Source organism: Lontra canadensis, unplaced genomic scaffold (assembly GCF_010015895.1).
Source record: "Lontra canadensis isolate GAN:19392208 unplaced genomic scaffold, GSC_riverotter_1.0 scaffold3, whole genome shotgun sequence".
NCBI lineage: Eukaryota > Metazoa > Chordata > Mammalia > Carnivora > Mustelidae > Lontra > Lontra canadensis.
In genome coordinates this window covers 5,380,964-5,492,753 of record NW_022630997.1, presented here as the reverse complement: position 1 = coordinate 5,492,753, position 111,790 = coordinate 5,380,964, and the positions used below count along the sequence as shown (strand labels likewise).

At 41.2% G+C, this 111,790-nt stretch overlaps 1 protein-coding gene and 1 long non-coding RNA gene across 5 annotated transcripts in view; one reads left to right on the top strand and one right to left on the bottom strand.

Moving 5' to 3' along the window:
• Window positions 1–5,846, bottom strand: part of LOC116880361 — a 17,932-nt gene extending 12,086 nt beyond the window's left edge. For 2 of the 3 annotated variants that reach the window (XR_004385198.1, XR_004385197.1), the window contains exons 1-3: window positions 5,350–5,846; window positions 4,914–5,018; window positions 2,467–2,622 (exon numbers count right to left, since the gene is read on the bottom strand). This is a non-coding gene — a long non-coding RNA (uncharacterized LOC116880361). Of the gene's footprint in view, window positions 1–1,786; window positions 1,871–2,466; window positions 2,623–4,913; window positions 5,019–5,349 lie in introns of those variants that run through there. The other variant, XR_004385196.1, reaches the window with a different exon arrangement.
• Window positions 5,847–27,558: 21,712 nt separating this feature from the next.
• On the top strand, window positions 27,559–62,234 carry FAM160B1 (family with sequence similarity 160 member B1). Of its 2 annotated transcripts, XM_032879355.1 has the most exons (17): window positions 27,559–27,711; window positions 34,067–34,145; window positions 39,010–39,179; window positions 41,012–41,116; window positions 41,573–41,695; window positions 46,392–46,685; window positions 46,870–47,066; window positions 48,162–48,276; window positions 48,854–48,930; window positions 49,232–49,424; window positions 49,596–49,765; window positions 50,121–50,264; window positions 51,193–51,283; window positions 53,293–53,436; window positions 58,208–58,348; window positions 58,707–58,810; window positions 58,915–62,234. In XM_032879355.1, the coding sequence occupies exons 1-17, from the start codon at window positions 27,667–27,669 to the stop codon at window positions 59,018–59,020; spliced, it is 2,298 nt and encodes a 765-aa protein (XP_032735246.1). In that variant the 5' UTR covers window positions 27,559–27,666; the 3' UTR covers window positions 59,021–62,234. The 2 variants fall into 2 exon arrangements, with proteins under 2 accessions (XP_032735246.1, XP_032735256.1); XM_032879365.1 differs by lacking the exon at window positions 34,067–34,145 and having other exon boundaries at window positions 27,628–27,711.
• The last annotated feature ends 49,556 nt before the right edge of the window (window positions 62,235–111,790 follow it).

Genomic DNA, 111,790 nt, shown 5'->3' with positions numbered 1-111,790 from the left:
TGTGTAAGAACCTTCATGTCTCTGCTCCCATTCAGTTCCTCTCTCTTTAGTACCAGCTTCCCATCAACATTAAAATCTTTCCTTTGTTTAGGTACTTTGCTTGGCCTAGAATATACAGTTCCCTGGTTTGCTGTCTTTTAATATTGCTTATGATAATTTTATTATGTAATCACACCTTGCCTCAGGACTACTAAGTGAATGTCAAATTATCACAGCAAATTATAATTAAATAATACATTACTTCAAAACAAAGACCAATGAGAACATGTAACTTACATAAAAACATTACCTTGGAAAGGCACACTGGAAAATGCTTTATCTCCTGAGAATTTTTGTGTTCTTATTTAAATGCTAATGAAACAAAAGTCCTGTTGAACTTAAATTGTATGTTTGTGTGTATCTGGCTATGTAACTTGCAGGGTCCTGGGTGACATAAAAATGTGGAGCCTCTTGTTCAAAAATTGCTAAGAATTTCAATATGGTAATAGCATAATATTAACCCCAGGCAAGGGACCCTTGTAAGAGCAGGGCTCTGAGTGCTCAGGTCACCTGCTCTGTATACATTTTCGCCCTCAACTGAACATATTTAGAACTGAAATTTCTCTAAAGGAAATTCTTTTTGCTTAAACTAGAAGGATATGAATAATTTAAGATTCATGATGTTTTGAAGATCTTGTTAAATGGACCTACGAAACAATCAAGAAGAAAATTAAGCTGATAAGAATGTGGACTTTGCAGGTGCACCTGGCTGGTTCAGGCAATGAAGTGTGCGACTCTTGATCTCAAGGTCATGAGTTCGAGCCCCTTGCTGGGTGTAGAAACTACTTAAAAAAATAAAATCTTTTAAAAAGGAAGAATGAACACTTTGCAGTCAATTCAAGGCTTATTTTCACGGCCGCCTGGTGGGTTTATTGGTTGGTTTTCGGGATCCACAAACTCCCTCTAATTATAATCAAAATTGTGCGTGTGTCTGTGTATGTGTGTGTGTGTGTGTGTGTTTACATGTGCATTTTTTAGGGGAGAGCGTTCATCCAATTCTCAAAGGGATCAATAACCCCAAAAGACTTAAGAACCACTGTTCTATGAAATTATTTCTCTTTATTTCGATGTTATCTCTATAGCTAGCCATGTTTTACTTAAAGAAACGTCTGGTTAAAAAAAAACTTTAAACAAAAGGGTTGGGGCAAATTTTTAAAACAATGTTTATTTTAAAACATAGAAAAGAAATATAAAAAGAAAAATATAAGGAATAAACAAATACATCAGGATCCCAGTCAGAGAAATCTGCAAGGATCTACATTAAACCCTTACATCTTAGCTGCTACCATCAGAAAACTTTAAAGATAGTAAAATTGATCTTTAATTGCAATATTCATTATGTAATAGTATGTAATACTTATTGAACACTTATCATGTCTTGGGCACTGTTCCAATTACTAACTCACTCCATTCTCTTACCAACTTTATACTCCTCCTTGTAGAAATGAGGAATCAAGCAAACAGAGGTTAAGGACCAACACTCAATGGATGGTGGTGACAGGTCTTGAACTGGTCACAAAGTCAATATTCTTACACCTTGTTTTTATTTTCTTTTTAAGATTTTGTTTATTTATTTGACAGAGATCACAAGTAGGCAGAGAGGCAGGCAGAGAGAGAGGAGGAAGCAGGCTCCCTGCTGAGCAGAGAGCCTGATGCGGGGCATAATGCGGGGCTCGATCCCAGGACACTGGGATCATGACCTGAGCCAAAGACAGAGGCTTTAACCCACTGAGCCACCCAGGTGCCCCACAAAGTCAATATTCTTTATAAGCTTCATTTTTTCTTCATTATTTAGTAGGTCCACTTAGCAAGATATCAATACTTCATAGAACTTTCAGTTAGGAGGTATCAAGATTAAAGAATTAGAACACTGAAAACGTATCCTTCCAGAAAACTTTTTTCACTCGGCCTCTAGGACACAACTTCTCTGTGGGTCTCCTTATGTCTCTACCTGGCCAGTCTTTCAGTCCTTGTGTGGGATTTCCCCCTTTTCCCTGTTGGGACTTGAACCTCTTCTCTCCATCTATACACCCTCCTTAGGCAAAACTAATCCAGTCCATATGTTGATGATTTTCAAATTTGTATATCCAGGTTGGGACACTACTTTGAACTCTAGATTCATGTATTCAGCTACCTTCTCAACCTCTTCATTTAGGGTCTAATCAACATCTCAAGTTAAGCCTGGCCAAAACGAACTGCTGATGCCCTTCCTTTAAGACTCTCAGTCTCCCTCATTCAGTAAATGGAGACCCCATTCTTCAGTTAGAACAAAAAACTTTGGAGCCATCTGTGTCTCTTCTCCCTCCCTCACACCCCGTATCAAATCTATTGGCAAATGAGGTCATCTTAACCTTCAAAATATGACCAGATGAATAGAAAGCAAAATTCATCGACTTTCCTAACCCAAACCACCATTATCTCTCTTACCTGGATTATGGCAAAGTCTCGGTGATGGCCAGAGTTCCCAGTATGGAAGGATAATTGACTGGTGGGCCCATCCATCATGAGTTCACATGGAGGCCACATGTCCTACAGAGAGCTTCCAGCTTCTGGCTGGTCAGGTAGACTGGAGCGGGTCCGTTCCTGGGAGACAAGTGTTTTGCTGGTGGATGACTTTGGCTCAAGGACTCTCTGTTGGCCTTACCACATTTTCATAGAATGACACTGTAGTTTCAGACTGCCCCATCTGACCTGCCTGTCCCTGTTCTGTCCCTTACCTGGGTAAGACCTACACTGCAATCTGAAGGCTCTTAACATCTCTTCTGGCCCCTTTCCATGGGTCCTCCCAGCTGTTCCTCTTAATGATTCCCTCACACATCTCGTGCCAACATGGCTTCTCAGAGGGCTCAGACTAACACGGTTTGTTCATCGCTCTTTCTGCTTCCACAATTACACTCCTACAGTCTATTTACACAGCAGCCAGAAGGGATCAGGTGAAGACCAACCTCTTCACCTCTGGCTCTGGGCTCTACAAGATATGGCCCTTGCTCTACCCATAGATCTCATCTCCTTTCTGCTGACTCTGCTTTGGCCCCACGAATCTCCTGGCTATTCTTAGACCTTTAGGTATGGTTTGCTTTCCTTTGCACTCATCTTTCTCTGTGGAATGCTTGTGCCCCAGACATGTACATATTTTTATCCTTTTCCTTGTTCAGGTCTGTCACTCTCTATCCTCTTATCCTGGTTTATTTTTTCTTCAGAGCATTTACTCATCATTTGGCATATTATATATCTACTCTGATTATTTGCTTATTGACACCCTCTCCCCACTACAACACGAGCGCCATGAAAACAGAGACTCTGTATTCACTCCCATATCCCCAACACAAATAAAAGTGTCTGCCACATAAGTACTTAATAAATTTTGTTGAATGAAATATATATATATATATATTAGAGGGCAGGCAGGGGCAGAGGGAGAGAGAGAGAATCTTTTTTTTTTAAGTTTTTTAAATTTATTTATTCAACAGAGAGAGAACACAAGTAGGCAGAAAAGCAGGCAGAGAGAGAGGAGGATGCAGGCTCCCCACTGAGCAGAGAGCCCGATGCGCGGCTCGATCCCAGGACCCTGGGATCATGACTTGAGCCGAAGGCAGAGGCTTTAACCCTCTGAGCCACCCAGGTGCCCCAAGAGAGAATCTCAAGCACACTCGACACCCAGTGACATGTGGCTCGATCACAACCCTAAGATCGTGACCTAAGCTGAAATCAAGAGTCAGAGGCTTAATTGACTCAGCCATCCAGGCACTCTTGAATAATAAATTCTTACTAAAAATCACGTATAGGGTCATAAAAATAAAAGGAATCTACAAAGCATGGGTTTGATCAGGAACATCAGAGTTTTCTGAAAAATGAGGACACAACTAGAAAAATTAGTACCATAAGACATTAAGGACACACATTTTTGTTTTCTTTTTTTTTGCTGATTATAAAAAATGCTAATTTAAAAAAAAACAAAATTCACATTTATCACTGTTCTATTTAATATAAAATATGAAGTATTTTTTGCAAGCAAGGTCAAGTCACACTTGATTAGCTGGATTATAACCAGGAAATTGCTAAAATATCAAGGGGGTAAAAGCTGTCTTTCTATGACTTTGAGAGAGTAAGTGATACCAGGAAATAGTTAGAAATCTATTTTTTTCAAGCATAGAGAGAAAAATATATAGGAAAACATTCAAGAATCTCCCTAATGCTGGGAATATATGACAGCAAAGTAACTTACTGACTGTAATGGGAAATAATTGGAAATATATCTGAATTTCTGTGAGATTTAATGAAACTAGAGTCTTGAACACACTTGAGATTAATTTTTCCAAAAAATCCATGTTGTCATGAAACTCAAACCTACTTTTCTACTTTTTCCCTTTTCTCTACTCTTCTAGCTATATTCTTAAAGAAGGAAAAATAAAATCAAAACATTATTTAATCACACTTAGAAAATCTGAGTCCCAAACTGTAAGTCAGTGGGTCCCACAAAATTTCTCTGACATGATAGTTATGTGCATCCAAATGGCAGACTCTCTGGCATGGAAATAGAAGCCACAAAGTGCCTTTTTGGCCACCTGCCCTTTTCTGAATATTACACTTAGAGACAACAGACGAAAATGCAGAGACTACATCCTGTCATTGATTCACTGTCCAGGAAGTCAGAATTACTGAAGTGTTTAAATGACACAACTATTACCGGGAGTCTATGCGATCTTTGTCAAGTGATTAAAAGAAGCCAAGTAGAAATTACATTTCTGGTTTACGGTCCAGCTATTGTACGCACTTGAATTAGTCCTCTCAATACTTCTGGAAATTATGGCAAAAATATGTAAGCATGTTTTAGAAATGCTTATATATTATTACGGGGCAAAGAAAATATTTACCTTATTAAATTTTACTCTGCATCCCGTGAGGAAGCATGGTCCAGTTTTCTTTTCTTTTCTCTTTTCTTCTCTTCCCTTTTCTTTCTTTCTTTCTTCCTTCTTTTGCTGGTGAAAAAGCAAAACTGTGATCCATTGAACTATTTTAGGTAGTGCATGTGTGTTCAGTACAAAAGAATCCAAGATAAATCAGAATATAGCAAGATTTAACAGAATATTGGGTTGAGAGTCTACAGCCCTCTGTTCTCATTTTAAGTTGGACATGAGCTTTCTGACTATGAGTAAGTTACAAAAAGTCTCATAATTATTGACCTGTTGTTAACAAATCACAAAAATTATCTTCCAGGTTCTGGGAGTGGGTTCAGGGCTGGCTTAACTGCTTCTGGCTCAGGGATTCACATGAGCTTGCGACAGCTAGAGCTGCAGTCATTGGACTCACCTGGGGCTCGAGGCTCTGCTTCTAGGTTTACTTGCACGTCCAATGGCACAAGGCTCTAGGTCCTCACTAGGTGGGCTCCTCCACGGGCTTGCTCATGAGATGGCAGCTGACTTCCTCCAAAGGGAGTGATCCAAAAGTGAGAGAGTAATGAGGCAAGTGCTGTGATATCTATTATCACTTCTTCAGAAACAATTACCATCAATTCTGCTGTATCCTACAACTCACATAAGCTGAACTTGATGCCCTGTGGGAGAGGGGTGACACAAGGGTATGAATAGCAGAAGATGGGAATCACTGGGGAACATCTTGAAGGCTGCCTATCACATTCTCTGACCTCATTTTCCTGATCTATAGTGAGCTTTTTTATACTACATGACCTTGAAGGTTAGTGACCTCCTCTCTCCCAGGTGCTGCTTCCAGACCTTGGTTTTCACTCTCACGTAGAAAATCCTATTGCTATTACTCAGCCATCAGAAAGAACGAAATCTTGCCATTTGCAATGACATGAATGGAACTAGAGGGCATTATGCTAAGCTAAGTCAGTCAGAGAAAAACAAATACCATATGATGTCACTCATCTGTGGAATTTAAGAAACAAAACAGATGAACATAGGGGAAGAGGAGGAAAAATAAAATGGTATAAAACAGAGAGGGAGGCAAATCATAAGAGACTCAACTACAGGAAACAAACTGAGGGTTGCTGGAGGGGAGATAGGTGGGGGATGGGGTAATTGGGTTATGGGCATTAAGGACGGCACTGGATGTAATGAGCACTTGGTATTACGTGCAACTGATGAATCGCTACGTTCACTAAATTCTATCCCTGAAACTAATAATAAAATAAAATAAAATAAAAAAAGAAGAAAATCTCATTCCTCTTAGCTTTAAGCCATATGGTTATACCATTCTCCACCCATCCATGTTGCTGTCATTTCTAGACTTCCTGGTCACCGTCCTTCATCTCTGTAACTTAGCACCTGACCTACAGTTGTCCTTTTCACTCCAAGTCCTGTCATTATTCTAAGACTTCCATGTCCTCATGGGTGGCCCATCCGTTATCATGGCCTTCAAGTTCCTTAACCTCCCCATCTCCAATGCCCTTCTCAGTCACCTCACTTCAGAGCCCATTCCATACGAACACCCTGAATTTGTCATCACCAAAACTTCAACTTTGTAAACAATAAATGTAATCACTTTACTTTCTTGCTATAACTTCCCGTTTTTCTGATCCTCTAATCAACCGTCCCAAGATGGGTCCCCCAGACCTGAATGGAACTTCCAGGAAACAGTCAAATCTACTTTCTCTGCATCAGATCTCTCTTGTCTTCACTTCATATAGGATTTTAAAGTCCATCACTTGAAGAACCACTCTCTGAAAGGATTCCTCACCTCCTTTGTCTCATGGTCTTTCTTTCACATGTGCCTGGAAAAGCCTTAGTCCTGATTGCTTTCGACTATCTTACACCTTCTCTATCACCTGCAACCAGGCCACTGAAGACTGCTGGAGAAAATCACATGACTGTGGGCTACGTAGATGGTCCTCACGTTCACACAGGCTTCCACAGCTGTCCACCAGTTTCCTTGTCAGCGCTCTCCTCCAGTTGCACAGAGACTATTTCAAATACTCCCCACTTTCCGTATCTGCCCCTGCCACCTCTCCCATCACCCTCATTTGCTCTTTCACTCTCCAAGGAAAATAAAATCCATTATCTGGACTCTCTATGTCTAGACTCATTCTTCCTTTTTTCCTCTTTTAATGAAAGAAGAGCTTTACCTCTGACTTGAAGTCTGCCTCTGACTAAAATTCCATTCCTTCTCACCTCCTCAGAAACCCTGACATTTCTTTTAACCCAGTGCAATCTCATGGCCACCTTCCCTTCTTCCCTGAAGTAGTCCCTTGTCTTATTCTGGTGCCTACTTTTGTCTAAAACTACTGTCCACTATGGTACCACTAGCCACATGACTTGAAATATAGCTAGTCCCAAATGATAAATCCTCACCAGCCTTCAGAAACTTAGTATTTAAAGAAAATAATATATATTATCTCTTTAATCACTTTCCATATTAATTGCATATTGCATGTATAGATTTCGGGGGGGCAGAACAGGATAGCTAGATTGGCCTCTAATTCCTAAATACTCTATTCTGTGACCTGGCATTATGAAGTTATCTGGTCCCCTTTATCTGAATGACATAACACATTTTCCTCTGTATATATAATCAAGATTAAATTCCTTACATAGTTGCGCCCAATATAAAAAATGCTATCTTTATTCATGAAGTAAAAGAAATGAGTTATCTTTTACTTTAATATTAACTTCATAAAGTAGAGAACTATGTAATGACTTTTTCTGGGAAAGTTAAATGTGACTATTTTCTCCTTTATCTCCTTTACATAATAATATACTGTGTTATACTACATTATATAAAGTGTATAGTCTCATACACTATACCACATGTGGTATTTATATGTGAGATGAATAATGCTACAAATGCTATTAATACTTGAATATAGGGTTGTTTTTTTTTAATTTTAGCCTAGTGGAACCTATTCCAGACCTCTGACCTCAGAACAGTAAGATAATCATTTTTTATTGTTTTAAGCTACAAAGTTTGTAATAAATTGTTAAAGCAGGAATGAGAAACTTATACACTAATTTTAGACCCTAAAGTCCTTTTTTTTTTTTTTTTAAACAAAATGATTTTATCATTACATAGTTTCTGTGGGCCAGAAGTTGGGATAATTTAGATCGGTCCTCTACTCAGGGTTTTACAGACTGCAGTCCAGGCATGGGCCTAGCGTTGCTTTCTTGTTGGTTATCAGTCAGGGGCTGCTCTTAGCTCCTAGAGGCCCCCAAAGTTCTTTGCCATATGACCGTCTTGCAAATGGCTATTTGCTTCTTCAAGGCTAGCATGAGAATCACTTTGACCTCCAAAAGCTGCTTTTATTTATTTTTTTCATCATGATACGTCCACTCTTTAATCTCCATCACTATTTCACCCACCCCCAACACACACCTCTCCTCTGGTAATCATCAGTTTGCTCTCTGTTGTAAGACACAGGCCAGGATGATTGATGTTACTGTCCTTTGCCGGAACCTCTGCCTCATCCCAGGCTCTGTATCTTGATGAGCTCTGGGCTTATTTCTTCAACCTCTTCTCTACCTTATCTACATCCATCCCCTGGGTGGTTGTACCCAGATTTATGCACTTAAATCTTCATGTAAGCCTTGACCTCCCCATTGCACTCTACGCTGGTATCTAATTGCCTGTTCAGCATCTCCACTTGGATGTCTCCTCGACATCTTATAGACTGAAAGCAGAACCCTTGATTGCCCTCCCCCCGAAAGTTCACTTCTCCCTGAGTATTTTCTGAATTTAAAAATGACACCGTCATTGCAGTCATTCAGGTCAAAAGCTTGGTGTCCTCCTTGATCTCGCTCTTCCCCCATTCATATCCAGTTTTTCAGCAAATCTTGTCTGCTTTACCTGTGAAATGTATCCAGAGTCCAACTATTCTCAACATTTCTTCCACCAACAAGTCACCATTGCCTCCTACTGGAATAACATGAGCCACGCATCTGGACTCCCTGCTTCTATTCTTGCTTTCCCCATAGTTGATTTTCCACATAGCCGCAGTCAGAGTGATATCTAAAAGTGTAAATGGAACATTTCTGTTCAAAACCGTCAAATAGTTTCCAGTTTCACTCAAAATAAAATCCCAAATCCCTATGCCTTTGCCCTGTGGTAAGATCCTCTGGCACTTGGTCTAACTAAGACAACCGTCACCTAGAATTTTTATGGAGGACTGTGGCAGGGAACAGTACTAGACATCCTGCAATATATGGGATGTTCCCATAAAAGGAAGATTTTTCTCTTATTCTATAGGATTCTTGAATTTCTGGCTGGATATGCAGGTGAAAAGCCTATTTACTATTAGTTGAGAATTTAATATGTAACACAATGTCCAGGAAAGCACTGCTCTGTAAATCGAGTGGAAGTGGCACATTATTTTGCTTGGAACATTACCAACAACTGCTCACCACTTTGGAGAATCACATTGTTCTTGGTAATACCATTGGCTATTTAGATCACTCATATAACACACCTGAACAAATTTATAGTTATCATCTTTATGCTGGTTCCACGTGTAGATATAAACATCTTTTACCCTCCTCTATTGTAATTGAGTCTCTGCATTTATATGTTAAGGCACACATAATTCTATTAATTTTGGTCCAAATCCATCCTCCTCAACTCCACTTTCTAGTGTAGGTCTACAACAGGGAAACTGTATTCCCTTTACCAGGTAACGCTGTGCCCACTTCTGCCAGCAGAGGGTGCTAGAGGGAAGGTGTTAGGCAGGAGAAAACCGCCCCCACCCCCTTCGGTCCTTTGTGATTCCTGCCTTTGTGATTTCAACAACACTCCTTTCCTCTGCTAATGGCAGATGGCTCCAGTCTTCAGCTTCTTTGGTACTTCCAAAACGAGCTTCCAGGTAATCCCCTGAAGTACTAGTATGAGCAAGACAGCACTTCTTTCTCAGGAGTCTAAGCCTTAGTTCTATGTGGCCCCTCTTCCAAGCCTCTAATTTCTGAAAACACCAACCTCTTCTCTTTGTTCCTCTGGCAGGTTAATACATGGGTCTCAACGTTTGCCTTTTTAGTCCTTCAAGCTCCATCGCAACACATTTTTTATATTAAATTCTCTCCTGGGGGTTCCAGGATGGCTCAGTTGGTTAAGCATCTGATTTTTTTAAATTAAGATTTTATTTATGTATTTGAGAGTGCGTAAGAGAAAGTGAGAGAAAGAGCTAGCGAGCACAAATGGAAGAGAGGGGCAAAAGGAAAGGGAGGAGCAGACTTCCTGCTGAGTGCAGAGCCTGAGGCTGGGCTCCATCCCAGGACCACCAGACAATGACCAGAGCAGAAGGCAGCCAGTTAAGTGACTGAGCCATCCAGGCACTTCCCAAGCCTCCCACCCTTAATTTCATCTCGGGACATGATCTTGGAGTAGTGAGATCGAGCTCTGTGTCAGGCTCCACACTCAGTGAGGAATCTGCTTGAGATTTTCCCTCTTCTTCCATGCCCCCACCCCTCTTGCACACATTCTCTTTCTCTCTCTCTCCAGAATAAATAAATCTTTAAAAAATTTCTCTCTGCTGAAATGACAGGTGTGGTTTCTGTTTTCCTGACTTCATTCTAATGGGTACCTGCGGCCAGAGTGGTTCCAGGAAACAGATCCTCGAAGATGGGATTTGGGATTGTTTGGTTCTATCCCTAACTCTGCAATCACCTGAGCTCTTTGCCTACAGAAAATTGTTATCTGGTTATCTGTGGTCATATAATGCATCATGATTACGTGACGTGTCACCTGTAGTTGATTGTGCCTACTGAAACAAACAAACGGTCTGGAGGACCAAGTGGTGGTTGCACTTGGTAATGAGCTATGGTAATACTGATGACTACAAGAACTGTGAGGTCAGTGGCTGCTTCTGAACATGCTGGAGAGCTTATGGAAAGGAAATAACAAGATCAGGGTTTTAAACTTTCATCTCAGGTCACAGCCAAGGGACTAGAGAGTATCTATGGCAGCTCTAAGATAATCTACTCTTTCCCAGAGTGACAGCGTCAAACTTACTGAAAATCACATCCAAAATTAGTTGTCTGGGTTGCAAAACAATAATTTAATTTGAATTCACAGACTATGCATGTATCTTTTGTTAAACTTCTGGCATTAAGAAGGAATAGACGTGAGGCTCGAAAGGGCGACTTCTGATGGAATTGAATAAATATGAGAATTTGAACTTCCAGGTCTCTCTAAGCCCCTCTTGTCAAGCCTGCTTTCCTATGTCTGGGAAGACTAGATTCACTTAAAGATCTTTTGTAACCTCACTCTGGGGAAGCTGCCTTGCAAAGACATGCCAATCATTCTCAAGATGTACCCTGCCCAGCCCTGAATCACTCTTGACTCAAAAGTAGAGTCCACTTGGCATACTCCAAGGAGATGAATACAAAGTTTGGCCTAGGATGACATAGCTTATACTCTCTAAGAATTTCCAGATTTTTCCAATATACAGAAAGGTAAAAACAAAATATATATAAAGACTAAGCTGTTGGAAATGGATTTGAAGAGTATTACTCCAAGGAGGAAAGAATACAAAACAGGATCAGGGAAAATGTACAGATATAAATGCCCTTGCAAGAGATTCCGGAGGTAACGTATAAACTAGCAGAACTGTCAGCTTCCCACCCTACTGCTGGAACTGCTTGACTGCCTGATGGTTATAAGGCAGAAAATTCAAAGCCCTTTATTATTATTTAAGCCAAATGCAGGACTAAGACTATTACCTGACAGATACTGTTTAATACCTCCAAACTTCAGGCTGAGGTCCTTACTTTAAGAGGGACTTTTCTTGGGAAGACTCATTTCACAGTTAAAGGTGAGCGTTGTTAGTAGCAGACGTACCGCTCTATCATCCCTACCACGGCTCCTTCCACAGTGTCAGTGCCAAGCCAAAGGTTCATAGTGTGGATCCCACCTTCTCAGTTCACACTTCTCAAGTCAGTTCCTACAACTGCAGTCTCATGAATCCACAAGTGGATTAATCCACAATGTATGGGGACCTAAAACATTCTCATCACCATCAACATGGTTTCATGACAGAATGAAATGAATGAGCCGGACTCATTTGAAGAGAAAACAAGATGATGACCACTATAACACCGTGTAAAAAAATAGAATCTAGCCTTGATGCATTTCTGGGTAATGAAATGAGGTAATTCTAGATCTTCTCAAGCTGCATCTTAGAAACTTTAATGAAATTGCAGAAACCTATGAAATTGGTTTTATAGAGCATGAGTGGCGGGAAATAGGATGATAAGGGAAGGAAAAATAACATTCCTTTAAACACCATTTTATATAGGTCTGTACCAGTCAGGATTCAGTCAGAGATCCAGAACCATTAGAATATCTCTCTCTCTCTCTCTCTCACACACACACACACACACACAGATTTATTACAAGGATTAAACTTTATGCTGTGGTGGGAGCTGATAAAAGCAGTTCCTGTAAGGCTGTCTTCATATCTGATGCTAGACCTTGAAATCTGCAGGCGGGCAGTTGAGAAGAGAGATGTCAAGTGGTGACTGGAATCCGTGTCAGCCTCACTGTCTCCAGCTTTAATGATGTGGGTATCATGCCCGAGAAGCTGGCGCCCTGTGTCCCACAGATAAGTGCAGATCTGGAGGAGGAAGTCAGAGAGCCCAGGGAAGATCCAGGGGAAGGTGAAGCAGCTGTAGGCTGGCTGCCCGCCTACACCGAGGAGGTGAGTCAGCAGACAAACAACAATGTGCATGAGCTGCGGAAGCACCCGGAGACCCTCCCCCAAACTTCTGAGCCTAAAAAGATTACATATTTGCCACCACATGTTTGCATCTCACATCTCACACAAAAGTGTCTCTTGCGGCACACCCTAGCTGGACATATATAGGGGAGGGAATCATGGGAGTTGTAGTTCAGCCCAAGCTGCTGGACACACTACAAAGGTTCTGCAGTCCATGGATTCCCTGTCAACTTGGCGCGCATACATCTCTTGAAATTACACTTAATTTCCAAATGACAGCAATAAAAAGTTAAATAGTCACCTAACACGTACAATTATCCCATATATAACTAAAACCACATTAACCATATTCCCAAAAGAGGCTATGAAATCTCTTCGTCATCTTCGGGTGATGTTCATTCCTTTTTGAGTTAATTTATACTCTCCCTTTTGTACCCTATAATTTAACTACTGAGATGACAGGGGAATAAGAAGGGGACGAAAACGGGTTTATATATGCATATATATATACATACATACATACATACATACACATAAATAGAAACATATTCATATACAATAAGGAAAAATTACCCGTAATGGCTTTTGCCCTTATTTCTGCAACTGGTCACATGGTCCTAACTTGTATATACCACCTTCTACTACTAATTTCATATTCCCCTTACCCTTAGCAAGCGCCTCAACTGGCTGTGGTTTCTTTGGTGACTCAAATGTCTGTTCCAGGGGAGTCTGGGACATTAGCGATGCAGCCTAAATTGGGTTGTTGTAGTTTTCCATTGACTGTAATCGTAGGACATGGAAGCAAGACTAAAAAGCAGCCCAGAAGATAGCTGCATTCTAGACATACTCCTCCTTGCTCCCACTGAGTAGTAGCAACCCAACTCTCCTTCTAGAGTCAGGATAAACGACGCCAGCCAGGGCAGAACCCTTCTTGTTTGCTTGTTGATTCACCGGCAAAAAGCCCCAAGTGGGCACATCGCAATTTCAACTTCCAGGTCAGTGGAATCACTATTGTGCCCCCTTTTGGAAACATTCTTCTCGTTCCAACTAAGACCTTTAAGCCAGCAGAATCTAATGTTATCCTGATCAAGAGCCAGTATTGCACACCCATTTCCACCCTTAATTTCCAGACTCATGAATCATGGCTCCAGAGAAACAGCAGCACACATTGCTGCTAGAGAGTATACCACATCCCGGGACACCGTGACACGTGGTGCTGCCACTTCACTGCCACTGTAACTGAGTTCTATTTATATATGCTTCAGATTTTATTTATTTACTTGACAGAGAGAGTCTGCACAAGCAGGGGAAGTGGCAGGCAGAGGGAGAAGGAGAAACACACTCCCCACGGAGCAGGGAGCCCAATGCATGACCCAGTCCCAGGACCCTGGGATCATGACCCGAGCCAAGGGCAGATGCTCAACCGACTGAGCCACCCGGCCGCCCTGTAACCATTGTTCTAGCAAACCAGATGCTTCAGGTTTATAAGAAGTAGGGGATGCTCCAGGAATTACATGAGCAGCATGGATCAATCACCACATTCCATTTGCTATAAAATAAGTTATTTGATCAGAAGCAATGCTGTATGGAACACAATGACAGTAGATTGATTTTTAAGTCCATAAGTTATCGTTCCTGAGGAATGAAAAAAAAAAAAAAAAAGCACTGAGGGATGAAAAAAGTCCATGTCCAGAGCAAGTGTCTATCCTAATGAGAACAGTAATGCTTCCCCCCTACATGATGAAAACAGGGCAGTAGAATCAAACTGCCACAGGAAGCCGACTTATGCTCCTTGGGATGGTTCCACATTGGGTGCTTAGTGTTGGTCTCTGCAATTGGCAGTTTGGACACTCAACAGTGGCTTTGTTGCATTGGTCTCAGTGAGGGGATGTCCATGTTTCTTGTCCCATGCTTAACCTCCCATCCTTGCTGGAGTGGCCACCTTGTGAGCCGACTGGGCAATGATAGGAGTGGTTGGGGACAGAGGCTGATGGACCCCTATAAAATGGGTCATCTTATCCAGTGGATTAAAATTCTGTACAGAGGCTGCCTCTGAAGAGTGTTTACACAGGATGAAAATAATATTTATTCTCTGTTCCCACTCAGAGAGCTCTAGCTACATACTTTGTCCTCAGACCTCCTTGTCACCAATCTTCCAACCATGTTCTTTCCAAATTCCTGACCACACAGCCAAACCATCAGCCATATCTCAGGAATCAGTGGGCACCCCTATCTCCAGCTACCTCCACTTTCAGGAAAAGCAAACAACCTGGTGCACTGTTGCACGTTCTGCTCTCTGGAAGCTTTCCTGTGTTGAAGGGTCATCTTGGAGTGGGACCGTGGTGCTAGAGCTGCCCACTTCCAGGCAGTATCAGTTAGGTAATGCAAAACCATCTGGAAACCAAACCAGAATTTGTTTTGTTTTGTTTTTTTCCTTAGCAAACTGGTCAGAGAATTCCTCATGAGGCCACAAGTGATAACTGGGGGAGAAACTGTTGTAGAAGTAGGGCCCTGGTCCTCCGGGCCACTTCCTCATGCAACTTACTTGTATCTTCAAAATCTTCTCGAGCTCAGTCTCGTATCTATGAAGTGCTGCTGCATGGGCCCGACTTACTGGATGACTTAATGGGTCGCACACCAGGTCATTACGGGTCACACAATACCAGGTCATTAAGCACAGCTTAGGTCTCATGGGACTGTGGTGGTCCCCTGCCAAGCATTCAGTGTCTACTAAGGACTCAGAGCCTTATATAAAAGCATAGTGTTATATGGATAATTTTATATGGCTTGGCTCCAAAATCCTGAGTCTGTACTGCAGCTCTTGTGTACGAGCCTGCCCAGTGCTCCAGGCAGGAACGCTATCCTCCACCGATGCTTCTTATACCGTTGGGTCTGCTGGGTCACAGGACCCAAGCGCCAGACACGTGTATACCACTGCCTGAACCTGCTACAGAACCTTCTATTGTTTGGAGACCCACTCAAAATTGGCATCTTTTTGGGCCATTTAGTAAATGGGTCAGAGTAGTGGGCAAAAATGAGGTATACCTGATTTTTTTTTTGCTTCCAAATTCCAAAGAGGTCAACTAGGTCTTCTGCTCTTTATTGGTGGTAGCATGGGGCCAGATGTGAACTTGTCCATCACATGGGAAAGATACTTGATGTGCCCCAGACCTCTGAATCCCTAGAAGTGTCCCCAAGGTGGCAAGCCTCTACGGTTTTGTGGGCTTTCTTTCCTACCTCCTGGCCCACATGTCTCTTAACAACATGCACAAAGATATTAATACTTCATCCTCAGCAATCAGCAGAATATCATCAAGGTATAAGACCAGCATGATGTTCAATGGAATGGAAGGGTAATCAAGGTTTCTGCAACCAGATTATGACAGAGAGGTAGAGAGAGAGATCGTCCAGCTAAAACAGTGACGGTGTATTATATTTTCTGCCTGCTGAAAACAGACTGCACTTGATGATCTTTACAAAAGTTCAGCAAACCGTGGCGCAAAGAAAAAAGTCTGGCCCATTACCTGTTTTTATAAATAAAATTTTATTGGAATGCAACAATTTCCATTCATTTACATATTGTTTATAGATGCTTTTGCACTACAGTGCAGATCTGAGTAGTTGTGACAGAGATCTATGGCCCACGAGTCCTAAAATATTTACCATCTGGCCATTTATAGAAAAATTGCTGATCTCTGATAATAAGAAAAATACATTTGCCTTATTTATAGCTATCAGCCAGGTGCAAGAGGATATGTTGATTTGCCTCAGCTATGAAAGCACATCTGGAACAACAGCTGCAATCAGAGTTACCACCTAATTAGGTTTACAAAAATCTACTGTGGTTATATGAGTTTCTTCTGTTTTCTGTAGGGTAAACAGGCAAGTTGCATGGAGAAGTGGGAGGAATCACCATCACTGCATCCTTTCCATTCTTAAGAGTGGCACCAATCTCTGGAATCCTTCCATTAATATAACAGTGCCTTACTATTTTCATAAATAGAAGCAGTGCTAGTAGCTTCCACTTGGTCTTTTCTGCTATTTTCTCATTCACTCTATGAGCCAGGGAATCAATGTGGATTCTGCCAGTTGCCGAGTGTGTCTACTTCAGTTATGCCTTATAAAACTGCACAAATACCCACAGGCTAGATTCAGGTACTCACCGGGACCACTATGAAAAGAACATGAGCCAAAACTCCACTGATCACCTAACTGATTTTTTTTAAATTTTTTTATTTATTTGACAGACAGAGATCATAAGTAGGCAGTGAGGCAGGCAGAGAGAGAGGAGGAAGCAGGCTCCCCGCTAAGCAGAAAGCCCAATATGGGGCTCGATCCCAGGACCCTGAGATCATGACCTGAGCTGAAGGCAGAGGCTTGAACCCACTGAGCCACCCAGGCGCCCCTAACAGTGATTTTTTTTAAGGCTCTACTCTGTTGGGTTACAGTGACATTCTGAGTCTCTAAGAATTAGTTCAGTTCAGAGCTAGTATATAGTAATCCCTTAAAAAGTCTGAGTCTTCCTCTTTCCCCAGCACAGAGTCATCCTGGTAAATGACAACACATCCTTTGGAGGAAGGCTAGAAAGACCAACAGAATAAATGTTTGGCAGTACGGCATGGTCCTTTCTGAAGAGTACCTGGCTTTCCCTTTATTCAAGTGACTCCAGATCTGTGAAATGACTCAGGTCTGGGAAATGACTGAGTAACTGAGGCTGTCTACTTTGGTGATTCAAGTTGGACTTCTGTTCATTAGATCAAGTGAGACCTTAGTGGTGACGCCACCTGCTTTAACTATAGGGACACCATGATTAACTACCTAATGCTAAAGATCTCTGTAGTTCAGGCTACTTTAATTACTGCTTTGCCTCTGTTGCCCATTATGGTAACTAAATTTACCTTGACTTTGGTAATTAAATGCTGCCACTTGGCCCCTGCCATCCTAGGATCCCATCATCCCCATTTAATTTAAGGATCCCAATTCAATGGTAGCAGTTCCCAACTATAATCACTCACCTAGAGAAGAGCCACCACAGAACTCTTCAAGAATCTGGGGCTCTCCTCATGACTCTTTCTCACTGCTGTGGAAAAGAGTGTATCCCGTGAGTCCTCTTGAATATAGTCAGAGGCTGGGTGAGCAGGTCTTACATGATTAATCCACTAACACCCCAATTTCCTTAAACATTACAATTTCCTGAATAGCTTCCTCTATAATATATAAAAGAAGTGTGGCATTTCTACTTCATGTAATGGGAGGTGCCTTTGGGTCCAGATTTTGGGTCAACCAATCAAATAAACAATTAGATCTATCCCATGCTCATTCAACACACTGAACCTGGAGTCTCTGATTATCAGTGAGCCAACATTTGGCCCAATCCAACTTTATATTCCTTCCATCCTGATCTTGCATCCTTAAGATCTATTCCCAAACATATTCTCTAAGTTTTCTTATAAATGGTCAAAATCGTGCTGGCGGACACATTACCTTTAAGAAAGCAATACCAAAACTGATAGCTGACTTCTCAAAAAAATGGAAGCCCGCAAAATGGAATGACATCTTTAGGGTATGGAGAGAAAAATATGCACCAACCAAAAATTCCAGTGAAATATTATTCAACATTGAAAGTGAAATAAGTGAATAAGCAGAGAAAGATAAAATAATACATAAAGGTAATGATATCTTTCAAAATGAAGGTGAAATAAGGATGTTTTCAGACAAAAAGGGGAAGAAAACTCCAAAACAACAACAACAACAAAAAACTTAAGGGGTGCCTCCGTGGCTCAGTCAGTTGAGTGTCTGCCTTCGGCTCAGGTCATGATCCCAGGAACCTGGGATTGAACCCCGCGTTGAGTGACCTGCTCAGCGGGGAGTCTGTTTCTCCATCTCCCTCTGCCTGCTGCTCCCCCTGCTTGTGTTCTCTCTCTAATAAATAAAATCTCTTAAAAAAAAAAAAAGTCTAAGTACAATAGATTCTTTCTCTCTGTAGTTTCGTCAACTCTTGCTTTCTGTATCTTGTCTATACCATATATTACATACAGGAACATAAAAATTACATCATCTTAATCCACTGTTATTTTACCAATATATTATATCTGTGTTTACCTCTTGTGATGTTTTTCATCTTCAATTCTTTTTTTTTTTTTTAAGATTTTATTTATTCGTTTGACAGAGATCACAAGTAGGCAGAGAGGCAGGCAGAGAGAGAGGAGGAAGCAGGCTCCCCGCTGAGCAGAGAGCCCGATGCAGGGCTCAATCCCAGGGTCCTGGGATCATGACCCAAGCCGAAGGCAGAGGTTTTAACCCACTGAGCCACTCAGGTGCCCCCATCTTCAATTCTATTTTGTCTATACTTGTTACCCTGGTTTTTCTTTTTTTTTTTTTTAAAGATTTTATTTATTTGTTTGAGAGAGAGATAGTGAGAGAGAGCATGAGCGAGGAGAAGGTCAGAAAGCGAAGCAGACTCCCCATGGAGCTGGGAGCCTGATGCGGGACTCGATCCCGGGACTCTGGGATCATGACCTGAGCCGAAGGCAATCGTCCAACCAACTGAGCCACCCAGGCTCCCTACCCTGGTTTTTCTTTGATTCATATTTCTAAGGTATATCTTTTTCTATTCCTTTATTAGAGCCTCTCTTTACCCTCTTGTTTTAAATATGACTCTTCTAGAAAATATGGTACTAGGCATTTTTAAAAAACCAATCTATGTATCTCTGGCTTTTAATTGGTGAGTTTGGTCCATCTCTGTGTATTATAATTAATACAAAAACTTATTTTGTTTTCTATTTTTCAAGCTTTGATGTATTTTTTCCCATATTACATTGGACTGGGCAAAATTTTTTGTACTGAATTTGAAAGTTATACTTTGTATTTTTATTTTTCTAGTGGTTACTCAGAATTCAATACTACATTTCCCAACCACCAGGTGTGGTGATGTAAGTTCTGGCTGATGAAATGCAAGCAGAAATGTGGAACTTTCAGAAAGAGTTTGTTAAAAGGGAAGAGGTAGACCCTTTCCCCCTTGCTTCCTCCTGCTACTTTTCCCAAAATTGGAAACTGGAGCTTCAGCACCTATATGGGCCCGTGAAGTGATTTTGAGTGTGGCTGTGCTAGATGGTACACAGAAAGTTAAGAGAGTGTCTCCATGATAATGTCCTGATATAGTCCTGGCTACCGACCAGGCTAAAGGCAAAGAAACTTCTTTAAGTTACTGTTTTTTGGGATTTTTTTTGGTCACGTGCAGCTGCTGGACCTAATACGGCATGGTTCAATTACAGGAATTGTTTCTTTAATTGTAATTAATCTCTTAGCCTATGGGATGAAGGTCTATCTCCCTTGGTCTACAGCCAGTTTGTAGCACCTGGTCTTTCCATCCGGACTTCTTCCACTCTAATTCCCACACACTGTGGGTTTCCTCAAAAGTAGAGCCTGGGATGAAGACTTGACTGTAAGTAGTTTACTTCAGATCCTGGGAAGTGAGGGTAGAGGGAGAATAAAAACAAAGGAAGAAAGGCATAAGAGGGCTACTGCGGTCACTACTGTGGTCAGTAGGTACTTGATCCTACTGGGATCTCCTGAAAAGTGCTCAGAACACTTCCTAGAATTGCTTCCCACCACAGAGATAGGACACTGGAGTATTTATCCACTAGATTCCAAACCTTCTTGGCTAAGAGTTGTCCTCATGGGTTCTAACTCCACCATGCTTTCGGAAAGAGCAGGCTCCCCATACAGAATTTCCAGTGGCAGAAATTCTAACGAGAGTAGCATGAGACTGAGATGAGATGCTGTCATCGTGAGGTGAGTCTGAGCTTGCATAGAACTGCCCACCACAGCTGCAAACACAATCAGAAATAGGCAAAGGGAATGTAGCAGCAGACACTGGCGGTATCTGCTCTACTGGCCAAGGAGTTTTTGTAGTCGCTATGTAAGTTTCTGAAATCTATGAGCTTCCTTCTCGTTTCTGTGGCAGCTGTAGAGTTGAGTTCTGGAAACGAAGTGTGTAGCTTATGCAAATTCACCATTTTATCTTGACCCAAACTCCCAAACTCTTTTCTCCCTGAGCTTTTTCACGGTATGTTTTCCTTATCTCTTTGACTGCTCTTTCCCAGTGAATTCCTCCTCCCTATTCTGATCCTTAAATGCAAGGAGTCCTATGTTTGTGTCTATTCTTTTTTCTTTCACTTTACCATCTCATTGAACTATCTCCTTTTTCTTTGTATCTCATTAACTGCCTATAAAGGATAACTTTTCCAATCTTTATTTCTAGCCCAGATCTCTCTCCTGACTTCCTAATTCAAATTTATCACCCCCTACTAGACATGATCATACAGATTCATCACACAGGTAAGAGAATCTAACATATTAAAAAAAAAAATCTTTTTGTCTTTCTACATCTCAATTAAAAGCATCTTCACCTACCCTCATCCAAGCTAGAAACTCCAGCAACATCTTTGTTTTCTTCTTCTTCGCTTCTCATATTTAATCACTTGCAAAAATTGGGTTGCTCTTACCACATCTTTTAGGACTACTTTCTCCTTTCTATTCCCATAGTAAGTAACCTTTATAATCTTCTTGGAGCTTTTTAAAAAATGGTTTCTTGCCTCTAGTTTCTCCCCTTGCCAAATAAAAGGCATATTGTTTATTCCGGTGTATAGTTTAATCAAGAAACTTATAGTTTTAAAACTTATAGTTTTACATGGTTTGTTATGAAAGCCCCTATCCTTCCTCCAAAACTCCCAATTTCCTGTTCCACAGAAGAATCTCTTTCAACACCTTGAGTAGACTTATTATTTACTTGCTTTCTTTAAATAATATTGGGGCACCTGGGTGGCTCAGTGGGTTGGGCCTCTGCCTTCAGTTCAGGTCATGATCTCGGGGTCCTGGGATCGAGCCCCGCATCGGGCTCTCTACTTGGCAGAGAGCCTGCTTCCCCTTCTCTCTCTGCCTCCCTCTATGCCTACTTCTGACTTCTCTATCAAATAAATAAAAAATTTAAAAAAATAAATAATATGCCCATAATTTCATGTCATGATATTTCTGTTCTAAGCAGTAATAATGTTTCCTCATGACAGATGATGATTTAGCCTCTCTCCCTCTCTCTCTCTCTCTCTCTCTCTCACACACACACACACACACACACGCACACGCCCTGCCCCCAGTTCCAGCACATATCCATGATCTCATCTTCCCAATATAGCAGCAATAACATAATTTTAATTAGATCTATATTTACATTACTATGGTTATATAGACATATTTTTAGTTGAGTTATGTATGTATTACGATTACTTGTTCCTACAGAATATTTTATTTTCCTTGGTGTTCCTAATGATCTCATTTGTTTTTCTGTTTTTTGTTTTTTTGGCTTGGTTTTCTTTGTATTTATCACTAGTTCAACCTCAGACTCTCCTATCTTGTAAATCTCCTCAAACACATAGATAATCCATCTAGAAGTTTTATCTTCTTGAGGACATCTCTTCTGACCTGCTCCAGTCTGGACAGGTGGGTTGGCTGTCCAAACTTGATGCATAGTTATCCTGGAATTCTGCTTAACCAACATCCTAGGAATTTCCTTCACCTCCCTCTGATGACAGGTTTTCTGATCTGATTCCTTCATCCTTTTTCCCTTTGGTTTACTCCCGGAGGTTTGATGAAGCACATCTTCTGAGAGCTTCCTGAGAGAGTGCAAGGTAGGAGAAATATTCAATACCCCATACATCTGAAATGACTTATTTTATCCTCATACTTGACAGTTTCTTTGTATAGAATTCAATTGAAATTATTTTACTTCAGAATTTTAAAGGCATTGCCCCAGTGCCTTCTTACTTCCCATGCTGTTGTAATTCTTAATTCTCTATATGGACTTCTTTTCTTTTTCTCTCATTGGAAACTGTGTAGGATCTTCTCTGAACTCAGTGTTCTGAATTTCACAGTAACATCCACTGGAGTGAATCTATTGTCATTCATTATTCTGGCACTTAACTAAAAATTCACGTCTTTCAGATCTGTAAAATTATATTGAATTTTAAGTTCAATGATTTCCTCCCTCTGTTCACTCCAATTATTCAAATGTTGGATACACTCGACCAGCACTCTAACTTTTGAAAAACTTTCCCATTTCTCATCCCTACATCATTTTTTACCTAGTCTTAGAGAAAATATTTCAAGTTTATTTTCTATCCTTTTTATGTTGTTTTTCATTTCTGTTACCATATTCTTGATGCCTAAGATTTCATTTTATGTACCCTGTGTTTTAAAAATAGAATGCCATTCTTGTTTCATAGATGCTATATCTTTTATCTGAGAATATTAATGATTATTTTTTTTAAGTTTTCTTCTCCCTCCATTCCTATCAAATGCAATTAATTGTTTCTTCCAAGTTTCTTTTTTGTTCTGCCTTTTCTTTTGATCTCTATCATTAACTTTTCTCAAATCGTTGATGACCCAGCCTCTCTGATCCCATTTACGAGCTGTGCATGAAGACACTCAGTGGATGCTCCAAGCACGTGTACAGAGCTTGTCAACTAGAGGCTGCACAGTAGGGCTGTCCAGGTTCCCTCTTCAGTATCTTTAGGTCTTTTCTCTTAGACTAATCAGATTCTCCAGAGAGGACTCTACCTATCTTCTTGGAGGCGGAAGGGGAGGGTAATCAGTTTGATGCTTTCATTCTGGGGGCCAAGAAGAGGATGAGGGTTGGGGATGTGTTTGATATACACAATATCTACCTTCACTTTGCTGTGATTTGAAGCTTGGGATCCGGAGCCAATAGCCAAGAAAGAATTCTTGAGATGTCCTCAGTGCTAAATGTGGTTTTATTAAAGCACAGGGATGGGACCTGTGGGCAGAAAGAGCTGTGGTGGGGTTGTGAGGAATGGCTGATTTTGGTGGGGGTGGGGGAAGTAAAGATAAAGGGAGGTTTCCAAAAGGACTTTCACATATAAAAGGAGACTCACAGAATACTGGAGGCCTAGCTATTATTAGGAAAAGGTCATTTATTACTGTTTTTGCAAACCCTCAGTCATGAGACCCTTCAGATGTATATCAATGGGCCACATGCTTGGAGGATGATTGCTAGCATGGGGGTAGTGATAAAGAAAGTCTCCAAAGGAACTTTTATATATTAAAGAAGACTTACAGGATCCTCGATGTCCGGCTAACATTGCCTTTTGCCCTTAGCCAAGTGTTAATATCAGAGCAGCTGAGCTCCCAGGGGAAGGTTGCTCTACTGGTTTCATGAATTTGTCAATGGGCTGTAGGCAGTAAGGAAATTTATTTTTTCTTTTGCCTTTGATTTCCACATCAACTTTATCTTCTTCTTCCCTTCCACCCCCTATCAATATGGAGCCTCTGATCTTCCCCAGAATTAGACTCTAATCTGAAACCAGAGTGGAAAAAGGAGAGTCAGCCAATCTTGTGCCTTGGGGATGATCTATCTACTTCTAAACAAGTTTTCAATCCATCCTGCTATTTTTAGTCCCACTTTTACCTCTATTTCCAGAGGTACTTACTGCTAACTTCAGAGTCATTGAGGCTCTATAAATGTATGAATATATCACTTTGGATCTTAGTTTTCTTAATTGCTGCTTTAGGATTCAGCTTTCCTAAGGAACTGTATCAGTTATTCCCTTTACCACTACTTTCCGATTCTCAAAATTTTGTTGCCATTTCCTCTCTTAATTTGTTTGTCCTTTTGGGCTTACATTCTGAGAAATCTCTTTACTGTAATTCTAGTAGCATTTAGGAAGGAAATGTTGCTAAATTCAATCTATCTATTTAACCAGAAGTCTGCCAAACTTTGGAAGTAGGTGTCATCTAATTCTCTCTCCTCTTTGTTCAACTTCATCCAGACTGAGTTTCAGTTTTGTGGATTTTTCTATGTCCTCGTTGATTAAACTTCATTCAGTAAAGAATTTAACAAACTCATTCACTCTGAAGTGTAATGAGCGATAGAAATTGGTGTGTTCTCTCTCCTAAGGGGTATTTTAATTTTTAGTGGGGACTAAATTTCTCATTTGACTTAAGTCAAAGGGATAAGGAAATAAAGTCCTAATTGAGGATTTTCAGGTTCCCATATCTAAGTGGCTTAGAGGCTAGAGAAGCCTGTATTATGCTTTTTCAAAAACACACTTTGTTTCAGGAGGCCCAACCCTGCCCATGCATAAGGTTGATGATAATGTTATGTCACTACAGACTTTCTAGGATGAGAGGTAAGGGTATCTGCTTAATTATCATTCCAGTCCAACTTGTATGTCTTGGAACCTAGATATCAGAGAGATGAATCATCTTCCTAAATATTGATATTAATCTTGAGCAAAACATTTTTATTATGTTCATAATAAGTATACAAAGACAAGCATCATCAAATGCAAACGACTCTAAATAGCCTGTGTTAAGCAGACCCTCTTATACAATTAGTGGTTGTAAGGCATTATGAAAATACAAAATACCACATAAATGTATTTATTAGGTCAGGAAGATCATTATGGTTAATAATATGACTAACCACCTCAAGCTGTGTGAATAAGAAAAAATATGCCCTCTTGGTTGAAGCAGACACCATTTGCCAGAATTCGGTAGGAAGCACATTTCAACTTTTAGCAAACAACAGAGGATGGTCCCAGCATTCTGGAGATAGGACACACAAAATTAAAGTCACATTTACCTGCTTTGCCAGGATATAAGCAACAAAAACAGAGTAAAAAAGACGAGAAAACTACAGTTCCCACTTTACAATGGTTTTACTTATGATTTTTTGACTTTATGATGGTGTGAGGGTGATAGGCATTGAGTAGAAACCATACTTGGAACTGGATCTGTTCCCAGGCCAGTGGTATGCCGTGGGTTACTCTCGTGATGCTGGGCAGCGGCAGCAACCACGGCTCCCAGCGGGGGCCACTCGATCACAGGGGTAATCAACTGATGCACTTAAAATCATTCTGTGTTCCACTTTCAGTACAGTTTTCAATGAGGTACATGAGGTATTCAGCACTACTATAAAACAGGCTTTGTGCTAGATGATTCTGACCATATGTAGGTTAATGTAAGTGTTTGTTCTGAGAACATTTAGGTAGACAGGTAGACTAAGCTGTGATGTTCTGTAGGTGAAGTATATTAAATGCATTTCGACTTAAGATATTTTCAACTTATGATGGAGTTATGGGGACATAACCCCACTGAAGGTCAGGGAAGATGCATCAAGAGTCCTCCTTGGAGAGCCTGGGTGGCTCAGTGGGTTGAGCACCTGCCTTCAGCTCAGGTCCTGACCCCAGGGTCCTGGGATGGAGCTTTGCTCAGCAGGGAGTCTGCTTCTCCCTCTCCCTCTGTCCCTGCTGTCTCTCAGTCTTAAAAAAAAAAAAAAAAAAAAAAAAAAAAAAGTGCTCTCCTTAAGCCTTGATTTCTGGCCCTATTGGTTTGTTAAATACTATTTTACTGCTAATAATAATGGTAATAACAAATGCCAGTGTATTGCTTACTATGGACTGGACATGGTTAAAGTGTTTTCCGTATGTTAATATACGTCCACACAACCTCACGGTATCTGCTTATTCTCCCCCAATTTCGCAGATGAAGAAACTAAAGCACAAAAGAGATTTAAAAACTTGCCATGGTGAGAGGTAACTCAGGGATTTCCATTCAGACCACCCACCTCCAGAGACCAGCTCTTAACAGCACTCCACGCTGCAGCTACTTCTCTGCTTTTTTTTCTGTTCAACAAACTCAATGACAAATCCTTATCATCACGGGTTATGCAAAAACTGACTCCACCCTCGCCTGATCAAGAAGTTAATGGTCCTTTTGATACAAGACCAATACTAGCCAAAACAAACACAAAGTTCTCCAGAATATGAACGTTTTCATAACTTGTATCCACCCAACCTAAACTTTGCCACCGCCATTGTGCTGCTCCAAAGCTCGGCTAATACACTGTTGCACAGTACTTTTCAGAAGCCGCCGCCCAAGGACTTACATTGTAGCCCCACTTACCGGTCCTGTGCATTGAGCAGAATCCCTTCAGATTCTGTCCCTCACTGCTGTCCAGTATCGTCTGATAAACAGAACAGAAAACACGAACGTGAACCAGGCTCTGCACCTATCAGACAAGTCACACATTATTGACTGAGCCATCTTCCCATTTGTCCATCTGGGGCTTCCTGTTTTAACGGTGAATAATTAACAATTAATAATGTTAACGATGATAATGATCTATTTTCCAGGTAGCAAAGCTATTTCACCAACATTCGTTGATGCGTTCTAATTCTTAGCATTTAAAGGCACGGATCGTTTTTGATTAGGAATACTGTACTGTTTCTTACCATCCTCCCCAGTCTGCTCTTAAAAGACGAACCTCTGCACGTTACACACGAGTATGGCTACGTTTCCCTACAAAATCCGCCTGTTACTTCCCCCGCAGAAACAAAACCGGGAGGTTGCCTGAATTTTTCAACCGTGAGGACGACGGTGTCGGAGGCGCCCGGGAGCCGGGAGAGAGCGGCGGCGGCGCCCGTCCGGTTCCCGCCCCCCGCGGGCGCGACCTCCCCGCGCCCCTCCCGCCCCCGCGGCGTGCAGCCGGCGCGCAGAGGGGCAGGCCGGGTCGGGGCCTCCCCGGGCCGCGGCGGCGCCCCCTGCAGGCCGCGGCGGGCAGAGCGGGCGGAAGGAACCCGAGCCCGGCTGCCACCGTGTCCGAACCGGAGCCGCAGCCGCCGCCGCCGGAGCATCGCGGGGCCCCGAGTCGGAGCCGAGCGCCCTGCTCGCCGCCCGCCGCGCCCCAGCGCCGGCCGGAGCCGCCGCCGCGCCGCGCCGCCCGCGCACCCCCGAAGCGGCCGGGCCCGAGCCCGCCTCGGCCCTCTGCTCGTCCTGCCCGCCCCGCACCGGCCTTCACTCTGGAGCGGCCCCGGCAGCCGCAGCAGGGGCGGCGGCGGCGGATCGAGGAGCTCTCCAGGTCGTCCCGGGAGAGGCTGCTGCAGTCCCGGGACAAGATGTTCTCCAAGTTCACCTCCATCCTGCAGCACGCCGTGGAGGCGGTAAGGCCGCGGGCAGCGGGCTCACGACAGGCCGGGGATGGCGGCGGCCTACGCTCCCTGCGGCCTCGGCCCGGGCCTCGGCGGCCGGGATCCCGCGGCGGGGCGGGGGGGGCGGTGGCAGACCGGGGCGGGCGCTCCGGGGCGCCGGCGGGGCCGTCGGGGCGCCTGGGCCTCGGGCCTGACTCGGGGCAGGCCCCCTCGGCGCCGTCCTAACCCGGGCGGGCGCGGGCCCCTGTGCGGCTGCGGGAGGGTGGGCGGGGGTGCCCGGGCGGGACGCGCGCTCCGGGCCGGCGCGGGGGTCGCCTGCCTGCCCGAGGGGGACAGGGGGCTTGGAGCACCTGGCGGGGCCGCAGGGCGCACCCCCGGACTCCGGACCGTTAACCTGCTCCGGAAAAAGGTGGTCAGCGTGGAGCAGGACGAAAGCGACGGCCAGACGTGACCCGGGCTGGGTTTGGCTCGCGGTCGTGTTGACTGTGGAAGGTGGGGTGGGCAGGAAGGTGGCCCCTGCTGCGCTTGGAGGGGGCGGCTCTGGAGGACGCTGCCCGCCGGACCCCGTTTCGTAATCCTGCTGGCTTTGCCTTCGCAGGCCTCGAGGCCGAGCTCGGCTGCACCGTATTGATTGTTGGGAGACAGATGGGAGCCCGGAGGGTCTGGTCGAGCGTGGTCGGGACCCTTCCGAGCCCTCGGCCGGGCGGCGAGACCATCTGTTTCCTTTCTTGCCTTCCCTTCCTGGACTCTGCCCTTTGAGGATTTTAGACACCCGCGTAGAGAGGCATTCAGATACCCAGACTAGCAGAAGACAAGTAACTACAAAGAAAATGCTGTGCTGCTGTTTTCATAATAAGAAGTCTAGTTTGCTTTACTCAGGGAGAGCTGCCCACGTTGCAAAATGCATCCTGTGAAAGAAACCTGTACTTTGCTAATTTAAAAAATGTCATTCTCTTTCTATGTTTAGATTGTGTGATAGAGCACCTTGAAATCCACACAACTAAAACAAACAAACAAACAAACAAACAAAAAAACAACCCCAGTGGCAATAGAACCATTTTTATGGTCAGATAAAAATAAAATGGATTTTTAGAATGAAGAATGAAAACAAAACTTTAGTACAATTGTTATTTTAAGTGATATGTGGGAAATGTTTAAAAATCATTTAAGCTCTACCACAAGTTCTTGGGAAAACGGGTATCAAATCAAAGAATGTTTTCATGAATGAGGAGCAGTGTTACACATGAAGGAGATGACAGCTTTAGACTTTAGGACAACTTTTAATTTCCCCTTCTTATACAACTTTATGTTAAGTTAACCAAGATTTATAAAAACACTGGCATTTACATTTTATATTATTCCTTAACTTAAATTACCAAGAATCATTTAATTTTAACATTGAGTACAGGTTAATACTGAGATAATTGGGAATACAAAATATATTACATTATTTACATCCTTTACCTATCAGGTTGAGATATACAGAAGTAAGTACTTAGAGAAAGGAAGATAGCTTTCATACTCTCCCAGTAAAGACTCATTTTTATCCTGAGGCTTGTGTTGTCTGTCCTCATTATCTTTTTATAACTGTATATCACCCAAACTACCCATGTAAATTGTCTGACTCTGTAATATCCAGCTTCTCTACTTGGCTAAGGTGAGAAAAAGTGGATTATGTTCATCTGGTCCTAGTACCTGATCCATAGCATTTAGAAAACTAATGTTTTTATTGGATTAGAGTTAGTGTTTTCAGCTGTGATACCTCCCAGTTTACCTTGACAGGAGGTTTAATCCGGGGGAAAAAAAAAACTTGGGCTAACTTTTTCCTTTTTACATTCGCTCTTGGAAACCAACTCGTACATAATGATAAATAAGCCATTCTTGTGGTATTTAAAGAATGTTTTTGCCTAGCCCAAGATTGGTTTCCATTTTTTCAGTTCTACTTATTTTCCTGGTATTTTCTTCTATAAACTACTTTTACCATTCATCAGTTCATTTCATTAACTTTTCTCTCTACTCCTTTTAATTTGTGTGCCCAATTAGCATTTTCCTTTTTTTTCCCAATTAGCATTTTCTGATATAGTATTGCAGTTAGCCTAATTGTCTGGATTTTTCAGAGGGGGACATTATCCTATGTGCAGGTGCTGACATGACCTTTTTTCAGTCTTGCTGTTTTCAACTACTTTGATATTATCACTTTATAGGTTTTCTTTGTTTACGTGGCTCAGCCTTCAAATCTTCAAATTTTTTTTTAGGGTCGACCGGATAAACACACTCATTTAAATGAACTTTACATGTAGACTTGTCCTTATTGTTTAATTAATGGTTTCTCCTCACTTCCTGTTTACTAGTACAAGGAAAAAATATATAAGATTTCCAAGATTAGTATTTGAAAATGTGTTATGGAGCTGATACATTACATTTTGAGCTTAGGAGAGAAATTCATACCTTGATCAAAAACAAAAACTGTAACGTAACTCTTGCTTCCCTTTTCAGAAATGAGTCTTCCCTCAGTATAGTAATGACTGGACAGTAAGTTTTGCAGTGATCCATTTTGTTAGCCTGTTGCCACATGTCATAAGAGTGAAATCTTATAGTTAGTTCCTAGGTTGGACTAGATCGTGTTAGCACAGTTTGTCCAAAGTACAAGTAGAGCACTTTCCATTTGGTACAATTAAATATTTGTTGAGGGCCTAGTCCTAGGTCATCTGCCAGGGGCTGGTTCTTTTTAAATTTCAGCCAGTTTCACCCTTTGAGGGCAGATTTATTCCAGGAGGATAAGGGAAGAAAGATTTGTCTACTTCTAACTAATTAATTCAATGGAAGTCATCCTTCAGAATTTGAGTCTTTTCTTTTCAAATTACGGTTGAGAGTTGATTGTTGGGACTGGCAATTTTTTAAAAGGTCTTCTGCCCTGGGAATCAAAGCCTCAAATCAAACATATATAGTGTTTTGTTAAGTGTATCTTTTCTGATGGGATCTCTGACTTTTCGTCCTTTAGTCATTCAGCTAATGTTTTATTGAGCCCACCACAAAAGAGTGGCACAGTGTGGAGGAAACAGGGTCTTTGCTCACAATGCTTGTGGTCTAATTGGGGAGACAAAACAAATACATTAAAAATTAAACTGCACAAGAGTGAGGCCTAGCCCCTAGAGCCATCAGAACAGGATTTCAGTCCTGCGGCTGTCCCTCCCTTCTACACAGGACAAGTTACTTAATCTTTGTACATTTCAGTTTCCTTATTGTAAAATGGAAATAATTATACCCATCTAGTAGGCTTATTGTGAAAATTAAAATGAGTTAATACATATGAAGTTAATACATATGAAGTGCCTAGTGCAGTGCCTGGTACATTATAAGTGCTTCATAAATGTGAACTATTGTTATTAATTTTTGGATGATTGTTCAGTCAGTGAGTTCTGTGGGGGCAAGCAGTTAGGATTGGGGGGCTTGGAGAAGGCTCTCTGGAGGAAGGGGACTTGAGCTGGACTTGAAAGAGGCTGGGCAGATAGGTGGGGTCTTAGGGAAGTTGGAAGGAAGTATGTTTGAAGATCAGAGCATGAAATGTTCAAGATACAGGTGAGAGAGAGAGCAGGTGGGGCTTACGTGGCAGACGTGGTATGGCTCTCCTCTGAATTACTGCTCTAGGTCCTTCTGTGTGGTTGGCCTTCTGGAGAAAGACAGTCTGGGTTTTTAGTTACAAGCGGTGTTTCCCCTTGGGTGAGGCAATTAACTGGCTTTGGATCTTAATGGGAGTTTGGGGAGAATCAGAGTTTATTGGAAGATCATTTAGGACCCAGTAGGAACTGTCAACTTTGCAGTGCTGTACCTGGCACATAGCTACTCATTAAATGACAGCAACTTCTGTGTTGTTGGATTATTCACTCGGTGAGTGTTACTGAACGCTTACTCTGTGCCATGAGTTGGAAACCAACGGGGAAGTCAGTGATGGAAAAGACAACATGATCCCAGCCCTTTTTGAGTTCACAGACAAGTGGAGGAGATCAGTAATGACAAATATGGGATAAGGGCTAAGGGAGAGTGAGCAGCGGGGAGAGGGTGCCACAGAGTTTGTGGAAAGAACTGAATCTTCGGCAAGAAGTCTAGCAAGGCTTCCCAGAGAGAGCCCTGCCCAAGGTAGGCACTCAGGTCCAGTTTGGGTTGGGAGTGTGATTGCATGAATTTTCAAAAATTTCATCTGTGTTTTGTAAAAACTTAACTCAAACGAGAATCCCCTCATGCTGATTCACACACCACCTCTTCCTTTTTTTAAATTTTTACCCATCGCATGAATGTATATTTTATGCAATGTTAAAAACAGGTAATTTGCATGTTAGAATTAGTATGAAAGACAATTTTAGTAGGAAGTTTTGCATAAATAAGGAAGTTTATTCATGTCTGAACAAGATTGTTCCTAAATTGTTAGCAATTTGGGACGTCTCACTGTCTACTTAAATAGGTTTCTTATTTAAATCAAACTCCTGGGAGAGAGGTATTCACAGGTAAGCAACACCGTCCTGCTTTGAATTGGACTGTAACAGCCAAGGTCCCAACACAAATCCTGTACGATCTCTGACCTAGTGACTTGACTTGGAAATGGAGTTAAGTCCCACAGGTAAAATAATCTGGAGCAAGGATGCTGTAATTCCCTACAGACCAAGGAGATACCCTCGGAAAATTTAGCAGATTGAAATATTTAGACTTAAGAATTTAGGTACTTTTTTTTTTTTTTTTTGAAACACCAGTTTTCATTTGGGTTTATCCCAATTGTTAGTCCATTTAATTATTTAACTATATAAAGATGGGGTATTTAAAAAAGGTTAAAAAAAATCCAAGAGAATTTTGAGATTTATAAGACAGTCCTAAAAACAAATAGCTAATTAGAACACTTTTTCAATCTAAAAGTTTTGGGAAGATTATTCTATCTGCCCAAGGTAACTTCTCATTTTCCTTCTAATTTTTTTCCTCAGTGTCTCACAAGTAAGTTCTCTGCCCATGTTCTTCTTGAAGGATACTAATCCCAAAAGTTCCTGACTCCTTTGTTAAAGATCTTAAAGCCTTTTTAAAAATTTCATAGCACTCCATTTGGAACTGAGGTGGATACTTAGAATCTCTTAACCCAGTAGGATTCAGAGCTGTGCACACAGGAGGGCATGAGAGCTAGCATTGAAGCGTTGATGATTGCCACCCAGTGTTGAGGTCAACTTCTTTCCCAAGGACATTTCATCTGGGTTGAAGCACGCAAGATGTCTATGACCAGTGTTTATAATTTGCCCAGTAGCTTTGAGATTGTTTTATTAGGATTTCAGACTTTGAGGTCTCTCCTTAAGGACACCAAGAAATCAAAATGGAACAGGTAGAAGGATTGGCATAACATGATCTCTCGGGTCATCAGTTCAGATGAAGTATCTGGAAATGAAAGATGACGGTGCCATGCTTTAGGTCTCCAGAATAGAAACCTGCTTGTTTTTAAGTAAGCTGGGCCAGTTGTGAACTTTCTGACCAAAATTTATGGGCAGTAGTAGGACTGGGGGGAGCATTCTCTCTCTCCCTCACTCTGCTGAAGGAGAAGACAGTGTTGTGGAAGGTATATCTGGGTTTTTATCTGTCTTTATTTAACACATCTGAAATACTTGGCTGGTTGGCTATGAGATGGCTGAAGGCATAGAATTTTGGTCTTAAAATTTTGAAGTAAATTTTAAAGCTGAAACATAAAACATTCTGGTTTTGTGGAATTTAAATTGATAGTGTCTTGTTCCCATAGGTATTTTGCTGAAAATATGCACTGCCTAATCCAGGCTTTAAAAAGAAAAGGTTTATATCTGTATGTCACTGAAAGTAGGGGATAGTTTTAATCAGATTACAGGGTTGACTTTGGTGTATGTTGTTGTAATGGTGACGTGTAACTAATTACATAGCAACTTTTTACTGTTTTGCATTTCAAAGTCCTAGGTACAAAGATCCCTGGTTACTGATAATTTCATTTTACTGATAATTTAAATAGGATTTTGCATCTTTTCATTTAACACTGTTACTTTTGAAACCATATGTAGTTACCAGTTTCGGGGAGGAAGAGAAAAGTTCTGGTCCTTGTAATTTAATAATAATATTGATAAATATCTTTTTCTTCTTTCTTATAAATCATTTTTACTTTCTTGATTTTGACTCCTTTTGTTTCTCTTTGATATCTGACATATAGAATCAAATTAATGCTCATCCCTTATTTTTATGCCACTTTTGTATTGTTAGTATTAGTATTTATATTGTATTATTAGTAAGACAAATACAGAGTTATACTTTATGGGAAACATTTAATGCCATTTTCTTAATTGTTGTGGTCTTTTTGTGTGTGTGTGTGTTTGTGTAGCTTGCACCTTCTCTTCCTTTACAAGAAGATTTTGTTTATCACTGGAAGGCAATTACCCATTACTACATAGAGACTTCGGGTAAGAAAGCTAATGTTAATTGAACACAATTTATGAAATACTAAAATATATTTCAGATTAGTTTTCAAAGTTATTTTATATTTAAATTTATAAACAAGTTATTTTACTTTTAATTCCTCTTTTAGATTCATTTTAAAAATGTATCTGTTGAGCACCTGCTATGTGTAGACATTGTTCCAGGCACTGGGCAGTAGAACAGTAAATCAGACCAAATCCCTGTCCTAATAGAGCTTATATCTTGACGACAGAGAAGCAAGCACTAAATGGACACATATACATCGTGTGTCAGATGGCAGGTGCTAAGGGGGAAATGAGGCAGGCTAAGGGGATAGAAGTGCACACATGGGGAGAAGGGGGGCAGTTGGCTATTGTAAGTTAGAGAAAGCCTCATGGCCGGAGCATACTTCTCAGTTGGAATCTGAAGGAAAGAGGAAGCAAGCCTGGGGTGTTGGTTTCAGGAAGAGGACCTGGCACAGAAGCCCTGGGGCTGGAGTGTCCAGCGTGCTTGGCATATTCTAGAAACTGCAAGGAAGCCGGTTTGGCTAGAGGAACGTAAACAAGGACAGAGTGTAAAGTGACATCAGATGGGAGCTGGGTGCAGTCACAGAGGGCCTTGTAAGCTATCATAAGGGCTTTGGCTCTTACTCTGAGGTGGGAAGCCATAGAGGGTTTTGAGCAGCATGTAACATTATCTGTTTTAAAGGGACCACTTTAGCTTCTGTGAAAAAAAAAATTAGATTGGAAGAATGCAGAGGTGAAACGTAGACCGTTAGGGGACTATTGCAGTGGTCCAAGCAATGATGGTGGCTCAAACCAGGGTGGAGCTGGTAAGATGAGATTGTATTCTAGGTGTATTTTGCAGAAAGCTTTGTTGACAGATTGGGTGGTGGGTGAGAGACTGAGTCGAGGAAGCTCCAAAGTTTTGGGCTTAGGCAGTTGGAAAATAGCAAAGCTACTTACCAGGACAGGGAGACTGCAGGAAGAACAGGTTTGTAAGAGTGTTCTGGGCACGTTAAATTTGAGATGCCAACTATAATGTCCAATTGGATGTCGCGAGGAGACAGCTGGAAATAGGAATCTGGAATTTAAGGTGGAGTTCTAAACCAGAGATGTGAAATTGAAGTCATCATATGTAAGTAAGATTTAAAGTCATGAGACTGGATGAAATGTTCTAGGGAGTAAGGATGGATGGAAGAGAGTTGTTCAGAAATGGAGCCCTTGGGCCCAATGTTCAGAAATTGGGATGATGAAAACAATAGCAAAGGAAACCACCTTTGCTAGTAGGGTAAAAGACAGCCAAGAGAGAATGGTGTCCCAGAAGCTAGAGGAAGAAGAGAGAGAGGGGTTCATTGTGTCAAATGATGCTGATGTCAGGTTAATACTGAGAAAGGATCTTTGGACTTAGCCACAAGGAGCTCAGTAGTGGACTTGGTGAGAACCATTTTAATGGCAAGAAGAGAGAAGAGACCTGATCGTAGTACGTTTAAGAGAAAATGGGCAGAGAACATGTATGGACAGTGCATATGGGCTGCTCTCTTATGTTAGTGGAAAGGGGAGCTGAGAAGTGGAGCATTAAATGCCAGGGAGAGATGTGGTTTCAAGAGAGGGTTTTATTTTATGTATGTATATATGTATGTATGTGTGCATGTATTTATTTATTTAATCTCTACACCCAACATGGGGCTTGAACTCACAACCCCTAGATCAAGAGTCATATGGTCTTATTCCTGAGTGAGTCAGGTGCTCCTCAAGAGAGGGTTTTACTTTCTTTTTCTTTTTTTTTAAGATGGAAGATATTTCAGTTTGAACTTTTTTTTTTTTTTAACATTTTATTTATTTACTTGACAGAGAGAGAGATCACAAGTAGGCAGAGAAGCAGGCAGAGAGAGAGGAGGAAGCAGGCTCCCCGCTGAGCAGAGAGCCCGATGCAGGGCTCGATCCCAGGACCCTGGGACCACGACCCGAGCCGAAGGCAGAGGCTCTAACCCACTGAGCCACCCAGGCGCCCCTCAGTTTGAACTTTGATGGAATAATCCAGTAGAGAGGAAAAGGTGGACCAGAGTTAGCTGCGACCATTTCTGAGCAATGTCCTTAAACAGGCGGGGGTGGGGGGTGTGGGGCGAGGTGCCTTAAGTGAGGTCAAGTGAGGCCTTAACCTTAATAGGCAGGTGGACAGTCCATCCGTCAAAATAAGGTGTGGAAAGCAGAGCACAGATGAAGAAGGAGGGTGGATGTGGTCTACAGAGTCTTGAAGTCTTTCTCAGTGAGTAAGAAGGATGGAGAGTAAGGGAAATGTGAAATAAATTGGATCAAAGGTTGACAAACTTTCTGTAAAGGGCCAGATAGTAAATATTTTAGGCTCTGTGGGTCCTTTGGCCTCTGTTGCAACTGCTCAGTTCTGTTGTGCCAAGGCAGCTATCAACAGTATGTGAAGAACTGTGGTCCTTTGTTCCAATACAGCGTATGGATGTGAGGGTGGTCTGGCGGCGACATTTGTCACCCCATTGATCGCCAGGGTTGATTTGGCTGATCCGGCTGGCTAGGCAGGGGTCCCCTTCCTCCCTCACCGCCGCGTGTGCATCCCTCCCGAAGCCATGTGCTTGGTGAAGAGGACGACCTTCCCTGATAGAGGAGAAGACCGTTCTGCAGTCAAGGGTATACAAGTAGCTGCGCTCCTGGCTAGAGCCTCCAAACAAGCTCTCAAGGTCCAACACAGGATAAACAGGTGGCAAGGCTGGATTTGCCCCAAAGGCCAAAGTCTGGCATCTCCCAAAACAGAGTATTCAGGCAGTCGGTCTGGTTGAGGAAGCCGGTGGGTTTGCAGGTGATAATTCCATAAAAGAAAAATTCTTTTATAGTTGTATGATTAAAAATTAGACACAAGATATGTGTATATCTTTCCATGTAAAATATTAGCTTGGATATTTAGACAGCAGATCTGTGGGAAAGTGTTTTGAGAGGAGCTGCCTTTTTGAATGACTGCTCCTTAGCCCTTGTGAATTTTTCACTCGTCCATAGCTTTAAGGAAATGCTTTAAAGGAAGGACTTCTAAGTTCTTCCTTAAATGATTTTTTTGCAGGTTAGTAGAAACAAGTAAGTGCATTATAATAAAGTATGGGGTGAATGTATGTGTGTGTGTCAGGCATAGAGAACGACGAAGGGAGAAAGAGAAGAAGATAGAACCCATAATGTGGGTTTTCCAGGATGAGTAGGAAGTGCAAAACCCAGAAGGAGGACAAAGGCATTTCAGGTAGAAGGACTGGCATATGCGGGGCACAGAGACCTACATGCAGCTTAGGAGTGAAGGGGGTAGACAGCAGAAACTATGGCTTGCCTTCTAGGGAGCTAGGGTTTTAATCCTGTCAAATCACATTTACAATTCATTTGTCTCTCAATTTACAAAGCCTTTCTGGTCATTTTTCTCCACTGATAACTGTAATCAGACCATGCTTGAACATTCATTCTTTCCTGGAATGTTTATGTAAAGTCTGCAATGAAAGGGGGAAAAAAAACCAAAAAAAAACAAATTTCAAATAAATGTACAAATTATCTTCTGTTAGTGGCCAGCTACTTGTTTTAGAATACAAAATGAAACATCGAAAGTTAACATTTCTTGAATTCTTACTATGTGTGAAGACACTGAGCTTTACACACATGGTTTCATTGAAATCACACAACACTTACTGGTGTTGCTTAGCTCCATTTTACAGGTGGGTGGTGTCTGAGGCTAAAATAGTTTGGCCCGGTCATCCAGCGACAAGTGACAGAACCAAGAGTTGAATGCAAGTTATCTAGCTACAGGGCCCTGTGCTTTTAGTACCTGCCACATCGTGTATCAAATTTGGTACATGTGTCATCCTTGGAAACAAGGTTGACTCTTGTGTTTCCATTGTTTTCTTTGTAGGGTTAGTGTTATGGTTGACCCTATGTGTACGTATATACATGTGCACATGTACAGGCAAAGCAACACATCAAATACATAGCTTACTAGAATTGTGTGGCACGTACTGTGGACATACTCAGGAAATGACAACAGAGACATAGATAAGAACTCGGCACTGCCAAGTATATTTTGTATTTAAACATTCTGTAAAACTTCACATTTTATTAAGAGCAATTTAGCCCTAACCAATAAGGATAGGTTGATACAATCATGTGATCTTTAACTCCAACTGTGAACTCAAAGAAGTATTGATGAATTTTTATCTTAAAAAATCCATAGTACTTAGTAAGAATTCTCCTAAGAAGTTGTTTTGGCTTTGGGGATAGCTGTGTGTTCATGAGCTATGCCAGAAATTTTTCTTTGGGCTCCTCTATGTTTTCACAGTTGGAGATGAGTTAGGAGCCACTAGTGTCTGACTTCCCCGTGTTACAGTGTAATTCGGTAGCAATCAAAAACAGAACCTGCCCTTTCTACGTACCCTACCTGATTCAGCTTAATGTTTAAGGCCAATCTGTTTCTATATAAAGAGATTTAAAATTCAAATATAGAACTTCAGATCTTCTGAACTAGCTATTTGAAAAAAATTGTTTTTAATTGTTAAGTGTATACAAAATTTTGATGTTATGTGTATTTTTCTTCATCATATTCCCATTTCTGTATTATTGGCTCTCATTTTGAATTATCATGCGTGGACATATTTCAGAATATTGATTCCATTTTTGAGTAAGAAGATGGCAAAAAGAATCACCTGAATACTGGCAAGGATAATTATATACCATGAATATAAATTTCACATAAGTGTGTACTTCAGATTTTTCTCAGTTTGAATTCTAATAGAGAAATACCGAGGGCATTTTAGGTACAAATAGGCAGTTTTAAATTGTTTGAATGTTTGGTGATCTTTTTTTTATTATTATTTAGATGATAAAGCCCCAGTGACAGATACAAATATTCCCTCTCATCTGGACCAGATGTTAGGTATTTTGCTACAAGAAGAACGAGAGCGAGAGTTCGGAGTGACGGGGCCGTGTATGGAATATTTGCTCCATCACAAGATCTTGGAAACATTATATACCTTAGGAAAAGCTGACGTAAGTTCCTCACCCACATGTGCTTGGGTAGGTAATACGTGCCTTAATGTCTTACAGGTAAAGAAGGTGCCAAGTACTAAATTTAATTATGGACGTATGTGTCAAGCATGGTGGGACTCAAGTCAGGCTTGTGAAGGACAGAAAATGTCCAGCCTGCACGAATGGGACTATCCAGAGAGCTAGCAAAGCCCCCTCATGCTGTAGCGACAACTGGTACTCGGGCTGCTGAGAATTACAGTGTAAACGTTTATGAAAATACGCTCGAATATGTGTACGCAGAGTCGGAGGACACGAGAAGCAGCCCAGTGTAAATGGGGTTAGGAAAATAGGACTTAATTTTCATAATCCTGAAAGAGAGTGTAACGGATGCTCTGACGGCTGCCTCTGCCGATGAGGGCAGTCACGTTAAGTTTTAGGCCTCATGAATCTCCACAAGCTGGTATTTATGATATAAATAATATTCTGTACCAGGAAACCGTAAGGCTACATACAAAGGCAAGTTTCGAAGCCTGCTGGGGGTACGAGGAAAAGGGAAGGACTTGGGCTTGCAGTTGGGAGGCCTGGCTTTGTCACTAAGACACTCCGGCCTTCAAAGTCCCTTTGGTTAACCTTCTTTCTCTTTAAAAATCGAACAGGTGATCACGAAGGTCTCCCCCAAAAATCAAAATCTGTGCTTTTGTCCTGTGAATTTCTCCAATATATGTGAAAATCAAGCTGGAAAAAGAATCAACATGTTTAAACACCAAATAGAGTTATGAATAATGGTATTACAGAAGGTTTCCTTTTAACTAAGTCTGTAATACTCCCAGTTCATTTTATGTTAAATTCTTGCAGTTTTATTTTTGAGGCAGGATGTCCACTCCTCTGCTGTGTGGAGAGAGTGATGTTACAACACTAAGTTGAATATAGATTAGTTGATTTTTGAGTGGATGTCAATAATTGTAGAACTGATAAATTAACTTTGATATCGGTGATTGTAAATATTAGGGGTTTATCTGAATAATGTAAAGTATTTGCTATCTAAAAAAATACTATTGTGCATAAGATTATCGTTTATACCATTTCCAGATAGTTTGTCTATGATGATGCTGTGGAAATGTTCATTTTGTGACTATATTTTAATTGCAAGGCAGTATAAGCACGTTGGTTAGTCATAGAACATGTAACCTTGTTAGTTTGTGCTCTCTTAACACACAGTGTAAGCAGTCATCACGTTTACCTAGTTACCAGCAAAGATTTAAAGCAGCTGGCATAAGTTAAGTTATAAAAACTTCTTTATTAAATATTCATTGTTGATAATCATAATGTAAATAATTTTGCATCTAATGCAAAACAGCATTGTTAGAGTAAATCACAGTATTTTATACCAGAGGATTCCCTTTACTGACATACACATGTTCGAAGGCTTTGTTTACTCCTACATCTCTGGGATGGAAAGTTATTAGTGGCCTGTTATGAGTGTAAATAACAAGAGTCTGCCTTTGCTTTAGCCATAGTTAACCGTAAGAGTTTGAGGTTACCCTAGCATTTAGAAGCAAACAGGTTGGTGTTGCCCAAACCAAACTCTGCAGCAGCGTGTTGTTATCGTGCTGCCTGTCATCATATTGGCCTGCGGTTCCACTGGCTGTACTACACCAAGATGTGATTTTATTTCTAGAATACCAGTCATTAATATTTGATTGAGAATTTTATATTGAAAAACTTATTAGTTGGCTGGTTGCATTGACTTTGGGGGCAAAATATATTCACATTCCTGTTCTTTAAGCTTTTGAGTAAGTGTGTTTGTATCGTCTGTCCTCTCCTTACTTGCTTTTCTGTTCTTCTGTGCCCAGTGTCCTCCAGGAATGAAGCAGCAGGTTTTGGTGTTCTACACTAAACTCCTGGGGAGAATCCAGCAGCCGCTGCTTCCACACATTAACGTCCACAGGCCAGTGCAGGTATTTTGTTTCCCTTGCAAAACAGTATTTGGTTCCAGTTCTTTTTGTGTATAAATAATTCAATGTGATTTTTCTAAAGGGAAAAATAAGAAAGGAAATTGTTCCCCAAATAACGCATAAATTAGCAAATACTTGAGCTTTTTGTATGCATGGCATTGTATTATATGCTCTTTCTATATTTCTCTTAAAATTTTATACATTAGTTTTTCCTTTAGCTTATGGCTATGACTTCTCGAGGAGTTTATTGTGTGCTTATTAGTTTTCTAGGGTAATGTATTTGAAAAACTTACTCCTAGTAAATCTCTTCTGTTAGAGGTGCTGGTAAGTAGTGTTCTGTCTGAAAAATGAAAGATATTTGTATTATTTGAAAATTGTAAATACTCTTAAGGCAAACGATGGCTATTTACATACTTATAAAAAGTAAGTTGGAAAAAAATTTTTTAACTTCTTTAACAGAAATTAATTCGACTCTGTGGGGAGGTCCTTGCAACACCGACAGAAAATGAAGAAATCCAGTTTCTCTGTATCGTGTGTGCAAAGCTGAAACAAAATCCTTACTTGGTTAATTTTTTTCTGGAGGTATGGTACACTTCTTGTCAACCTTCAAAGCATGCTTTTATTAAAATTATTTGGAGAATTGAATTCTGTAAGTAAATTCTGTAATTACAGAATTCTGTAAATTCTGTGAATAGAAGGAATTAAATTTTGTGGGTGTCATATGGCTTGTTTCACTTCCCAGAATTATTTTTCATTGAAGACCACTGTTTTGTTTTAACCTGAAATCTTCTGAGGAAGACGGTTTTCAGAGAAAGTAGGTGAGCTGGATACACAGGGCAGTGCAGGGCCTGAACGAAAACAGAGTCAAGGCTTAGCAGGCTGCAGCGTGAAGGGGAAGGTCAGGGAGAGTGAAGTCACAGGAGTTTATAATCTGTGATGTTTTCAGCCAAGTTTACTCAAACGTGGAGCGTGGGTAATCCGGCCCGAGGTCGGTAGGGATGGGGTGTGTGGATTTAGACGGTATGCACGAAATCGCGAGTTACCTGTCCAGCCTGGCATAGCAATTGTGATTGCTGTGGTATTCCGTCCTGTTTTTTCTTAGCCAGTGACTGGATCACACTTTATATATTCCATCAATCAATATTTTGGGTTTTACTCCCAGTTTTAAATTAGAAAATACTTTTTGTACTTTCTTCTGTCACTCATTTGTTTTTTTCTGCAGTGAAGTCCTTTAGGAATATAGTAGAAAAATTAATTTAGGGGGCACCTGGGTGGCTCGGTTGGTTAAGTGTCTGCCTTCAGCTCAGATCATGATCGCAGGGTCTGGGATCGAGCGCCATGTCAGGCTCTCTGCTCAGCCGGGACTCTGCTTCTCTCTCCCTTTGCTTCTCTGCCCATGTATGCTCTCTCTCTCTCTCAAATAAAGAAAATCTTTTTAAAAAGAAAGAAAGAAAGAAAGAAATTGATAGCTTTTTAAAAAATTTTTTGTGTGTTTCTTTTTTTTTTTTAAAGATTTCTTTATTTATTTGACACAGAGAGATCACAAGTAGGCAGAGATGCAGGCAGAGAGAGAGAAAGGGAAGCAGGCTCCCCGCTGAGCAGAGAGCCCGATGTGGGGCTCGATCCCAGGACCCCGAGATTACGACCCAAGCTGAAGGCAGAGGCACAACCCACTGAGCCACCCAGGCGCCCCTTTTGTGTTTCTTTTTGTCTTTTTTCCCCTAGATTAGGTAGAGGTGAGGTACAGCACAATTTCATTTTTTTGGTCTACTGTTCTCTGAGCTTAACAAACCCCCGGTGCTGTAGCCACCACTACCACCAAGCGACACAGCAGGTCCACCACCCTCCCTCCGGTCCCGTATAGCCCTTCTCACTCCACCCCTGTCCCTAGCAATTACTGATGTGCTTCTGTTCTAGGTTTCTCTTCCATAGAAAGTCAGAGAAATGTAATCAGCCTTAAAACCTTAAAAAAAAAAAAAAAAAGGAGGCTCCTGGGTGGCTCAGTCATGAAGCGTCTGCCTTCGGCTCAGGTTATGGGACCAAACCAGGACCTTGGGATCATGACCTGAGCTGAAGGCAGGCTCTTCCTGACTGAGCCACCCAGGAGCCTCCATTTTTTTTTTTTTTAAGGTTTTGATATAAATACATCAAGTATTTCAATCTGGCTAAGTCTGAGATTTTTCCTCTCAAAGTTCGCTTTAGTTAAAGTTTTCTTAGATACCCTAGTTACTTTCGATGCATGGATTTTTGTCCAAGCTTAAGCTTTAAGGACTTTTTCTCAGAATTCCTGAAACTCGTTCAGAAGGACACAGCCATCGATCAGAAGCAGAGCAAATGCAAGGGCACACGTATGCTGATACCCGGTGAGATCGATGCGCTTTGTTCACCTGTCTTGAGAGAAACGTTTCCATTTAGACCTCATGACTCCAGACGCCGGGCTTTAGAGCACATGCTTTTTCACGGCCTGAGGTGTAGGCAGCTCCGTTTTCTCAAGACTATTCATAAGCTTTTAATGTGGTTGTTACAGTCTCCCTGGCATTAGAGTTACTTAAACGTGTTTCATTTTCTCCTGCTGGTCAGTAAGCTCCTCGAGGGCAGGGACTCTGTTTCATTAATCTTTGGGTTCCCACAGCTTCTCTAGTATCCAGTATAATATATAATAACTGCTTAATTAACACTCACTGAATGAATCTTCAGAGAAATGCAGCTGTATTACTTGTAGTACAGAGAGGAATAAAAGTACTTTGCAGTTCCCAGGCAAGTATCCCCTAAAATCGAATCTCTCTTTTCATGGAAAGCAACTCCTATGTGCATCTACTACAGTTTAAGTGCCTGTGGTAGGTGGGTTAGGAACAGTCTTTGCCCTCAAGGAGTTTACAGTCTGGTGATGAGGGTAAGACCAATATTCAGGCTGCAAACTGAGGTAGAGTAAGGTGAGTATCATAAGAAGGGTACAAAGTCATTGTGCCTTACGTCTTCCTAGGATGAAGGGATTGCATTTGCTGTAGGTTGTTGAGAAAGACTTCATGGAAGAGGTTATCTTTGATTTGGTTCCTGACAGATGTTCAGATAAGAACAGGTAAACATACGTAAGAGAATGAAAATATAGAAGGTTGTGGTGTGTTCATGAAACAGTATAATTAGAAAGGCCTGTGATAAGAAAAGGGCCCGGACAGATGGACTAGGAAGGGTCAAAGCCTTTGATGGAAGGATGAACAGTTTGAACATACTTGAAGTCACTGGGGAGCCACCGAAGATTCTTGAGCAGGGATGTTGTTACATGATGGTGTCTGTACTTTAAGTGAAATTGGTGGCAGCATCTTGCACACTGGATTCCTTTGAGAGGAAGAAGGAAAGCAGAGGAAACCAGCTTGGAAGCTGAGGGAGTCGCCCTGAAGAGAAGTGGCAAGGACTGTAAGTTGGAGGCAGTGGGACAGAACGAAGTGAATATATTCCAGAAACACCAGAGGTAGTCTTGTGAGGTCTTCTGTGGTCTTGTGCAGGAAGCAAGAGAAAGGATGATGAGTGATTGAATTTCTGAACCAGCAAGGCTATTGCTAACAGAAAGAAGAGAGCCCCAAGGGAGCTTATGTTGGGGAAGATGGTCATTACGGTTCTGCTGTTTTGAGTCCTCCTGGTATCCTGATGGAGATAATCGACAGGCATTTGGTCTTGCAAATCTGTGATTTGGGAGAGAAGTCTGGGTTTAAGAGAGTTGGGGGTTATGTGTGTAAATGTGCTGTGGCTATCAGGAAGACCCCTAAAGTAGAAAGGGAGCAGTTTCAGAGAGAACCGAAGCGTAAGAGAAGGCAGCAGTTCCTCATCACCTAGGGAGCTTTAAAAATGCAGATCCCATCATGATGTTGTGCACCTGAAATCAGTATAACATTGTCAGCTACACTTCAGCAATGCAGGTAAATAAGTTAAAATGCGGATTCCTTAGCTCTACCTCCAGATGTTCTCATTCAGGTCTGGGTGGGATCCTGGAATCTACATTTTTCTCAAGCCCCACAGAAGACCATGACGCCAACAGTCTTGAGTCACACTTTGGGAAACACTCGTTGAAGGAGTGAATGCTATTCTAAGATTATTCTTCCCTTTGCCATTCTGATCTGAGATACCATCTCCAACGCTATTATTAGTATTTTAGATGGAATCAAGTGTTTACATTCATAAGGGCTGTGATATGCAACTGATTTTGTAGGAAATTGGGAAGTTGTTTGGAGTAGTTGTTTTGTTTTAGCATGTGCTGTGGGCTCAATTTCTCAAGAAGATTGGTCCAAACTATACCTTTAACTGTATTAAAAGTGATTTATAATAACTATAATATAACTTTGGAAATGGAACTTTGAATACGTTCAGTACTGAATGCATCTCTGTGGTGGGTGAAACACGGTGAGGGGCCCCTGAGGAGAAGCTAGTTCATGATGACTTCTGACCTGTGTGTGTGATTTGATTTTCGCTCTTAGGTTCAAATGGAAAGCAAGACACTTTTCCCCAGAGACTAAAGTTACAATTCCTTTTTTTTTTTTTTTTTAAGAGTTTATTTATTGGAGAGAGAGAGCAAGAGAGAGCACACACAGGTTGGGGAAGAGAGAGGGAGAAGCAGACGCCCCACTGAGAAGGAAGCCCCACACAGGGCTTGATCCCAGGATCCCAAGATCATGACCTGAGCCAAAGGCAGATGCCTATCCAACTGAGCCCCTCAGGCGCCCAACTTCGGTTAAAATTCTCTTTGTGTTTGTGTGTGTGTGTATTGGGGAGGTGGGCCAACATTTCAAGTAAATTTCTCTCATCAAGAACATGAATAAAAAGGTCCTGAGACTACTGAGTTCTTTTTATAAAGCAGAGGGACAGGGAAAACAGAAAAATCATCTTAGAAAACTGATCTTAGAAGAATCAGCAGCGAGGCTATGTATTTTCAGTAGCCCAGCGATGAGAAGACAGTTAATTCCAATTGAAACCTCCTGAATCTTTTTTCCCCACTAATATCAGTTGTTTTGAGCAATAGTCATATAGTTATCACTAATATTGTTCCTTGCTTATGGTCATGGTAAACCGTTTTGTACTTAGTGCAGAGAGTGTTATGACTGCCTGGGCAATTTTTAAAATATCTAAAACCCAGCTTGTTGACGTCTGAGTATTTTCTTTAGTCATAACACTTTTATCTGTTACTACGTAGACATTGAACATGAATTATAGAAAAACCGATAAAAATATAATTTCTGTTTTATAAGTCTTTTGACACAGATCATACAGAACATGCGTTCTTTTTCAGAATAAGTTGAAATCCCTGGCTTCCAAAGGCACAGCAGATGTCATTTCAGAAGACTCCTTGAAAGGTCAGGATTCCTTGTCAACAGACACGGGACAGTCCTGTCAGCCAGAGGAACTGTCTGGAGCCGTGGGCCTGGAGCCCCCAGAGTTCGAAGACGAGTCGCCTCAGCCGACGGACGAGCTGTCCGCCAGCTTGGATAACCTCGCCGTCGCCCCACTGCCAGAGGCCACGGTTGTTCGTCCAAACCAGGATTACAACTTAGTGAATTCCTTGTTGAATCTCACTAGAAGTCCTGTAAGTCTTCCTTACCCGTCACCACTCACCTGATCACTGTTGGTGCATTTGAAATAGAAAAAAAAAAAAAAAAAGTCTACTCTTGTTTTAGTGTAAAACATTCAATCTTTTTAAGGTGAATTTTTTCCAAGCCTCTTGACACACCTGTCATTCAAGAATGGACGGGGTCTGTGTTTTCCCTCAGGATGGCCGGATCGCTGTGAAAGCCTGCGAGGGCTTGATGCTGTTAGTCAGCTTGCCGGAGCCCGCGGCGGCCAAGTGCCTGACGCAGAGCACGTGCTTGTGCGAGCTGCTGACCGACAGACTCGCCTCCCTGTACAAGGCCCTACCTCAGTCCGTGGACCCGTTAGATATTGAAACAGTGGAAGCAATTAACTGGGGGTAAGAGCCATTGCTTGTGTTTGCCCACAGAAGTGACTTCTTACGCCTAGACTTGGAAATTCACCGCTGCTTTGCGGTGATATAAATCTTTAGTTTTGGAAAATATGACATGACTTGTGATCCTTAAATGGGATTGTTGTCTGAGGCGCATTTGAAATTTGTTACCGGTCCGAAGTGAGTTGCTGTGGGAACAATCCAGCTGTCATGTAGTTAAGCTATTTTTCCATAATAGTGAATAATTACGACCTTAAATACATTAAAACCAACAACTTTTTTTTTTTTTTTTTAAATTCCTGAAATAAGGAACATCCTTTTGTAAATATGCCTCTCGGGTAGTCTCATGCTTCGTGGTCTGTGTCTATGAACTCTCCTCTCCTACCTTATTCTTTTACTCTCTCTACCCATCTTTCGGGGCTTCCCCTGATTCTCACGGGAAAATGTGATTATTGCAGAACATTATAAGTATATAAGCAGCATGAGGAAAAGTACCCCAAGTCCCACCATCTATAAGCTGCCTAATGTTTTAGTATGATAATAAAATATTTTTTAGTATAATAATAAAAAGAGTTAAAAATTTCTGTGTATTTTTAACTCTTCCTGGGTTTTTACTAGTCTTTTTCCACCCGATATTCTGCCAATATCTGTAGTAGAGCAGACCCCCTGGTTAGCTTTACTGCTGTCCATGTTAAGGTGGGAAGAGAAGCAGGCCACTTATTTCTTTTTGCACACCCTTCGTTACCTTTCCTTCTGTCCCAGCGGCTGAGCACCTCCCACACTTCCTTCCCACTCTTGGTCAAGTTTATGGCAGGTGTGTGAGGAGCTGTCTGTGTGGTTTTTCCTCTGCAGTTATGTTCTGTGTTAGTCTCTCTCTTCCCACTCAATGACTGAAAGTTATTTACAACTTTTATTTGAAAGGTTTCCTCTTATCTTTGGCTTTCTTTTATAAAACCTGCTTCTGGTGGTCATCCGGCTCTCTCTGGATGCATGTGTTTTACTGCACGAGCTTGTTCACGGGCCTTCATTGTTCCTTATGCGCTGAACTGGGTTAATGCGTTGGGATAACTCTGGGCTAAGCATTTCTTCTACATCCTACAGCTTGGACTCCTATAGTCACAAGGAAGATGCTTCAGCGTTTCCAGGAAAACGAGCCTTAATTTCATTTCTTTCCTGGTTTGATTATTGTGATCAACTCATAAAGGAAGCACAGAAGGTTTGATTTTTTGTTGTTGTTGTTAATTATTGATAATTTTAAAATGTGTCTATTAAGTAAAATTTCTTCAGTTTATGTCTCCAAAAATATCTTAAGTGTCTTAGGATAGCACAGTCAGTAAAATAAATGCAATCAAATAAAACTAAAAAACCTGTGTATATACGTGTGTGTGTGTGTGTGTGTGTGTGTGTGTGTGTGTGTGTGTTACAGCTCTGGAATAAATCACAGTTCAAGTTCTGCCCTTATATTTCTTTAAGTGTCACGATAGGAAGCTCCATAAGGTGATGCTGGCCTCCCTCCATTTCTCCTCTTTGAGGAGATGTTAATGCCATAAGGGGGTTGGGATGATATTTTTGTCCTGTTCATCTTGTTCTTGGACATTTAGATAAAGTGTAGAGGATGGAGTAGCTCACATCTAATCTAGGTTTATATGCCATCAACAAGATGGCCAATAGGCAAGTTTGTTTCTCCACATTAATTCAAATGGAGAGTGGAATTGGCTTACCAATGTTACAAATTAATCCTCTTTTCCATTAAAAAGAAAGGAAAAGATAACAATACTCCTTCTGTATTCTAGACCGCTGCTGTTGCTCTGGCCAAAGCTGTTCATGAAAGATTTTTTGTCGGAGTTATGGAACCTCAGTTGATGCAAACGTGAGTAGCCTTTTCCTTAAAAAACAAAAAATTGGGGGGGCACCTGGGTGGCTCAGTGGTTTAAAGCCTTTGCCTTGGGCTCGGGTCATGATCCCGGGGTCCTGGGATCGAGCCCTGCATCGGGCTCTCTGCTCAGTGGGGAGCCTGCTTCCTCCTCTCTCTCTCTGCCTACTTGTGGTCTCCGTCTGTCAGATAAATAAATAAAATCTTTTTAAAAAACCAAAATCCAAAAAAAAAACAGAACAAAAAACTTGCTATTTCATATTCTGTTCCCCACTGATGACCTGTCTGTTGCGCCCAGTTCTGAGATGGGTATCCTGACCGCGACCGCTTTGCTCCATCGCATTGTTCGGCAAGTAACCTCTGATGTTTTGCTTCAAGAAATGGTGTTTTTTATCCTTGGAGAGCAGAGGGAACCGGAAACTCTGGCAGATATTAGCAGACACCCTTTAAGACATAGGTTAATAGAACATTGTGATCACATATCTGATGAGGTAAGTGATGTAAGATTTAGAATGGGGCTTTGAAATACGGTTTTATAGTGTTTTGAGTATAGCTTCTTTTTTGGTGTAGCTTTACGAATCGAAAGCATGACTTATAGGATGGCAAGAAGAATCGTTTGTTCAGAGATGTTTTCCAGTTAGCCTTTATCACTTTGGTTTCAGATAAGCATAATGACATTAAGAATGTTTGAACATCTTTTACAAAAACCCAACGAACACATTCTTTACAACTTGGTCCTAAGAAATCTCGAAGAAAGAAATTATACTGAGTATAAGCCTGTGTGTCCAGAAGATAAAGATGTGGTAGAGAACGGATTGATAGCAGGAGCCGTGTAAGTTCCCACCCGGGCCTGCAAGCTTAGTATTTCCTATAGAACTGTCGTCTTCTCTCTCCTGCTTCTCTCCCTTATTCATGAAAAAATGCCTCTAACAAGATTTTTGAAAATAAAATTTAGATGCCATGGTATCACCATCCCTTTAAATCACAAGTGGTATTCGTTAAATGGAACAAAATCAATATATTCTTGAATTTGATGTTCGTATCAAATGTTTGTTTCCCTATAAAATGTAATTTTTTAATTCTTTTATTAGCAAAATCATGTAATGTTTTGTAAGAACGTGGCAGAGAATCTTCTGGTTAGAAAATGTAATAAAATGTCTTTTTATACATCATTAAATTGAACGTAGAGATCTGGAAGAAGACCCATTATTTACGGACATTTCGCCGGATAACACTCTGTCAAATCAAGAATGGCTTAGTTCTTCACCCCCTGCTACTCCAGACCACCCCAAAAACGATGGGAAAACTGAAGTCCATAAAATTGTAAATAGGTGAGTTGCCATATAAATTTGACTTCCATCTCTTTTGCTTGGTTTTATAACCTATAATGGCTCTGTTCTTAGATTGTTATGGAGACATACTGTAAATTCAATCCTCCCTTCTTTAAAGATTGTATCAGCTTTTTGTCATGTGTATATAGCAAGTGACAGCCTAGGGGCAATAATCCATATCAAAGCAGGAAAGCTCTACTTAACATAGAAACGGGTATAGTGGTTAAATAAACCTTCAGATGGCCTTGCTTTTTTATTTACTTATTTAAAAATTTTTTTTGTTATGTTAGTCACCATACAGTACATCGTTAGTTTTTGATGTGTTCCATATGCATTATTTCCATATAACACCCAGTGCTCCATGCAATATGTGCCCTCCTTAGTACTCTTTTCTTAACATAAATAATCTTAAGTCGTTCCCAGTTGGAACAACATGGAGAATGTCCAGTTTGACAAATTGCACTTCTTAGTCATGTACTCATGTATGCTAAGCGTAGGACCATTCCCTTTTGATACTTTGGTTTTACCTTTTTTTTTTTTTTTTAAGTGCCCCTTCTCTGGCGATGTTTTCTTTCTTCCTTGATGTTCTCTTCCTTCCTTCGCAGCGCTGTCACTGATGTGCCTGGTGCTGGCAGGTGACTTTAGAGAAATTGCATGTGGCTCAAGATGCAAAATTAGGGTGACTAAAAATCTTGCTTTCAGTTACTTAAGAGCCAGTTTCCTGACATGGACGGATATCGTGGCAGTCTGTCACTGTGCTGGAATGTAAAAGATCGTTTTAGGCTTACTTCTGCTTCAAGTGGAATGAGTGATTATTAAATAAAACCTTTGAGATATGAAAGAGTAATCGATCCGTAAAACTGATTCAAGATTAAGTACTGAATTGTGGGAGTATTTCTGTTATTGACCATGGCTTTTCTTATCTAAGTTTTCTCTGTCTGGTACCCGATGAAGCAAAATCGTCCTACCATGTCGAGGGCACTGGATATGACACCTACCTCCGAGATGCTCATAGGCAGGTAAGTGAAGTAGTTAATTTTTGGAAATGAACTCTAATGAGTTCACATACACACTTTGTCCCATTGTCCACAGTCATTTCTCCAAAGGTTTCCCTCAGCAAGACCTGAACTCTCTCTTGTTACTTTAACTTTAGGCAGGTGACCTTACTTTGCCTTTTACTGACTGTCTCTTGTCTCAGAATTTCTTTATGCTTGCTCCCCTCCCCCTTTTCCCTTCCTTTTGTCTCCCTCCCCACCTCTTCCCTTCCCCTGTATCTCCCTTTCCCCTTCTCCCCTTCCCCATTCCCCCCCATTCTTCTTCCCTTTCTTTCCTTTCTTTCTATACTTTAAATTATATCTACCCCCCCATCCTTTTCCGTACTGATCCAAAACATAACTTCTCAATGATTCCGCCCACCGCCCACCCTTGATCCCAGTCCCCAGGCATTGCCCTGTCCCCTTCTCCATGTCTTTTCTCACCTGAACAGTATGGACAAGTACCGTGCTCCCTCACTCCCTGCACTCCCTCCTCCCTGTCCCCCTCAGCTTGCTACCTCCCTGATAGGACTCTGAAAGGTGTCCTCTGAAGTATTAACCTTCATGGCCTTCTCAAGGTCTCCTTTTCCTCTCTCTAGCATTTTACAGAATTCCCAATTTAAAAAATGTCTCAAGTCAGAAAAACGCACATTTAATTTTCATTTAAATCCTTGAGATTGCAGTGTAGTGTTCTGTACAATTAATTTGCATGTGCCTGTAGCAGGAATGCAAGTCCAGATGACTGCATGAGTGACTGGAGCTATTGTGTAGCTAGTGCCTTCAGGGACAAGAGAGTGAAAGCAAGACAAGTGGTACCAATCTCAAGAGAATCAGCTGGATTTTTAAGCTGCATTTATTCTTTCTGTAAAGTTTCATTTCCATTTTCCGCAAGTGCAGTTATTATGGGTTGTTTCAGAAATATTAGATCAACAAGAGGGATAAAAAATGTTTAAACTACTGCTTTCTAGGTGAGAATTTCAGGCATGTTAATGGGAAAATGCTTTATTGAATATTGGGGTGGGTTTAGAATAGAAAACTGTCTGCTGAAAGCCAAAGCATTTAAAACTCACAAAATACTGAAGAAGCTGGCTTTTTGATTGTTTTAAGTATGTTTTTCTTTTAAGAGTTGAAGTAGTTAGTACTTCATGGTGAGAATGTGATTTGTTTTAATTTCACGTAATTTCCAAACTGGAGAGGTCAGAGTAATGTCGCTTTGTTGAATAAGGGGAATCTAAAAAGGGCACAGAAAACTGTGCTCTAAATTTGTTTAAACTTGGGTAAATTAAATATTGGGGAAGACTTTTCAAATTTATTCTTATTATGTGAGGTCCTGTGCTTATCAAAATCCATGTTGTTTACCCCAGTGGTAAACTGTATAGTGAAGGACTAGTTTCTTACTAATTCCAGTCTGTCAATAGACCAACAGTTGGGTAAAATATTATAAAAATGAATTATTAGAAAGATGAAAAAAAAACAACAAAATACCAGCCCTGATTATTTTATTAGGTTCAACAGACATAAAATTTCCTGTTAAATGCAGTAGAGGTTCCACATGCCGACTCTCAGTGTGGTGCTCTGCTCAGGCGAGGGTAGCAAACCGTCTGCAGAGCGCACCCCCACGCAGCACGGCTTTCTGCCCTGTGCTGGAGGAGAGCCAAGCCCGCCTTCCCAACGACGTGCATGTCTTCATCTCTGTGCATGTAACGTTTTCAAATAGATTTGAAAATGCCGCTAGGGCTTACTGTGATACAAATAAGGAGAGTTAAATTCCTCTGAAGGAAAGCACATGCCTATTTTTTCATCAACGTATGTTGGTACTGGTGCTTAGAAGCTTACCGGGGCCCAAGTTAGCCTGTTCCCTGAGTCCCTCCCTCCTCCACGGGTGCCTCCCCAGCTGGCCAGTGCATTCTTATATGCCTGTTAGAGGAAATCATTTCGGTTTGATCTCGATTTGTTCTGGTTTGTTCTTTAACGATGCAAATGCTTTTCCCTAGTTCCGGGACTACTGCGCTATCTGCTTAAGATGGGAGTGGCCTGGGTCTCCAAAGGCATTGGAAAAGTGCAATTTAGAAGCTACTTTCTTTGAAGGTCATTTCTTGAAAGTTTTATTTGACAGAATGGGAAGAATTCTTGATCAGGTAATAAGCCTTAAAATACTGATTTTCACATTATTTTACTACCATTCACCATGAGTTCATCTCAAGTCTTAGTTTAGCTCTTTAATAAAATAGTTTTGCTTTCTTAGTTTTTCCGCTAGATGACTTTTTCATAAAGCTTGATTGCTGGCAAGTGGTGCATTTCTGACACATTGGTTATATCCGAAATTTTTTTCAACCTGATGGCTGTTACAGAATCCTATATTTTACTTCTCATTATAGAACATTGTCATAATAACCTTCACACATTTTGCAGGTGAAGGTGATTAGAAGACTTTCTTGTCATGACATAGAAACCCTTTTCTTTTATTAGGACAGTTAGCACAGATACAAATTGAGTCAACCTTGTAAAGTTCAAGTCAGAGGACCTTAAATGTCATTTCAAATGGAAACCTGAGCGCTCTGGTCTCCTTAAAATGACAGAACAATATTAGATGAATCTGCTTCTTCAGACAAAGAATTTATGAATGATATTCACTCTCATAAGGGGGAGGTGAAATGAAAAAGGTAAATTTACTTATTCCCAAGTAGATAGAAAACACCATCAGCTGGTATGTTGCTATGTATGTCTGGCTGTCAGGAGAAATGAATTTGGGATTACAGAAACCCTCCCTCCCTTTCTCCCTCCCTCCCTCCCTCCCTTTCTTCTTGACAAATGAACAAAGTGAGGATAGAGCTTTGAAATGCTTTACAGCCTGGGAGATACACTTGAAATAAAACCACCTGGCATAATGCTTGCCTCCACGTAGAAATTGACTTAGCCAATGCGGAATTAATTTAAAATTGTATATTAAAGTACTTGTTCTTTTTTAGCATTTTAGTTAAATATTTATGTGAGCATAGGGAGTTCTAAAGGACATTTACTCCCTAAGCAGTCTGTCTTCAATACCCAGAAAGCCAAATAAAGAAATTATAATTTAAGAAGTATTTCATGGGGTTAGACTTCAGTCAGTACTGTTTCTGGTAGTAATCAGTAAAGAGATAAAGTCCTTTTTTCTTTTAACCTCTTAATAGCAAGTGCTGTGTTTCTCATTTTGGTCCATTGGTTGCGAAATCCAGCTCTTGTGGGCATTAGGCTGTAGCCATCGTATCCATCCTATACATCGTGGCTGTGGAAGCCCCCTGGGTGGCGGGGTTCTTCAGTTCATTGTGTTCTTTGTGCTGGTTTGCTAAGCGTCCTTTGGATCTCAGGTATTTTTCCCTTTAGTTTGTGGAGTGCTCAGAATATCCCGAAATGCTTTAAAGCCCTTTTTATGTCAGCAGCTAGCACGTCACAGCACAGAGCTGATTCCCGCACGCTGTCCCAGCCGATCTTCTGTAACCCTGTCCTGCTAGGCAGGACACACTTCTGGTCATGCTTTGTCAGTGAGGAATCCCTAGTCGCAGTTAAGCGACTTACTGCTAGTTCGCTACAGGCCCCCAAACCTTTGGTCTTCAAACCCTTGATTTTCCAAGCCTTTTTTGGTAAGAACGTGATGTAGTCAGATCTCAGAGATAGTCGGGAGTCCTGGTGTGCTAAGCGTGCTTGGTTTAGTTTCATTTTCTTTCTTTTCTAAATGTGTTTTGTTGAGGATGATGTTTGCTTGTATTTTCCTGGTAGAGAAATAGGGCCAAGGCAACCAGCCTGGGATGAAACATTCACTACAGATAATTAGTGAAGTAGCTAGTTTCCTGTATGTATAATTGAGAAATTGTGATTCAAGTATTCATAATACTATTGTGTTGTCACAACGTTAATTTTTCTAAAATACCATATAACAGAAACCTTTAGTATCATTTGTGATGATTTTATAAAGCTAGTAAAATGCTGAGATCCATAAGCAGAATGTAAAGGCCACCAGGGAAAATGGAGGGCGGCAGGTCCCGCTTCTTCTCTCTGCTGGGGCTTGGGCAACTGCGCCACTTGTCACACTTTCTTCTCGTTAAGGTGAAGCTGATATTACTTGCTGTAACCTCCTACTTGATTTGCTTGTAAGAATTAAATGAAAAAAGCAATTTAAAATACTTCTAAAAAAGTACAGGAGTAAGTCAAATTTTATTGTCCTAAAATTCAGGTCTTGTATTTAGTGTGAGTTCAAAGGTGGGCCAAGTCCATTTGATGCACCAGAAAAATCTGGTTAGCTTCCATTCCAGTGAATACTGTATGTAAAGTAGAAAATGAAGCGATCCAAAGTAATAGTTATAAACACTCACTGTTAACCCAGGAAAGGGTTATTCATATTAAAGGAAAAAAGTCAACTCATTTTAAAGTTATTACCATTATGAAGTAGAGACTGTTTCAGATATAGGACGATTTCTGTATAGCTGAGATTTGTTTCCATTTTCACATTAAAATATAATCTGAGTCAGCCTTAAACTTCTTAAACAACCAAGGACATAGATTCTTGTTCAAATAAAATGAAAAACCAAAGTAATAGCCTATAAGGAAAATACAAAGTTTAAGTGGCAACTTATTACAGCCTTGCTGAAAGCCAAATTCTGTTGACTTATTTAAGCTCCTATAAATGACAGAATTTAGTGACCTAAAAATCTGAACCACCAGAAATCAAGTCACATACAAAACTGTACTAAAGTTATATTTTAAGTGATTTTGTTCACATCCTGGACCAAATGCATTCTTCTTAAAGACTTTAAAAAAATGTCTCCTTCGTGCCTAAAATACAACTTCATGTGAATTCGTTGTTTGCTCTGTAGTGAGTCCTGGAGGCCGTTCTGTTACACGTTGTCACCAGGCTGGAGAACACGCCCTTCTGGTTACCTTCCACAGGAATAGTGTCTCCTTTCATTCATCTTGCTTGAGGCTCGACCGTGACTAAGAGTAACTTAGGGATACTTTTTCTTCTTTCAGAAAATCCATGTTCATGAATCTCACAGTAAAAACAAACAAACGAACAAATGAAAAACCCGCTACAGGTGGGCTTGTAACACAGGACTAGTGGTTTCCCCATGCACCTTTTCTGGCTTCTGGCACATGCTGTAGCGTTTGTGGTCTTCTGAATGCCAAATGTTCACTTCTTAACTGCTGTTCATCGTATCAACGGTTGTTGTTGTTGTTGAAGATTGTATGCATTTATTTGAGATAGAGCAAGAGAGAGAGAGCCGAGGGGGAGAGGGAGAGGGAGAAGCAGGCTCCCCACTGAATAAGGAGCCTGACGTAGGGCTCGATCCCAGGACCCCAGGATCATGACCTGAGCCAAAGGCAGACCCTCAACTGACTGAGCCACCCAGGTGCCCTATATATCGAGGGTTTAGCAGCTGCTCAATGAAAGGAGTGAAGCAGGCAGAGTCTGTGGTTAACATTCATCCGTGTCAAATCCCTTTTCTCTTCCCCAGGCTCAGCACAGGTTCCTCACTCGCCCTTAGCCCTCCCATGGAAGTCAGTTTTGTCTCAGCCAGTCAGTTTTCTTTGGCTGCTTAGAAGAAAACTGGAAGGAATGAGATTTCTGTTGAAAGTTCTAGGCGTGGTAATAGCAGCTGTTTTTGTACAGTGCGCCTCTTCCTTTGACTTTGATGTCGTCTCTAAAGCATCTCCAAGCTGCTTTCTCTGTGGAGTAAACAGATTAAAAATAAAAAAACTAGAATTCAAATGAAATTGTGATACGACATACAAAAATTATATGAGGAATTGTACCCAGATGTATAAGTGTTTTGGGATAATTAATGGTCTTGCAGTAAGTGAGATGATCCTTGTCTGTAATCACCATTTTGAAACTTTTCATTTGCTGTGAGGCATGTGGTAGTCATTTCTATCCCCCAAACTCTCCTGCTGCTGAAAAGGTTCCATGATGTATCTGACTTTATTTTATTGTGTACACGCTCTTGATAATTGGCAATAATTGAATAATCTAAGAAATGAAAAATACCATTTCTAAAATTAGACTACCATATATATTTTTTTAAAGATTTTATTTATTTATTTGACCGACAGAGATCGCAAATAGGCAGAGAGGCAGGCAGAGAGAGAGAAGGAGAAGCAGGCTCCCTGCTGAGCAGAGAGTCCAACTCGGGGCTGGCGTTGGACCAGGTCCTGGGATGGACCCTGAGATCATGACCTGAGCCGAAGGCAGAGGCCCAACCCACTGAGCCACCCAGGCGCCCCTAGACTCCCATATATTTTATTAAGATTTTATTTATTTATTTGACAGAGAAAGAGAGATGCAGTGAGAGAGGGAACACAAGCAGGGGAAGTGGGAAAGGGAGAAGCAGGCTTCCCACTGAGCAGGGAGCCCGATGCGGGGCTGGATCCTAGTACCCTGAGATGACAACCCAAGCCGAAGGCAGACCCTTAATTAAGCTACTGAGCCACCCACGTGCCCCAGGCTACCACATTTTAAAAGATCTTTAATACCTCCCCTTCTATCTTTGGTCTTCTATTCGATATGTCCTGTGTTGCTGTTATTGTTACATATGACACTTTCATGGGTTTTGGTGACCTTTTGAACACTTTCATTGATTAGAACAACCTTTGTAAAACAGAAACATTATGACTCTGTTATATATTTTCTTCTGTACATCTGTATGTATGCTGCTTTTTTTTCTCCTAAGTTTTAGCACTGTGAGATATGTACTTTGACTAAGATGGTGAGAGCCGACTTAGTTATCAGTGTTTTCATTGTAGAAGAGCGTGTGGAGGTGGACATAAGATGGAATATTTTCCTTTGTTGGAAAGACAAATTGAAATGGTAAATGAAATGCTCAGGTATATATGTTATAAATAATGTCAGATGTCTTTTTGTTTTTTACCTCTCCGTAGCCATATGATGTAAATTTACAAGTCACCTCCGTGTTATCTAGACTTTCTCTCTTCCCTCATCCGCACATACACGAGTACCTTTTGGATCCTTATGTGAACCTTGCTTCTGGGTGTAGATCCCTCTTCTCTGTCATCGTCAGGGTGAGTTCTTTGTTTTGTTACGTTCTCTATGATTGACAAACCCTGTGATAAACATGTCCATTAACATTACTTACCATTGTATGTGCTTAGTGCTACATAATGGGAAGCAGTATTTATATACTGTCAAGAAGTCATTATTTTACTATAGCATGTGGAGAAAAAAAGAAAAATTGGTAACTTTTATATTTTAAGGAACAGGTGTGAGTCCTTTGCCAAAGATGGTTATGTGAATAGTGAAGGGTGACGCTCTTCATTTAGTAATAGGAAGTTGAGTACTTTTTTTTTTTTTTTCCCCTAAATTCTGAGAGTCTCTGTGAGGTTGATTTCAGGAACGCAGTTCCTTTTGTCCCTGATGCAGGTTGTCGGAGACCTGATGGTCCGAATCCAGCGTATTCCAGACTTTACTCCCAAGCTTCTGTTAGTCAGAAAGCGATTGCTTGGCTTGGAACCTGAAGGCCCCATGTAAGCCAGTGTTTTACCTGTTTTTTTATCTAAAAAAAATTCACCCAAACTTGATGAAATGCTAGTATCTCACATTGACTTATTGCTTGCTTTCCTTTTACCAGTATTGACCACATCACATTGCTGGAGGGTGTGATCGTGTTGGAAGAGTTCTGCAAGGAGCTGGCGGCAATCGCTTTTGTGAAATACCACGCTTCCTCCACACCGTAGACAGCCTCCTGCAAGGAACCACGGGAGCGGAACTGCAGTATACATTTCATCAAAAAGGACTCAGCTGCACCCAGCTGAGAGGATAAAAAGCCTTTTTAAATGAAGTACTGCTGTAAACTGGACAGGACCATTAAGAACCCATTGAGTGGACATTCTCAGTAAAATGTTGTATAATGTTTTCATTGGCTTTACCATAATGGTTCTATATGTAAGATTGCACGTCCTTGAATCCAGGATACAATCAAAGGAACTTCAGGAAATAAGCATTTCTAATGCCTGTGTGAAAAGCTGCAAAATTTCCGATGTCATGACTTTGATGATATTTCTGTTATTTTAATATCCTTTTAGGTAGCAAGGCATTTTGACATTCTCTGGGACTCAAATGCTTATATTCTTTTGGATTAATAAGTAGCAAAGAAAAAAAAACAAACTAATTTTATAACTTTTTAAGGTCAGAATTCTTATCAAACAAAATATGAAAAAAACTGTAAATGAGAAAAAATACAATTCAGAAACCATCAAATGAGTTAGTAGGAGATAAAAATGTGTAGAGCACCATTAACTTTCTTCAGCTTTTCTAAGAATAACGATTTAATATGATAAAGAAGTTCTTGATTAATATAATATATATTTTTTAAAGAAACGTTCTTTTACTCTTTTGTGCACATAGCCATGTTAGTGATTGATTTTCACGTCTGGGTCCCAGTATACTTAAACTGTGTCATTTTTGCAACAATGTTGAATTCGTGCTCTCCATTGGTAATGTTTGCTAAAATAGTATTTTTTTAAGCTAATGAACACATGTTGGGTTGAGAACCTTTTTTTTTCCTTCTACCTGTCCCTCTCTGAAAGTTGCTTTACAAAAATTGCTTTATAATTTGATTTCTTATTGGAATACATGGTAGTGTCCAGGCGGATAACTCTTAGGCAGCAATCAAAATGCCAGTGGGCCTCCTCAGTGTTTACAGTTGGAATGTTTGTTTTCATGTTGTTCAGTCTTTTGTTTTAAATGATTCTAAAGAGATTTAAAAAGAAAACCAGTCTGTCCTGTTTACACGTTAAGGAATTTGGGTGAATTGGGTCTGCATGAAGGACTGCGTGTTAGGTCCGCCAAGCCGGTCCGGGCATGGCGAGCTTCTCCTGGATGTACCGGATGCCTTGTGCGCATCCGCTTTCCCTTCTGCCTTCCGTGATGTTGTCACTCAGATGTTGCTTTTAAGCTTCCTCCTTCCTCTCCGCCTCCTCTTTCTGTTGAAATGTTAAGCAGCAGCACTTTGCGCCTTACCTTTCCATTGACTGATATTTTCCTGAGGGGAGCGGATGATGGAACTTTCCAGCTTGGAAGGAACTGTTGCCGCTCCTTGTAAGAAGTTGTCTTGTGTAGCGTCTTCGCAGACGTACATCATGTGGGACTTGCAGAGAAGCGTGTTTTACACCTTCTGCTGATTTTGTGGTATTTGTTTTTCTGATTTATAGTTAGTTTTATCTATCAGAACAAAAGAGCAAAGGGTGATGAATATTCTTGGCTCTGGGATGCTTCCCAATGTTAAGACTACGTTTAATCCCAGTCTTTGTTGGCTCAGTCTAAGCACACTTACTGAGCAGAGCAAGGGAACAAGGAAAAAAACAAAAGTGGAAGATGGTTACTTTGTGTGTGATTTTCTTCGAATGATTTTTAATGGTGGGAAAGCATTGATTGTTCAGTGCTCGGTATTTATTGGTCAGGCCACGCAAGGACCACTGCAGCATTTCCATTTTAGACCTAGTTGTTGTCTACTTTGATGTAGGTTTATTTAAAATAAGGCATTAGGAGATATTAGATATTTCTTAATGTTTTTGTAGTGCTCAGTGGGTGTACGAGCAATATTACCTCTCAAGCCAGATACTGTTTTATCCTTGAGTTCACAGTGGGACCTTAGAGCTAATACATGACACCAAGCTCTGAAAAGCTTTAACTTTTATATTTTTGTCTGTGTATGCTGCTTCTTAAAACATAATTATTTTCCTAAGTTATTGTAATGATTTTTGATCTGTAGTCAGCTAAAGCTGAAGGTGTAAGTTGTTTCTCTTCTAAGTTTCTCACTTTCTTTCTTCTTCCTGTTTAGTTCAGACAGACCTTGAGCCAGCACAAGTTCTCACAGTGAGTCGGATTTGTCAGTGAAACAACGTGCTATATTACTAGTCTTTTTCATACTGTCTTGTGAAAGCTAAGTATTTGCATTACTCAGTACTTGCAAAACAGTGACTTCAGTGCACTGTGTTGGGTGGAAGGTACCACCTTCACAAATGATTGCCATAGCAAGTTCCAAGCTGAATTTTAGCCCTGCTTCACATCAGTATAAATAGGTATGCACATTTTTTTTAACTTTCTAACAGTATAGTCTTTGACTTTATTTTTAGTAATGAGCCACATTCTTTACTTGATAGAACTCAGATTTGTCCTAAACCAATTATCATTGTAGTACTCACATTATAACTATGTAATGTTCTCATAATGTATCTGTCTGTGCAATATGGAAGCTATGAGAGGATTCATAGCCCTTTGGTTTAATTGTACATTATTATGTGTGTACATGTATATATATATATGTGTGTGTGTGTGTGTATATATATATATAGATAGATATAGATATAAGGACCAAAATCCTTAGCTTGCTTACACTGTTGCTAGTGTAAAAATTGTTACACTTAATTTTACGGGGCACAAATTATGGAATTACTTCATAATTCATGGTGACATATTTCCATAAATTACCACATTAATATACAGTTCCCATTTAATTATGAAGTTCAGAGGTATTGACAGAAGTTGCAGTCATGTGCTGAAACCACAAATTATATGGCAGTTATATTTTGGGTTGTATAATTAATCAAAATATGCATGTCCTTGTGACACTTGATATGTTAAAACATGATAGATAATCATATTTCTGGGCCCTGTAAAATAGTGTTACTATAATACTCTGGCCTCCTGCCTTGTTTACATTAAACAAAGGATATTTGGTAAATTTTTCTATTGAGCATTGTGTAGGTTACTGACAGTATTACCAAGGCTGGAATTCTTGGGCCATCTGTGAAGAAAACTCTTCAGATGGCGATTGTGTACCTACTATCTCTCCAAAAGGAGGTTGTGATTAAGTTCAACTTTTTGTGCTAATGATGCATGCAGGACTAAGAGGGATAATCAAAAAATAAATAATGTAATTTAAGCAAAGTGTCTTATATTTTTATAGAATTCTAATTGAAAACATTTTATTCACTGATAAGTCTAAAACAGTAATTCATCATGTACAACAGGATTTGGCGCACACTGAGGCATCTGGCCGGCTCTGTGGGTGGAGCATGTGATTCTTGATCAGAAGGTCGTGAGTTCAAGCCCCTGCATTGGGTATACAGCTCGCTTAAAAAAAAGAAAAAAGTTTATGACACACAATCATTCATGGGTCACTACAGCATTGATTCCAGGAAGAGAACAAAAAGGAACAGAATCAGAATATTTGTGGAGGGGAATGTATAGCTTGGAAAATCCCCCTGAGCGAGCCTCGTTATATATCCTCCACTCCACTCCTTAATGGTAACATCCTTAAAGGAAGAAATGTTTACACAAGTCTTAGAAAAATAATTCATTGTAGGCATTATTTCTTAATATCTTTGTAACGCATATAAAAATTGTTTTCTTCAACTGACACGTAAGACAATTAGACTCTAGGTTTATTCCATTCATTTGAATATTTGCCAAAGTACCCTAATTGGAAACTGAAAGAAACACATAATATATGGCATAGCCAGGGAGAGAAAAAATGTAACTATTAATCCCACCTATCCACGATCTTTCCGGCCACTGTTAGTCAAAAAAGTTTACGGACTTAAAGAAGAGAATAGGTTGAAAGGACGGAGGGTAGGTAGGTTTAGGCACTGAGGAGTTGAAATTACCCTTCTTGCTTTGAGCTGCTATAAAAGAAAATTGCATTTTAGGGATGTATAATCAGATCCCGAGTCCAAAAACCTGGTTCAAACTGAAACTTGTCATCTCAAGGGAATTTAAAGAATTGACATAAAATTGTGAAAGTCAAAATTTTGTGAGTAACTCTCAAGTAACTGTTCTACCTCTCTCAAAATAAACAAAAAATGAGCCAGCAGAAGCACTGCGTGACAGTTTGATGCCAAAGGATACGTGGTTGGAAGAAATGGAATAGGTTTTAGTTGGTCTTCGCTACGAAAGTCGTTGCTCATGGGCCTAGCTCTTAGGAGACTGGCTTTCAGTTTTACTTGATCTATACCTGACTCTGCATATCAGGGAGACCCATCGAAGCCTGTTTTGTGTACACTCACTGCTCATGGTTTCTTGCTTGCCTCAGAGGTTTTTCTGTGTTATAATAGCATTTCTAAACACGTCAAAAATATGCCATCCAAAACAATAATTTGGTTATTCAACAAATACTGAGAACTTGTGATGAGCCAGTTTTTAAGGTGCTGGGAAAATAAGAAGCAATTTCTGCCCTCAAGAAGTCACGGTCACAGGGGAGAAGTGTTCCGTGTGCTTACACAAATTCCAGCCCACATTGATGAATGCTGTTAGTACCCTAGTGCTGGGAGAGCACAGGGAGAAAGAAGTAGTATTAACCCTTGAACAATACCTGGGGGTTAGGGATGCTGATTCCCCCACCTTGAAGTCAAAAAACCTGCATATAACGTAACAAAAATTGTCAACAGATATTTTCTATGTTATGTGTATTATATATTGTATTCTCACAATAAAGTAAGCTAGAGAAAAGGAAACGTTACTAAGAAAATCCTAAGGAGGGGCGCGTGGGTGGCTCAGTGGGTTAAAGCGTCTGCCTTTGGCTTAGGTCATGATCCCAAGGTCCTGGGATCGAGCCCCACGTCGGGCTCTCTGCTCAGCGGGGAGCCTGCTTTCCCCTCTCTCTCTACCTGCCTCTCTGCCTACTTGTGAACTCTCTCTCTTTCTCTGTGAAATAAATAAAAAATCTTTTTAAAAAATCATAAGAGAAAGTACATTTTCAATACTGCACTACAGTCAAAAAGTCCATGTGTAAAGTGGACATGTACTGTTTAAACCTGTTGTTGAAGGGTCGACTGTAGTGTTGGAAATCACTTAATGGGAAAATCTACAACTCAAGTTTGACTGAATCACATTCTTACTTAGAACTAGAAATACGCTGGGTATTCTGAGAAGTCAGAACCATAAGGTCAAGTCAGTGAGAAATGGAACACGGTTCTCTATCCTGTTAACTTTACCACAATTACCTGTTTTGTTTCACCTTCCTCATTCTGAGATTGCTATAAAGCACCAGCCCAGACAATTGTGCTTTGGGGCCCATATTTTCTCAGTTGGTGAATAGTAATAAACTGTTCTGATTTAAATGACTCTTTCTAGAACTGTTACACAGAGAGAAGGTAAAAAGTCAACCGAGTCTCTCAGTCCTGAAATTGAAGGCTGAGGTCAGGCTACAGAGCAGGACAACCCGGGGGTCATCCCTGCCAGGGAGCAAAATCAAGAGACCTGACATGTTTCCTTTCCTACCCTCATATATCTGGAAGTAGCCTCAAAGAATTACTTGGTCTTCCAAGGGTGAATCAGGAATTGAAGGAAATTCAGCTTACTTTCTAGTTTGATATTTTAATCTTATTCTTCACTCTGATTAGACTAGACAGTATATCAACCAACAGAAATTCTCTTTTTAAAAGGGGAAGGGAGGAGAGGAGATATTGAGGCAATAATTCTCTCTCTCTCTCTCTTTTTTAAGGTTTTATTTATTTGAGAGAGAGAATGAGCAGGGGAGGAGCAGAGGGAGAGGGACAAGCAGACTCCACACTGAGCACAAAGCTCATGACCTGAGCCGAAATCAAGAGTCAGACGCTCAGGCTACTGAGCCACCCAGGTGCCCCAAATTCTCTTGACTCTTGATGACTAACCAAATCCTGACATGAAAGGAGGACCCAGTGGGACTGCCAGAAACTCAAGGCACTACCATGGGTTACTTTGCGCTCATTTGAGGAGGTGAGGGAGAGGAACGAGACAAGATGTCCATTGACATTTGTAGCTGTGGTACTTGTGTTGTTAGGTGCGTTCATTTGCGTGTGATCATTCTATTAGTTCTTAACAAAACGTTTAATTCCTATAATGTGCCAAGGGCTTCAGGGACAACATTCAGGGTAGTGAATCCAAACAAGGCCAGAACACATCCTGGGTCAAAAAGACCCCTGTTTTTCAAAACACAGTTTTTAGGTTGAGAACTACAATTGCAGGCTTGAGGAGCTGGATGTGGTTCAGAAAAAAAAAAAAAAAAAAAAGGGCAGGTGACACGCCCAGCCCGTGAGAGTAGGGAAGACAAAGCAAAGGCATCTCCAAGTCTGTTACGGCCTCAGGTCTGTAATTTATGAGTAAGGAATCATAAAATCAATTTCACTGTAATGCAGACAGATGAGATGGCATACAAATTCACTATAGTCTGGATGAAGTTATATTTCAAAGCCCTGAAGATGAGATTCATTTATGTAATAACACGAGAAATGTATTTCTCATGCCACTCACAAATGGAATAGCATGTTGGGTTTTAATTGATTAGATTTCCCCAGAGAACCATGTACTGAAGATTTCTAGAGGGAAACAAATTAGCCATTCCTTAAACATTATTCTTCCATGTTTAAAATATGCTGTCCTTAAATCTCTTTATCCTGTTGCTCCTACCAACAATGTAGCAAGTCACAGAGCATTTTATGGCTCTAAAATCTTTGTGGGCTGCTTCAATTATTAGAGTGTCCTACAGTCTTTATGTCCATTCTGTTTTAGCAATTATTAGACAATACATCATCTTTTTCTTGAATTGATGGTGAGCTCCCACAGAAATGGAAATTGAGGAGAAAACATGTACTTTTAAGCTATAAATATTAACCCAATAGTCCATGTACCTTTGGACTCCTTGACAATACACAGGTTCCATTTTATAAAGATTTGCATTTTCCCTAAAATGATCCAAAGTGAGGCAGCTACAAGCAAACCTTTCCCTGAAGACTCTGCTTAGACATGACTCATTGGAAGTTGAGTTCAAAACCACATCCTAAAAATAGTAAGAGCCATCAATGCAAATGTGTGTAGCAATTTCTGAGTGTTTTTCTTTGGAATTTGACATTAGAATAAAAAGAATTTTGCATGATTCTTAATGTTTGGAGTGTTTTCATGCATAACATATAATTGATATTCATTGAGTTGGGTATTTCGAAGAAAAGGCTGATACGTATCTTGCCAAGTTGTGTTGCTCATTTATTATCATTTTTATTTCACGAGAAAGAAGACGACGAGGGAAGTGCAATTAATTTGACATGCATTTCACTATCAACACCGTTCTGAGGCTATTGTGAAAAGTTCTTTGTCCTCATACAGTATGCCACTGCTCTACTTTCTGATACAAGCACATTGTATTTTGATCTTTCCTCCAGTAAATGATATGATCACACATTCATAACTCCTTAGAGATCCTCACTAGTGGCCTTTTTTTGGTTAAGAACGGTGTTGGACAGATGTAAATGCTGAATTTTTCTGCTGGTGTCCGGGTTATATTTGGAAAGAGCGTGCAAGTTTCTCAGACTCTGCATTATATATATAAATACATATATTTATCGCTTCAGAAATCTCCACATCGCCACGGAAGCTGATCCCTGCCTCTTACCATGATTAAAAAAGAAGGTATTTCACAAGGGTAGGTAAGCGATCCTCATTATTTCTGTTCATCAGATCACTGATGGCTAGAAGCTATTCCACATAGACAAAGGCAGAGCTCTGCGTTCCTGATAGAACTTTCCAGAATGATCCTGCTTGAAGTGGAAAAATCTTTCTAGCTAGTCACATAAAACACTATAATGAAGTGTTATGTTTGTCGAGGTTGAGGTCTGAGGTCCAAAATAGATTGTTTGTCCTGGGATTATAGTAACATCACCCACGAAGCTCAGCCAATGTTTACTAAAATCTTGCCTGGCTGCAAGAGGAGGCAATTTCAAGTAAGTGCCCCCCTTTGAGAAATTTGCTTTTCAGAGTAGAGGTTGATAAGGCAAGCTCTGTGCAGGTTATCAAGCTATTGTCCCTCAGTTCCAAATCTACTCTTCTGTGTTATGATGCTGTGCTAGGATCCCACACACTAGATTTCTCCTTTCCCAGCTGGCTTTCGACTAGGTTTTGGCAGTAAACGTTTCTACAGCGAGATAGGCGGAGGAACTTCTTTCTTTGAGTTTGCTTGCTGTTCCGGACATGTCACCTCAACACGGGGTTCAACCTCTGTATTCTTTAAGCTCCCCTGGAGGCAGCATGGCAGCGCCTTCCTTGGAGGCCTGAGCCTCAGCTTTCCAGAACCTTCCTCCACGCTACCAGGTCCGTAATCCCTGCGTCTTCCCTCCACTGTCTTAGCCCTGGGATCCTGCTTTCTGGGTTAGTATTAATGCATGAAGTCAGTGAATGATGCGTGTTCCTCATTTAGCACCCCCCAACCTTACTACAACTAATTCCCATATTAAATTCCCTCCACTGAAATGCCTGTGACACAGTTTCTGTCTTCTTGACAGGACCTAACTCAGTGGCTGTATATTCCATTACCAAACCCAGCCTAGGGACAAAAGTTGGCACAAAACTTTCCTAGGATGCTGATGCTCCCTCGTTGACAGTCTTTCTCAATACTTTAATGAAGACATTGCCACCTGGACCCCATCAGAGGATATGGTAGGGTATTCGTGCCACACATAAATCCACATCCTTATCTCCCTGGGTCTTTGGATTAGTTTTCTACATGAAACCAGGAAACTATGGCATCTCAAGTCATTGAATGTAGGCCACTCATGAGAATACATTTCATTGACTCAGAAGAGAAAACCCCTTGGGCCACTTCCAGCTGGCAACTAACACAATCAAGCCAAACTCAGGTAAGTGCCTCCAAGTCCATGCATTTGACCTGACTGAATGTTCTATTTTATCTTTGTCTGACTCTATTCCCAATAAAGTTCTGCCCCACCTCTTTCAATACTGTCCTCTTTGGAAGCAAATGCATAGCGTACAATTTTTTTTTTAAAGATTTTATTTATTTATTTGACAGAGATCACAAGTAGGAAGAGAGGCAGACAGAGAGAGAGGAGGAAGCAGGCTCTCCGCTGAGCAGAGAGCCCGATGCGGGGCTCGATCCCAGGACACTGGGATCATGACCTGAGCTGAAGGCAGAGGTTTTAACCCACTGAGCCACCCAGGCACCCCCAATTTTTTTTTAAGTAAACTTTACCCCAACGTGGAGCTGTAACTCACAACCCTGAAATCAAGAGTCACATGCTCATCCTACTGAGCCAGCCAGGTGCCCTCATAGCCCACACTTAAGAAATGGGGTGTTAAATTCTATTTTCTCAAGGCCGGAGAGGCTACATGAATTATTTGGAATTCTTCTCTAAGGAAAATTTGCACCCCCCATTTATTTGTTCAATCATTTGTTCAATTTATGTATTTATTTTGAGAATTACAGAGAAAACATGCACGAGTTGAGGGAGGGGCAGAGGGAGAGGCAGAGAATCCCAAGCAGACTCCACACCAAGTGCGGAAACTGATGTGGTGCCCAGTCTCGGGACCCGGAGATCGTGACCTGAGCCAAAACCAAGAACTGGGATGCTTAACTGACTGAGCCGCACAGGCACCCCCATTTGTTCAATCATTTATATCAATATCAACTCATGGATCTTTATCTTATGCTTTGAGTTATAATCCAATACTGCTTCATCGGTTTTGTTGCTCAAATTATTCCAGTCTGGCCACTGGGAGCTCTTTCAATTGGCTCCTATGCCCCTTTGACATACCCCATCGAGGAAAGGGTTTCTGTCTATTTTTGAACATGTCCTTACTTCCTGCAAGGTGCAAGAAATGTATTCCCCATGCCACTCACAAATGGCAAGGAGCAAGGTGCTCCAAGCTCATCTCACCTATTTCCCGCCCCAATCCTGGAATCAACAATTTCTTCAAGGAGCACCAGGGCCATTAAAAAAATTGGGTTCTGTAGCATGCATTGAGTTGGCATGGCACTTTGGGTCTAAATGGACTAAGAAAGGCTGATGGACTAAATGCATGGTATTTATTGTAAATCCCTTCCAAACTGAGCATTCTTAGGTCAGGCTAAAGGACGTTGATACACGTACAGAACTGTTTAGAATGAGTGACACAGTGGGACAAGCAGTACAATGTATTCAGAGACAAGAGTGTCCATGTTCACAACACAGAAACCTCCACAGTCACCAATATTATTAGCTGGAACATGGCCACACAGAAGACTTTAATTTCAGACTTGTATTGTTTCCAAAGGAATCATATACAGACGGGATCAAAAGAAGTTTTTCAAACACGGCTTTACACCTGTATCCCATTACCTATGGTGCACTGTGAATTATTACTTTCTAGAAACCCTGTCATTCGTTTGTAACTAGAACAATTATATTACCCGCTATCTTTTGTGTTAAAAATATTAAATTCCTAACGATCATCATTCACAATCAACTACAATTTTTATGACCTTATTTTTGCATTTCTTCACTTCACAACTTCTAGGAGACAACCTCGGCCTCTCTAGGCCATGGAGGCCTGTGTATTATGGATTTTCCGTTCTTCTGACAAAACTGGTTTGTGCAATCTGTACAGATGAGAACACAATTACTGTAAACTAGGAAAACCCACATAGGTTTGTGTACTTGTGTTTGCTCTGCAAAGGGCAGCATTTATGTATCTTAAGCTGCATCTTGAAAGCTCTTCTGTCTCAGCAGCTCCCTTGCATTAAACATGAGACGCTAAGTGCTGTGGCCCCGGGGAATTACAGGCCGCTCTGGGCGCCCCGGGATGATCTCAGCTCTGTGGGCGGGGCGGGGGGGGGGCGGCCTTAGCTGAGGTTTGGGGCCGAGGCTGTGCGCACCACGGGGAGGAACACAGGTGTGGGTTTTGACTGCAGACAGAGCAGATTTTGATGTTTTTCTTTACTTAAACGATTGTTCTCCTTTACATCCTGTGAGGAGAGTGTGACATGCTGTGCAGACAGGCCTTGGATCTGAGGGAAGATAAAACTCCCCCCTCTGCAGGGGGAGGAAAGAAACAGGAAGAAAGGATGTGGGAGAAGAAAGGAACATGAAAAGATCCAGAAGAAAGAAGGGAGCTCAAGGGGAACGGACTGCGGGAGGACGCGGAGAAGACCCCGGTCCCCCATCCTCCCAGCCCACCGGCGCTCCTCCTGGCCTGTGCTCTCTGTGGTGACTGCCTGGTTTCCGGGCCCTGCTTCATCTTCCGAAGCTCAACCTTCTCTTCCTCCCTCGCCCCATCTCCACCTCATCTCCAGCCTTTCATTCCCCGCCAGCATAATCTTGGCATCATCCCAGACTCTGGGGCTTTTCCTCAAGGAGAACAGAAGATCCTCGAGGAGTTCTGTGGGCTCAGTGTGCAGGTCCATCCTACTGTTGGTCCTGTTGGTCCTTTAGGCACGGTGTAATAGTCAGGGATTGGACGTGTTCCTGTGATCTGCTCCCTCCCACCCTCAACCTGGTAGTGCAGTCCTAGTTTCATCCCTGTGCAGCTATGAAGCTTCAGGCACCTAATGCCACCTCCCTGAGCCTCCGTGTCCTCATCTGTAAAATGGGAGTGGTACCTCTAGCTCAGAGGACTGTTGTGAGGACAAAGTGAGGCAGTAATATTGAAGCACCATGCCTGGAACCCTCTACTGCTTCTCAAAATCCCCTGAGACCCCCCAGGGCCATTGAGTCATAACTGCTAGAATGGGACTTCACAGAAGCCTTCTGGACAAGCGTCCCAAGTGGCTCTGGTGTGCACTGAAGTTTTCTTCACACAGAATAGTCTTCCCCCACATGCTAGCTCCAGGGCCCAGGAGTGCTGTCTGGCCCATCGTCCCTGTCCCTCTGGGCGACACTTCCTCTCCTCAGCAGCCCCCTCCCTGCAGCGTACCCCCGCCTACCTCTAACTTCCAGCCCACTCTGGGGAAAGAACTAAACTGAATATTCTAAAGGGTCCCTTTCGCTAAATATTTACATTTTTCTCCTTCTCATACCCTACAACTGTTGAGGTGATTTTTTTTTCTATGAAGTTACAGGAATAATTCTAGCTCAGCTCAGCAAAAGCAACCCCACAACTCTCCTGTCCAACTGCTAAGCCTTACAATTAAGGACAAATCTGGAAACTCTGCCCCAGGTTTTATGGTTCCAAGTCTGTTGTGAACCTGTCAGGAAGGGCCAAACATATTACTAACGGGAGGAAGCTTTCCAAGGGCAGGCCCACATCCAGCCGGTCATTGGTTGAAAGGAATGCAGGCCCAACTGGAGCAAGGTTTAGGAACAGCCCTTGGTCCTGATCCCGGAGAAACCACCAGAAGGGTGAACCCAGGCCTGGCTAAACAGTTACCAAGTGCTGCCACTGGAGGGCGATGTCTCCAAACAGTCTCTCACCACCAGGAAAGGCACAGCCGCCGGGGGTGGGGGGTTCCAGCGTGAGTTTCCAATTCATTCAATTAGTAGGGCATTTGAAAATCATGAAGCTCCTTCTGAAATCCTAACAGATACGGGTATATTAAGCTTTAGACAACGAAATAATTGAATATAGAATTTTGTATTCAACTAGGTATTCAATTAGCGGTTCCCAGTTCTGCCTGAAGATTAGAATCACCTAAAAAGGTTTTAAAGCTATAGCTATCTGCACCCCACAAAAGACCAATTAAATCGGAATCTCTGAAAGATGGAGCAATGGTATTTGCATATTGTAAACCTCCACCGTAATTCTAATGTTCACTCTACAGGATTCTAGTTGAGAGATTGATAGCAGACATCAAGGGAAACTTCATGGGAGAAAAACTTAATTTTAGAAAATTCTATTATGTTTTCTCTTACAAACTGGGAAATCACTATTAATATTTGACATTAGAGGTAGAACTGTCTAGCCTAATTCTGGAAGGAATCAGTGGTTGAGAACAACTGTATGAAGTCATCTGGCCTCTAGAAGACCATTTTCAATAACACCCTTAAAAAGCTAACAATTTATTAACACCTATGTGCAGATTAGCTTACCAGATATCAAAAAAACTTGGATTCTTATAGAAATGAGGCCTGAAGAGCTTAATCTTTTCAAGAAAAGGGGGAGGAAAATTTACATTTGTTTTTGCCCTCCATTGTATAGACTTAACCTAAAAAGACAGAAAGTATTAAAAAATATATCATTCAGAACCCATTTCTTGCTATTCACATTTTTATGCATTTCCAGTATTTTATGCATATGTATTTTTTTAACCTCTGAGGACTACATAATTTTGTTTGATCCCTTTTTATCTTAGCATTACAATAAATAGAAATAAATAAAAAATTCCTTAAAAGCATTGTGAATAGTCACCTAGAATCACACCGTATGAATACATGTCAAATCATGTGGCCACTTGGGGCGCCTGGGTGGCTCAGTGGGTTAAATCATGTGGCCACAGTGGAAGATGAGAGGATCTGTTTTATGCCTGTACCTTATTTTTACGCTTCTAGTAGGAAATAACTGCACTGTATTGTTGGTTTGCATATTCCCTTCCCTAGAGTCCTGGAGACACCAGCTGGAATCCCTTGGCCCCAATTAAAAATTCCAGGACAGGGACGCATTGGCCAACCTTGGATTGAGTGTTCTTGCTTAGTCCAAACAATTACACCTGGGTAGGGGAGTGAGGGTGAGATCACACTGTTATGAGAGCTGCTGGAAGCCCACTTCTTCTTCTTCTTCTACTTCTTTTTTTTTAAAGATTTATTTATTTGAGAGAGAGAGAGAGCACAGGTGTGAGGGTCAGAGGGAGAGAGAAACTCAAGCAGACTCTGTGCTGAGCATGGATTTGATCCTGGGGCTCTATCCCATGACCTAGATCATGACCTGAGTCAAAATCAAGTGTCAGATGCTTAACCCACTAAGCCACCCAGGCGTCCCAGGAAGCCCATTTCTATAATCTTGTAGATGGACGGTGATGTCAGGATAACCCCTAGGAAAGGAGAGCCTGGACAAGTGACCCATGGGTTTCCTCTGTAACCTGTCCTTCTTCCTTGACTCTCTTGGCTTTTGCTCATAAAAAACACTATATAAGGAAACATAATGTGTATGAGATGAGAAGTTAAAGAACAGTAACATTTGCTACTTTTTACTGAGCATATATTATGTGCCATGTTGTATGCATTTATTGTATCATTTGCTCTTCAGAATCTTTCTAGGAGCAAAGCAGCAGTATTCCAAATCTACAGGCCAAGAGAGGGAATATGACAGTTATTAAAGGGAGATTAGAATTTGCACCCAGGCATCCAATGCTTTCATGATTTCCACAATGCCAGGCAATCTCAGGTAGCTCATAGTTAGGTAGTGACCTGTCCTTTATTCCCATTTGCCCTCTTTCCCCTGGGATTTGGTTTAGGTAAACCCCAACATCAGATCAGAGGGGAACTGATCTCATCTATAAAATACGAGAGCCAGACCAAAGCACACGTGAACAAATTTTCATGGGATGGTAAAACACACACACACACACTGGGGTACTAACACTTTTCTAGAAAGGTAACAATCTGGGAAAAATTGTCTCTGAGATAGAGAATTGAATAGTGGTTCCCAATACCTCTGTGTCCACTCCCTAACATCAGAATCACCAGAGCCGCTTGCCCCAATAACCCAGATATCTGGAGCCCACATAAAATTTGCTGAATTTCTGGAATGGAGCCTTTCCCCAGACCCCATATCAAGAGCCAGTTCCTTAACTGCCTTGTAAGGAGCAGGAAACAAACGGTTAACTGTGGGGTTTTGGTTTCTCTGAGTAAACTTTGGCTTGTTTTTAAATAGTTTTCTTAAGCTGTAGTTCACATACCACACAATTCATCCATTTAAAGTGTATGATCAAAGGACTTTCGGTATCTTCACAGGGCCGTGCTTCCATTTCCACAGTTTTATCACATTTTCATTATCCCAGAAAGAAACCCCACTTCCCGGGGCACCTGGGTGGCTCAGTCGGTTAAGCATCTGCCTTCAGCTCAGGTCTTGATCTCAGGGTCCTGGGATTAAGTCCCACATCGGGCTCCCTGCTCAGCGGGGAGCCTGCTTCTCCCTCTCCTCCCTGCTTGTGCTCTCTCTCTCTCTCTCTCTCTCTCTCAAATAAGTAAATAATCTTAAAAAAAAAAAGAAAGAAACCCCACTTCCCTTAATCATCATCCCTAACTCTCCCAACCCTGCCCCAGACAATCACAAATGTACTTCCTGTCTGTATGGATTTGTCTATTCTGGACATTTCATATAAATGGACACACACACACATACATACTATGTCGTTGCTGAGCAAAGTTTACAGGTTTGGGGCAAGGGTAGGTTCCCGGCAGGCAGCGGAGGCGTCCTCCATACTGAGCACCACATGTCTGTCCTCTAAATATGGGCTGAATGCAATATTTTAAAAACATTGGCTGGAAGGAGGCCAAACACTCGTCTTCCCAGGACCCCTGTCAATCGAGACCTGGATTACACCAAGCAGTCACCAAGAGTCCTCTGAGCACTAAACATCCAAGGGAAAGTCCCCTTCTGCTGTTTTTTTCAGACCTACCTGGGCAATTGAATCACCTGGGCCTGTTCTTGGATTCAGGACGTCCGGAATGGGGTCCAGGTAGCTGTATTTTAACGGAATACTCTGGAGATTCTGCGTGTGGGGTACCGGATAAGCATTGGAGAACCACTATAAAAGGCTGTTTCAGAAACTAGACAAAAGCAGCCTTTGCTCATACGCTCCCTTTGTCAATCAGTCTTCCTTTCTTTGCAATAGCAGCAACGGAGACTTTAAATCCACACGAGACCATCTCAGTTATTATATGGAAATTCCGTTCTTATGGAGACCTGAGGACACTTGCAGGTATAAAAGTAACAGAAATCCGTGGAAACAACTGCAAAGTGCTGACCGGCTGCACGTTACTGATTTGCTGGAGGATGGCTTAGGGATTTTAAACAACCATCGTGCCTGAACTGATGTGAGTGTTGGGGGGAGCTTAATGTGCCCAAAAGTTCCCTTCGGCCTCCCAGCGCCCCTTCCTGGGCTTGAAACTCATTCTCCCAGTGAGCGGAAATGCCTCCTTGGCTGAGTCCCTTTTTATGACTTGGATTTACAGAAGCTTCCCAACAAATAAATACCAGTTGATTACGAGGTCAGAGCCTCTGAAGAGCTTTCCAAAAGCCTCGGAGGGTCAGGAAGACAAACTGGAACAACATTTGCAAAATAATCCCTGTTGTTTGTCACTTTAGCGGGGGCTGAGACACTGATGAGATCGGGGCTCCTCACCATCACCTTATAAGGCAGATAGGTGTTTTTTAAACGAATTTTTACAGATAAAGAAAGGAGATCCAGCGAAGAGATTTGCCCAAGATTACCCAGCTGGCCAGGGGCAGCCTCCTCCTGGGTCTTCGTCCCAGATCTCAAAGCCCCTGGGCTTCCCACGTTGCCTCCCTCCCGAAGATATTACAGCGAAGCCTGCCAGGATGTAGGAGACTTCAGAGATGTTTGTCCCAGCTGCTGAGCCCCAGAGGCTGGGTTTACAGAGCTACTCATTTAGCCTGGTCGCTCGTGGTCTGCAGAACGAGGAAGAGCTGTACATTTCAGGCATGGCTGGCCCAGGGGTTCTCGCCAAATGTCCATTCTAGAGCATCTCACAGCTCTGCTAGACACACACACACACACACACACACATGCATATACATCTGCACACACAGAGACAGACACACACTCCCTCTCTCTCTGCTGGAAAATCCAAACATGACCTGTTTTATTTTTATTTATCGGCTTGAATGTGAGCTGCCAGCCAGGCCTTGCTGACTGGCATCAGCATCGTGCGCTGCTGGGGGCCCGTGTTTGCTTGCCTGAGAACAGAAGAGCCTCAGGCCGGCAGCGACGCCTTGTCCCCTCCCGGGAGCCAGAAAAGCTCCAGCGGCAACCTCAGGCATGCCCCTCTGAGCGAAGGAAGCGGCAGGACCCAGGCTCTAGTATTTCTGTTCCCTTCACAGGACAGGAAGAGCTCACACGGTTGGAGAGCCCACGATGCCCCCTAACCAGCTCACGCAGTACGCCCTCCATCGCGCAGGTGAGGACACAGTTTCCAAGAGTGGACGCAGACACCACACAAATTCCCACCGGGGCTGTAAAGAGTACAAAAGACCTGCCCGGCGGTGCTGCAGGGGTGTTTAGAAGGAAGATTTGGTCTAACGGTCAGAAAACCCCTCCTGAGCTAGTCCCATTTAAGCTGGATCCAGAAGGATGACTAGGGGATGGTGAAGGTGTGAGGTAGGTTGGGGCAGGAAGCAACAGTCTGAGAGCAGGACTAGGGAGCGTGAAGCTTGGGACAGAGCAGAGCATCGGAGGCACAAAGAAGGCCAGGGTGGTGTAGTTGGTGGACAAAGCAGGGAGGCAAACCAAGAGGTTAGGAGGGAGAGCAGGATCCAGACTAGGGAAGGCCTTGTGAAGCTAAGGATTTGGGATCATTCTGTGATATTACAGGGTTAAATCGTTTTTGTAACTGATACCTGAAGTAGCAGGACCTTTAGAACACTCTTCCTATGGGGAAATAGTCCGAATTTTACACAATCTGTTTTCCAAGGGACATCTGGAGGATAACCGACCAATTGCTAAGCTGCCGAGTCTCTCTACCAATGGTGCCAGTTCCCGTCTTTTCTTCTCTGTGCATATTCTCTTCTCTTTTTTTTCCCCTAAGGTTTTTATTTATTTATTCATTTATTTGTCAGAGAGATCACAAGTAGGCAGAGAGGCAGGCAGAGACTGAGGGGGAAGCAGGCTCTCCGCTGAGTAGAAAGCCCAATGCGGGACTCGATCCCAGGACCCTGAGGTCATGACCTGAGCCAAAGGCAGAGGTTTAACCCACTGAGCCACCCAGGTACCCCACGTGCATCTTATCTTCTTACCTACAGTGTAGTTCCTTGGCTTCAAAGATATCGCACTTTATAGAACACACTGCCCTCATCACACAACCCCCTACAGCCCTAGTTATTTACCATTAGAGTAAGCAATTGTTGATAACGCCTCTCTTTGAGAGTAAAAGAGGTAAGCCATCTGATTGGTCTGTACTGGGTGAAAATAAAAGGGATAGTCCAACCCAGCTTGACAGATTACACAATAGATTTTCTTACTCTACAGGTCAACTTACATTTCCTCTGGAATGTGTGACTAGTTAGTGAAAAACAGTGGTCGCCTCCGCACACAGAGATCTGTCTGATTACAGTGGCATCATGTTCAGAGTAATTTGTTCATCTTACTGTGTAATATACCAAGAACGAATTAACGCGCTGCCCTATCATGAAAATTGCAGCGGGAATGAATCAGAATGAATACATTAGGTTGCAAGTGTCAGAAGCTCAACTTGAATTCACTGAAGAACAAAGCCCATCTATGGGAAGGTTCCTGGTATGGTAAATAGGCTCTGAATAAAGATGGTAGCTCCCATGGGGTTCGAATGAGTCCTTCTCAAGAGAAAGGAGATATTGTCTGGACAAACATTAATGACGACTACAGGTGTCTACGGTTTAAACTTTGGGGCTTGTTCTGTGAAGCTATCAGAAGAACACAGTATAGTAAAAAAGAGCACGACTCTTTGGCTTTGAAACTTACTAGGGCTGAGACCTTAGCAAATGACAAACTCAAAAAAGAAAAGACCGTTTAAAGATGTAATGAGAGTGTGTATTAAAACAAAACTTACCACAGTGCCAGAGACTTGCTGAGGGTAAATAGCGTTAGCACCATTCTTCTCTCTGCCCACTGGGGAATGAGGATTAACCACTGTGTGTGTATATAGTGCTAGGACAGTTCCTGACATATTGCAAGAGCTCAATAAATGCTGCAATTACCATCATTTTGATGATTGTTTCCATTTCCCTACAAGAATACCCCTAAGTGAATCCAATGGCTTCCCAAAATGCCCACCTTCCTGGGGGAAATCGACATAAGAAGATGTTGACCTTTTTTCTTGATCTTCTTGTCATCTTAATGCCAGGAATTGTTGCTGTTCTACAGTGCCCAACAGACTTTGGACACTTAGTCAATATTAATTAATGATGTTGGTGTCGGTGTGCCAGCTCTTTGACACTAAAAATTTTTATGCCTACAAAGCCAAGGTGGAATCCAGCAGCCATGCTGCTGTCTGGTCTCAGATGTAATCGCTGCACACTTTGGTCCTATTCCCCATGCTGTTCCTGCTACTTAACTAGCCCGGTTTTGCTGCCTTTACGCTGACTATATTGATGCCCCTATGAAAGCCCCTTCGGGAATAATCCTCCCTCGTTTTTCTCTTTCTGTAGCTGTGGGGAATTGCAAGACCCCATCTCTCCCTCAACTAGGGCTTGCTTATAACCTGTGGCAAAAAAAAGTGTAGAGAAGGCACCATGTTTTGCAATCCTGGTGCATGGTGGGGAGGGTGGGGGTTGTCTCAGGGCTTGGTTTATCCTGATAGTTTACCTGTTATTATTACTTGTCAAAGAAAACCTTCCCTGCAACACAAAAGGGTGACACGGACATGGTTCCATGAGAGGGTTTCTCAGGTTGAAGACAACAACTTCTTGATGTCAGTGATATTGCCTAAAGCATCAGTATTTCCTCTAGTGCTTAATTCAGGGCTTTGATCAAATACAATAATAATAACAGGAGAAAGGTCCAACCTTTAACTAAGTACTATGGGTGCTGTGCATTATTCTACACTTTGCATATTATAAATTGCTTAAATTTCCAAACAGCTCTATGACATACTCAGTATTATTACCCCCACTTTACACATGAGAAATTAAAACACAAAGAGGTTCCATAAATCGCGGAAGGCCACCAGGCTTTCACGTGGCGATCCTGTCCCTCCGAGCTTACCGTGCACTTTGAATCCATGATGCAGACACTCGGGAGTTTCTTACTGATGGAATGTTTTTATTTTTACTTTATTTTATCTGTAAAGTGTCCCTTAGGGGCTACTGGCTGGCTCAGTCGGTAGAGTATGTGGCTTTTGATCTCATGTTTGGCGTGGAGCATACCTAATATATATATATATTTTTAATCCATGTAAAGTGTCCTTTAACACTGTCTCAGGAAGAAAGAACAGAAACATTTATTGAATATCTATAGTGGGTCAAATATGGCATTCAGTGTTAACTTTATCTTACTTCATTTTTTGAATAACTGTGCAAAGCAGTAATGCTGCTATTTTCTATTCTTACAGAGGAGGACACCATGGACCAGAGAAGTAAAGGATGTTGTTAAGATTCTATAGCTAGTAAGGAAGGTGGCAATGGGACTTGAATACTCACAGCCCTGTCTGACCCAAAAGCCATGATTCCATTCATTTCCTATAGCAGCTGGCTTTGCAACACAGATGGAAACCATGGAGTCCTTTTCTGTAAACTTTTTACTAAACTGTCCTTTTGAGGTATGCTTGCCAGCTGAAGTAGATACCTTTATATATATGCCACTATGATTATACTGTGTGAATACCGGCCAAAAGATCTAGAAGAACCTCTAGAAGCACCTCAATACTAGAAAAGAATCTCCTTTTCAAGATGGACCACAATTGGCCATAAATGCAATACCAGTAATTACAACATTTTACACGTTTACATTATAATTTCATTAATAATAAGCACCTTACTTTTTCATGAGGCTTACTATATGCCTGATAGTGTTTAAAACATTCCACCTGTGTTGAATCATTTCATCCTTACAATACCCCCTGAAGTAGGTCTCATATTACTTCCATCTCTGTAATGGGAAACTGAGGCACCGGAAGACAGAGAACTTGCCCCAGGTCACCCCGATACAAAGTGGTGAAGTCAGACCTGAACCAGGGCAGTGTTGCTCCAAAGTTGGAGCTCTCAGCTGGACCCCACACTGCCACTCATTAATTAGTTATTTCAGAAACGGTAGTTCCATTTCTCTCACCATACTATAGGCAATGGGGATTAATATGAGAATTAATCCTGTGTAGCACATGACCTAATAAGTGTACTAAATGAGCTGAATATCTATTTAGTGTTTATACACACACACACACACACACACACACACACACACGAGTGCTCGTGCGCATACACACACACACACACACACACACACACACATACAGCATTGTGCTAGGCCCTGGGAATGCAACGCCTGTCTTCCAGAAGCTGAATTAAACAAATCAGCAAACACAACACCATGTGATACAGGACTCCAGTAGGAATGTTGGCTATTGTCTATTTTTCATCTATTCCCTACACCTCTCCGTCAAACCCCATGTCCCCGGAAGCTGACCCAGGCTTTGTTGTCCCTGACTTTGTTAGGCACAGCCTATGGGAGGAGGAGAGACAGACAGTGTATTTCTTCTCCAGCCTCCTAGCACTGCCCAATCTCAGTTCTGGCGTGTTATCATGTCCTGAGGCTGTAACTTCCGTTGGATGACTACTCTTCCCTGGCCCAGCTCTCACAGGGGCAACTGTACCATATTTCTCTCCCTTGGTTCCTTCAGGCTTTTTTTTTTCCTCCTTCAGGTTTAAGGGTAGGAGCTTAGGAGTAGCTTCATCATCCCTTGTTGAATTTCTTAGATCCTGAGTGTACCTTTGTTTCCTGCAGGGAGACTGACCGATAGTCTGACCGATACCAGATGAGAGCGGAGGATATTGTGGGAGGAGCCTATGGAAAGGTCCCTGACCCAGACTTTGAGGGAATGGGGAGGAAGCGAAGAAGTGAAATCTAAGATGACTTCTAAAGAACGAGTAGGAATTATCCAGATTGGGAAAGGAGAGACAGGACGAAAACACTGCGGAGAAAGAACAGTAGGAGGAAGGAGAAGAAACCTAGTGCGTAGACACTCCCAAGAGCCACAAGTGGCTGCTGGATACATTCAAGATGAAAAGCAGTAAAATTAAGCCTAAGGAAGCAGGTTTCAAATCACAAAGATGGGGATTCTGATGAAGGTTTGCTGTGTGGTTTGTCATGTAACCTTTCCTGGTACTTCCTTACGGAGCATTCTGCAAAATCTCTGTGATTTACCAAGAGTTCTAGAATTGGGTTGGCGTTGCTGAGTGAGATGAAGCGCTGAGGCTGGTTTCAAGGAGAACGTGGCAGTGATCTGGCAATAGGCCTTAGATTGCTCTGTCAGATTCTGAGTTTTATGAGGCCACACATACCACTGCTGATGTGTAGCTGTGGGCATGGATAATGGATGAGACTAACAAAGCTCATTTAGGACAAATGATTTGGGCAGGACTAATCAGCAAAAGGAAAGTTCTGAGGAAAAGAGGCAGTTAATGTTTATATGTTACTGAAGAAGCCTTGCTCTCTGCCTTTATTTGCATAATCCCTACTGCAACATACCAGAATTATTGGTAAATACCATTTAAAACTAACACTGAGGGGTACCTGGGTGGCTCAATGGGTTAAGCCTCTGCCTTTGGCTCAGGTCATGATCTCAGGGTCTTGAGATTGAGCCCCACATAGGGCTCTCTGCTCAACGGGGAGTCTGCTTCCCCCTCTCTCTCTGCCTGCCTCTCTGCCTACTTGTGATCTCTCTCTCTGTCAAATAAATAAATAAAATCTTTAAAATAAATTAAAAAATAAAACTAAACTGAGTTCTGATGAGGAGACATGAGACGTCCCTTTCTCCTACTATGCCTCTATTCTTGCCTCTTTTTTGGTTACAGTTGTTAATTACCATCATTGTTGGTGTCTTGTTTATTTTACCTACGGATGTCATGCCCCATTAGTTATTTCCATAATTCCTCACAATCCAGCCATCTTGGCTGTTCTTTCTACATTGCTAGTCATGACAGTAATGACGGCCTAGTCTCTAGCCTAAATACCTTTGGGGCCCCATCCCCCGTGAATATTAACAAGCCCAACTTTGACACCATCTTTTCTACCATGCGAGACCCACTGCCACTGAACTTGTCAGCAATGTGTCCCCTCACTAACACATTCCTAATGGTTTTGGTAAATGGCGTGTCCTCTGGGCCCTCTGAGGACTCCAGTCCTCTGATGTGTCTTCTAGCCTTATACTTAACAGCCATTCCATCAGGCCTGCTTCTCTTAGCCTCTGTTCCTTAGCTTTCCTTCTTCAAGCATTGATCAGGTCAACTCTGGCATTTACACTTTCTGAGTGTTGGTCATTGCTTTTGCTGGGCTTCCAAGAACCACCCAGCCATGAGTTTGCCCCTATCCCCTGAGGTTCTTGCTAGGTGTTGTGAAATAATAGAAAAATGCATATTGGTCTCTGCCCTCCGTTCCTGGCAGAGCTCCTCAAACTGTTGTCATCTCCTACCTGACAACAGCACTAGGGGTATCTTCTGTTCTAATATTTGGTCTCTGCCTTCAGTTCCTGCTAGAGATTACCTAAGTCCCTTGGGATTTCCTGGGTGATAGAGGCATCTTTTGTTTTAATGAGACAACCCTGCTGGGCTCCTGAATATCTTCCAGATGGGCGCAAGTCACCAGAAAGATCAGGCCATGATTAGCCTGGAACTCGGAGACCTACCCCCTGTCCTCCTGGAAGGGGAGAGAGGCTGGAGATTGAACTAATGATCGATCATGCCTACATGGGAAGCCTCGCTCAGGATCCTTCGAAACCTCACCCAATATATCTCTTTGTCTGCCTGTTCATCTGTTTCCTTCATTATATGTTTATTATATAATAAACTAGTAAATGTGTTTTCCTGAGTTCTGTGGGTCATTCCAGCAAGTTATTGACACAAAGAAAAGGTCATCGGAACCCCGATGTATAGCCAATCAGTCAGAAGTACAGGTAACAACCTGATGCTTGCTGATTGGTGTCGTAAGCCGGTGGGGGCGGGGGGGCGGGGAGTGGCGGTGGGGGGCAGTCTTCTGGGATCTGATGTGAACTCCAGGTGGGTAGTGTCAGAATGGAACTGAACTGTAGGACACCTGGCTGGGCTCACAGAATTGCTTTGTGTGGAAAACCTACATATCTAGTGTCAGAAAGTGCTATGAGCGTCACAGTAGTGTGAAAGACAAAGAAAACACTGTGTTTCCCCTGCAGAGGTGTTAAATCCCACATGCTGGGAAAATGCCCCCAAACCAGCAAATTCTTGCTTTTCTAGTCTAACGTTCTATCCCTTTATCGGTCACTCTCAAAATTCGTTTCTTCTGCCGGGACACATGTCCAGGTCACCACAGTTGAAATATTCAGTAATTGAGCTGCTGTTTGTGCAATAGATGGTGCATATCCTACCCCCCAGTGAGGGTGACGTGTTATCCCAAGTCCTAAAACTTTGCCATAACACTTGGTACAGAAATTCAACTTCTGTGAATTGGTCCTAATGCAATAAACAGAGATATATGAAAATGTTTTGGAACAAATATATGCAATAGTCATTGCTTTTAATAGCATTGGAATATGTATAATAATATTAATTCAAATAAAATAAAAAGGAAAGCAGGAAGGTAGTCAGGCAGGCATGAATACTAAGAAGGAGGAAAGGGAACCTGAGTATGAGACAATAGGAAAAAGTCAGAGAAATTGTCTTACATACAGATACGGATACACACAGTATTTTTTAGCCATTAGATGAGACTGTATGATGGATGGGAAGAAAAGATATCCAGATCAATTAATTAGGTGAAGAAAGAAATGGAAAAAGACTACCAGGATTCTTACTTGTGTTTATTTGTATACTTTTATGAAAGCACAGAAAATGGGCTGAAAGGATAGCACTACATACTCAACAGCAATTATATGGTGGGGAGGTGGGTGGCTTACAGATGATTTTAATTTTCTTCTTTTTATGCACCCATATTTTCTAAATGTTCTGTAATGAACCTGTAGTACTATTATAAACATTTTTCTTAAAATCTTCTGTTGAATCAACAATCCACTTCTAGGACTGTTTCCTAAGAAAATAACCAGAGGTCAAAGACTGGTTAGGATGATCATTGCAGCATTATTTCTAAGAGAAGGAAAATTGTAAATAATACAATTATTACAGTTATTCCACAATAAGAAAATGATTAAACCAATTAGGGTACTGAGAATACAAATATTTCTCCTATTCCTAGAGAAGTGCCTATTGTTTTGTACTCCTGGTAACAAGCACTGCTATAACCAGTCTGAAATCCCTTCTATGATTCAATGCAACGTGTTTCAGTGAATGTGCTCTGGTGAACCAACCAGTATGTGACAGTCTCTTATGACCCAAAGTCAGCCAATCAGGATCGAAGTTTGGCCAATAAATAGGCTTTTCAATACCAACCAGTCAACAGTAGTCTCACTAGAATAGTCACGTTTCTGGAGTTGATGTCAACCTATTTCTGCACCTGAAAATCTGCCAATCCCTGAAGTCCACATTTCCCCAAAGCCCGTTATAAAATCATTGCTCTGTTACGATCCTCGAGATTGTGGCTGGCCAGCCTATATACGCTTAGTATACAGTAGGCAACAAATTCAACTTTGTGTTGTGCGGTGTTTTGGGTTATTTTCTGTAGTAATAAAATCATCTGTGTGCACGTTTGAAGGCATGCACCCATGTGTCTGGGGCTGGGTGTGCACACCCAGAAGGAGCACACATTTATACATAACATAGACACACACATGGTGGGATGCCATTCTATGTTGAATGCATTTGTTAACAATTTTATTTTCAAAGACTATGCTGGCAAGTAAAACTGTTCAAAATACATTATGCGGAAAAGATGAATACAAAACCGTGTGTTGTATGATTCTATTCAGAGAGACAGAGATGGGGGAAGGGGATGGGAGCTAGAAAGAAAATACACCAAAATGTTAAAAATGATTATATCTGGGATCATGACACTCTGGGTGATTTTTACCTTCTTTAGCTTTTTTTTTCTTCTCTTTTCCAAAAAAACCCCCCAAAAACCAAAAAAACAAAACAAAACAAAAAACTACGATGAACCTTTTGTCACTTATAGGGAGTGAGGAAGACAGTTTCTGAAAAAACATTTTGGTTTAGCACTAAAGCATGAAACCAGTTAATTTTAAATGCCATCTGGAAAGTTTAGGACCTCCTTATGCGTCCTTTTTATAAGATTCTTTTCATTGATGAAGCAAGCCACGTTATGAATGTAAAGGCCTGCATTCAATGAATATGTATTGTGAGCCTCTGCACCAGATACCAAATTAGGCACCAGGTACTAAGAGAGTATCCCACTGTAATGATGTAAAGAACATTTTCATAAATGGCACTAGCGTCTGAAATTATGCTTTCCCCTTTAGACACGCTCACCAGCTTGTTATTAGTGCAGACCCTCAGAGTAGCAAGTGAAGGCAAGAAGAGAAGTATAGGTGTTTGTTAGGCAGGACGGGGAATAATGATCTATGAAATGTGGAACAATTAAAAAATGGCAGTAGTATTAGAGAGTGCAAAATAAATTGTAATTTCTCCTACTGTCTTTTTCTTTATTTTGGAGGAAGAGAGCCCTAGCTTCTTAATAAAAACTGTGTCAGTGTCCTAATTGCATTTAATTAAGCCATATGTCTGGTGCTGAGAGTGTGGAAAGACGCACGAGAGCCTGCTGGTCCCCATCTCCTAATTCATGCAAGCAGCTCTTAAATGGGTAAGAAATGATGATTGAATATTGTGAGCAGGCACAATAGTTAATCTTGTATGAATAGGCAGTGGGAGGGGAATGTGTTTGTCTTGGGTTTGTTAGAAAGGTTTTCATGATCAAACACTGAAAGAGGATTTTCCCCATTTTCTGCCTACTGACAATGCATCACTGATAGTTTGACTTAATGAGGTTCTTAGGTTTAATAAAATAGGAAAAGGCAGCGAGCCATTTCCCAAAACGACTTGAAAGAAATATTTGGCAAAAATAATTGAGATTCAGAGATTACCAGTACAAAGAACTCTATCAGTTTCTCCCACACCAGACTATGCCCACTTGCTCTGTGTTTCCTGCTGATTTCAGAATTTGCCCCCATTTCTGCCAGGGGGGTAACAAGTCCTCTTAACAGAGGCCATTCTTCATAAACTATGAGGTGCTAAGGAATTAATCAAAACTGTCAGTGGGTAAGCAGTAAATGGAGAGTCTGTACAATTCTTTATAACGATACCCTACCCTACCTTTATCAAATCTGCTGGAGTTTACCTAGTGCTATTCTCATTCTAACCCTGTGAGTTAGGGACTATTATCCTGGCTTTACAGCTCAGAAAAGAGAGGCTCAGAATATGTAAGTGAGTTGTCCAAGGTCTTACGGTGAGAAAATGTTAGAATTCAGACCCAGGTCTGGTGTTTGATCCAGTCTATCTGAACCACCATACTTAAAGGAACAGAAAGGAATATTCAGATCTGAAGTCTGAGGCCCTGGGACCCTGCCTCTTGTAAGCAGGTGACATGAGGTGTATCGATCGACCTCTCTGAACTCTACTTCTCTCATTTGAAAAAACAGAGATAATCAGGTCAGTTACCGATTTATCATTATCTCTTGGCTCCAAATCTACCCTTTATTACCATGCTAAAAGATGAGACTGTTATTTGATCATTCAGGTCCTCTTATGCTCCTGGTCCCATAGAAGATAAAGATGAAATCATCCATTCCAGTTGCCGAGGGGGAAGTGAGTTGTTGCTACACAATGTGGACGAGAAGAGACCTGTCTGGAACACAGAGGATTCTCTAGAGTTCTCGATATTTCCACGCTCAATAGTAAAGGTTAATAGAAAACTCTAGTACCCAACAAACAAAAAGCAGGAGGACTGAGGACTCAGACTCTGAAGGAATGAAGGTTTGGATCATTTCACCAGGTAGAGAATCCTGACCATCTAAGATTCTTCCTGAGAGTAGAGGGCTGTGTCTGTCTGGATGCTCTAAGGAAGAATCTGCTTCCTTGCCTCTTCCATTTACTAAAAGGCACCCACACTCTTTAGCCCACGGCCCCCCTTCTAGAAATACCAACCTCTGCTTTCATCATCAGATCTCCTTTTTTGAATAATCTTTATGCCCAGCATGGGGCTTGAACTCATGACCCTGAGATCAAGAGTCACATTCCATACTGATGAAGCCAGCCAGGTGCTCCCATATCCCTTTTTCTGACTTTGACTTCCCTCTTCTAAGGATGCTTGTGACCACCTTGGACTTACCCAGATATTCCAGGATAACCTACCCATCTCAAACTCTCCTTAAGTTTATCACATCCGCAAGATCCCTTCACCATGTAAGTTCAAGTTCACAGGTTCCAGGAATGAGAACATGGACATATTTAGAGGGGGCATCATTTAGCCTGCCATTAAACGTTAAAAAAAAAATAATAACATAAAAAAATGGTCAGGGCGTCTGGGTGACTCAGCCGGTTAAGCGTCTACCTTCAGCTCACGTCATGATCCCGAGGTCCTGGGATGGAGCCCCACATCAGGCTCCCTCTGCCACTCCCCCTGCTTGTACTCTCTCCCTCTTTCTCTCAAATAAAAAAATAATATAAAATCATTTTTAAAAAGTCCTTGCATTGTTATTGTGTACATCGTATTCCAACATTACAAATATTGTTATAATTACAATAATGAAAAATTTAAAGTTACCTATTGAATGGAAATATTTGTCTTCTGAGCAAAAGTATCTCTAACTCAGATGTTTGTCATTCCGCTTTACCCTGAGCGAGGAAGGATACTGGGATCTCAAGCACATTTGTTTCTTCTGCAGAACTGATACCCCTCATTTCTTTTCTTAAAATATGCTCACTTTGAGTTGTGCATGGCCCTCCAAGCAGAGTGGAAAAGTTTAAAAAAGAACAAGAAAAGAGAGAAAAATTTGAGCAAGATGCAGAATAGAAAGTGGACAAAAATTCAGAGGCAGTTTGTCAGCAAGGCTCCGGAACGGGAGGAGGGAAAGCAAAGACATACCCCAAATATTTGCCGTTCTCATAGAACGGAACTGAAGTGAGAGGAAGGTGTAAAGTCTGACTTGAAGGGCTCTGGGGGACAGGGAGAGCTTCTTTCATCTGACCACATTTCAAAACAATACAAAGCAAGTGAGCGTCTCTGAAGTAAATGGCAAAGGGGATTGATTTTTAAATTACCTTTAAATCATAAAATACCACAATTGGAACAGCATTTTGGGTTGTCATCCGGCAGACTACCAGGAACTTTGTGGAGAAGAAAAATCCAGGAAGACATTTCACAAGAACCTCTCATTTATGCATGTCCCTGTTGGATTGGAGCGGTCTATTGTCCTTAGTAACTGAGTTTTCATCCTAGAAAAGGATTATTTGTGAAAGGTGAACATTTGAAAAGCCTGCCCTGAAAGTCTAGTGGAAAACACGACATTTTATAAATGTTGAAAACCATATGTAAGAGATGTTTGATGGGGGGTAGACTTCAGGATTTTCTGCAACTTTAATAATTGGAAGCTTAAAAAAAAATACCCATTTATTTCTCCAAGCAGGTTGTATTTTTCTCAAAAGTTGGAGGCTTGAATTCAATATAAATTGTCAACATTTATGTTCAGTGTTCTTTCTTCTTTAATGGAAACTGAATCACTTCTGAATGAATTATCTGAAAATCCATTTGCCAAATGCTAGTTTACAGAAATCCAATACATTTAGTGACAGTTTACCAAATGAACATCTCCAAATTTATTGAATTTACTGATTTATAAAAAAAAATCCTTAAAAATATTTCACTATTATTTCTTACTTTTCAAATATTAACATTAAATTATCCCAAACAAATGAGAAGGGGATTATACAATTCTGCCATATATTAAATGCTGCAAGTTTTTTTTTTTTTAAGAGTTTATTTTTTTACTTGAGAGTGAGAGAGAGAGAGCAAGAGAGATCACAGAGGGAGAAGGAGAAGCAGAAGCAGACTTCCCACTGAGCAGAGAATCTGATGTATAGCTCAATCTTAGGACCATGAGATCAAGACCGGAGCCGAAAGCAGACGCTTAACCCACTGAGCCACCCAGGTGCCCCAAATGCTCCAAATTTTATTTCTAGCCACCAAATATTATATACATAGACGTAGGAGCTGTCTGCAGAAAGACTCAGTGTGACAAAAGGAGAATTATTCAACTGAGTGAGAAGAATGCCTAGAAGGAGTTAGCACAAAATACTGTATGATTATATTTCAGATTTGAGTTAGCTTAATCATAAACGTGAAATTGTAAAAGAATTTAAAAAGGGGTTAAAAATCCTAAAGAGGGTAAAAATGGAGAAATAAACCAGAAAGTGACAAAAGCAAACACATCACATAATGATTTCAAGCTGCAAATAGTTAAAAATAATAAACATTGATCTGTTACTTGACATAATGGAGAAAATATCTTGAAAGTGTGAAAATATTAGAAAAATAAAATTATCCTTTTAAAATCTCATTAACAAGAATTAGAAATCAATGTAAACATAAAACATTGTTGAAGTATCAGCTATGGCTCATTTTTTACACTAAATGTATTCCTAAAAGACTAGTTTACCCAGGAATGGTTGACCAGCTGACCATTCTGTAAGTCGCTGCTAGGGAGAAGAGACAGAATCAGTCAACCAAAACGTCAAGGAATCTTCAAAAACTGTTAAAACTATCACATTCAATTTGAGATGCTGCAAAACTGGGCTGATAAAATCCACTACATATTGCTCTAAACTTTATAAATAATTTTTTAAAACAAGGTTCTGGTCAATGGGTAAATTTATTGAATGGGTCACCTCAGTCAGACCGAGATCGAAATCCTCCAACGGTTTCTCATGGCCTTAGAGAAAACCAGACTCTTGACTGGAGTCTCCCTCAGTCTCCCAGGTCTTCCACAGTAAATTCCCATACTTCTCATTTCTAATCTAACCTTCAGCCAGGCAGACTGGCTTGTCATGTTCTAAAAATTTCACTTCTATTCTTTCTGACTTCATGACCTTTGCTCTTGACATCCCTCCTGCCTGGAAGAGTCTTCTTTCATTTCTCATGACTCTTTCCTCATCTCTCAGGTTACAGCCAAAATGTCACCTCCCCAGGTGATCCATGATCACCGTATATCAAGTGTCTTTCCCCAATTACCCTCCACTTGCCCTCTTCGCTTCTTTTTAAAAAAGCCTATCACTATTGAGAACAACTGGGCTTGTTTTTGTCTTTGCTTGCTTATTATCCATGTTCCATAATAGAATGTAAACTCTGTGAGGATTAAATTTATACCTCAAACTTAGCACCTTTTCCTGACACACTGCAGGTACATCATAAATATTTGTTGAATGAATCAAAGGATAAATACATTTATATTTGAGAACAGGCTTCTTTTCTGTTTTAAAAAATCACTTGGATAGGACTTCTAGTAATATGAAAATAGAGCAAGGAAATTTTGGAATGGAGACTTGAGACAAAGGATGTTGGCCAATCATCCTCATCCATGTCCAAATGAATCAAAGATTCCCTTCCCCCTGGAGGACCATTTCCCCATCTCATGGAAAAGTACTTGACTCTTGAATGCACTGACTGCAGGGATTTGGAAGGATCTATAACAGGCTGTCTAGGAAGGGTCCATGGAAGAATGAGTCATCTTGAAGAGTTGTCACTGCAGACAAATCTGTGACAGTGTAGAAGCATGGATCAGCATAAATCAACCAAGGGCTCATCTGGGAATGGTGTCTGCTTGTATATATCAATATCTTCTTTGGGAGGCTTGGTTCCAAAGAATACTTTAAAGACAACAATATTAATCCTTGGAATTGCTTCAGAGGAAGAGATGAAAGGAGTCCCATTACTTTTGCAACCTGTGTGCCCCAGGCAACCTCTCTGTTTTCCCTTCCCACTGAGCTCTTGTTATTGAAGAAAAGCTAATTAGGAATCAGAAGAAGGTTAAAGTTCCCCCAAAGACAGCATTTCAAACAGGAAATTGGTGAAAGTTTTCCAAGTTTGACAATAAGAAGGGTTTTGATAGCTATTAAGGAGACCTCAAGTTCCCCTTCAAACAAAATTTTGAGAAAACTGGTGTAAGCATCAATCTATTTTTACTCAATGGACTGAAAGAAAAAGGGAAAGACTCTAGACAATGTGTTACTGTCCTGTGTAAATCAATACAAATGCTGCTCTTTTTCGAAGGCTTGTGTGGGCTTAATGGTCATCCAATCCTGGCCTCAGAATTCAAAGTATATATGTACGTAATTACTGCAAATGTCACTCAGAAGCACTAGTGTAAAATGAAAGACTCAATGAAAAGGCATGTGGCAAGCTGACTACGAATTATCATACACATTATTATCATCTATTCAAATATTTATCTTTTCTGGGGACTATAAGCCCATGGAGATTGGTAATGAGATATTGAGCCTTTTGCCATTAATATTCCATCCCAAATGGAGCCCAGTTTTACAAGAGAGAAAAAACCCACCACATTGTTGTCATCTCAGTTTTCACTGGCTGCTCTTTGTAAAAGGGTAGGGAGATACTGTCCGAATTGCCTCTGTGGGAAAATTGCAAAGTTGAGGTCAGTTTCCACTCTTGTTTCACTCTTATGTGCCTCTCATTTCCTTAGGATCTTCCTATTATCCCCCCACATTCCCAAGAGTTTGCAGTGTACGGTGCAAGATAGCCTTTGCTGGGACCTTTACCTTCCTTCCCCTGACCCACCTGAATCTAATCTCTCTGCTCTTGTGAAGACAAAGACACTGAAGGAAAACAATATCCCTGTAGCATGGCTGTTGCTGTGTCCCTCAAAACCTTGGAAATACAGTTGCCTTCTCGGAGTTAAACTGAATGAATTCCTAATGGGTCAGTGCAGAGATTAAAGTACCTTAACAGGACCAAATGGTTCCTGAGGCAGTTAAGAACGGACATTAATCTGATTGAAAATATTAATATGTTTCTAAATAATGGGGACAGGGGAGGGTTTTGCCAGCCAAGGAGGTAGAAATCACTTGTCAGAGATAAGACTAGCTGTGTCATCTAAGTACAGATTGTAGATGAAGCCCGTCTAATCACCTTCTTATTGTGGTCCTGGGTGGATGTCACCAAATGTCCAAATTATAAAACTTCTGCCTCCCACCCCCACCATCCACTTATTCCATTCTTTCCAAAAAGAGTCTGATAACTTGATTTCCACACTTGATCTTAGCCAAAAGTCCAAGAAACAATTGATAACTTGATTTCCCATGCAGCTTGCCTACATGGGAAAAATGCATTGATCAGACCAACAAAAATATTCAGGATGTCTAATGATTATTTTTCATACTAAAAATGTATAAGCAGGTGCCCTGATTATGATAGTGTGGAGCAAGCTTTAGAGGGACGTCACCTCTGGATCTCCCATGTATGTCTGAGGCTACCAGCTGAGTACAGAAGGAGTGCCTCAATGAGAGAGCCCACTGTGGTCCACCATGAGTGGCAGGTAGAAAAATTTGAGAGATAGATGTCACACAGTCTATACTTAGATGTAAATCATACACGGTTATGGGTTGAATTGTGCCCTCCGAAGGTATGTTGAAGCCCTACCCCCAGTACCTCAAAATGTGATCTTACTGGGAAATAGGGTCATTGTAGATGTTAATTTAAAAGGAGGCAATATTGGAATAGGGTAGGCCCTTAATCCAACATGACTGGTGTTCTTATAAGTAGAGGAAAATTTGGACACAGACAGAGATACTGAGGGAAGACCGCCATGTAAAGATGGAGGCCAAGACTGGAGTGATGCAATCACAAGCAGGGACCATTAGAAGCCAGAAGAGACAAAGAAGGATTCCTCCCCAGAGCCTCCAGCGGGAAGACAGACCTCCTGACACCTTGATTTTGAACTTCTAGAACTGTCAAAGAATAAGTTTCCTTTTTGTAAAGCCACCCAGTTTGTTTGGTAACTTGCTACAACATCCCTAGGCAATATATAATACCCATTTTTAAGAAAGAGGGTACCTAATACCTTCAGGAGCCCATGGTGTCCAAAGTAAAGCATTCCAAGAGGAGATAGTCTATCAGAACTGGGGTTGGGTCCAAGGAGAACTATGAGGACAAGAAGGTTTGAGACAGAGAAGTTGATAAAGTCCCCTCTTAGAAGTAAAATCTCAGAGCAAGAACTCATCTGAGCTTCCCTTTATTGTGACTGGATGGAAGAAGGGAACCAGGAATTGGAACTTAAAAATTCATAATATCTGGTGTGTATGTGTGTGTGTGTGTGTGTGTGTGTGTGTAAGTAGCAGGTGAAATCCTTAAGAGCTACAGAAGTAGCAAGAGAGAGTGGATGCGAGGGACTTTGGTCCTGAGATTTGGGTAATTGGGAAGATAGTTAGTCCCTCCATCTCTCAAGCCAGAAATCTAACTAGCCTCAATTTCTCCCTTTCCTTCACTTTCTCATCCCCACATATCAGGAAATCCTGGGTGGATTACCTCCAAATATATTTCTTTTACCACATCTCTGTCCTTTGCTCACCAGTTCCCTTAGACCCTTGTACCATCATTTGCCTAGACAAAACAATGACCTTCTAACTGGTCTCCCCACTTTCAGTCTTCCTTCTTTAATCCATTCTGCACTTGATAGCAAGAGTGATCTTCTTAAAACAAAAATCTAGTTATATAATTCCCCTGCTTAAAATCATCCATTCACTGAGAATAAAACCCCAACTTTTTATAATGCCTTATAAAGTATTTTTCTACTGTATCTTCTTTCTTCTGTCTGTCTGTCTCTCTCTCTACTGTTCCTTGGTTCTAGCTGCACTGTTCTTCCCTCAGTACTTTACCTGCTACTCTTGCCCACTATAGGGCCTTTGCACTTACTTTTTTAAACTGGACTCTTCTACCTGCAGCAGCATGGCTAGCTATTTCGTATCCTCAGTTTCAGCTTAAATGACTCCTTGGAAAGGCCCCGGGACTGGAAGTTGAGGAGAGAGTTAGAACCATTTGCTGGGAAGAGGATTTTTTTTTCATTTCATTTTATTTCTTTTCAGTGTTCCAGAATTCATTGTTTATCCACCACATCCAGCGCTCCATGTAATACGTGCCCTCCATTATACCCACCACCAGGCTCACCCAACATCTCACCCCCGGCCCCTCCAAAACCCTCAGTTTGTTTCTCAGAGTCCACAGTCTCTCATGGTTCATCTCCCCCTCCAATTTCCCCCAACTCACTTCTCCTCTCCATCTCCCAATGTCCTCTGTGTTATTCCTTAAACTCCACAAGTAAGCAAAACCATATAATTGACTCTCTCTGCTTGACTTATTTCACTCAGCATAATCTCTTCCAGTCCCGTCCATGTTGATACAAAAGTTGGGTATTCATCCTTTCTGATGGAGGCATAATACTCCATAGTATATATGGACCATATCTTCTTTATCCATTCGTCTGTTGAAGGGCATCTTGGTTCTTTCCACAGTTTGGCGACTGAAGAGGAATTTTTTCAAACGTGCATATGATAGTGAATTTTATGTGTCTACCTGACTGGATCAGAGGATGCTTAGGTACCTGGTCAAACATTATTTCTGGACATGCCAAAGAGAGTGTTTCTGGATCAGTTTAGTATTTATTATTATTGTTGTTGTTGTTGTTGTTGTTGTTGTTACTTTTAAGTGAGCTCCATAGCCAGCGTGGCACTCAATGTGGGGCTGGAACCCATGACCCTGAGATCAAGACCTGACCTGAGATCAAGAGTCGGATAGTTAAACAGCTGAGCCATCCAGGGGCCCCTGGGTCAGATTTGTATTTGAATTGGCAGACTCAGTAAAGGCCATGACCTCCATAAGGTGGCTACACATCATCCACTCTGTTGAGGACTGAATAGAACAAAAGTCAGAGGAAGGAGGAATTTTCCCCTTTTTCCCTGCCTCGTTTCTGCAGCTGAGATCTCTCATCTCATCTTCTGCCTAGGATTTACATCATCAGCTCCCCTGGTTCTCAAGACTTCAACCTCAGATTGAATTACAGCACTGGCTTTCCTGGGTCTGCAGCTTGCAGACGGCAGATGGTGGGACTTCTCAGCCTCCATAATTGCGTGAGCTGATTCCTCTTACTAAATCTCCTTTTATATCCTGGTGGTTCTGTTTCTCTGGAGAAGCCAGGCTAATACAATGCAGGAAGGATAATTTCACTCAATATGACAGTAGCTATATGTGCAATCCAAAATCCTGGGGGAAAATGTTATACTTAAATAATGTTCATTGGGGCATTATTTAAATAGCAGGAAAGTTAAATAGTCTCTTGGCTGCAAGTGGAGAAAAGGGTCTATTTACTAATAGTCACCATATGGAACTTTTAAAACAATCAAAAAAGATGGAGAAGCAATCTCAATGTGATCTTTATCTGTGGTGTTAATCAATCAAATAGAAGGTCAAGTGCGTGTGTGCATTTGCATGTGTTTTGTCTTTGCAACTTAATGAAATAACAAATTTGTTTCTGGTTAACGACAATATTGTACAAAACTCCCAATGAAACCTAAAGTTTGAGGTTTCACAAAAAATGCAACTGGATTCAGAAGTTTTCAGAGGATTTTAGTGGCCCAAATGCACAGTGACTGCCTCGGCTGGGGGGTGGGGGTGTAGGTTTCAGGACTAGTGGCTCTAAGATGGCCTCAGAATGTTCTCAGAATGTGCTCCCTGGACCAGCAGAAGCAGCAAACTCTCAAGTCCCATCTCGGACCTAATACATCAGAAACTCTGGAGGGGTCAGTGGGAACGCAGAGACCAGCAATCTGGGTTCTCGCACTTTTTCTAAGTCATTCTGACGCATGCTAACTTTTGAGAATTAGCGGTCAAAGCCCCAGTCTTGTTACCAGTTCTGTTTCCAGAGATCTGCCCAAGGGATGAAATTCTGTTCTTTAGCAAAGGAGGTCGTCTCCCTGTGGATGCTGACCAAGTTGAACAGCCCCACATTCCCTTCACCTTGGACATGCCCCAAATCCTGCCAGGAGTGGTGAGATTCTGTGCCCCAAACATCCCCAGATTTGGTCAGGGATCCCTTCCTTTCTTCCTCTAGGGGGTTTTAGGAGGATGAGAGTCAGTAATAAGTTTGCTTTGCTTTATCCTGGCTCTACAAATGTGTTTCTGGATAAAAAGCCAGTTATTTAGGGTGACGAGACGCTTTTGACACCTCCTCTCTAAGTAGAAAACTAGTTCTTAGTCTAATACACTCCCTGTATTAGGACCTGCATGAGCTGGAACAAAACCAGCTCTAGAGTTCCGGTGGCTAAAACAGAGACACATCCCACCCCTGTTATACTTTGTAACAAAGGAGGGTGCAGAATCCCAGAGGGCAGCAGTCTCTGAGGTTACAAGTTTGTAAATGACAGACCTCAGAGGAGCCCCCCAGGTTTGAGGCTTCTAATTTCACACGGTAATGGCTGTCCTCAATTCAATTCCCTGTTGATTTCCAGAATTCCTCAATTTGGGAGCAGGGCCAATGTGAATACTGGGGCAGTTTTATACTGATCAGAGAAGTGCTGCTGGGGGTGTGGGTGGAAAGCACAACCAGAGCCAAGCCCTGACTCCAGGTTCGGGGCGGCGTCCACCAGGAGAGACTCCTTCAGGAATTTGGAAGCCCTGCTGGGGACTCTTTCAATCCTGATGTCAGAGCCACACCTGAGACCGATTCGATCAAAACCTTTGAGAATAGGGACTGCTAAGCATGTTTAGCCATTAACCTTCATCAGGTGATTCGAATGCACGATCAGTGTGAAGAAGCACTGTTCAAAATCATTTCCAAGCTTCCTTTACCATGCTACTTCTTTTTAAGTTGTATTTATGTGAGAGAGAAAGCAAGCACAGAGAGGGAGAAGCAGGCTCTTCTCTGAGGAGAGAGCCCGATGCAGGGCTTGATCCCTGGACCCTGAGATCAAGACCTGAGCAGATGTTTAATCAACTGAGCCACCCAGGTGGCGATTTTTTAAAATTGAGGTTCAAGGTGGTATATTGCATTATATCAGTTTCAGGTGTACAACATAATGATTTGCTATTTGTATATATTACAAAGTGGTCACCATAATGAACATCCATCACCATACATAGTTACAAAGATTTTTTTTTTCTCTTGATGAGGACCATACTATTATTTAAGTGTCTCATCGTAACCGTGTCATCAAGGAGACACTAGAGATTTGTTCAATAATTGAAGTTAATATCGTCTGGTCATCCCCACACAAAAGAGCCCTGGTTGATGAAATTAAATATTTCATCCAACAGTGAGCCATCAATACCATAGTATATTCATAGGAGCTTAACAGTGAAGTCTGTTTCAGGGATAAAGATTATCTCTATTCTATACCTAAAGACAGACTGCTAGAAACTGAAAAACTGAGCCCCTGATTTTGTAAAGCAATGAGATTTGGGAGTCATTGGGGATCAGTTTCTCCTTGTCCTGGCTTTCTAGTCATGGCTCATAAAGTAAGAACCTCCATGATCTTGGAACTATTGGATAGAAGCTTCCGCCTTCCTTCTCTTGCTGACACCTTCCACAGTGGGATTGCTAGAAGAGTGTTGAGCTATTGGCATCGATCTTTTCTCAACTAGCCTGTCCAGGGATATATACTCTTCACCTCAGATGACAAGCACAAGGGCATCCCTGGCCTCTCGAGGGTCCTCCCTCTGTGTGCAGCTCAGGAAAGAACAGGAAGTCTGACTTAGTCACAGGTGCTGGCAGCCTACTTTAGTCCAGATTTACTGGCAATAAATTTCATATTTTGATCTTCATTTGACTTCTGGGTCTATCTTTGAACTGAAAGAATAAAGATTAATTAGTCCACTGGAGCAAAAGAATAAGACTAATTACTCTACTGGAGCCCTAACACGTGAAGCTCCACGACCAAAATGACCAGCATGACTGCCCTATTTGTGGGGTTTCCAGTGAAGTCGTCCTACAGGGTTGATACCTTCGCTGAACCTTATTGCTGCAACTTTCAATCAAACCAACTGGTTTTGGCTGAGAGGAAAGTTGGATCAGGAGAGTCTAGTAAGTATTGGTCATCCTAACTGTACTCTTGTGTTGATGACCTGAGGCTGATTAATTCAGTAGAAGGCTTCTTTTGTCAGGTTTTGTAATAATTCTAGGATAAACACAGCCAGAATTCAGGATTGGTAGGGTCAGGATTGTAGAGGAATCTTCATAACATTTACAGGCTGAGTTTCATTGTTATTCTTGCTCTGTTGGAAAGATATAGTTGCTACCATTCTTAGAAAAGGGCTGGGTTATAGAAGTTTTGGGTTTATTGATAGGGACAACTAATTTAATCTTTTTTGTACTAAGATGTTTCCAGTTATCAAATAAACTTTTGCTGGCTGAGTAATCTTATAATCATTGCTACCATGGGGCTTAAGGGAGTCACTACCCATAAACTAGTAGAATATTAATGAAACTTTGTGCCCAGATCCATAAGGTGAGATTTTTTAAACCATATATAACAAATCTAGATGATCTAGGTACAGAAATAGGTTGAATTAAAGATATTACCTTGGTTCTAAAAGCTACAAACTGGTATTTAAAATAGCGATTCACTTTTCTTCTTGGGAAACTGACGTGTCTCTAACGCTTAACAGTGGGGTCAAGTTTGGATCTTATGATGGAGTTCAATTTCCTCAGATTTTGAATTCTGAGGACTTCACTCTGAAGAAAATTGAATGTTTTCAGCCACAATAATTGCTTAAAAGACATTTCAGGGAAGAGAGTATATTGATAGAACTACATAGTCAAAGATTTAGGTAAATTTATGGGCAAAAGACTCTTTAATGTCCTCGGCGTACATGATTAATAATTTAGAGTCAAATTTAGGGGCACTCCACCTAGAGAGAATTACATTATTCAATTTCTGTTAGGTTATCCTGAAGTGTAAGCAGCAAGCTCATTAAAAATAAATGAGGTAATCAGACAAATTCTATGACTATGCGTGAGCTCCTCATTAATGTTTCACTAGACAGCATTAAGAAAGGACTAAATAGACTGCACTAGATTTGGAAGTAATAAATGGATTTCAAAAGCAAAGCAACTTAATGACCTTCCAGTAAACATGAAGACTTGAAACAGAAAGGATGAAGGATTTTAGAAGCCTATCAGCTACACTTTCTGGCTGCATCTACAATGGAAAACATGCAATGGAGTATAATCAATTAGCTGCTTAATTTGTTGAATCGGGAGGCCAGGTTTAAATATTACTTTGGAGCTTGAAAGCACTGATTGGGGTGTCATTAACAGGGTAAAGTGCCTAGTTCTCCCTTCACTAAGTACTGTTTGACTCCAGCGTGGTTTCTCAAGGGCAACACTATTGACATTTTGGCCTGGATAATTCTCCACGCTAGGGTGTATGTCCTGTGCTTTGGAGGTTCAGCAGCAACCCTGACCTCTATTCACTAGATGCCAGTAATGTTGCTCAGTCGTGACAACCAAAAATGACTCCAGACATTGCCTGATGCCCCCTGACGTGTGTACCCCACGCTAGTGACAGGAGGCATACCTGTTACACAGACACAGAGAACTCCCAGAATACAAATAGGACCTTTCCAGTCAGAGAGGGAGGTTCGACGCAGCATTAAATGGGAGGATTAACTTGCAATTATTTGGTCAACCTGGATTTCACAGACAATTAAACTAGTTAATTCAGATCAAAATTTCTTCTCCCAGAGTTGACTTACTAGGATAGGCAGTAACTCAGTTAGGAATCTAAGTGCTAGGTACGTGTTTTATTTTGGCTTCAGGTTTCCAGCCTAGAAATACCTCAAGTTCAAGGATTAGGACTAAAAAGCAGATGGGTCTGTGCTCATCAGAATGATTCTAGTTCCTGGGCCTTGTTACTGTGCACACACACATATGCCTGCAAGGACTCCTTCTGCGGGCTTCTGGTGACCTGGTCCTTGCTCTGCCAGTTGTTCCACACTGCCCTTCTCCCACCCCCTGCCTGCCTAAGCAGCTTGGTTTACCAGATACTTTGATAATTAAACATACGTGCTTTAGGGCCAGATAAAACTGTGTTTGGTTTTTTAAACATTTTTTTTAAAGATTTTATTTATTTATTTGACAGACAGAGATCACAGGTAGGCAGAGAGGCAGGCAGAGAGAGGGAGAAGCAGGCTGCCTGCTGAGCAGAGAGCCCGATACGGGGCTCGATCCCAGCACCCCGAGATCATGACCTGAGCGGAAGGCAGAGGCTTTAACCCACTGAGCCACCCAGGCCTCCCCTGTGTTTGGTTTTTGACCCCATGATTTATCAGTCTGTCATCATGAAAAAAAAAATGAAGATCAGTCATAATAATACTCCCCAATTAGGTGTGTCAGTTCCATGAATTGGTTAGGGCATTAACGCTTCTGCCGAAAAGAGAGAGCTGACCACAGTGATAAAATAAAGAAGGGTCAATTTTTCATGTAGAAGTTGAGATGAAGGCAGTCCTGAGCTGTTATGGATGCTGGAGGTTGTCATCAGGAACCAATGCACTTCCTTTATTTCTGCTCCGCAATCTTCGGTGACCTGTTTCCAACCGCCAGGTTAAAAGACGGCTTTTGGATGATTTCCTCACTCCCAGCAGAACGGAAAGGCCAAAAGAGTAAAGGAATTTTTTGGAAAGTGCTTCTCAGTGAGTTATTTTTATTCTTATTGGCCACACGGGTGAGAGACAGGTACAGTTGTCCCCAGGAATTCAAGTCAAATATTTCCTCTTAGAGTTCAGGAAACTCAAATCTTCAACATACAAGGCTGGGTTGCTTTATCTCGAATGATAGAGGTGGGGACACAAACAATAGGGCACACAAACACTGCTATTATTAGGGGGAAAATAAAGGAAAATATTACATTCATTGATCAGTTAATGTCCTCAGCACTTCCAATAAAAATGTATTTTCATCTACGTGAGAGAAATGCAAATTATTTGACAGTTATTTGAAGTTTAGAATAATTGGGACTTTTTTCTTTTCCCCAGTGCCATTGTAATGCTAAAAGTATAACACTTAATGAGTACTGATACTATTCATCAAAAAGTACCATTCCTTTTATTTTTCTCCAACTATAGAAAGAGAAATCTGTGTCTGTGTATTAATGTTTAATGATTCATTGTCTGATCTCAGGCTTGTATTTTGCCCTTTTGAAAGAAAATGCTAATTAAGTAATGAATAAGGTATCATGGAATTTCGTAAGTATGTACTACTCAGAATAGTTGTCAATCTGTGTTTTATAAAACATAGAATAAGTGTGGCAGACATCTATCCAAAGTCATTTTCTTCACCACCTAGACTGCTTTCTTTTTTCCTTGGTAGCTGAACCCTGATTTTGTTCAAGTATTTACTTTCTCACATACTCCAGCCCAGGAGGGAATCACTGATTCATTACTATAAACCAGTTGTTGTAATTCCATTACTCTTGCTAATGATTGGTGTAAGCATGGGCACGTGGTACCCAGTTAGTCAGCTGGGAGATTCTTCCCTGAAGAGACACAGATGAGAACTTGCCCTTTCCAGGGTTTGGATGTTGTAATGTGAAGACACAATGCAGCCATTTTTTGGCCACAGAGAAGGACATTGTTGATATATTTTTGAATGGCATAACAGAAAGTTGGAAGGTGCCCAGACCTTGATAACATCCTTGAGCTTCTGAAATAACCCTGAACCACCCTAAGTTTTTAGGATAAAAATTTACTATTTAAACTCCTTGTTGGTAGGTGTTTTGTTATTTGCATTTTGACTGTTGAATGACGTAAGACACTTTGCTGTGGTCTCTTCTGTGCTAGCTGTCTATACAATATGTTGCCCATTGTTTCCTATTAACAGAACCATGATCGTATTCTTAGTAGCAGCTGACCACATTTCCCAGCTTCCCTTGAAGCTAGGGCTCAACTGAGATGTAAACAAATTGATGGGTGTGCCTTCTAGGATTGCTTCCTAACAGGCACTAACTCAGTCCAGATGCTCTTTCTCTTCCCTTTTCTCTTTCCTCCTTTTTCTTGCCAGGAATTTGGATGTAAAGGGTGGTACTCTAATAGCCAAATTTGACTCTGGGTAGACTTTAAGGATGAAACTCACGTACAAACGACGGTAGAGAAGGAAGAAAGAAGGAGCTGTGGCCTCTGATTGACCATGGAAATGCCCTCCCAGCATGGGACTATCTACCTCTGGACTTTTTCTTGTTTAAAGCCATTCTTATTTGGGGTTACTAATATATGCAACCGAACCCAATCCTGACTGTTGCAGCTATTGAATGGAATTAGAAGTGATACTTTTTGGAAGATAAGAGAGAGGGGCGCCTGGGTGGCTCAGTGGATTAGGCTGCTGTCTTGGGCTCAGGTCATGATCTCAGGTTCTTGGGGTTGAGCCCCGCATCAGGCACTCTGCTCAGCAGGGAGCCTGCTTCCCACCCCCTCTAGCTTCCCACCCTCTCTAGCCTCCCACCCCCTCTAGCCCCCCGCCCCCCACCGCCTGACTCTCTGCCTACAGGTGATCTCTCTCTCTGTCAAATAAATAAATAAAATCTTTAAAAAAAAAAGAAATTAAGAGAGAAGCAGAAGTCTTATTTCTTAGAAGACAGATTTTTTTCAAACTTAAAAATTGCCAATGAGTAATTTTGAAAGATCAAAGAGCCTCTCAAATTGTGTTTAATAATTCTATTATATATTTTTTTACACAATTATCCTAAAAAATATATTCTTTTGAAGCTGATTGAGAAAGCAAGGAATAGAGACCTTGTTACTTGTTACTATATTTGTATAGTATGCTTGTTACTATATTTCTGTGAATGCCCAGAAAAGAGTCCAAAGCTGTGTCACCAAATTCATAGTTATTGAGTACATAAAATAAGAGAGGCACTTTGTTAGGCACCGTGTGTGTGTGTGTGTGTGTGTGTGTGTGTGTGTGAGGGATAGAGAGAATGAGGGACAGAGAGAGAAAGAATCAGATGTAGACCATACATTTACAGTTTTTGTTTTCTTTCTTACATCCTTTTCATGTTTCCTGTAAAGAACATTCACTTTTTAGTCAGAAAAAAACCTGTAAAATATTTTATTGTTAAAAAAATGTAGTTGTTATAAGCAAGGAATTTGGAACCAAAGTCCTCCACCCATTATGTCCTGGGAATTCTCAGCTTTCTGCATTTCTCTTCCGTGACTGCTTAAAATTCTTTAGTTGATCAGAGTGGCTTCAGTTGCAGGTTTTGAACCTATTAAAATGCAGATTGAGTGGAACGTCAGTAATTCTTCATCAGGAATACTCATGGTCTTTTAAGAGGTAAATATTCCTGTTCCCTTCCTAGCAATGCTGATTCACTCTCTGGAGTAGAACGAAAGCAGGTGAATTTTTCCTCCCCGTGTGATGCTGATGTGTACCATGGGCTGAGAACCATTGCTTTAGATTGTGATCAGTTATTTGAGCCTTTGTATAAGTGGGGATCCAAAGATAAGTCTGCTAGGGAATGAGGGGACATACAAGGGCAGCAGCACCTAACACAGAAGGGACAAAGGGCAGTCAGCATTGGAGAGAAGCACAGAAGCCTCCAACTTCACCCTTCTCCCAGGACCTTGCACTAAGAGTACGAAGAAACAAAATGTATGAAAACATACCCTATAAGTGTTCAACTTATTGAGACAATGAAACAGGGGCCCCCTTGTCTTAGAGAGGTAAAAGGCAATGAGGAGAAAGAGAAATAGTTTGGATCTTCAGATACACAGCATGAAATCAACTTGAATGTGTCTTTTTTTTTGAAGGCTTAAATCAGGACCAAAGTTCAGAATATGGTCACTGGAGACAAATCCAGAGGGTGTTATCCGGGTGTCTCCAGATATCATTAAAAATGGGGAGATGGTGTTAAACAGAGGACACTGCTTCCTTAGGCGATACAAGGGACCCAGCTGGGGATCATCACAGCTTCAACACAGAGCCAAAGTCTGCTCCAGGGTTTGCATAAATGACTGTCACTATGAATGACATGTATACATGTCAGGATGGGTCCTAATCTCCATCTTTGTTTATCACCTACAAAGGAAGATAACTGTAGGAATCATTTTTCTCCCTCATATCTTGCCAGAACAAAAGAAGATCCATCATCGACCCTAAATAGCCGGTTGTTTATCCTGGTAATTTTTTGAAAGCTCTTTAAGCTCTCTGCATTCCATGGTGTTACAGTAATTTCTTCCTCAATTCTTAATTAGAGTATTACTACTTGAAAAATGAACGTATTTTTATTGCACGTAGAATGATAATAAATCTTATAAATTTAAACCAGGAATCAAAGACCCATTGAATTAGGAGGAAATCAAAGAGCTATAAAATGTATCTCATCATTTTCCCCTGGGCAATCTGATTCTTCCTGTGTCAGCCTCTGTCTGCTTTCTTGTCCTGGTGGGCCGAAGGAGGCGGATATTCAAGATGAGGTATCACATTCTACATTCCTAATTATACAGATGGAATTTTGATGTTTACAATGTTTAATGCATCAATGAAGAAAAGATTTTTTTTTTTAAAAAAACAAGATTTTATTCATTTGAGAGACAGGGAGAAGGGAAGAGAGAGCAGGGGGGAGGGGCAGGGGGAAAGAATCTTAAGCAGAGTCTGTGCTGAGCACAGACCCCAATGTGGGGCTCCATCCCATGACCGCTGAGATCATGACCTGAGCCAAAACCAAGAGTCAGACACTTAAACTGGCTTCCTGAATAGACTTTTATGAAGGGCTTTGTTTGTTTATCAGCTTCGAGGACTTATCCTCTTGGATTTAGTCAGAAAGATTTATCCAAGTAAAGAATTGTTTTAAAAATCAAAATTAAAGGCAACTAAAGAACTTCCTAAGCTAAACATGATGAAAATCAGAATTTCTTGTAGGAATGAAGATGAATTCTTTGGTGCCTGGGTAAGTTTATCTAATTTCCTTTACCTATCCCTGGAAATAGAATCACTTCAGAGAAAAGAGGCCACTATCAATTCTATGCAGAGAAGTAAATACCATATTAGGTATTCTTACAGCACAGAGCATTGTAATATTGCTGATAGATGAATATGTCATATTAGCTTCAGTAAAAACGAAAATCCTGGAAGTACCAAGTTAAGTACTTAAAACAATCACAGAAACGCTTTTTTTGTTAAGCGCAAGAAAAAAAGACATTGTGTTACATACTTCCAGGGAATACTGGAAATGGTGGTTCTTTCTTTGGAGGAATAAAATGTAGTTTCTCCAAAGACAATTTTTCCCCCACAAAAGAGGAGCGAAGAACAGGCTGTAGTCTTAAAATAAATCATCAAACACTAATACCCAGTTACAGGTTTTATTACTGTAATCACAAAAGGCCAAAGACTAATATCATTTCCTATAACAGCTGCGGCCAGTTAACAACCATTTAGCAAAGACCACGTTCCAAGAACACACACCAAAATAAATGACGTCATCTGCCAAAAGAAATAGTACTCTGCAGTCTCCATCAGCAATCCTGAACCGTGGCCGTTATAAATAACCTCACTTAGCCCACACGGCCGCTTGCGTCTGAGAAGCGAGCTCTGCTCCCCTAGATCGACCTTCGGAATAATGATACCCAACCTCAATGACACATTAGAAACCACTGACACACTTTCTTTGTATTTGTTCACCCAAAACTGCCAAGCCTGCCTCTTTCTGAAGCTGCGGATAATTTCTAGTTTTCAAGACGATATCAGGTTATGTCCTCCTCCCCCCCCCACCCCCACCAAGTAAGTAGGTGTGCTCCTAAGTCACTCTACCTCGTGCTCTGCGTGCCTAGCACAATGCTGGGTACATGGGTCAGTGACACTGTGGATTAGTCAGAGTGGGTGTCCGATGCCCAATGAAGGATAGGGACCCTACTTTGAATCCTCATTGGCTCCAAACCAAGGAATTTATGTCTTATCCATTCCAGTTTCTGCAAGTTAGAATGAAACAGCTTCAGAAACTCATGAAAGGGAGAGAAATCTTGATCTACCCCTGCTGGCTGTACGCTTCTCGTTTGCTTTCTTTTTTCTTCCCTTCCTTCTTTCTTTCATATTTGTCTCCTCTTCCCCTTCCTTTCCATTGATGCCTGTAAACATTTCTTGTAGGGTATTGAGCTAGTTACTGAGGCATATATGAAGAAAGGTGGGGTTTTTTGCCCACAACCTGCTCAGAGGAGCTCCAAGTTTGGTGAGCTACAATTCATAACAATGATACTCCATCTGTTGTACGTGGACGTCATTCCCACTGTGTTTTATGCATGGTGGTATTCAATCTTTGCAGCGATCTTGAGAGGAGGTCATTTGACAACCCCGTTTTACAGATAGGAAAAAGAGCTCAGAGTGGTTAATTAACTCGTCAAAGTTCGCACAGCTACGAAATGACCGATTTGGGATTGACAGACATTGAAGATACCTTTATGGGGTGCCATTTGCATACTATGTTGATTGGGAGTTTTGTTCTTTTTCCTACCTTGGTGGAGTATTTCAGGGAACAATACAAGGTTATAAGATTATCTCACGGCTCTTCTGTGGGCAGAATATAGACATATAATTTGGTACTGGGAAGAGACATCCTGGACAATTTATGTACCCAGGAATCAGAATTGGCTTATTCATGACTTCTAAGGAAAGTCATGCATTTAAGGAGTTGGTTATTGCAACTGGTGATAAAATGCTGCTGCTGGCAGAAAATATTATTTTATGAAAGCTTTTAAAAGAAATCTTTTCCCACAACCTGAATGATAATATATTTACGTTTTCAATTGCATGTGTCACTTCCTTATTTTCAGAGCTCTGTCCTGGCCATGAAAACATCTTCTGCTTATAGTGATATCTTAACTGAAGTTGATAGCGTTGATTTTCTGCTGGCTGGTGACACGCATGAATCCTTCACGGAAAAATCTGAGCTATGGCTTTGTTACATGTCTTCCCTGCCCCCAGAGACCAGCGGTGAGCGCACAGGATTGTTCTTTTATCTGTGACCAAGGAAGCTAACAGGATGACTCAGAGGCCAGGGGAAAACATGCTCTAGGGATTTCTTCTTTCAGACCTCTAAAATGGAAGGAAGATTAATGGCAGGCAGAGTCACACTGCAGATTATAATTCTCCCCAGGCAGGTTACAAAGGTGTACTGACAAAGGTGCTCTACGAGGTAGGGGAGATGAGGAAAGGAAAAGTCTTAGAGCTGCTTTCAAAGCCATTTATCAGAAAAGGAAGTATCTCTTAACAAAATGACACCATATCTAAAAATTCTTACGTGGCATCCCTGTTATATGGCACAGTGTCAACTAAATATGCCTTCATAGTCATCAAAAAAAAATAATTTATGCACAGGATATATGAAAATGTTAGATACATATGTTTAATAAAATTAGCTGGCCTGTTTTAAACACTGAAATGAAGGAAGGCTAGAATTTCATAGATGGGTGTGCACATCTACTTGATGAATTACATAGATTGGCAGCTTTATGAATCTTCTAAGTACCCTGGCTTTTGATAAAATATGGAATATTTATTGTATAATATAGATAGCAGGATCTCAATATTATTCCAAAAACTTTATAGGAGCGGGAGAGGGAGATGTTCCCCCGGAGTAGTTATTTATTACCAAAGATAAATTTGTTGGGTATGATGGGGTTCAGGATATGCTACCCCCAAATATGGCACGTTGGCCCCTTGAATTTCTTAAGCTGAAGGAATTTGAGAAAATGGCAGGTGCAGAAAGGTCGTTCTGACCTTCCCCTACTCGTTCTCCTTTCCTGAAACTGGAGATAAATCTCCCATGTGGAAAGTGCCCTCACTGAACCAAGAGGAAGGAAGCCATTCTTGTCACCAGAGACAGGGAATTTGGGGCTGAGAAATCTGTACAAACAAACCTTCTTAAACGAACTCTTATCTTTATAGTTATTGCTTCATTATTTACTACCTCTAGCCCAAATCCCTTTGTCTTGTCAATCTTTCACAAATTTATTGTTTCTTCGTCTAAAAGGTGTAAAAGCTTCCTGTTCTGGCCATTTCTTCAGACATTTCTTCTTTTGTGACGATCCCTCTGTACACATAAAAATTCAGTACACTGTGTAAGCTTTTTTCCTGTTACTTTGTGAGCTTAATTTTCAGATCCAGCCAGCAACCCTAAGAGGATCAAGGAAAACCTTTTCCTCCCCTACAGGAGGGATATAACCTTTAGCAGGATAAGCTAAACTAAGTCAATTCAACCATTGACAAGGTGTCACGGGCAATTCACAAACGAGGTATGAACTAGGCTCCCATGTTACAGCTTAAGAAACAGATCAAAGCCCCGAAACATTGAGTATGATCTTAACTGTACTAAGAGGGAATTGCTTTCTTTCCTTTCAGAAATTTTGTAAAGGAGAAGTAAATTTTATTTTGGGGGAGAATGACTAGGGTGTTCATGGTTAATTAGTGTTTGTTCAAAGTAGAGAAGTAGAAGAGGAGGAAAAAAGAACATTTATTGTTGATAGGAGATCTGGATGCAGGTCAGAACTTATTCTTAAGGTTTCTACAATAAAGTTTATAGAGTAATGAAGGTATAATATATAACATGTAATTCAATGTGAAATAGTAAAAACTAATTTTAGAATGTCATACTCAAGCTTCACTTGTTCTGAAATGTTTCTCCATACCTAAGACTAACCACAAGAATCAAGAAATTTTTGGAACCAGAGCATATCTGCATAATCGAGAAAGTAGGCAGATAGGCGCTTGGCTCCAAAAATGAGAACATATTTTTATTTTCTAACTTAGCCTAAACATTCAGATTTTTTTTTTTAAATTGTGGAATATATACCAAATCACAGATTAGGAGGTATGTATACAAACGTTCTCCAGGGACCCCCACCTCTCCACCCCAAAATTGGTTGTACATTTAAAAACCTGTAAAATATTTAAAAGGAAGATCATGATTTTCTAAATTCAATTAAGTAGTGATAGGAGACATTGAAGCCTTCAGGAGTTTTCAGATAACAAATGACAGTAGGGTAAATTCTTCTTCCTCTGCTAGCTTCTAAGCATAGTCCAGGCTACATAAGGGGCTCTTCATTCAACCTGTTAATGGGAAACATCCATCACCTTTGAGTCCAGCCTTAAAATGGTCCTCAAGTAGAGACATTATTAAATGTTTAAAGAAAACTGAAGTCAAAGAATAACATTTCCCCAGCTTATGATAGCATAGATTAATCAATGAAGACAATTTGTACATTATCTTTGGAATGTGAATATAGAATGGTTTTAAATATTCCAAATCCTCAGAGCCTACTTAAAAACTGATACTGATGATACTTTCTCCAAGCTGTTCATCAATGACCTCATTTGCAGCAGTGGTCACTATGAACATTATTTTATGTGCCTGTCACAGTACAAATGTATGGTAAACATTTGTTGTACAAACGAATGAACAAATGAATGTTCGGCAACATAAAAACAATCAGAACTACTGTGTTACTTTGGCAGCAATAAAGATCACATTTGACAAATCCAAGAGTAACTTATTCTACTGTGTTTGTAGTTTACCAACTGTACACAATTACATGTATTTCGTTTACATTAGACTATAAATATTTATTAATGTCATTTGATACAAATTCAATATTTATAATTGTATATATTGGTTTAGTTTAAGAATGTACCTCAATAACATTGTATACATTGTAAGGAATCAATTATGTCCTTTGAATGAATGTTCTGAGAGGTCAGGAGTAATTACCGGGATCTTTTTATGGACCTAAAAAGCAAGGAAATGTCAAATACTTTTACTTTATGCATTGTAAAATATTTCTATCATCTCCAGTCTTTCTGTATCATTTCCCCCTCTCTTCCACCTCTTTGCCCTTAAAATTTTTCACATGTATTTAATCTAAACTGCTGTATTGGGGAGGTGGGGGCTTGTGGCTTCTCTTTGTGTATTACTGTGAAAATGTGCTTTTTTGATAGAGAGGTCCTGTGAGCCAGCTAATGCGTTGGCAGGTGAACTAGCTTTTACTGCCAAATGAGTCAGCTGAGATGGGAACATTAATTTATTTGAATGGACATGAATTGACAATGCCATAAAGAGGTATTGGTATAGCTTAATGGAACAAACTGTCAGGGAAATGTAGGTTGGGTACAATATGATTGGCAAGCATCAAGAATATTTCCATGTTCACAAATATCTCCCTTTCCTAATCTGGACTGTTGTCTCTTGGATTCTCCATTGAATTGCAAATACCCCGGGAGGAATGACACCTTCTGCTATCATCAGGTGTTAATGTTAGATTAATATTGCTGATATTCAGAAGTTTTGACCTACATAAGTAGTACTTTGATTTGATTCAAAATCATACCTTCTTAGGGATAGTTTATGAGATTACCTTGTTATTGAACTAAGAAGAGAGAGGATAAGAAATTTTTGAGACAGGGAAAGATTTAGAGTACGAAGTATTGCCTTCATTGTTGAGTTGGCTGTCTTATCAGGACCCATGACACCCTCCTCATTCTAGACATAATGATTCCATTATTGCTTCCAAGATTCTGTCTTATATGGCTATTTTATATTCATGTAAATTTTATAGTGTACTCATGTAAGGCTCGATGTAGACTGAAATCCCCCAAACTTGTTCATTCAGGTTGATTCTAAACCATGTTTTTTAGGACTTGGCCCTAAAAATTGGTTTTTAGGATCTAGAATTTAATGTTCATCTCTGTAAAAATAATTGCAATTCAACTTAGTTCTCTAGCCTCTACAATCTGGTTAGTGGTTACTGGATACTGGTTAAGTTTATGGACTTTGGAGTCAGGCAAACCTGGATTTTACTTGTTGGTTGTTGTAACTTTGACAAGCTACTTACTCATCTTGAACTTTAACTGACTCATCTTTGTATGCCACTCATATTCCTCAGAGTCATTAGATTAGTTACATGTGCATTAGATGAATTGTTGTGCTAATTCTGCACATTCCAAAGAAAAGACTAGTCCTTGACTGGTTCCCAGGAGAGAACCTCTCACTCCTTAGCATATCTTGCCTGAAAAGAATGTTTTAGGATGCCTGAGGTTTTGGGTTACACTATATCAGATGGGCAATATAGTTTATGCAAACAAGATGACTTAGGGCAAATGTCTGTTCTTGTATGCCTGAGGTCCTGGACCACACGTTAATTTGTTTTCTGGAAGCTGGAGACTGAACGGCTAAGGTCAGTGATGCACATCCTGTATGCCTATGTGACAGATCACCGACCCAAACCTTGGATGCCAAGGCAAGGGAGAACTTCTCTGACTGACAACACTTCACACATGTTGTCACATTTTATGACTTGGAGAAGTAAGGACTGTCCTTGTGATCCCACTAGGAGATGATAACTGGAAGCTTGTGCCTGGTTTCTCTTGGTGACTTCGTCCTAAATGCCTTTTACTTTTGTTGATTTGGATCCATATCCTTTCACTGTAATAAATGGTGACCATAAGTATTAGAGTTTTCTTGAATTCTCTAGACAGTCCATTCTGAGGTTGGTTTGAGGGGCCCCCACACATCTGTTTATGCTCTGCTAGCAATATATCCTGAGTCAAGTGCTCTAACCTCATTTAATTTCATTTTCTCACCAGTAAATGGGGATGATAATAATTATAGTAGCTACCTTGTCATGAAGTTTTGGGACCCAGCCTATACTTTATTTTCTCCACAAGCATTACTTGAGAGTTACTATAGAAATTCCAGGAAAATGTAAAGTGCCAGCACATAACATATATTTTTTCAACAAAATTTCTCTTAAGCAGTCTCTTTTGCAAGTTCTCATACCTTCCCTCTCCCCTGGTCCCAAGATACCATTTCTGGATGAGGAGATCTAACCTCAACTAGTGCAGAAATGTCTTTTTCCAAACTCAGGAGAATGGACCTCATTCTCCTCTTATCAGTGGCTAACTATGCCCATTTTCATCCCCAAA

What these genes read in the sequence shown, in the direction of transcription:
- FAM160B1 (XM_032879355.1), top strand. Translation starts at nt 27,667, where the DNA reads ATGTTCTCCAAGTTCACCTCCATCCTGCAGCACGCCGTGGAGGCG. An exon ending in TGCAGCACGCCGTGGAGGCG is followed by an intron (nt 27,712 to 34,066) that starts GTAAGGCCGCGG and finishes GTGTTTGTGTAG; the next exon opens with CTTGCACCTTCTCTTCCTTT. An exon ending in GTGATCACATATCTGATGAG is followed by an intron (nt 49,425 to 49,595) that starts GTAAGTGATGTA and finishes CTTTGGTTTCAG; the next exon opens with ATAAGCATAATGACATTAAG.